At 41.3% G+C, this 106,286-nt stretch overlaps 3 protein-coding genes across 3 annotated transcripts in view; all 3 read right to left on the bottom strand.

Annotated features, from left to right (window-relative positions):
* Window positions 1–9,444, bottom strand: part of Dchs1 (dachsous cadherin-related 1) — a 33,287-nt gene extending 23,843 nt beyond the window's left edge. The window contains exon 1 of the mRNA XM_052155369.1: window positions 9,178–9,444. The gene's annotated coding sequence lies outside the window, so the exon portion shown is untranslated. The remainder of the gene's footprint in view (window positions 1–9,177) is intronic.
* A 24,124-nt stretch (window positions 9,445–33,568) lies between these two features.
* Mrpl17 (mitochondrial ribosomal protein L17) lies at window positions 33,569–34,912 on the bottom strand. The gene is made up of 3 exons (XM_052155355.1): window positions 34,675–34,912; window positions 34,317–34,385; window positions 33,569–34,027 (listed from the first exon to the last, which is right to left on the bottom strand). The coding sequence occupies exons 1-3, from the start codon at window positions 34,846–34,848 to the stop codon at window positions 33,740–33,742; spliced, it is 531 nt and encodes a 176-aa protein (XP_052011315.1). The 5' UTR covers window positions 34,849–34,912; the 3' UTR covers window positions 33,569–33,739.
* Window positions 34,913–55,518: 20,606 nt separating this feature from the next.
* On the bottom strand, window positions 55,519–62,811 carry LOC127663667 (interferon-induced very large GTPase 1-like). The gene has a single exon (XM_052155312.1). It carries the CDS (start codon window positions 62,809–62,811, stop codon window positions 55,519–55,521), a length of 7,293 nt encoding a protein of 2,430 aa, XP_052011272.1.
* Between the last annotated feature and the right edge of the window lie 43,475 nt (window positions 62,812–106,286).

Below are 106,286 nucleotides of genomic sequence, written 5' to 3'. Positions count from 1 at the left end.
CAACATGCATTTTTACACAAAGATTGACTTTAACATAGCACCAGGTTACATACAGATACCCCTCATCACATGCATTCAGAAACCCATTTTCATACGAACTGGTATATTAATTCAGACATGTATAACTCACATGCACAGAGAAAGCCACTTTCCCATGGATCTCGAACACAGAGACACATACACATTCTCAATAAACGCACAAGCACATTCACACACACACACACACACACACACACACACACACACACACACATCCTTCCCTACCCGGGCAAATGCACTGTCTACTTCATGTGGACTGACACAGCAGGCACGCGCACACACACTTGTGGACCCACCCACACACAGGCATGCTCTCACACATGCTGCCGGGGCACTCGTGGTCAGCTCTGCGGCTGCAGCTGTGACCTCCAGGTCCCTAGGGCCTCTGTCTGGACTATGCCTCATCACTTCCTGCTCCACAGCTTCCAGTTCCAAACTCGAACTCCAGACTCTCTCCGGAGGGAGACCGTCTCATCGTCTCTGCAGCCTCTTCTGGAGCGCCATGCCTCCCATCTGTCCAGCGTTTCTCACTGCCTCTTCCCTAACACATGCTCCTCCTCCCCATTCTCCTTTCTTTCCTTTCCAGGTCTGTCCTATCCATTTGCCTCTGTCTCCAGTCTGTCCTGCCTCCTGTCAAGCTCTGTCACATCTCTTCTTCCACCAGGGCTGCCTCACCACATGCCCTCACTTTGTCCTCAGTCCTGTTACTTGGTCCTGACTCCATCCCGCTCTCCCCCTCTATCCCCACATCTGGGCCTCTGGAACCACAGCTGGTTCTCATTAAGAGGGGGAGGGGCAAGACTGTTCATTGGGGCCTGAAACGTGATGTCAATTCCCCCCTCGCTAACAGAGCCCCCCTTTTGTCCCCAGCTTGTGTGTCTGCAGGGCCTGGGAGCAAGCAGAAACATGGGAGAGGAAAGAAAGGTGGGCTGTGGGGAGGACCAGAGGGACCACGAGGGAAGGAAGAATCTGTCCAGGAGGAAGTATAGGAGTGGCCCAGAGGTGCAGAAGGGGAAACTTGCTAGGGGAGCTGGCACCGCCCAGGCCTCCTCCCTCAACTTCCCGTCCCAGGGCCAGCGAGGGGCAGGGCCAGAAAGACAACAGTGGTGAGGAGGGGGGCAAGTGAAGAACAAGAGAGCAGCCTCAGGAAGCAGAGGGAGATGGGGATCCAGGCTAGGCACCAAGAAAGGAGGAGAGGTGAGAATTCTGGTGGGAGGACAGCGGACAGACGGACAGACGCAGGCCTGTCCATCGGAGAGCACGCACTACAGCAGAGGAAGGAATGGAAGCAGGGACAGTCAGACCAGGGGGCTGCTGGGGAGGGAGCAGATCCCAAAACTGGAGAAAGGGGACAGAGAGAAAGGCAATGGGAGAAGATGGCTGCTAGAGAAACTTTCTGGACATCCACATGACAACCCCCACCCCACCCCTACCCCACCCCACCCCCATCCCAGGCAGTGGCCAGGGCACTGCCAAGGCCTGGCTCTGTCCTACCAGGGATGCGTTTCCAAGAGGCACTCCAGGGAAAGACTGAGGAAAGGAGAGAAAAGCAGAAGAGGGTCTGTTTCTGAGCTTTCACTGTGTGCTGGGCCCCATGCCAGGCAGTTCACAGACAGTATCTCATTTAATCATCATAACAACCCAGCGAGGAAGGAATCCCAGCTTCCAGTTTCCAGTGAGGAAATGGAGGCTCAGAGCAAAACAATCTTCCTGACTTAAATTCCCCCTAATCTGAGCTCAGGACTCTGCACACTCCATGCGGCCTGCAACTTAGAGAGAAGAGGGAAAAACGGGGAGAAATGGCAGGGAAGCTGAGTGGGGCACCCGGGCAGGATGGCGAGGGCAGCAAATCTGGAGAAGGAGGGAGAGCAGGTCTGAGGAGTTGGTAATGATACAGGTTAGTGAGGGGACATCTGGAAGGACAGAGATGGAAGATGGGAGGAGATGCCGTGGGCAGGACCCTGCTGAGGACCCTGCAGGACGGTGAAGGAATGGAGGAGCTCACCACTGTCCTGGGGTTCTCACTGGGGTGCTATTGGGGTTCTGAAGAAGAAAAGCCACCTGGGAAGTTGCTGTTGAGATTCCCCCCATGGAGAAGTCCCATGCAAAACTGGACCTGCAGGCTGGGCTTCAGGAGACTGACTGGAAACTGTGGGTGTGGAGATGCCAATCTGATAGGGTGTAGAGAGTGAGAAGAATCAAGGCCCAAGCTCTGCCGGACAATCACAATGAAAGGGAAGCTGAGACCTTTCCTCTTCCTGCAGGCAGCAACGCAGAAGTGAAGGAGGAGCCTTCAAAAGGAGGGAAAGATCAACCGTGCCTACTGCTCTCGGCAGAGGCCAAGATGGGTTGCCAAGTGGCTGTTGGGTGTAGCAGTTAGGGTGTTGGAAAGAGCAGCAGCAGGAGACTGGTAAAGGGGCAAGGCTCCTGCGGTGGGAAACCAGAGAGAATGGTACAACTCACATCAAGGCACAAAACAGACTAGGTTCAGCATAAATATTAATGTGTGTTTACTGCATTCCTACAACAGGGAGACTATGTCCCAAGCAGAAGGGCAGGAGAGTGGCATAGACTCCAGCAACACAACCTTTTTTTTTTCCCCAGACGGTATCTTCTGTGGCCCAGGCTGGCCTTGAACTCACTATGTAGCACAGGATGACCCTGAACTTCTAATCATCCTATCTCAGTCTCCTGAGTGCTGAGATGATAAATTGATTTTTCTTGCCTGAGTAACCTCTAAAGCCTTCATTTCCTCATATGTAAAATGTGAATCAAACTGCCTGCCTGGTTGATGTGAGAGTTAAATGAAACAGCACAGACCCCTTAGCATGAAGGCTTTGCTACTGCTCACGGGTACTGCTATGTGATGCACCTATGGAACTCTGGGATAAGTATTATTCCACAGACAAGGAATCTGAGGCTGGGAGACAGGAACACAAAGATATGTAGAAATCCATTTTGATGGACAGCAAAGATTCTTGCTAACCCAATTGGCTCTCTGGTGGAGGGCTTGGAAAGCCAGGATAAGGGCTTGCATAGCCAGCCGTTCAGGCGCAGAGCAAGGGAGAACAGCCAGAGTTGAGGAGAGTAGATCTGGCACTGTGCTCAGGGAGGGCTAACGAGGAAGAGCTCTCAGGAGTAAGCTAACTGACACTCCGGGTTGGATGCACTTGGGCCCTCAGGGTGTGAGGGTTGAGGGAACCTGGCAGCCTGAAGGCTGGTAGGAATGAAAAAAATGGGGAAGGAAGGAGAGGATACAGGGCATACGTGTGATACAGTTCATGAATAGATGCAGTCAGCAAATATTTAATGCCTACCTTGTGCCAAATGCAGAGATAGAGCAGTGGCTCAGACAGATCAAGTCTCCCTGCCTGTGGAGTTGACCCTCAAACTGACCCCCAAAGTGACTCCAGTGACTGCCCAGGCTGTAGGAGAGACTCATGAAGCTGGAGATGGCTAAAAAGGTGGAGACAGGAACTCAGACGGTAGTGTGAAGGCAGGGAAACTCAGCAAGAGAACTCAGATGTCAGGTAGAAACTTCCAAGACCCAGCACAGAAGAAGTGAAATACAGTTAGCAAAGTTGGTGCTAAAAACTTGTCAATTTTCTTTCCGAATCTTGCAAATGACTTTTTGAAATGGATGCCAGTAGTCTTGTTTTCACCTGAGAAAATGAAGCTCCAAAAAACGTAGCCATTAGAAGGCCTGAGGTACAACTATACTTCCCTTCTCTTTCCCTTGTCCCTTCTCTTCTTCCTTCCTGACCAGTTACATGGAAGCCAGCTTCTAGCTGCTGATAGATAACGAGCTCCTTACACACACACACACACACACACACACACACACACACACACACACACACACAGAGAGAGAGAGAGAGAGAGAGAGAGAGAGAGAGAGAGAGAAGTGTGCTCAGTGTGCTAGGTGAGCAGGAAGGGACATCATCACTCAGGCCTGGGGGCTCCAAAACCTTGAGAAAGGTCTTTCTCCAAGGGACACAGAGAACTGTGAGCCCCTCCCAATGGCAGAGGTTGAAAATGTTCTCATCAGAGGACAAGCTAGCATCTAGAACCTCTGGGCGAGGCTTTTGCTAGCAGGCACCAGAATCAGAGAGAAGAGAATCCAGGCTGCCTTCTGCTGCCAGTGACAGGCAAGAATTGGGCCAGGAGAAGAGCAGAGGATCAGGGAATCTAGGATAGCAAGGAGCAGAGATGGAGATGCCTGCCGGGAGCTGAGCTCAGGGTAGGTGGGCACTGGAGGAGGGGACAGCATCCTAGGGAAGGAGTCAGCAGAGGGGAGGAGAGGATGAAGGTCTGTGGTGCCCTGTGGTCTGAGGATGGCTGTGATGGTTAATCACTTAGACCGCAATCTGCTAGGTCTCTGTTCAGAGGTGTTTTCAAGGAGGTGTAACTGAGGTGGGTGTCATCATTTCATAGGTTTGGGTTCCAGACTGAATGAAAAGAGGAAAATGAGAGAAGCACCAGCATCTCCCTCCCTCCCTCCCTCCCTCCCTCCCTCCCTCCCTCCTGCCCTCCCTCCCTGTGCTCTCCCTCTGTCTCCTTCCCCCCCCCCCCTTCCTGACTGTGGCTGCAATGTGACCAGCCACATCACTTTCTTGCTGTCATGTCTCCTACACCATGATGGCCCATGCCCTCAAACTGTAAGCCAAAATAAACCCCTCCATTCTCACAAGTTGCTTTTTGTCATGTTATTCTGTCACAGTAATGAGAAAATCGAGCAATAGATCATAGCTTACAGACAAGGGTCTCCACGGACACAGGTCTGCTAAATCCCAATGCTTCTTAAATATCTGCTGTGTAAATGAAAGAGATAAAGTAGAGGAAGAGGAGCCAGGAAAAGAGAAATCCAGGGGGCCGGGGTGGGGGAGGCGAGAGCCTGGGATAAGAAAGGATAGCGGTGGGAGGTAGGGGTGTGTCTAGCAAGGTAAGAGGAGAGGCTGGAGGTAAAAGCTGGAGAGGGGCAGAATCAACAGGCTCCTGGTCTCACCTGCATAGAGAAAGGACGGGTTACAATGGGAAATGCCTCCATCCCGGGGCGGGGCAGCTGAGAAGAGATGTCCAGAGAGGGAGGGATGTGCTCATGTTTGCTCATGTTTGCTCACAGTCAGGCCTGTGTAGGGAACCATGGGCCAAGAAGATGTTTGACATACAACCTTGACAACAAGGAGTCCTGGTTTTTTTTTGTTGGAGAAGCAATGAGGACCCCCCCAGTTTGTGAGAGGCAGTCGCACGGGGGCCACATTTGAGAGTTAGAAGGATTAAGCAGGAGGCAGAAATGAAGGGCCATTGGGCTGACAGAGCAGGGGGTGCAAAGGCCCAAGGGCATGGAAAGATGCACTGTCTTTTGGATGATCAGTCGCCGGCGGGGAACTACAAGGAGCTTAGCACTGCTTGAGCTCAAAATGTGAGGACACTAGAGAAATGGGACAGGCGATGAGCTAGGGAGGTTGTGCGAGAGCAGATTATGATTCATAAACCTTATTTAAAAGTTGGGATTTCCTGCAAGGGAAACAGAATCACTAAAACACAGCAAAATGCCTGGATTTGCATTTTTATTCAAGGCTTTCCAGCCGCAATGAGAGGCACAGATTGGAAGAGAAAAGGGAACAAAGGACCCATGAGTAGGTGCCCACAAAAGTCCAGACGAAAGGCTCTGAGGTAAGGGCAAGTGCAGAGGGTGGACGGAATGGCATGAGATGCCAGGCACTGCTGGAGAGAAGGCAGAATCAACCAACAGGTTCCCTGGCTCACCATCAGTAGAGAAAGGCTGCTTACAACTAATGTCTGCAAGTCTAGTCTGAACAAAGGAAAGCGATTTGGGGAAGTTTACCATATCACGTTTAGATATGGTAAGGGTATCTGAACTATACACTAGGAGCAACTATGTCTCAGGTACATAAAGGGCACAGCTCAGGAGAGAAGTATTTGGAACCTCTATAAATAACAGCCAAAAACATGCAAATAAATGAGACAGATCATCAGAGACTCAGAGCTCGGAGATAATCAGATCCACTCCAGGACGGCTGTATTAAGGGTCACATGCCGAGGACCTCAGAGGTGACCCAGGACAGCCGAGAGAGGAGCGCTGTGTGCCAGAGATACACAGAGCCCACCACAGCAGTGCCATCCGCCAATGGCTTTTCATCTGTCTCATTGCTCTGTCACCCCACTGAGAGCAGAGATGGTGAGTTTTATCATGGTCTAACTACCTAGCAGCCTGACTAGCATGTCAGTTCTTGGGTTCAAGTTAAGAGAATAAAGCAGTGACTCACAAGCCAAAATCAAAAACAGCTCAGAGAGGAAAGAAAGCTCAGCTATGTCAGGTCCTGCCAAGAGGTCAAATAGCTGAAGACTTGAGAAAGGCCCCTTGATTTGGCAGATGAGAGGTCACTTTCTCTTAGGGAGAACAGAGACAAGGGAGCAGGAGCAAGTGAGCCCAGCTCAGATGCAGTCTCTCACAGAATGTGAGTCTTGAAGTTAGAGGAGGAAGCCTCTTAGCGACAGGGGCATTACAGGGTTAAAGAAGAAGAAAGACAGAAGAATTCTGTCCCCAGAAGACTTGGGGGCAAGGATGAAATTAGAGACCTGGGAAAGACAAGAAACCATCACTCATGTTAAATCCCTGTGGAGGAGTGAGGGTTGGTATCCTAAGCAGGTGTGGCTGGCCTTGTGGAGAAGACACCTACTTGTTATGGGAGGAGGGATGAAAGGTTCAAGAGATGCACATGAGCTGTGGGGAGGTAGAAAGTTGGGGGTTCAAGATGGCCGCCTTCAGGTTTTTCAGTGAGCGAGCAAACCAGGATCTCTACTCTCCGTCCTCCCTCTCTTCCAACACCCACATCCATTTTGTCAGCTTGCTGACCCCACTGTTTATAGAGCAACTCCTCTCTCCTGCCACTCCTCCGGCCCCTTCCTGGGTTTCTACCCCAGAGCTGCTCTCCGCAGGCTGCCTCCCCCAGCCCACAGACCTGCTGCAGCCTTTTCTAAAACAAAGCTGGCTACATCACTCCACAGCTTCAGATGATTTGATGGCTTTCCATTATTCTGGGGTCAAATGAGCTTCCTGTGGCCATGGAGACCCTGAATGATCTCAGCTTCCTCCTGACCCTCCCATCCCTCCCCATTTCTTGCTCCCTTGTCACATTCAGTGGCTTGCTCTATCCCCGAGACACAAGATACATGAACTTTTAAATGCCGTTTTCTTGGCTTGGAATATTCTCCACCCATGCTGCCTCATTTCCACAGATCCTTTCTTTGGCTGACTCCTGACTAATTCACCAGTTTTACATTTAAATGCCACTTCTTCCAGAAAGTCTCTTCTGTACTTTCTACCCTGGTTTACACATTCTTGATGACACCTGCTATGTTATGATTCTCACACCCACAAGTGTGTCAGCTCTGTGAGGGTAAAGAACACATCCATTTTGTTTACTTTGTTACAAAGCCCACTCTACTATAGTGTCTGGCAGAGTAGGTATATTGTATGTGCTTGCTGAATGAATCAGTGGGCTAATTCACTTATTGAAAACAATGGAGAGTTGGGTGATTTGGGTGTGTGAAAAAATACTTCTTGATAGAGGTTCTATGTGGGGATTTACAGAAGCCAGGATTTCTAAATGTGCCACTTAGTGCAGCTGAGAAGGCGTTCTACACGGTGTTGATAATCTGCACGTGGCAAGCTCAAAGGAAGTGGAGTCAAGGAGTGTGTGAAGGAACAGTTCTCCCCCGCCCCTCAGCTCACCTGTGGAGAACTGTCAAGGGAACAGAAGTTCTGGGGGTCTGGAGAGGAAGAGTAATGGTGTGAGCCTTAGAAGTTGAAGGGCTTCCTCAGCAGTAGCAGTACTATAGCTTCCCTTGGAGTGTGGACATGTGGTCCGTGACTGTCTCCTAGACGTTGTACAAGAGGCTCTGTGGTAAGGCAGTTACCACACAGCCTTCTCTTAGTTCTAGGTCTCTGAGTCACCTGTGACTTGTGAGCAGGCAGAGGGGGACATAAAGATCCTGTGATGTGCTGCCTCATAGTGTTTCCAGAGGACATGTGCTGTTCTGAGAGGTGTTGGCAATACCATGGTCTCCTGTGGAAGGAGCTGGCTGTGGCAATGGCTGTCCCTGTATCACGGCTGTACCAGTTCTGTTGTGTGGACACTGCACTGAGAACTTCTTCCACAGTTACACACTAGCTTGACAGGCATCTATAGCAGGTGTAGGGGGTAAGTTGGTTCTGACAGTGCATCTTAGGGATGTCCAGGCTTTGAGTGTATCTCTTGAGAATGTATGTTGCCTGGGACTCCATCCCTGTGGGTTGAGGAGGGTTATGACTATGTCCCTTATGGGTATTTGAAGAGTTGACATAAGTGACAATATTTTTCTGGCCTATGACCTGTGGCTGTGGGCCCAGCCCATGCACACTGAGTTCATTGTGCCTTTGAGTTCCCTCTCCCCACCCCCTCCACGTGGGACCTAGGCTTGCTGTGACCTCTCTCTGTCCCCTGACCAGGACTCTGATCTAAGCATCCAGGACAGAAACTTGCAGGCTCTGTCACCAGGATGCACTTAGAATACCAGTTTGGGTGACACACTGCCACCTCAGGCTTCCTCCTCCTCTCCCCTCTGCTTCTCTTTACTTCTGCACCCTCCTTTCTTTGTCTGTCTCTCTGTGTCTCAGTCACACACCCATCCCTACGTTCTGACACATGGCTCCAACAGCCAGGTAAAAGGCACCCAGACACACAACCTCTCAAGGACCTGCTAGTCCTGACACATGCTTATTCGGACCCACACCCCCTCCAAGTGACACGCACATGCACACACAACCGTGCTGGGACACTCGCTGACTCACATTCGCTGTACACACACTGTCCTGCCCTCACCCACCAACCCCCGCCCCCCCAACCGCACACTCAAGCACCGCCACACACTCCCACTCGATGACACCCGCACACAAAGACCCCCCGGCCCTGCCCCCATGCTCACGTTCACGCTCGCCCTCTCCCGCAGGCCTCGCCCCCCCTCCCCCATTGTCTCGGCTCAGAACAAAGCCCCCGGCTCCGCCGCCGCCGCCGCCGCAATCGGGGAGGCCGACCGACCCCAGGGGTGCGGCCGGACGGGCCGGTCACTGACCTCGGCGCGGTGCGGGCTCCCTCGCCCGGTCCTGGGGCGCCGTCCGGCCGCGGTCAGCCCCCGGGGCAGCGCCCGCCAGCGCGGGGCCTGGGGCCGCGCATCGTTCGCCTTGGCTGGCTCGGGCTCACAGCACCCTCGGCGCGGGCCGCCGTCTGTCTGCGCTCGCTCGACCGTCGGTCGGTCCGTCGGTCTGTCCGCCACCGCCGCAGGGGCGCCGCCTCCTGCACAGCCACCCCGCGGAGGATGCAAGATGCGCCGCCGCGGCCCGAGCCCCCTCCCCTCCCTCCCTCCGCGCGGTAACCCGAGCCCCCGCCCTCCGCCGAGCCCCCGCCCCCGCCCCCACCCGCGCTGCCGCGGTACCCGCGCCTCCCGCCCGCCCTCCACCCCTCCACTTCCCGGCCCCAGGCCCCGGCGCCGGATCCCGCCCCAGCGCCGCGCAGTCCCTTCTCCATGCTACTACTAACGCGCCAGATCCTTTCGTCCCGTCCGGTCCCCTCCATCCTCTCCGTTTTTCTTTCTACATTCTGTTGTGGTCTTCTCGTCTTCCATCCCTACTCCGCCATGGTCCGCTTCTGCCCCACTGCCCTGTTCTGTCTCGGCCTTCACACCTCTTCTTTGCCCACTTCTCCTGGTCCCTCTTCTCACTGCTCTTTCTCCGTCTCCAGCTTCCCTCCATCAAATCCCCGCTATCTTGTTCTGTCTGTTCGTCAGCCTTCTCTGCACCTCTTCTCCCCACCCCTCTTCCTGGTGCTTTCTTTTGTCCATCGCCGCTCTTACCTCACACCTTTCCCTTCCCTTCATCGCCCCGTCCTTTCCTCTTTCCTTCCGTCCATCTTAACGTTCCCATTCTTTTCTGCTACTCACTTACTACCCTGTGATCTCTTTCCCCTGCCAGCCCTGGCTTCTCATTTCCTCGTCCATCCCAAATTTGAATTTAGAGATTGAGAGGTATTAAACCATAGAGTTTAGGGTCTGGTGGTAGTCTGAGAGTATATTTCCCAGAGTACTTTTCATCTAAAATGAAAAACTGGGTAGAAAGATGACAAAGGTCTTGAGGAAATAATTTGGGAGGAAGGGTGTGAAGTAAGCAACCTGGACGCTTTTATGCCGCATCCTTAGGACTGTGAGCAATGTGAGGGAAGAAAGGCTTTCTGGCAGGTACCAGTGGCACAGAGAGACCGGGAACTTCTAGGAAGAGAGGACAAAGGACCTCTTATGGAAAAGGAGGAAGTATGGTCTTGGAAGAGCAGGAGGGGAGGCTGAGATGCTCCAGGGTTGTCTGTGCTTCAGGCTTGGGCTGCCCGGTGGGTGGGTGGGTGATGAGCAGGGGTGGGGAAGGGATGGGTCTGGAAAGATGATGACATGGGATTTGGGGCTTCTGCCTTTGAAGTGCATGTTGGGTAGGTAGGTCTGCATTTGAAGGAGCGGTCTGGGCTGGGCATAAATATTTGGGAGTCATCTGCAAATACCGTATAAGTTTGAATATAGGGTGAGGTTTTTTTGCTTTTTTGTTTTTCCAAAATCATCTCTCAGGAAAAAGGGAGTAACCTTATATTTGAGTCCTTACAACATCTCTCATATTACAGGGTTTGCTCTCATTTACTTTATTTTGAACAACAAACCGCTGGATAGGGCAGTATGGTATGGTTGACTAAGCCTGTGGACTCTGGAGCCAGACTGCCTGGCTCGGAGTCCAGACTCTGCCGTTTGGAAGCTGTGTGCCTTTGGGAGAGTTGGTTAACTTGCTTTCGCCTCGGTTTTCTCATCTATGAACTGGGTGTAAGGATTAAACTATTTAAGTTAAAGCACTACATACCTGGTACCTAGAAAGTGCCCAGGAAGTGCTAAGTGCTCTTGCTGTCAGGACAAGACCTATTGACCTGAAATGTCCTCAACAATCCTATTTTGGATCCTTGTAGAGGTCATCTGTCACAGAATCCCTAGCTAAAGAAATTTAATACAGTATGATAACTATTCCTGGTGGTATGACCTCACAACTGCATGTGTTGGGTGACTCTAAATATACTTTTTAATGATTGCTTTAAAAAGCCGTAATGTCGTCCTTGGGAGTGGCATCTAGGACGCTCAAAATGTTCTGTTTCTTGGCCCAAGTGATGTTCCATGAACATTCACTTTACAACAATGCATTGAGCTTAACACTTGAATTTTGCCCTTTCTGCATAAATGTTATACTTTAATTAAAAAGTTAACAACTTAAAGCATGATTTTAAAACGTAGTACGTCAAGTGGTTCTATGAATCTACACTTGGAAGATGTGTGCCAAAAACCAACTGCCTAAGTGTGATGCAAATGGGACTTGTGACTTGGATAAAGTTTCTGATGACCACATCATTTGTGGATTCCAACTGTGCTGTGTTCTTCTCTAAACCCTTCACTTAGATAGAAGAGAAGGTCTTCTATTTCAGGGAAATGTGTACGACAACAACAACAACAACAACAGCAACAACAAAGTGACCCTAATGATGAAGAAGTCATTGCTTTTGAGGAATATGTTAAGTGTATTTAAATTAATACCTTAAGAGTGTGGAGAAGGGCTAGAGAGTTGGCTCAGTGGTTAAGAGCCTGGCTGTACTTGCAGAGGTCCTGAGTTCAATTCCCAGCAATCACATGGTGGTTCACTACCATCTATAATGGGATCTGATGTCACACACATATATAAAATAAATAAATACTTTAAAAAAGAGTGTGGAGAAAAGCATCACTTACAAATCAATGTTATCTTATTTGATTATGAGTTTAAATATATATATATATATATATTTAAGTCTGTTAGATAATAGGTATAGAATTTTTCTTCATCTTTACAGGAATTAACTTTGTTCTCTTAATTAAGTTCTCTTTTTTGATTTGTACTTTTATTAGTTTAAATTACATGTAATTGAGTACTTGGGCATAAGTGCAGGCACCTGAGAAATCAGAGGCTTTGCATGTCCCTAGAGCTGGAGTGAAGTGGTCATGAGCCAATTGAATTGGGTGCTGGGAAGCAAACTCTGAAAGCAATATGTGTTCTTAACGTCTGAGCCAGCTCTCCAGTCTCTAGAACTTCGTGTGTGTGTGTGTGTGTGTGTGTGTGTGTGTGTATGGTGGGGGTTGGCTACAGGGAAGGAGAGAGACCTATAGGGCAGGGGAGGTGGGTAACAGGAATTTTAGGGAGCAAGGTTAGTATTTCAAATTGGAAAATTTACATCTATTTACTTTCTTGCTTTTGTTTGTGAAGGCAAACATCAATCCCAGCACTGGTATGGTGGGCAGGAAGATTGCCATTACTTTAAGGCCAGCCTGGGCTACAGAGTGAAACCTTATTACAAAAGAGAAGGGGAGAGAAGTAGGCTGTGGAGGAGGAGGAGGAGGAGGCGGAGGAGGAGGAGGAGGAGGAGGAGGAGGAAGAGAAGAAGAAGAAGAAGAAGAAGAAGAAGAAGAAGAAGAAGAAGAAGAAGAAGAAGAAGAAGAAGAAGAAGAAGAAGAAGAAGAAGAAGTGAACAGAATGAAGTAGGAGAAAGAAGAGGAGGAAGGAGGGGGAGGAAGGAAAGAAGAAAAGGAAGGAGTTTTCATGTTGGCCAAAACTTTTGCCTGAGAAAATGTGGGGTAACCTTTAGTTTGGGTTTCCTAATATGGTGAATGTGTCAGAGGTGAGAGAAGCCAAGGGACACAGTAAAGTTGCTCAAAGGAATATTAGAAATGGGAAAGGGTCCTCTTGTACAGATAGATTCCAAGAATCTGTACCGTCTGAAGACTGAGAAGGGGGACTGGCTCCGTGCTTAAGAGCACTTGCTGATCTTCTAGAGGACCAGCATTCAGTTCCCACCACCCTGACACCCCCTCCTGGCCTCTACAAGCATCTACACATGCTTGGTGGATTATACACACCACACACACATACACACACACACACACACACACACACACAGACACACACACACAGTTGGGGGAAGAAATTGAGGAAAGAAAGAAGCAGGTTTGTAAAAAGAGGTAAGATGATATATTGTGTTTTAGATATGGTGAGTTTAAGATGCGTGTGAATATGTAATGGAAGATGCCTAAAAGATGGTCAGAAGGAGCTGAGCTGAGGACACATAAGGTAAAGCCACCAGGATGTAGGTGGAAAGTGGAGCAATGGAACCTAAACTGCTCACTTAGAGAGAATGAGCAATGGTTAGAGTATACAGCACCTTTAAGGGGTGTGTGAACATAAGAAGAGTTGTGGAGGAGATTGAGAAGAGCTACAGAGTGGACCTCATTAAGAGAGCACTGTTCAGCATAATATCCTAGAAGCAGAGGAAAGAAACATCTACTAGAATGAGCATTGTCAACAGAACAGTAATAAAGACACCACAATAAGATGCATCTGCCAGCTCTCCTGTAGAGGAGTACAGGACAGCCGATGACCTACGTGACTAAAGGAGAGGATGTGAAGGTGACGAGATACTGTAATGTAAGAATGGAGTGGAGATAAAACAGCAGTTAGTGACTGTGCCCTTGAGTGTAGAGTTGTATATGGGATACATATGCTTCTAATCCTAGAACTCAGGAAGGAGACTGAGGCAGAAGGATCATTAGTTTGAGGTTAGCCTGCCTGAGGATCTGTCTGAAATAGCTAAGGGTTTGGGATGCAGCATGGTCCAGTACTTGACTTGCATGTTTAAGACTTTGCGTTTGATCTTCAACGATCTCCTCCCCTTCTCTCTTGCAAATAGCTAATTGCATGTTCAAGAAACCCAATTTGCAAGAGCTTAGGAAATAAGGTAACTAAACCTCATTTCCAGAGCCCAAACATGAAATGTTACTGAGACTCTGTGTCTAGTTCATGCGTTTCACGGCATTGCATTTACTTACTGGCTTCATTTTCCTCTCCTGAGTTTTTAAACAACCTTTTTCTTCTGGAGTAATTTTAGACTTACAGAAAACTTGTAAGCATAGTCCTGGGAGTTTCTGTATACTCTTCGCCCAGCTTCCTCTAATTAACATTGGCTAACTTGGTACATCGTCATTAACTGAACGCCAGACTTTGTTCTGATCTCACCATTTTTTTCCACTAATGACTTTTTTCTATCCCAGGATTCAATTTAGAATACCACATTGCATATAGTCATCATGTTCAGTTTCCTCTGGTCTATGACAGTTTCTCCATCTCTCTGTCTCTCTCTGTCTCTGTCTCTCTGTCTGTCTCTGTCTCTCTCTCTGTCTTTCTCTCTGTCTCCCTGTCTGTCTCTCTGTCTGTCTCTGTCTCTGTCTCTCTGTCTGTCTCTGTCTCTGTCTCTCTCTCTCTCTTTCTCTCTCTGCCCTTGTAGAATTTTCCTCAATTTAAAGGCTTTTCTTAGGATTAGACTATGGGGAGTGAATACCATAGAGAGGAAGGTCCTGCCTTACTACATCTACCAGGTGGTATGTGATACCAACAGTGTCTCTACTGATCACTTGGTCACTGAGATGAAGTAGCAGTTGCCACATCCCAGTAAAGAAGAATGTGTGGAATTATAGTCAAAGAGTCACATGATAAGGAAAGTTTGCATTTTGTTGAAGAGAAATGTTCTTGACTTTAAGGCCAAAGGAGACAATGGGGGAAGTGCAAACTTGAGCACAAATGAAGGTATAAGGTGCGAGGGGGAGGGGGCAGCAGGTGGGACAGGAATTTGAAGGCATTGGATTTAACCTGTCATCCTTACTGGGAGGAGTTTGGATTTTGTGGAAAATGTGGAATGAGGAAGACAATACGTTCTAAATTTTAAAGAAAGTTTTTTTTTTTTTAAGATTTAATTATTATTATATCTAAATACATTGTGGCTGTCTTCAGACACAACAGAAGAGAGTATTGGATCTCATTATGGATGTTTTTGAGCCACCATGTGGATGCTGGGATTTGAACTCAGGACTTTTGGAGGAGCAGTCAGTGCTCTTAACCACGGAGCCATCTTTACAGCCCCGCAAAGAAAGTTTTGAAGGAACAAGACATTTTAATTTTTAAAATGATTTTTAAATTTTTTTTGTATGTACATCAGTGTTTCTCCTGTGCATATGTATGTCTGTGTAAAGGTGTTGGATCCCTTGGAGTTGGAGTTCCAGACAGTGAGTTTCCATGTGGGTGCTGGGAATTGAACCTGGGTCCTTTGGAGGAACAACAGTGCTCTCAACAGTTAAGCCATCTCTCTAGCCCCAAGACCTTATTATTATTATTATTATTTTTTAAAGAAGAATGACTTGTGGCCTCACAGAGCTAAAGGACTAGGGAGTCCATGCCGGCAAGAGAAGAAAGATTACATGTTCATTCACGTGAAGTCTCTGATGAGGAGGATGGAGGGCCATTTCATGACCTCACCAGGAACGGGAGAGGCATGTGTGGTAAGATGGCAGACTCACAAAGCCTGAGGGAGGAGGATGGAGAAATGGTTGCCTTTACTTGGGCTTGGAGAAGGAGAGATCCTTCCTTCTTATCCTAAGAGGTGTGGAGGAGCGTGCAAAAATGATGTAACTTGAGCAAAACTGGTCCCTTTCCCATCAAGTGGAGGCTGGGGGTGACTGAGGTTTTGTGTGTGTGTGTGTGTGTGTGTGTGTGTGTGTGTGTGTGTGTGTGTGTTGGGGGGGGAGTTGATGGTCGGGCTACAAAAATGAACTGCTAAGACTTTGCAGCCATGATATGCAGGTTTCAGGACAGGAAGTGTTGTAGGGTGAGTCCGTGGTGGGAAGGGCCAACTGCAGATGAGGGAAAAGGAGAATTAGTGCGGATGACCAAAGAGGAAAGGAAGGACAGAAGGACGACAGGAAGGCCCGCCATGGGCGCACATATCCAGAGTGACAGTGCTGCAGGCGGGTCCCATGCCTCCTCCACGCAGCCTCCATTTCTTAGGGAGAAGAGGCACTCGGTAGCATCAGCCTTAGAATCTCTCCAGTCTGTGTCTTCAGCCGCGTTCAGAGCACTTCGGAAGGAGTCGGAGTCATTAGAGAGTTTCAGCGCAGCCTGGGCCCTGAGGAAGTGAGCAGTATTGGAAAATGGCCCAAACCCAGGACTGCTTAAGTTGAAGTCTTTCAAGAGCAAGAATGTTTTCCAGGCTTTGAAGGCATTCGGCTCCCTGTTGAGACTCTAGGGACAAAGAAAGGAAGCTCCGGGTTCTCTCCCACAGAACCAAAGCCAGAGAAAGCAGGACATGGAATCTAGAACACAGGTGGAGAGCTTAAATGTGGAGAAGAGAGAGAGAGAGAGCTCCGTCCTCTGGGATGGGAAGGAAGGATAGCCAGTTCTGTGAACTTTAGTTCACGGAGCGGCCAGTTTGTTAGAAATGACCAATTCTGTCAATTTATCAAAATGTTATTTCTCTCAATTATGTGTAAAATTTACAACAATTTGCATGTTGGGGTTCATTTAAGCAAATTTTGAAGACTTCTACTCAGTATCAGTGTCGTTTGAAGTTTAGTTTAATTCAATTTAATTTATTTAGTTTTTGATTTATTTGCAGCTGTTTTACTGAAGTCATTTTGCTACGGCAGGCCAAGTTTCAGTGTATTCTAAGTTTTTCCTTACTTTGAAATTATAACTTTTGGGAATGGGATTTTCTTGTGTGTTTTACTCCACAATTGTGCAATGACTCAAGTGTACAAGATTTTATAAACAGCTGGGGCGAGCGTTCCTCCAAAATAGTTTCAATATAATATTTGTTTTTTCTTTATTACTTTGTGTGTGTGTGTGTGTGTGTGTGTGTGAATTTCTTTTTGAGATAAGGTCTTGCTTCTTATGCAGCATAGGTGGGAATTGAGCCTTGTGATTCTTTATATATAAAATAAAAGGGCTGAAGAGATGGTTCAGCAATTAAGAGAACTTGCTGATCTTCCAGAGGACCAGGGTTCAACTCCTAGCACCTATATGGTTTATAATTCCAGTTTCCTCTTCTGTGGGTACTGCATGCAATGCTGCATAGTCATATATTCAGTCAGTACATCAATACACATAAAAATAAATAAATCTTGAAAACAAAACAAAACAAAAGAAAGTGTGTGGCATCTGAGGAAAAACACCTGAAGTTGTTTGCCGATTTTTACACACACACAGGTTCACACCAAAGCACCTACATACACATGGACATGTGCACACAGACATACACACAAACACTTTAATAGCTGTGTAAACGTGACCTGAAAACTTACCTTATTCTATTTCTGTAGGCTTGTTCATAAGCAGTTACTAGCAAAAAGGATAAAATTAGTGATCTAGATTGTGTTATAGACTCATTAGTTCAAGCGTTCTAAGATATCCTAACGGCTATTGATTCTGCTACATCCATCTTTTGAGTGGGTGTTGGGGTTTGAACTCATGTCTTCATGCTTGTTCCACAAACATTTTACCACCTGAGTTGTCTCCACAGCCCAGAGTTTACTTTTCCTGCTTAGTTATCTACATTGTTATTTGTTCCTTTAGTACACAATCATAGCCACTTAAAATTCCAAGTCTGATAATTAAAAAAAAAAAACCTCTATGTCATATCTATGCTTGGATCTGTGTTGTTTTATAAAACCATTAAAAAAGCAATGCTTATTATGCCTTGTAATATTTTGTTAAAACTGCCATGGTGTGTCGGACGTAAGGAAGCAAGATCACCTTCAATGTGAGGCTTTTAGTGCCTGTTACTGGAGGACTAAGGCCCAGCTTACTGTTTCCTAGGGCTGTTGTGATGACATTACACTTTTTTTCTTGTGTCTTCTCTGTTGTTGGTGATTTTCCCAAAAGACTCCTTCTTAAATAGGGTCCAAGGCTGGCAGTTCTTTTAATCCTAAACTCCTGCTATTAAGCAGGGGCCCTGTTAATGAGAAGCAGGTGTGTAAAGGGCAAAGAAGCACCCTGGAGTCTGACAGCGATGTGTCAGGCTTTTAGTGAGCCTGTGTCCCGGGACTGTGACTGATCCTGTCACGGCTCAGCTCCAACCATACCCCTCACATCTTGGAGAGACAGGAAAGCTAACGAGAAATGAAAGTAGATATTTCTTTTCCTTCATGTTGGGTGGGATTCAGTGGAACCCAAGTGGATCCTCCACAGGGAAAGCCTTCCCCCTGAGGTCAGGGCCTTTGTAAGGAGAGAGGTCTGGGTGGATTTTAGATTCACTGCTTTTCTCATCCCCCTACTGGAAGCAGGAGGGATTGATTTTTTCCTAATTGTGGTGAGAGCCTGTGGGGATGCCAGTTCTTACCCAGTCAGCAATTGGTTTGTTAAGATACATGTCTATTTAAATCCTTTGCCCAGTTTAAAAGTGGGTTGTCTTTTTTATTGTTGAGTTGTAAAGATAATTTATATTTTTTTGTTGTTTAGACAGACACCTTCAACTTAGGATTCTCCATCTCCAAGTGCTAGAATTACAGATGTACATGCCCAATTTTTGCACTGCTAGGGACTAAACCCAGGACTTTCTGTGTGCCAGCATGTTACCAACTGGGCATAAGCCCAAATCCAATTGTTTAATTTCATTTTAGTGTATTACCTCTTCATCTCTTGATGGTGTGCATTTAAGCACAAAAATGTTTATTTGATAAAGTTCAACTTGCCTAATTTTTCCTTTGTTGCTTGTGCTTTTGAGGCCATATCTAAGACACTGTTGTCTAATTCAATATCAAGATTTACATTTGTGATTTAACCCCAAGAACTTCAATAAGTTTAAAAAGGCATTTTGTAGCCATTTGTTTGTGTTTATATTCCTTGACAGCTTCATACCTGTATATAATGATCTTTAAGCATTACCTCTTGTTTTTAATCCCCTTTTTCTCTTCCACAGAATTCTTCTTTTCCAAAGTTCATGTCTTCTTTTTTTAAATATCTTTTTTCTTTTCTTTTTCTTTTCTTTTCTTTTCTTTTTTTTTTTTTTTTTTATTTTTTTTTTTTTATTTTTTTTTTTTTTGGTTTTTTGAGTCAGGGTTTCTCTGTGTAGCTCTGGCTGTCCTGAAACTCACTCTGTAGACCAGGCTGGCCTCAAACTCAGAAATCTGCCTGATTCTGCCTCCCAAGTGCTGGGATTACAGGCGTGCGCCACCACACCTGGTTTTCATGTCTTCTTTTCAGTGTGATTCATTGAGTTGAATTAGAGTTGCTTACATGAGCATGGCTGGGAAGCTATTCAGTGGCGCATAGGGACTTACCAGTGGTTACAATAACACCTTCTCCACTTGCAAGCATTAACTACCATTAGACCCTCATGGTGGGCTGGGACCTCATGGCTTCCTCCCTCATTCACGTGCAATGTTGATGGGCTTAAATCTTGTGCAAATCAGGTACCCATAGCTGCAATATGTTCACCTTATGTCCAAAAGACTATTAATTTGTTTCCCATTCTCTGTCCCTCCCATTGCTTCTGTTCCTTCCTCCTTGATGTTCCCGGAGCCTCAAAAGAAAGTGATATAGATGGCACATTAACAGTAACTTCAACTCCTACATTTAGATCAGCAATCTGCTTGAGCTAATGTTTATATGTGATGCCAGGTAAGGGTCTGCGATGGTTTGAATGAATGTCTTTGAAGGCTTTGTTCCTATGACAGTATATTGAGAGGTGCTAAGGATCATTGAGATGTCAGGGCCTACTGAGAAGTCCTTAATTCATTGGCATTATAATCACAAGGGGAATTGGGGAACCCCATTATGCAAGCTAGGTCTTTCTCAGCTTGACTTATGCCTATGAGAAGAGGGTCCTATGAGAAGAGGGAACCTCAACTGAGAAAATGCCCCTCTCTTCTCTCTCTGTTCTTGTTGGAGAAACATTTTGCTCCAGCCCATGCTCCCTCCTATTGCCTTCCATACCATGAGTTGATACAATTAGGGGTAGGCAGCCTTTACCAAGCCTGCATTATGCAGTTTGAACTTTAAATCTACCAGAGCAGTTAGCTAAAGAAATAATTTCCTTTTACAAAATTGCCCCAGGTATTCAACTGTAGTAATGTGAAATTCACTAAGAGAAAAATCTAGCTTTATTCTTTTGCATGTGGATATCTAGACCTCCATGGGTTGTTTCCTGACAAAGCTACTTTTTAAATTTTTCTTGATATATTTGTCAAAAATTAATTGGTGATCCAGGTGTGATGGTACACTCTCTGTAATCAAAGCAAGTGGATCGGAGTGATTTCAAGGTCCACCTAGTTTACTTACCTAGTGAGCTACAGTCCCTGTCTGCTCCCCTCCCCCAATCGATGGTACCCGTAAGACTGTTTTTCTATTCCATCAGAAGGCATGTTTCTTTTATGCTAGTATTGCATAGTCTTTATTGCTCCTGGGAAGTTTTTAAATTGGGAAGTATGAGTCTTCCAACTTCACTCTTCTTTTTAGGGAGTATTTTGTTTATTTCTAGTCCCTTGACTTTCCATCTGAATTGCATTTTGTGTGCACAAGCATGCGTCTGTGATTTTGATAGGCAGACTCTGGGAGCTGTAAGCCGGTTCGAAGCGTACTGACATCTTAATGACGCTAAGTCTGTTAATCCATGGCATGTGATGGCTTTCCATTTATTTAGTCCTCTTAAAACTTCTCTCAAAAAATGCTTTGTAGTTCTCTGTGTGTATGTTTTGAGCTTTTTTGTTAAATTTCTTTATTAGTTTGTTCATCAATGCTATTGTAAGTAGAATTGTTTCATTTTCTTTTTGGGTTATTTCTGTATAGAAATAAAATATTTTTATGTAGAGGTAAGTTTAAATACCTATACAATATTCTATAATCTTGATTTTCTCTCTATGTGTGTTTGTACTTCTCGGGATTTTTAAAATATACATGATCATGTCACGTGTATCCAGAGGTAATTTGCCTCTTCATTAACATATTTTTATTTTATGTGTATGAGTGTTTTGTCTGTGTGTCTGTCTGTATATGTACCACATGCATGCCTGGTGCCTGCAAAGGTCAGAAGAGAGTGTTGGTTCCTCTGGGACGGGAGTCACTGTGAGCTCTGTATGGGTGCTGGTCTTCTGCAAGTACAGCCAGTGCTCTCAGCCACTGGGCTAAGTCTGCAGTCTTCATCTTTAGTTTAGATGTTTTTCATTTATTTTTCTTGCCTAACTGCCCTAATGGAACCTCTAGTCTAGTGCAATATTAAATAGAAGCACAATGGTGAGCACTCTTGCTTTGTCCTATATTTTAGGGATAGTGTCCTGTCTTAACAATAAGTATGACATTAGGGGTTGTTATTATTTCAAGCATACTTTATTATAAATATTTTCATTAATTATTTGAGAATTATACACAGTGCATCCTCCCTTCTTCCTCTCCTTCCAGAGCGTGTTCTCTCTCTCTCTCTCTCTCTCTCTCTCTCTCTCTCTCTCTCTCTCTCTCTCTCTCTCTCTCTCTCTCCTCTCCCCCAACCAGTTTAGTCCAGTTTTTAGTGTCCGTAGACTCCTGGGTGTGGGGCCATACACTGATTGTGGTTGACCTACCAGGGGCCATACCTTAAGAAGGATGACTTTCCATCCTTCAAGAACCATCAACTGTCCATAGCTCCCCAGAGGTGAACAAGATCCCATGAAACCCCCTCCCCCAATGCTGGACTATCAACTGGTTAGATCTGTGTAGGCAACACAGTTGCTATGAGTTCTTGAGTGCTGGGGTCCTGTCATGTTCAGAAGACAGTGTTTTGCTCTAGTCCCTCCTGAACCCTGGCACCTAACAATCTTTCTACCTCCTCTTTCATGTTGGTCCCTGAGTCTAGGGCAGGCTGTGATATAGACAGACATGATTCTTATTTGTTTTATTTGAGACATGGTTTGTCTGTGTAGTCCTGGATGTCCTGTAACTCAACTATGTAGAGTAGGCTGGCTTCAGATTCACAGAGATCTGCCTGCCTCTGCCTCCCCAGTGCTGGGATAAAATGTATGTGGCACGAACATTAAACATGCCTCTTGATAAATTAGAAAATTTACCTTTTTTTCCAGTTTGAAAAAGTATCAGAGTTTGTAAATTGGTTTTTTTTTTGTCTGTATGGTATGGTCTTGTTCTTTATTCTTTTGATATGGTAAACAATATATTAATTAATTTTAAGATAGCAAATCCACCTTGCATTCCTAGCAAAAGTTCCATCTGATATAGTGTATACTTCTTTCTATAGCTATAGGATTTTCTATAGTATATAATTCTTTCTATAGCTGTAGGATTTGCTAGCATTTTGATGAATAGTTTTGTTCACATTTCTAGGATTTTTCTTCTTGTCTTGAGATGCCTTTGTGAGGTTTTAGTGTCAGCAATATTTGCCTCATACAACAAGTTGGCTCACTTAAGCTATTTTAATTCACAGATATATATTTATAAGCTCAACTAAAGGTATTTCTATTTATTATTTCTATTTATTTTTTATTTATTAAAGGTATTTCTATTTATTTATTTTGGGCATCTGAGTCCCAAGTGTCTGAACTACGTAACACATGCAGAATGACAGAAGAGTTTGACTTAAGACCACATGATGTATCTAATAGACTTTTGAAAATTAAATTAAGGTGAACTGAAACTATTTGAAAGGCTGAAAAAAGACAACCTAAAACCTATTAAACTGCTCTATGCTAGTTTTAGCACATCAGAACTTGGTTTCAAAAGCAAATCTTAAGAAGTTGATAATTTTATCAAATTATCAAATGGGAGTCTCCATTATTTAACAGCGAATGTCCAAAGTTCTAAGTTGAATGGCCAAAGACATTCATTAAACCAGTGCTCTAAATCCTGGCCAATTTTAGTTTTAAGAATGCAAAAGTGAGCTGGTGTCTGCACCCAAATCTCATGTTGGATTGGATGGCACACAGCTTTCATACTCTCTTCCAGATCCCGAGACCCCAACACACAGGCCCTCTTCTGAGCATCTTGACAGGGTTCTTCTTTCCTTCTGTATAGAATTGCTAGTATTTCATCTTTATCCTAGATCGCCTTTTTCCTTTTCTCGATATTTTCAGTCTGCAGAATCTCACTTAGCCAAACCCCATTTATTTCCATTTCATGTGTACAGTCCTTTAAGTTGCTAGTTCATGTATACCCTCTGAGCTCCAGGAAACCAATCAGTGAGTGTGTCCCTCAACAGGAATATGTCTACAACAGAGTTGATCACAATATTCTCAAATAGCTTCTACTCGACTAGTCCTTGTCTTTGAATCTGAAAATTCTAGTTAGCTGCTTAAGCAGGAACCTAACTGGCTGCTCGATGGGCACCTTGGAAAAAGTAGGGGGAGGGGAAATCACAACTAGAATATATTGTGTAGAAAACTATTTTCATTAAAAAGGATAAAACCAATCCATGAGGCAAAAAGCACAGCAACAAAGCATTTCCTCCACTTCATGCAGTCACACACAATGTCTGCCTTCTGGTCCCTCATCTTCATTTCCCTCCTGCCTCTGACCTAGCCTACTTCCAACAACTCCTTTTGGATTCCTCAAATAGTCTATTTGATATTTTTGCTTCTTGTCTTGCACCTTTAACCCATCTTCCAGACTGATGCAAGAATAATCTTTCTGAAATATAAGTCTGATCCTTTTTCTCTCCATTTAAGAACCCTTGTGTGGCTCCGTCTAGTTCTCAGGACAATATCCAAGCACTTTATCATGTCCTGCAGGATCCTTTGTAACCAGAGCTTGCCTGGATTTCCTGCTTCATTTCCTGCACGTTTTCCTGAAGTATGAAATCGCAGCTGTACCAAATTACTTATTTGGAATTTCCAAACCACTCTATGCTCTTTCATAATTCAGTGCCTTTATACCTGCAGATCTTGTTGCCTGGAATTTTGATTTCTCTTCCCCGATTTTGGTTTGTTGTGATTGTTTTGTGGTAAAGTTTCACTGTATATCCTAAGCTGGCCTGGAACTTGCTTGCCCCTGTCTCCCTGAGTGATGGGATTAAAGGTATGTGCCACCATGCCTACATCTCCCTGATTTTTTAAAAAAAAGATTTATTTATTTTATGTGAGTACACTGTGGCTTTCTTCAGACACACCAGAAGGAGGCATTGGATCCCATGTGGTTGCTGGGAATTGAATTCAGGACCTCAGGAAGAGCAGCAGTCAGTGCTCTTAACCACTGAGGTATTGTCTCTCCAGTCTCCTCACCTTCTTAATGAATACCTACCTTATGGAAAGCCAGAACTTGCATTATTTCTTCTTCATTCTACCTTAGCCTCTTTCTTTCTTTCTTTTTTTCATTTTTTTAAATTTGATATATTCTTTATTTACATTTCAAGTGATTTTCCCTTTCCTGGATCCCCCCTCCCTGAAAGTCCCATAAGCCCTCTTCCCTCCCCTGTTCCCCAGCCCCTTTCTTGATCCTTCAGTGTGCCTCATGGGCAGCCACTTTGAAATAACTGTGCAGCTATGTTGTCCTTACTTACGATGCATCTTCTCAGTGAGCCTCTGGACCTCTGCATATTTATCTCTCTATACTCTATCATGGCAGCATTTTGAAGGATTATGTTTGAGAAATGTATTTGATAATTTCTGAGTGTCTCCTATGTAAACAGATGTGTGCTAGGCACTGTGAAGAATCTCTAAGGTTCCTTTTTGTGTCTTAATTTCTCAGTCTCCTCCATAGGTTCTGTATCCTGCCTGTTCTCCCAGTGTCTGACCTCAGCCTCTTTTCCTTCTGCATGTGTACTCTGAGTCACTCCAACCATTTCCTTAGCTTTAATTGCTGACAACTCCCAAATCTGTTCTCCCAGCAAAGACCTCATTCTCAAGCTCCAGATGGTCCCCGGCACCTCATATTCAGCACGTACAAAATTGAACTTTCTTTCCATCCTTTCATTCTTTATGGGCTAGAAGGAGAAGAAAATTGTAGAAAAGTTTTAGAAACCACTGTAAGGGAAAAATCGTTAGAAATTAAGCCAGGGCGATGTCATTAAGCTTTCAGCACCGTCACAGGAAGTGGCTTTGTATTTTCATCTTGAAATGAAATGGGTAAAACTCTTTTAATGCTGGGTTCTCATACTGGGTGAATAGTGGATTACAAAGACATATGTGGAGCTAAAGAATAAGCAAACTTATCTTCTCAAAGCACCAGTCTTGATAGAGGGTTTGTGTGTGTGTATAATATACAACATAAAACTCGTAAGAACTAAAATACTATTTTTATATTAAACAGACACATTGTGGAGAAAAATGCAAAATCTCAGGCATGTTTAAACTCCTTTTCTTAAAATGTAAGCACACAGACCACTTCTAAGATTAAAGCATCTCAGACTTGACTTCTGAGTCTAGGCTGAAGAGTCAAAGAACATCTGCACTATGCCCATGCATTTAAGAGCATACAGAAGAGAGCCTTCAGGGTACAGACATTATCCAGGGTGAACAATGGGGAATCAGCTTTGCAGGAAGTTCTTTTTTTCAGATGAAGTAGGAGGAAACAGGGGAAGGGAGGAGTTCATAAGCAAAAATTGTTACATCCAGGCTAAAGAAGTCTGTAAAACACATTGATTCATTGAATAGACAGTTGATGCCAATTTTGTCTCATGTTCTTTACTGGGTGGTGGGAGAAATGAATTAGATGCGTTTTCTTGAGGAATTCACTATTTAGTGAATTATTCTGTTGTTCTAAACAACAGAATTATTCAGTCACCATAATAAAAGATGTATAGTGTGAAACTAGATCACTGGAATGGAAAGCAAAGGAAATGATTCCATTTGTAGCACTATCAGGGCTGGATATTTAGTTCAGATCTAGAGTATTTGCCTAGTATGTGCTAGAGCCTGGGACCAATCTCTAGCCTAAAAGATATAGGAATAAATATAATTAAGGATATAAAATATTTGTACCCAGCTGGGCAGTGGTGGCACATACTTCTAATTTTAGTACACAGGAACAGAGGCAGGTGGATCTCTGTGAGTTTGAGGCCAGACTGGTTAACAGAGCAAGCTTCAGAACAGGGTATCTAAGGCTACAGAGAACTCAAAAATCCAAAAAGCCCCCAAAAACTGTACTCAAAAGTATTAGCACTGATAAAAGACATTGGCAATAACACAAATAAGTGGAACACAGTGTGTTATGCTCACAATTGGAAGAATGAAAATGATTAAAATGTTCACAGAACTCAAAGTAATCTATAGAGTTCATGCAATCCCTATCAAAATATTAATGACCTTTTAAGATTTTTTTTCTATATTCTTTGTTTATATTCCAAATGATTTCTCCTTTCTGGGTCTCCCCCATAAGTCTTATAAGCCCTCTTCCCTCTGCCCTTTCCCCAATCAACCCCCTCCCACTTCTCTGTCCTGGTACTCCCCTACATTGCTGCATCAAGCCTTTCCCTCTCCCTTCCTTCTTCTTGGGAATGATTTGATGTGTGAATTGTGTCTTGGGTATTCAGAGCTTCTGGGCTAATATCCACTTATTAGTGACTGCATTCCATGTGTATTCTTTTGTGAATGGGTTACCTCACTTAGGTAAGTGCCAGGAACCGAACTATTATATTTTATGGTTGTGAGCCTAGCCTTTAACGGCTGAGCCATCTCTCCAGCTCTTAATGACCTTTTTTAAAAACAGAAATAAAAAACCAAAGACAACCCTTGTAATCACAAAAGATTCCATATAGCCAAAATGTCATAAAGAACAAAGTTAGAGGCGTCATCTTCCCCGACTGCAGGCTGTATTACAAAGCTACAATAACCAAACACGGTTGTGCTGGCGTAACAGACACAGTCCAATGGCACAGGATAGAGCCCAGAAGTAAACACATACATGTATAGTCAACTAATTTTTGTCAAATGAGCCAGGAATGAGTGTACACTGAAGGAAAACACTCCAAAACAGTGTTGTTGAGAAACATATATCCTCAAGCCAAGGTGGGGGGAGGGGAGATCAGAACCCATGCTTTATACCATACTCAAAATTAACTGGTTTGTTGGTTTTGTTGCCCATCCCCCTGCCCCTATCTGTTTCTAGGAATTGAAACTAAGGTCTCATACTTTTTAGACACATGCTCTACTTCTGAGCTAAATTCTGAATCTTACAGTTAGCACAAAATATATTAAAGACAAATAGAAGTCAAGGAAGGACAAGGTCCCTAGTCCTGGAAGATCAGTAAGAAGAGAACACAGGGAGGAGCTTCCCCACAGTGACCTTTGTGACTCACTTCATATAAAACAGTAAAGAATAGGAAAAGTAAGTCAACTGGATGATATTGAACCAAAAGGTTTCTAAACATCAAAAAAGCAATCACAACATGAAAAGGTAACATGCTGGAGGTAGAATAGTTGTCATCCATGTATCTGATAAGAGACTGAAATTTAAAATATGTAAGGACCTCACATAACAAACAAAACAGCTTTGCTAAAACATGGGCAAAAGACATTTCAAGGACAAGCAAATAGCCAAAAAGTGTATAAAGAAGTGTTAAACATCAACAGTCTAGCCAGGTGTGGTGGCACAAACATATCCAACACTCTGAGGGTTAGCCTGGGCTACACAGGGAGAACTTGTCTCAACAACAATGTCATCAGTGATCATCAGTTTGACAACTTGAGTTTGATCCCACAAACCCTCGTAAAGAAGGAAGGAAAGAATCGATCCCACAAAGTTGTCCTCTGACCACCATCCGAATGCCATGACATGTGACTACATGTCTCTCTCTCACACAGAACAATACAATTAAAAGAACAAAAAAAGTGACTGTATGGCAGTCCCCTTACCTCCATAACTCAGTGTCCTACTTTCAGCTAGTGCTTCTAAAACAGGGGGGGGGGGGCAGTGTAAAACAATGTGGAAACTTCTGGAAAGCCTCTACTCTCACTAAAGGGACTGATGCATGCCAGCAAAGTATGTAACGCTCTTGCTGATTTTTTTTTTTTAATGTAGTAAGGATTTTATTCAGTGACAATTATCACAATAGAGAGAAGTCTAGTGTGAATGGAGCTTCAGTCTTCACAGAGTTAACAGTATTTTAAATGAAAAGAACAAATACAGAAGGGTTAGTGGGGCTCAATAGAATCAGGTGAGTGAAATACAGCATATTTTGTTAATGCTTATAAACAGGATTAGGCCAGCAGTGAGTCATCTGGAACTTCCCAAGTTGGAATTTAACCTTCCTATAAAGCACAGGAGACGTAGACCATCCCTTGTATAGTTTTGAGCGCACCTTGCATTATGTCAAGTAGTTATTTTAAGGCAGGGTAGGGTCATAAACCGATTGTGGTCTTGTGCTGTTAGCTACTATTGGAGTGATTATGTCTTATAGGACAAGGTAGGTTGAAGAAGATAGCTCTGAAGGGCTAGAGTTTGCCAGGGAGAGAATTGTCACAAACTAAAGTGAGTTTCTATTTATGAAATGCATCAAGCTCTGTGATAAAAGATGATAGGATGCATTTCAGCCAAAACTTCATCCTCACAGATGGATACAGATGTAAGAATCTAGGTAACGTTCTTATTGTGGGCACAGGGCACAGGTTGCTTTGAGAATGTTCATGTTGGTTAAGATGATAGAGTTAGGGAGAGTCACTAGGACTCCTTACAAACTTCCCTGAGAGAATATCAGAAGTGTTCAACTCCAGAACCCACCCTAGAAAGAGCTGTCTCAGACTAATGCCAATCTTTTATTGAATTCTGATGTAAGTCCTTCCAAAGACTTTTTCAAGAGTTAGTGATCGCAAAGTAGGGATTGCTATTGACGAAGGATTCTTCTCTACCTGCTCCAGGCCAGGTCAGCTTTAGAGCAGCCAAGTGGGCCTCCATTTGGTTTTGCCTCTTGCTCCACACAGTCCACACTAACTCCTGCTGATCTTAAACTGTATTTTAGAGTACTGCCCAGAGATTTTGAAGTGCATTTTTAAATTAAAAATTATCCTAACTAAAACAAAAGTCAAAAACAAAGCAACAAAAACCAAGTCAGACTCATAGAAACAGCGCTGTTGCTGTCAGTGCCTAAGGGCTCGAGGAAATGGGGTGACCTTGCCTTATGGGCTTGAGGAAGTGGCAACTTTCTTTCTTGTTGGTTCCTTTCTCTTTGTTGTGGTGCTGGTGATGGAACTCAGGACTTGGTGAATGCTAAGCACACATTTTACCACCGAGCTCCACCCCAGTCCTGGGTCTGAACTTTTTTGCCTTGTAAGAAAAACAAATCTCAGATCTAATATACAGTAGGGGTGGTAGTCTATGTGGTTACAAGATCAAATGAAGAGTTTGGACCACTATAATACTGTGAGCTTCACTGGAGGAATTCAGCTACTCTCTCATAAAGCAGGCATCATTTCTGGTTTTGCCAGGGTAGAAATATATAGATATTTTCTATCTGTGGCTTGAACAAAAATATTCCAGGATGTTGGAATATGAAACATGTGGGAAATTAATTAGACATATGTTTATATTCTTACAATCACTATCAGCATTTAAGTCCCTGTAAACGATTTTTTTTTTTTTTTTTTGGTCTTGGATACTGAACAGTGTAGTTTAGCATTTCCACACAAAGCACGGTTGTTTTATAAACTTCGGCCAGAGTTGAATATGGCAGGGGCAAGATGTGGCTAGACCAGGCTGTCAATGTAATGTCTGGATCTTATCCAGCAAAGGCAATGCTTAGGCACTGAAAGGCTGACCAAATCCAGTAAAAGCAAGTTGTAATTCATTACTAGGTTGTAAAACCAATTTATTGAATTGGGATCAGCAGTGTGTGTGTGTATGTATATGTATGTTCCTGTGGGTAAGTGCACATGCATGTGGAGGCTAGAGGTCAGCCTCAGGATTTTTTGAGACAGGATTCCTTCCTGAATCTGGAATTGATCAGTTTGGCTAAATTGGCTGGCCAGTGAGCTTCTATGATCTACATGTCTCTGCCCTGAATGTCCAGTACTGGGATAACAGGGTATACCATTACATCTGGCTTTTGTTTAAATTTCTATCACTAGTGTGCACCACAGCATGTGTAGTCAGTTCTTGGGGTTATTTTTCCTACTATGTGGATTCTAGCAATCAAATTGAGGTTATCAGGCTTGGCAGTAAGCATCTTTACCCCACACCTAGCTTTTCGTGTGGCCTGGGATGTGAATTCAGGACCTCATGCTTGAGAGGTGGGCACTTTACTGAGTCATCCCCCCAGTTCTGGAAGCAGCATTGTTAAAGGTAATGTTAAGGAAAATGTCTTGTGAGGACATGCACCTTATAGACATATTGACCATTATGTGTTCTGATATAAAATGATTTTTTATCTGGGTCCTAGTAAAACTTTTTTTTGGGGTGGGGTGGGTGGAGGAACAGTAGTTTTAGTGATACAAAGCTTTGTTTTAGACTGTTTTTGGTAGCAATAAAAAGAAATGGCAGTCTCAAATGGCAATAATCCCTCACACACACCTCATTGTAACTTGGATTGCAGTTTGGAAGCACTTTAACTTGTTAGTTTTTAATCTGCTATTCTCATTATTGTCTTCAGCCTAATGCCCTATACCACAGGGAACTAAAAAGCAATGTTGTATTTCAGTGTACTACAGAAACAGCAGGCGTATCTTGTTTGACAAAGTAATGCATTTAGGAATGGGGATGGCAAGAAGAGCCACCTCAAAGTTTTGAGTACAGATTACATAGGTCAAAGTGGATGACAGGGACTGTGAATAAATCCTAATGGGGGAGACTGTGAACAAATCCTAATGGGAACTACGCCAGAAAACCACCCAAATAAGGTGTGTTCTATGCTTCTACAGCGTGAACTCAAGAGACATCATGTAGGTGGAGCATATAGCAGACGCTTGGTCAGTAGGCACTGTAAGAAATCTGGATTTTGTCCCATAGAAAACTGGAAATCTGTCAGGCAATTAAGATGATCACATTCCTATCACTACAGTGCCTGAAATTGCATATTTGCTAACAGAGGTAAAGCAGGTCATGACTCCACTTAAGATACAGAAAAAGTTACTGGGTCTAAAAATGGTAAGTGGGTTCAGAGTGCTAAAGTTTTAATGTGTTAAGCTTTTTGGGTGGGTGAGGGACATTAGTTTATCAACTTTATTTTAAAGAAACTCTACCCCCTCCCCACAAAAAAAAAAAAAAAAAAAAAAAAGCTGAGTAGTGGTGGTATATATCTTCAATCCCAGCTCAAGGGAGGCAGAGGCAGGTAGATCTCTGAGTTCAAGGCCAGCCCGGTCTACAGAGTGAGTTTAGGACAGCCAAGGCTACAGAGGATCCCTGTCTCAAAAAATCAAAATCTGGAACTCCACATGGAGGACCATTCTTTCAAAGTGATGAGAGTGGGCTCTCTTTGGCTTGGTATTTAGGCAATGTCTACTGAAAGGCAGTTATTTTCAAACACAGGCAGACTCACAAAGTCTTCAGTAGCTGTCCTAAGACTTGTCAACTTTTGGGGGCCAGATTCTCTGTACAATTATGAGCTCTTTGACTACAGATGCTTCACCTTTAGCCAGGGCCATACTTCCTGCAAACATCTCAAAGCACGCTCTCTCTAGAGTGTCAGGTGATGCTGGAGATTAGCAAATGCTTATCAAACACATAGAGAAGGGGCAGAGACACAGCTCAGCAGAATAGGTGCATCCACCAACTCTGAGGACCTGACTTTGATACCGAGGAACCACAGGCTGAAGAGTAACTTGGGAAAGTGTCCTCTGGCCTCCATCTGCACTCTGTGACGCACGCACCACCCCCTCCCCAATAAAGAAACATACAAAATTCAGGGAAACATTAGAACTCCAAATGGTGGGTGTTCAAAAGAAAATCGTTGGAGGCCTTTCACATTTTACCTGTTGCAAAGTCTCCCAAGATTTGGTTTTAATGGGAGGGCTTTTCCTAGAACAAGTCATGACTCAGGCACCTAACTGGTAAATGCTCCTAAGATAGGAAAAGGGATAAAGACTTACAAAGAAACATGTCAGGTTTTAAGCAGAAGGAAGAGGGACAGCTCTGTGGAGACCAGATGACTTAAGAGTAGGCAGCTGTAGGGCAAACAGTCTCAGAACCATTGTGTCACTGAAGCTGTGCCTTTCTGCTTCCACAGTGGCCTTCTATCTTTTCCTCCCCCAGGCCCTGCATCAACTGTTCAGGAGAACTTCTTCCCATGACTCCCTGGTCAAGGCTCTGAACATACAGAACAGTAGCCAGGATGGGTCATATCCATAATGTGTAGTGGATATAAACAAGCTCATTGCTTCTCACATACCCTGGTCATTCTGAAACCGGATTTCCTCTTTCTGGGTTCCCACAGAGGTCCACTTTTGGCAACAAAAGCATCCAGGAAATTCCCAGCAGGCTTAACTTTCTAATGCCTCACTCTCTATCAGCCTCCTCTTCACACCCCCTACTAAGAGGAAGGAACTTATCCGGAAGGCCAACATCCTGGCAGATGCCTACAGCCCTATCTACGATCAGGGTGGTGACACATCTATTTGAGTCCATATTCAAAACCCATTCAGACATTGAGCGAAACACATAAATGTAACCTGTGACCTTGCCCAGAAACAATTTTCAGTTTTAGTGATGCCCCACATTATTTGAAGATTCCAGTACAGAGGTTCACACAGCTAGTTATTAGGAAGCTATCAGTTGGGACTGGATGCTTGCTTTCACAGTAGCCTGTCAAAATCCTGTCAAAAAGGGGAAGAAGCTCAGGTGGCTGCAGCGTCCCTTGTGGATCCATAGGCAGCGAATGGTTGCTAAGGGAGGGGAATTTTCTTCAGTGGCATAGCCATTGTTAAGACACACATGCTCCTGTAAGCAGGACTAATTGCCGGGCAGTGGTGGTGCATGCCTTTAATCCCAGCACTTGGGAGGCAGAGGCAGGCAGATTTCTGAGCTCAAGGCCAGCTTGGTCTACAGAGTGAGTTCCAGGACAGCCAGGGCTACACAGAGAAACCCTGTCTAAAAACAACAATAATAACAACAAAAAGACTAATGAAACTCACTGGGACACAATCACACATGTAAAAAGACATGAAGTGGAAGGGGGCTAGCTGAGATAAGGACAGTGGGGTGCTGAGCATGGTCAAAAGACATTGGTAGACATGTATGGAAATGCCAACATGAAACCTATTCTTATAGGATTTATAAACAGATTCTCATGTATAACTTAAAGCAAACTGAGCCAGCAGGTGGTGTCCCACGCCTTTAATCCTAGCACTCAGGAGGCAGAGGCAGGTGGATCTCTTAGTTCAAGGCTACCCTGGTCTACAAAGAGAGAGTTCCAGGACAGCCAAAGAAACCCTGTCTCAGAAAAGCAAAAAATAAAAGATAAGCAAACTGGCATTGTGTGGTCATGAACACCTTCAAGTCCTACACTTGGGAAACAGGGACAGGAGGACTGGTGCACAGCGGATGCAGCCTGGATGTCCCCCTTCCCAGCTCCTGCTCAAAAAGGCAAAGCAAAACTGGACCGAAGATTCAGAAACATAAGCCGTGAATTTAGTCTTGGGAGGCTGAGCATCTGGATGCTTCTTACTTTCTAGAAATCCTAGGGAAGGAAAAGAAAATCAATTTTATGTTCATATCAAGAATTTTATATGTGGTGCAAAGAGGATCATTTGAGTCAGCAGGGAGGTCTGGGCCCCATTATGACAGGGCTTTACAATGCTACTTCCAGGTCTCATACACAAGAGCTCCAAGATCTCTGAACAGGGGTACCACACGGATACAGTCTCCAGCTCGTTACATCTTAGGTGTTTGAACCGTATGGGAGTTGTGGACGCTTGCTTTCCTGTCACGGTGCAGGTCCTGCTGCAGTCCCAGGAGCAGCTGGTTTAGGAGAGTGAGGTTGCTGTCTCTGTGAGGCAGAGGCAGGGGAGGGAGGCAGTTCCCCTTATATTCTATCACTGCCATCTTGGCCCGATCTTGCTCCTTCCGATTCGGAATCTGTAGCATTCTTGTGTAGTTCCCATTCTGACCTTGGAACCGAGGTGCTAGCACTTTAAACAGCTTTGGGATCAAGTCTTTCTCCTAGATGGGGAGAGTTAATCAGAAAAAATAGTCACAATTATAGAGGCATTTAACTTTTGATTATTCGTAGAGGCAGGGTTTATATCATCTTCACAGAGTTTCCCCACCACTCAATCAAGTACCAAGTTACACAGAACTACTTATGTGGCTGTGCATATTTTTCAGTTCAAATACGAGAAACACACGTCTAAGGTGGTTAGGTACATGAGGGAATGCTCTTAAGGCTTAAATCTGCCTGATACCGGTTCTCTAAGGATTCCTTCCCCACGAGCAGGCAGGGAGCACTCACAGTGAGCCAGAAGTCAGCCATCCGCATGGCTCGTTCGTTGGTGTCTCCCAGCTTTCCATAATCGATGAGCTGTGAGGACAAAACACACGCATGCAACCGAGTAAGAACCGAGGCGCCCACCTTCCTCCTCTAATGTCTTACCTCCGCCCAATCATCCCACCAGCTGAGCTAATTCCGGGCGCAACCTCCTCCGCAGCCCCAACCCGGCCTTCCATTTACAGCGCTGGAGTGACGCGCTCAGATGAGCGTCACGCGGAATTCGCTACCGTGGAAAGGTCTCCATGCGTGGCCCACTCCCCACCCACGGCCAGAGCGGTGGTCTGAGGCTGGACCTGGCAGTGAATGGCTTGGCTCTCACCTTCTCCGCGAAGCCCCTCATCTCGTCCACACGTGCCCATGTCGCCTCGATGCGTTCGTGGCGAACTAGGCCTGTGAGCAAGTTCCGGAGCAGATGGATGCGGGACTCGGGGCCGAGGCCCAGGCGGCGGTAGACGCGGCCGTGGGAGATAGCGGCGGCCAGGGACAGCCTCATGCTCCCACCTTAGCCCCACCTCTCGGGGGTCCGGAAAGGGAAACTCCGCTGCGCGCGTGTGCCGGGCGGGGCGGGGCGGGGCGGGGGCGGAGACACTTCCCAGAGGACGCATGCGCAGTAGGTCGGCGCGTGGCCGGCCCTTTTGCGTGTGCGCATCAGAGCCTGCCTAGCTGGCAGTCTGAGGGAGGGCGGCCCGACGTGGTGACGTTTCTGGAGCGGCGAGCTGGGCGGGCCTCGGAGTCTGTGGGGGTCTCGGCGCCCCCTGCCGGGTTTCTCTTGCACTGCGTCGGCAGGCTGGGGCGTTCTCGGAGGAGGCGCCTTCGGAGAGGAGCATGCTGGGAAAGTGAGTATCTGAGGAGAGCTGCGTCTGACGGGCGGGGCTGGGGAGGAACGTGGTCCTGTAGCCTGAGGAGTTGCTGTCCTGTCTGACTTCCTGACCCTGCGAGTTTAACCCAGTCGTTATTAGTGATAGTGAGATGAATTATGCCCAGGAAAGCTGCAGGTATTACATTCTTTTATTGACATAAATATAAACTAAGTCAGCACTGAAAGCTAAATAATGGACAAATAGTTGAAAAATTTAAAAAAAAAAACTATTCTTTTCTCATCCAATACAATTTACCCTAACTGCAGCTTCCTCTCCCACTCCTCCTCCCAGCCCCCTCACCCTGTCTCTCCCTAGAAAAGAGCGAACCTCCCAGGGACATCAACCAAAGCACAAGAAGATGGAGTAAGAGCAGGCGCAAGCCCTCACTCAGGAGGGACCCAGAGTTCGATGGAATCGACGTAACCCTTCAGACGGGGTTTCACTCTGGAAACAGTGACGAGCTGTTTCCAACTTGGCTAACCTTCTCGTGGGGTTCTGTCCCCTCCCTGTTCGTTTCCTTGTATTCTTAGTGAGGTGAGCTGCTTGCTGCTGAAATTATAAAGTCCTTCAAGGTCAGAGAGGAACTGATTCATGCATTTGGCCGTCTCTCCTCTTTCCTCTTGCTTCCAGCAGCAAGCCAGCTCTCTGCTTTTTTTTTTCCTCTTTTAATCCTTATAGTTTTTTTTTTTAAACACACTATCATTGTTATTTTTAAAAGTTTGGTGTCTCTTGATAATTTCACCTTTACTTGGAAAAATTACCTTTTCATCTTTCGTTTGAAAGAAAATGTCTTATTGTTAGATAGCTTTCACCATGCTTCAGTACCAAGTATTTCATTCATTGTGAGTCTATGCGGTAAATTCCTTTCTCCCATGTTTTTTCACCACTGGGTCTAAATTAGTAACAAGATCTCTTAAGTCTACTGCTATCTTCCTCCTTCCCCCCTCTCCAATCCTGAATTCACTGATTATAAACTGTCTGAATTGCCTTTGCTTTGATTCCTTCTCTCACACTCGTGTATGTATTTCTTTTCCCCTGGAAGTTGGATTTTTCCTTATTTCCCACTGACCTATTTTAGAAATCCTCGAGTCAGATAACCTTTTAAAATGAAGTGCGTGTGTGATGTAATGTCTGAATGCAGGTTCTCATGTGCCATGTGTGCATGCACATGCTGGAGGACAAATTTCCAGAGTGTGTTCTCTTCTTCCACCGGGAGATTTGGGGTTGTCAGGCTTGTATGGCAAGCACCTTTACCTTCTGAGCTACCTCACTGTCTCCAAAACTGGACAATAGACAGATCAGAAAAGACAATACATTTTGTTTTTGTTTGTTTTGAGACAGGGTCTTGCTACTCTGTAGCCTGGGCTGCCCCTAGGGTTCACTGTGGAATGCAGGTTGGTGGAATTCAAACTCAAGCCTTTGAATTGGCAATCTCCTACCTCAGCCTACAGAGTCCTGGGATTGCAGTCAGAACTACTCAGCCTAAGGAGCTATGTCTGATTATCCAGTCCAGGCCTCTTTAAACACATTTTGTGCCTTTTGATGAATATAAATGCTACTCTCTGGAGAATAATATTTTTAGGTATATGAATTAAAGAAAAATATAAGGCATCACAAAGGAAACAAATTGATATTGTTATCAAGCTATTTTCAAAGCTCTCCAAATCGGTAACTGTGATAATATGTGTTGTTTTGTCAATATATGAAATAAAAAGATCTAGTGGTAGGTTTCATAATTACTATTATTTTTAAAGTAGTGATGAATGTAAATGATATTTTGAGGTATTTATAAGAACTGCTAACTGATAGGAAGATTACTAATGTATGCTGGTGAAGTACAATTTTTAGTAATATTATTGCAGTTTGTTACCCACATAAAAATTGCAGAAAAAAGTTACATTTCATTTACAGTTCATTGAAATTACATTTCAATGAAAGCAAAGACATTTCCCTTCTACCCAAGTACATGAACTTACTGAATTTTATTCAGTTGACCCCTTTGGTTATTGTAGCATAGTTTAGCAATACTTGAGTGTGTGTGTCTACCCTACCCACAGTGCCTTTCAGTAAATGTGCACAAGAATTTACAGTGTTCTGTTGGGGACTGGGCAACTGCCTTTTTATCTGTGTATTTAATGGAGAGTCAAACATCTAATAAACAAGTGGAGGCCATTTTACTTGCCCGGAAAGGCACAGTGTGTGAGGGGGAATTTAAACCACTATAGTAGGTCAGGGAAGGCTTCCATGATGGTGACAGGCAACCTGGGTACTGAAGACTATTTAGAGGCAGCTTGGTGAACAGTAAAGAAAAACCATTTTAACTGAAACAAATGCTACTCTGCGTAATGCTTTCATTAAGTCCACTTCTAAACCTGCAGTACTCAGTGGCACACCAACATTATTTTTGCTATTAATCTCTATTGAACCTGGATAAATTTTATTTTTGGATGTTAAATTCTAAGAGTGATTAAAAACACTTTAACAAATAATAACATGAAATATTAACTAAAAATAATGATAAATAATTAAATACTTAAAAATTATCCTGTCCATATATAGCTATATTTTCAGTGACAAATTTACCTTCTATTTTAACAATTATCACAGATTTATAAGCAAATTTCCAGAAAATTGAAAATATTTTATTTTGCTCTGTTTATGCTAACAAAATTGAGATAATCCAATCAAAAAGTTAATTGTCATGTACATTTTGATTTTTATACATATTTCAATGATTGAGAAGCAATGCATATAACTTGGAAATCTGAGAAAGAGATTAAAAAATACATTTAAACAATTGCTAAGGCCAGGTGCTGTGGTGCACACACACCATTGATCCCCACACTCTGGAGTCAGAGACAGGCATAGATTTTTTGGAACCTACTTTTAATAAGGGTTCAACCTCTCCTCTAACCCACCACCCAGCAGAGGCAGTGGAAGGGAAAAGTTATTAGGATGGAGGGAAGTGGGCCTGGTCAGCAGTAGTTCTTTGGGGTGAGCTTGATCTTTGGCAGCAGTTCAGTCCTGTAGCAAACACTAAATATGATTTAGCAGCTGAAGACCATTCCTCTAGGCAGGCAAACCCCAGGCATGAACCAGCAGTTACAGTCCAGTCCTCTCAGCAAGCAGACACCAGGCAGCTGAAGTGCAGTCCTGAAGAAACCAGCAGGCTTGTCAGACCATCCCTAGTCCGCAAGCTGCCACAGGAAACTGGCAAGCAGTTTCTGAGCAAGTTTCTCCCAATGGCAGTGTTATCACAAGTTGAGCTCAGTAATGCTATGTAAGGTGAACCAATACATGTGTGTTGTTAGTGAAGAATAGTGAGGCAGAGCAAACCAAACCACTATTCTGTTCAATATTTAATCCCAGCACTGGGGAGGCACAGGCAATCAGATCTGTGAATTTGAGGTCAGTCTGGTCTATAGAACAAGTTCTAGGACAACGAGGGCTGTTACACAGAGAAACTGTGTCTTGAAATACAACAAAACAAAACAAAAACACCAACCAACCAACCAACCAAACAACAAACCAAACAAAAATCCCACCAAAACCCACCCCCCCACAAAAAAAAACATAAAAAACAAAAGCAAAAGCTGGGCAATGGTGGCACAGGCCACCACTTGGGAGGCAGAGGCAGGTGGATTTCTGAGTTCGAGGCCAGCCTGGTCTACAGAGTGAGTTCCAGGACAGCTGGAGCTACACAGAGAGACCCTTTCTCAAAAAAACCATAAAAAAAAAAAAAAAAAAAAAAACCAAAAAGCAAAAACAAAACAAAACAAATCCCAAAAACAAAAATGAAGAATTATTAAATAAATACAAAATAAAAATGAATGACATGAAGTGCTTTATTAAGAGTAAAATGTCCATATAATTAGTAAATCATGAACACAGTCAACTTTATTATTAATAAGACAAATGTGTGTTGGGGGAAATATTAAAAAAGTGAACTTGCCAACTCCCTGACAGAAGTGGGCCATGCTCCTGCGCTCCTGTGCTCCTGCTGCTGCTGTCTGCCCTGGTATATCTATGCTGTCAGTTCTATCTAGCTACTTCTCCCCCCCCCACCCCCCATCCCACATTCCAGTAACCAAATGGAACCGCCAGCTTTGAGGTTACATATCACAATACCCAGTAAAATCAAGACTCTTTAGGCTTATAATCAGCCAATCAGATTTATGTATCAATAAATTCTCAATTTACAAGGTGCCAATACAATAATTTCAGAGCCAATTGATAATAATACAAGCTGTATCCCAATTATTCTAACCTTATGTTTTCATAACTATGGCTGATTCAAGCCACACTGGTTTACATAGGCTTCGATTCTCCTCCGCCTCTCTTCTCTGAGAGGCCTTCTCTGAGATGCTATCTGTCTCTGCACCGCTTCCCTCTGCCCCCCTTTTCCTTGTCTAATCACAGGCCTCCCACTGCCCTAATGTAATTGGACAAGGAAAATCCTGCGACTAATGTGTATCCAAACTATCCTGAAATAATACTATATTCCCCAGAATGGCTAAAATGAAAAAGAATGATAAAACCAAATGTTGGTGATATAAGAATTTTCATGCAGAGAAAACAGAAAGTACCACAGCCACTTATAATGCCTCTAAAATATTTTACATATATCTTTTTGATAATCACATACACATTTCTATTAGGTTTATGTCAGGAGTAGAATTCATAGGCTAAATATGTACATATGTTTAACTTCAGTGAATGACAATAGTTTTAAAATTTTTGTGTGATACTTTTCTAGGCTGGGAAACAACCCAAATGCTAATTATTGGTAAAATGAACATAAACATCAATATATAATCATATAATGGAAAATTAAATAGCACCTTTATTCCTTCCCTATCTCTTCTGTTGGGGGCCCCTGGGCACAGTCCAATGGTTGTCTGTGAGTGTCTGCATCTGTCTTAGGTACTGGTAGAGCCTCTCAGAGGACAGCCCTACTGGGGTCCTGTCTGCAAGCAGTTCTTGGCATCAGCAATAGTGTTTGCGTTTGGTGTCTGTGGGTGGGATAGATCCCTAGGTGGGGTGGTCTCTAGATGGCCTTCCCTTCAGTATCTGCTCTAGTTTTTGTCCCTGCATTTCCATGTATCCTTTTGGGTCTGAGTTACCTCACTCAGGATGATATTTTCTAGTTTCATCCATTTGGCTGCAAAATTCATGAAGTTGTCATTTTTAATAGCTGAGTGTCTTAGTCAGGGTTTCTATTCCTGCACAAACATCAATGGCCAAGAAGCAAGTTGGGGAGGAAAGGGTTTATTCAGCTTACACTTCCACATTGCATTTCATCACTAAAGGAAGTCAGGACTGGAACTCCAGCAGTCAGGAAGCAGGAGCTGATGCAGAGGCCATTGAGGGATGTTTCTTACTGGCTTGCTTCCCCTGGCTTGCTCAGCTTGCTCTCTTATTGAACCCAGGAGCACCAAAGGTGGAACCACCCACAAGAGGCCCTCCCCACTTGATCACTAATTGAGAAAATGCCCCACAGCTGGATCTCATGGAGGCACTTCCCCAACTAAAGCTCCTTTCTCTGTGATAACTCCAGCCTGTGTCAAGTTGACACATAAAACTAGCCAGTACAATTGACCCCTTGTCAACTTGACACACAAACACATCACTATTACGCCTCAACCCTTACTTTCTTATTCATCCCCAAGATCTAAATTACTTTAAAAGTCCCACAGTCTTTACATATTAAAGTTCAATCACCTTAAAATGTCCAATATCTTTAAAATTCAAAGTCTTTTAAAAATTCAAAGTCTTTTAACTGTGGGCTCCACTAAAATACTTTCTTCCTTCAAGAGGGAAACATAGGGCACAGTCACAACCAAAAGCAAAACTCAAACTCTAATGGTTCAATGTCTGGGATCCAACTCACAATCTTAAGGGCTCCTCCCAGGGCTTGCGTCACTTCTCCAGCTCTGCCCTTTGTAGCACACAGCTTGTCTTCTAGGCTTCAGCTGGCTGTACTCCACTGCTGCTGCTGTTCTTGGTGGTCATCACATGGTACTGGCATCTCCAAAACGCTGCTATTTTCCACTGTAATTAGGCTTCACTAATAGCCTCTCATAGGCTCTCTTCATGGTGACAAGCCTCTGCTCCTATGCATGACCCCTTCAAGTCCTGGGCCATCAATTGCAACTGAGGCTGCACCTTCACCAATGACCTTCCGTGGCTTCTCACTGTGCCAAGAACCTCAGCTGCTCTTTATGACCCCTTCACGCCTTCAAAACCAGTACCATCTGTGTGACTCTTACACAGTACCAAGTCCAGCCACAGCACAAAATGCAAGTGTGGCTATCTCTGGAACATACTCTCTGTGCTCTCAGAAAACACTTCCCAGATTTCATCTCAGTGATGCTGGTCTCTTCTTAATCACCGCTAATTTCTTAGCTCCAGCTAACCAGCATCAAAAGTCCCAGTAACAAAGGTTTGCTTTAGTGGTTCTGGTGTCTTGTTAATCACAACTGATTCTTCAGCCCCAGCTAACCAAAACCACAGAATCTTCACAATCAAAACATAACCACTGTAAGAGTTTTTAATCTTCCCTCTGAAATTTCACAAGCCAGGCCTCCATCTTCTGCATTGTTCTTAACATTGTCATCCAAGCTCCTACAGAACTTTCCACTGAGCTCTCAATATCGAATGGATCATCTAGCCCAAAGTTACAAAGTCCTTCCACAGTCCTCCCCAAAACATGGTCAGGTTGTCACAGGAATACCCCACTACGCTGGTACCAATTTGTCTTAGTCAGGGTTTTTATTCCTGCACAAACATCATGACCAAGAAGCAAGTTGGGGAGGAAAGGGTTTATTGAGCTTACACTTCCACATTGCAGTTCATCACTAAAGGAAGTCAGGACTGGAACTCAAGCAGGTCAGGAAGCAGGAGCTGTTGCAGAGGCCATGGAGGGATGTTTCTTACTGGCTTGCTTCCCCTGGCTTGCTCAGCTTGCTCTCTTATAGAACCCAAGAGCACCAGCTCAAAGGTGGTACCACCCACAAGAGGCCCTCCCTATTTGATCACTAATTGAGAAAATGCCCCACAGCTGGATCTCATGGAGGCACTTCCCCAACTAAAGCTCCTTTCTCTGTGATAACTCCAGCCTGTGTCAAGTTGACACACAAAACTAGCCAGTACACTGAATAATATTCCATTTCATATAAATGTACCACATTTTCTGTATCCATTCTTCTGTTGAGGGACATCTGGATTGTTTCCAGATTCTGGACATTATAAATAAGGCTACTATGAACATAGTGTAGTACATGTCCTTGTTATATGTTGGAGCATCTTTTGGGTATATGCCCAATAGTGGTGTAGCTGGGTCTTCAGATAGAATTATTTCCAATTTTCTGAGGAACCACCAGATTGATTTCCAGAGTGGTTGTACCAGCTTGCAATCCCACCAGTAATGGAAGAGTGTTCCTTTTGGATTGCAACCTAATAGGAAAAACAGCCACATCAACTAACTGGACCTGTCAGAGCTCCCAGGGACTAAACCATCAATCAAAGCATATACATGGGTGGGCTGATGGCTCCCACTACATTTGTAGCATAGGATTGCCTTATTTGGCATCAATGGGAGGGGAGGCTATTGGACCTGTGGAGGCTTGCTGCCCTAGTAAGGGGGATGCTAGAGGGGTGAGGCAGGAGTGGGAGTACCCTCTTAGAGGCAAAGGGGAGGGGGGATGATATGGGGAGTTGGGGAGTGAAGACTAGAAAAGGAGAACCACATTTGAAATGTAAATAAATAAAATAATCAATAAGAATTAAATAGCAATGCAAATGAACTTGTGCAGATCTTATGTAGTAACATGATTAAATATAAACATAATATTCAGTAAAGGCAGTCAGTGCAGAGGACAAACTGTATTATTCTATTGCCTATTTAAAGCCAGATCTTATCTGTGGTGTTAAATTCCCCTTGGTAAGTTAAAAAAAGGACAATAGAAGAGAGCATGGGATAGGAACTCAGGGGTATTGGTAATGTTCTATAACTTAACCTGAATGGTCCTGGAGTATGTTTGCCTTGTCACAAATTCACTGAATGTCACATATATAATTTACATATTACGTTTAGTATAACTGTTGTATTTTAGTTAAAAATGTAAAAGAGAATATTTATACCAGTAGGGTTATATTTTTTAAAACCTACTTTAATAAGGGTTCTTAAATACTTCAACCTTCTTTTTAACCTGCCACCCACCTGTGGAAAGGAAAGGTTAATAGGGCAAAGAGGGATGTGGAGCTGGTTAGAACCAGTTCTTTTTTGGATGATTCCAATCTTCATTGTCAGGATATTAGCAGTTCAGTTCACATGAACCAGCAGCAGTAGCTCAATCCACTTACAAACACCATTCACAAATCAGCAGTGGGAATTCGATGAAGAAGAAGCAGCGAGGCTCTTTCTTTTTTTCTTTTTTTTTTTTTTAGAGATTTTTTTTTATTCGATATAATTTATTTACATTTCAAATGATTTCCCCTTTTCTAGCCCCCCCCACTCCCCGAAAGTCCCGTAAGCCCCCTTCTCTTCCCCTGTCCTCCCTCCCACCTCTTCCCAGTTCCCCGTTCTGGTTTTGCCAAATACTGTTTCACTGAGTCTTTCCAGAACCAGGGACCACTCCTGCTTTCTTCTTGTATCTCATTTGATGTGTGGATTATGTTTTGGGTATTCCAGTTTTCTAGGTTAATAACCACTTATTAGTGAGTGCATACCATGATTCACCTTTTGAGTCTGGGTTACCTCACTTAGTATGATGTTCTCTAGCTCCATCCATTTGCCTAAGAATTTCATGAATTCATTGTTTCTAATGGCTGAATAGTACTCCATTGTGTAGATATACCACATTTTTTGTATCCACTCTTCTGTTGAGGGATACCTGGGTTCTTTCCAGCATCTGGCAATTATAAATAGGGCTGCTATGAACATAGTAGAGCATGTATCCTTATTACATGGTGGGGAATCCTCTGGGTATATGCCCAGGAGTGGTATAGCAGGATCTTCTGGAAGTGAGGTGCCCAGTTTTCGGAGGAACCGCCAGACTGCTTTCCAGAGTGGTTGTACCAATTTGCAACCCCACCAGCAGTGGAGGAGTGTTCCTCTTTCTCCGCACCCTCTCCAACACCTGCTGTCTCCTGAATTTTTAATCTTAGCCATTCTGACTGGTGTAAGATGAAATCTTAGGGTTGTTTTGATTTGCATTTCCCTAATGACTAATGAAGTTGAGCATTTTTTAAGATGCTTCTCCGCCATCCGAAGTTCTTCAGGTGAGAATTCTTTGTTTAACTCTGTACCCCATTTTTTAATAGGGTTGTTCGGTTTTCTGGAGTCTAACTTCTTGAGTTCTTTATATATATTGGATATTAGCCCTCTATCTGATGTAGGATTGGTGAAGATCTTTTCCCAATTTGTTGGTTGCCGATCTGTCCTCTTGATGGTGTCCTTTGCCTTACAGAAACTCTGTAACCTTATGAGGTCCCATTTGTCAATTCTTGCTCTTAGAGCATATGCTATTGGTGTTCTGTTCAAAAACTTTCTCCCTGTACCGATGTCCTCAAGGGTCTTCCCCAGTTTCTTTTCTATTAGCTTCAGAGTGTCTGGCTTTATGTGGAGGTCCTTGATCCATTTGGATTTGAGCTTAGTACAAGGAGACAAGGATGGATCAATTCACATTCTTCTGCATGCTGACCTCCAGTTGAACCAGCACCATTTGTTGAAAAGGCTATCTTTTTTCCATTGGATGTTTTCAGCCTCTTTGTCGAGGATCAAGTGGCCATAGGTGTGTGGGTTCATTTCTGGATCTTCAATCCTGTTCCATTGATCCTCCTGCCTGTCACTGTACCAATACCATGCAGTTTTTAACACTATTGCTCTGTAGTATTGCTTGAGGTCAGGGATACTGATTCCCCCAGATTTTCTTTTGTTGCTGAGAATAGTTTTAGCTATCCTGGGTTTTTTGTTGTTCCAGATGAATTTGATAATTGCTCTTTCTAACTCTGTGAAGAATTGAGTTGGGATTTTGATGGGTATTGCATTGAATCTGTATAGTGCTTTAGGCAAAATGGCCATTTTAACTATATTGATTCTACCGATCCATGAGCATGGGAGGTTTTCCCATTTTTTGAGGTCTTCTTCCATTTCCTTCTTCAGAGTCTTGAAGTTCTTGTCATACAGATCTTTCGCATGTTTGGTAAGAGTCACCCCAAGATACTTTATACTGTTTGTGGCTATTGTGAAGGGGGTCATTTCCCTAATTTCTTTCTCAGCCTGCTTATCCTTTGCGTATAGGAAGGCCACTGATTTGCTTGAGTTGATTTTATAACCTGCCACTTTGCTGAAGTTGTTTATCAGCTGTAGGAGCTCTCTAGTGGAGTTTTTTGGGTCACTTAGGTAGATCATGTCGTCTGCAAATAATGATAGTTTGACTTCCTCCTTTCCAATTTGTATCCCTTTGACCTCCTTATGTTGTCGAATTGCCCGAGCTAGTACCTCAAGTACAATATTGAAAAGATAAGGAGAAAGGGGGCAGCCTTGTCTGGTCCCTGATTTCAGTGGGATTGCTTCAAGTTTCTCTCCATTTAGTTTGATGCTGGCTACCGGTTTGCTGTATATTGCTTTTACTATGTTTAGGTATGGGCCTTGAATTCCTGTCCTCTCCAAGACTTTAAGCATGAAAGGATGCTGAATTTTGTCAAATGCTTTTTCAGCATCCAATGAAATGACCATGTGGTTTTGTTCTTTGAGTTTGTTTATGTAGTGAATTGTATTGATGGATTTCTGTATATTGAACCAACCCTGCATTCCCGGGATAAAGCCTACTTGATCATGGTGGGCGAGGCTCTTTCAATCGGCCTGAGTCTTCAGAAGTGGCAAGAAGCCTCTGGAATACCACCAGAAGTTCTTTGGCGCATTTCTCTCTGCTAAGTCATGACAAATGATGATCAGTGAAGGCCAGGTGAACCAATACCATAGTGTAGTCAGTGAAGATCAACATCAGGAAAGCCCAACAAAGACCAGCAGAGTGGCAAGGTAAACCATTGCCACAGTGTCATCCACTGTCTGTTGGGTTATATTAATACCCTTTCCAAATATCATGTATTTTCTCAAGTGTCTGTTGTAGAAAAACACCATATCCTTTTCCCAGGTAGCTTCTGGGAAAATACCACATGTCTGTTCTCAGCAAAACATCCTCCCATGTGTCTATCTCAGTAAAAATTCCTCTCATAAGACAGTTTCCAGAAAAACATCACATGACACAACTGAGTCTCCAAAGAAACCAAAAATTTCCACTTCATATACCGTTGTTAGCCTCAATCCATGAGGGTCAATCTTTGATATGGTATAAATAAAGATCTCTAAAGATGTCCATATCATAATCTATAGAGCCTGTAAATGTTACATGAAAAAATGACTGCATATGCAATGTACTATCATTAGCCTGTCATAGTAGAGCTGGTTCAACTACATATGGTGGAGTCCTGGTTAGGGTTAGAGAGGAAGGCATTTAGTATAGCCCATTTTTTTAGGTAACAGTCCATCCTTGAGGGTAGTCAAGGCAGGAACTCAAACAGGGCAGGACCCTGGAGGAAGGTGTTGATACATGGAGGGGTGCTACTTACTAGTTTGCTTCTCATGGCTTACTCAGCCTGATTTCTTCTCGAACCCACTGTGGTGGTTTGAATAGGAATGGCTTCCATAGACTTAGTTGTTTGAATGCTTGGTTATAGGGAGTGGTACTATTACGAGCTGTGGCCTTATTGGATGGAGTAGGTATGGCCTTCTTGGAGGAAGTGGGTCATTTGGGAGGGTCTAAGAAACTCAAGTCTGGCTGGTGTTTCTTAGTCTCCTTCTGCTGCCTGTGGGTCAAGATGTAGAACTCTCAGCTTCCTTTTCAGCACTGTGTCTGCCTGCATGCTGCCATGCTTTGGGCCATAATGATAATGGACTACATTTCTGAAACTGTAAGCCAGCCCCGATTAAATATATTTTTCTTTAGAAGAGTTGCCATGGACATGGTGTCTCTTTATAGCAATAAAACGTCAACTAAGACATTCAGTACCACCTGTCGAGGGATGGCACCACTCACAATAGGGGTGGGACCTCCCCAGCCAATCACTAATTGACAAAATGCCTTCCAGCTGCTGGTTCTTATGGAGGCATTTTTTTCAATTGAGTTTCCTTCCTTTCGGATAACTCAGGCTTGTGTCAAGTTGACACAAAAGTAGCTATCACTGGCAGTATGGACAAATGGGCCCATTTGTAGGATGGAGGATGTAGCAGTAAACTTGGGGTTCTGTAGCTGGCATAATCCTTTCTGCATGCCTGCCTGCTTGCCTAACTGCCAATTCAGCAGTGTGTCCTGCAGGATACTTAGATGGCTAAAGAGCTATGCACAAGAGACCACCAGATGGCGCTGTTATAACAGAAAAAGACTGAAGGAGCTTTGTGCTAGGAGATTGCATGCAATTCCACCAAACCCGGGTAGAGTCTGTGTGATCAAGTATTCTTTTACCTGATAGAAATTCGATTCGTCCTTGAATATATACACCAAAACTGTCAGATTGCATTAAGTTTAAGCTAGATGGAACAGTTACTGTTTTTTTCTCCTGCTAATCAGTGCATGGGGACTTGTACAAGACATCAGATTATTGAAAAAGGAGAATAAATTATTCTTGTATGTCATTTCAGATGTACTCCCAGATTTTCTTTCTTCAAGGCTATTGAGATTTCTTCTTTTAAAGGTCTTCAGAAGAGGAGGGAAAGGATCAGAGAGTGCATGTAAATCGACCAGTCCCTCTTCTTCCCTCCTCTCATTTATGTTTGCTAATTTGTCTTTGAATATTTGGAAATTTGGAAGGATTTGCACTTGTATCAATAACTCTTTGACACTTACATGATTATCCCTTCTTTTTTGAAGAGAATGTTTTCTAGGTAGGAAGGTTTCTAATAAAGACCCCAATTAAGTATGAGAAGGCCCATTAAGTACCAGGTTCTGTAATAGATACAGGGTACATGAAGAAGAAAAATCCAGCCATGTGCTGCTCACAGGGAGTACGAGAAATAGGGACAGGCTGTTATGACTATCATTGCAGAAAATATTACTTTTTCCCTAGACTCATATCCATGGCAAACCTGACGTATAAGCTATTATTTCTTTATCTTTTGCCAACATTTTATCTTGCATTTAAATGGCCTAACCATATTTTAATCTGTGTTCTTAATGTCATTTGTATACATCTCTTAGAAATGATTTGTATAGTTCAATTCGCTGAGTCATGGCAAAATTATGCACTTATAGGAAATGTTTAGTGTGAAGCACTGTGAGTATTGAGTTGTGCAAAGTTATATGTTCACACATTTAACTGCAATTCTATTTAAAGCAGGAAAATCTAGGAACTCCAGTTGCTTCTCAGAATGGATCTGGTGATCATATATACTATCATATCTATATGATAGAGGTGTTTAATTTTTAAACTATATCATTATTTGCTGATGTAGAAAGATATTTGTAGTAGTTTTTTTTTTAAATGGGAAAGGAGATTGATATGAGAGTGTGTGTAATTATGCCGAGTGTACAAAATTATGTTTTTAACCTGGAAGGAGAATTAGCATTAAAATATGCACAAGGGAGTGATTTTACATTTTTAATGTTTCCCCACAATTTTGATTTTCAACTGAATGAATTATTCTCTTGGGAAAAAGAAGACACAAACTTTCAAATATTCCTACAACATTTGATTTTTTTCCAACTTAAAATCCTTTCAGCTTTCATTGTATAGTGATTCTTTCCCCCCAACTTTACCTCATTTTTTTGAAATAGGGTTTCATTTTGTAGCCCAGGCTGGCTTCAAACTTTTGGTTATCTCACCTCAGCCTCTTCACTGATGGGACTACAGGCTTCTGCCACCACATCTGGCTACATTGTGATTGCAAATGTTTCAAAGCTATATGGAGGTTTTTTTTTTAAAATCATAGCTGTTGGAAATTGTATCAGTGTACAGTATGTAGAGTTTAGAGATGCTTATCTTCCTGTAATGTATAGGATGGTCCACCACAACAAAGAATTATTTGGCCTTAATTATTTTTAGTGCTGAAGTTGGGATTATCTTGATAAAACTCATTACCACCATCTGGTGGTTACATAAGGACCTGCAACTTTAGTGTTGTTTCAGGTGGAATCAGGTGGTCTCAGAAGTTAGAAGCCTGTGAGAACAATCAATTATAATAGCTAGATTACGAGATACAAAATTGTAGTGAGAATTTTGAAATTTTGTTTGCTTTAAAAATACAGAAATATTATAAGAATGTGTTTTTATTTTAATCCCAGGTGTGGTATATGGGGCTGCTTTGGATTGACTGCTTTGCCTTGTGCTCTTACGGGGTATGATTTTGCCTGCTGCAGATAGTTTCTGTGATTGTGTGACAACTGAAATTCTGGGGACTTTTTAGAGTTTATATGAGTGCTAGGACCCAGGAAACGGGGGGGAGGAATCATAGTTGTGAAGGTGTTTGAAACCCTTACTATTGTAATTTCATTATAAGCAGATATTAGCTCAGAAGCTTGGAATACCTAAGAAACAATTCACATATCAAATGATGCCCAAGAAGAAGGAAGGAAAGGCTCTGGTCCTGGAAAGGCTCAGTGCAGCAGTGTAGGGGAATACCAGGATAGGGAAGTGGAAAGGGTTGGATTGGGGAACAGGGGGAGGGAAGAGGGCTTATGGGACTTTCGGGGAGGGGAGATCCAGGAAAGGGGAAATCATTTGAAATGTAAATAAAGAATATATCAAATAAAAAAAATAAACTCTTACTAAGATGTGTAGTTTCTCATGCAGTTATCTGTGCTTCTAAATCTTGCACCACAGTTTTCATTTTCTCTTCCCATTGGAATTGTAGAGACCCAATAACTAGATGTCAAGTCCAGGGAGCTTTTGAAAAGGAGAGATGAACACATGACCCAGTCCCTAGCCCAGAGGCTATCTCCAGTTGATTACTTGCAAACCAAAATTTAGGTTTCTCCAAGGGAGTTTCACTGGGGAGATAAACAACTCTTAAGGGCAGACCTCATTTCTTGTCATAGTAAGAAAGCCTTTGGATGGATGAAGAGACTCTCTACCTGCACTAATAGGTCTCTTCCATCACATGCCATGATAAAGCTTTAGTATTAACAGGAGTAATTCCAGCAGGAAGCCCAGGGAGAACAAGGCGAGGCTCCTATTTAGTCTCAATTTAACTGTTACCTCCATTTCTCTTCTAAGGAATGACTTTGCAAGGCCTCTGCTTTTTACCTTGATGGCAATTCAAAGGCTCATGAAAAAAGATCTGTCCTTGCTCTATTAGTCAGTTTGACTTTTCTTTTTGTCTACTTTTCTGTTTTCTCACTTGCTGATGAGTTTCCTACCCAACAGCTATGTCTCATGCTCCTCCCTAATACTTTAAAGAGGTCAGAGGGCTTAGTTTGGTTGTCTTGGTCATTATATAGCAGCTCTTTTGAGAGATTGTTAGGTCATGAACATGCCAACCTCATAAATGGGTCGCTTTATTGATAAATTTGTAGCTGAATGATATCTGAAGAGGTAGGGGGCTCTTTGGAGATAATAGCCATTGGGACCAGCCTCTGAGAGACATATTTTGTTCCAGAACCCTTCTATCCCATTCTGCTTCCTGGCCACCATTAAATGAGCAGTCTTTTTTTTTTGGATTTGGTTTTTTCGAGACAGGGTTTCTCTGTATAGTCCTGGCTGTCCTGGAACTCACTCTGTAGACCAGGCTGGCCTCGAACTCAGAAATCCACCTGCCTCTGCGTCCCTGAGTGCTGGGATTACAGGCGTGTGCCACCACCGCCTGGCTAATGAGCAGTCTTATTCTGTCATATCCTCCTTGCCATATTTGTTTGGCCTTACCACATGCCCAAAGCAATGGGGCCAAGTGACCATGGAATAAAACCTCCAAAATTGAGCTCCAAAGACATTTTTCCTCATTTAGATCTGTTTTCTCAGGTGTTTGTCACATCAGTGAAAAGCTAGCATATGCCTAGTACTCAGTTTCCTGCTTGCTGGTGACTTACAGAAGGCTTGGAATACTTAGGATTCTCTTCCCACAGATTTGGGAAGAGAATGTTAGGTTGCCCTTAGTTTTCTTTTGTGTTATATTTTTATGATTCACAACTGTTGTTCATATTTATTTGTATTTAGCAGCCTTTACTAGGGCCTTAAGAATGTTACCAATTAGTTTATGCAGAGGAAGGTGCTGAAATACCTGTAACAGAGGTATTTGTTAGAGATAAACACCTGTGAACAAAGAGAGAAAGAAGGAAATCTTGGTAAAGGAAAAAGTTGAATGGTGATGTAGGCTTCACAAACTTTCTTGAATAGGTAGAAGCTCTAGAGAAGGTGAAGACCGTTAGAGCATCCTGTGTTAGGTTGCACGGTTGGGTCTTTGTGTCGTGCTCAGTGTTTGCAGAGCTCCAGGAAGGGCATGACCTCCAATAAAGAGGCTTTGTGTGTTTGAGGCAGATCTGAACAACTTGACCGCTAAAGAGTGGATGCTTGCTGCATTCTCCTCACTCGGCCAGCAAGTTCTTCCTCGAAGTAGATGTTTGGAGAAGCATTTGTTTTACTCTTGAGGAGTTGATAGGAACTACAGCCTAGTCTGTGGATCAGACATAATTGTTCCAAAAAGAAGAAACTATTAGGGAGACTGTTTATTGGAAGACATGCCCTGGTTCACATCTTTTCCAATTTAGAATAAATGCAAATCTTTATCATTTGGATTATATTAGGATTAATAGTAATATTGGAGGTTATTTGATAGCTGTTGTCCAAGAAATCTAATAATGCATGTAGTCTACCTTTCCTCCATTTTCCATACCTATTTTGAACTTGAAAGTTTTAATTCAGTTTTCTAAAATAAAAAACAATCAAACAAAAAAAAAAACAACAAAAAACCAAAAATAAAACCCCCAAAAACCATGTCTAGAGGGAAAAAAAACAGGGGGAAGAATAATTCCACTAATTGGTTCCAAATGTAAAATTTTGACCTGCTTTTTCATGAATTTATAACTGAGTACTATATAAGCATAAACATATTAAAGCATAATAGCAACAATAATTATAATATTAAAAACCTATATCATTGTGCTAATGCTATTTTTGCTATTTTTGTTGCTGCTACTGGTTACAACTAACATTAAAACACATACCATGTGCCAAACACATATATTTTATTAAGTCATTCGCATACCTGGGTGGTATTATTTTGTTGATGAAGTAAATGAGGCAGCGATGATAAATTTATCCAGAGTTACATGACTGAGATTATATGCATGGCTAAGCCATCTAATTAGGAGTTTAATGCTCTTAATTAGAGCTGGAGGATTGCTTCCCTCGTTCTCAGCACTTACATTATACCTACTACTTTAAAGTTTTATGTACAATCTTTTCCTTCTTCCCCACTCCCTTTTGTAGAGTCTTTCTGTGTAGCTCAGGATGGTGTCAGATACTGGATTCTTTTGTCTCTGCATCCTGAGTGCTAGAATAATAAGATGTGCCATCCTACCTGCTTCCTTTCTCTTCTTGCTTCTCTTTTCTCTAATAATTCACTTGTGTGTAAAACTATGCTTCTGAGGAATCCAAAACAGCATTTTACAACGATAAATATAATTGTTGCAGTTATTTTGTTCAGTATTTGGTTGATTAATATTGGAATCATTTTAACTATTAATAAATTTCCCAAAGACTTCAATAGTCTGAAGTGTATTTGAACTATTAAGCTATAGTCACAGTTATTAAGCATTAACTATAGTATCCAATGTGATTTCCCAAGGAGTCACATTGCATATTACGCCTAGTGAGGAGTGGATGAGGCTGTTTAAGCCTATCAGTGTGTCCTAGTAAAATGTTATTTGAAAGGAAAGGAATAAGAAGAGGCACTATCATGTAATAACTTAAGCTTATGCTCTGTTACACTGTTTTGATATTATTTGTAGATATTTCTATTTTACTTCAGTGATTGATTTATTCTCTCAAAAAGCATGAAAAATCTACTGTTTCACTGTTAAGGTACTTGTGTGGGCATAGTGACTATGTTCCCACAGCCACCATTATTACAGTGATAGCAGTACTAGTGATTATTACAGTATCTGGGATGATATCACACTTCCCCTTCCCTCTCTTGTCAACTCATGTAACACAGTGCTAACATAAAATGTTAAATTGTTTTCCTAATTAATACTGAGGTGTTGGAATGAAGAGAATTGCAACTTTGAGGGGAAGGTGAAATAAAATGTGCTCTGCATATTTTTTCTCCAACGTCCAAATGAAAAACATTAAACTTAAGGAGGTAGTTTTTAGACACATCTCAATTGTTAGACTTTCTCATATTGATGTAATTCCATCCTCAAGAAAAAGAGAATCCTTTCAGATATTCTCCGTATAATTGGCAGAGTGCTTGCCTAATACAATAAGGTTCTGGAGTTAATTTCTAGTACCACATAAAGTGGGCCTGGTGGATCAAGAGTTAAGGGTCATTTTCAGCTACACATTGAATTTGAGGTCAGTTTAGATTACATGAGACCCTGTTTAAAAGCAAGACATAAAAAACCCCCCAAATCCCCCTCAATCCTCCCCAAACAAACAAACAAACAAACAAACAACTGAAAACCTTGGCATAATTGTCAGTCTTCTTTTAAGAAATCTACATGTAACTTGATATGCTGGGGGTGCGGTGGGACTCAGAAGAGGAAGAGAGCATTGAATGGGGGGAAGGATCTATTTGAGGGGCTCCTAGGAGGAGAGGGGGTGCTGATATTGGGATGTGTAAAGTGAATAAATAAATTAATTATAAAAGAAACCTATATGTTTACATTTTTGAAACTTAATGCCTTTATTGCTTATATTTATTAATGGATTCAATGTAGTGCCATTCGTACATTGTGAAATGAGCAAATCAGCATATAAACATACGAGCAAGTAAGCATCCATCAGGTAACATACTAATCACCTTTTGACTCAAGAACATCTACAGAAAATGTGGTATATTTACACAATGGAATACTACTCAGCAATTAAAAACAATGAATTCATGAAATTTTTAGGCAAATGGGTGGCCTGGAAAATATCATCCTAAGTGAGGTAACCCGATCACAAAAGAATACACATGGAATGCAATCACTGATAAGTGGATATTAATTATCCCAGAAGCTCTGAATACCCAAGACACAATTAGCATATCAAATGATTCCCATGAAGAAGTAAGGAGAGGGCCCTGATCCTGGAAAGGCTTGATCCAGCTTTGTAGGGAAGTACCAGGACAGAGAAAAAAGAGGGAGGTGTTTGGAGAATGGGTGGAGAGAAGAGGGCTTATGGGACATATGGGGAGGGGGAAACCGGGAAAGGGGAAAGCATTTGGAATGCAAACAAAGAATATAGAAAATAAAAAGAAAAGAAATAGTTAAAAAAAAAAAGAACATCTAAAATGTGCTCTTTTAGCAGTTTCAGAATGTACATTATTAACCATGGTGAAACAGATCCTATTTCTTGTGTCTGAGATGTTCTCCCTTTTGAATAATGTCTCCTTTCCCTTATGCTATCCTCATCCCATGATAGCTGCTACTATATTCTCTACTTCTATGTATTCTATAGAATTGATTCTATATATTCTTTATTCTAATCTTAGAGTGCATTTATAAGTGAATACCTCATGTATTATGAGATTGGATGCTGTAGAATGCTGCATATGTGCTAGCCTCATATGAACAGACCTTATCGTTCCTTTCCTGGTATCTCCACTGTAACTGACAGGAATGTCCCTAAGTATATATACTGTAAAAATATACATAGCTATGGTTTGAAGTATGACTTAGGTATTTTAAGTGGATTTTATTTTATCATATGTTCACATATATTGGTAACTGATTTTTTTGTATGTTATGACTACATGCTGTGTATGCAGGCTTCACACAGAGGCCAGGAAAGGGTATCAGATTCTCTGGAACTGGAGTTACAAATGGCTGTGGAGCTGCCAAATGGATGCCAGGAACTCTCCCATGTTCTCAACAAGAACAACACCTGCTCATAACTTCTGAGACATCTTCCTAGCCATGATAATTAGATTTTGAACCAGCAGAAATCGAGACAAAGAAAATTAAAGATATTTTATAGTAAAACTTCTAGCTTTTACACATTTTGTTCAAAAAATGGAAATATTGGAGACTCTTGGTAATAGGAGGAGTTTTAGAATTATTTAGGTATGCTGTGACTCTTTCTGATATCAGGTCACTTATTGAGTATTATTGTTCTTTCAAGTCATTGAGCACATCCTCCTTTGTGATTTTGGCCCATGCTGCTGGGATTTCACCTGTATCTGTAAATTTTTTCTGGTATTTTTCCTCTAGTTTTGATCTGAAGTGTGAGACAAACCATTTCCAGTATGACTGGGTGGATGAATCTGGGGTGATGCTCCATGTGGCAAAATCCCCTCCTGCCTGCCGGTAGTTCTTATATGGGATTTCCCGATTACTTCCCAAAAGCATAAAGCGATCACTTGCTACTGAACTGGTACAACAATCAATGACAAAGTGGTCTGTTTTAATCTTATGCCAACCACTGACAGCCTGAGGACGGTGGAATGGCACACTGTGGTCTCCTTCATGTTGGGGAATGGTGTTTGTACAAATTGCATTACACAAGGGACACTGTTTCCAGCAGCCACAGAGATGTTCAGAGAGAATGTTCTCAATGTCAGGGACCATTTCATCCATGGGCTTACTTAAACAGTCCTCTTCTACTTTCCTCATTGCAGGATCCAGAGCTGTGCTCATGGCTTCTTTCAGAAACTCAGTATCTGTTATCTCCTGGTGCTCGATGCTTACCAGTTCTCTTCTTGGGAAGATCAGGTTGCTCCCTAGGTGGTCACAGAATAAATCCAGCCAGCCAGATGCAGTGCTACCTTTATCTTTAGCTATTGCTGTGGACTCATGAATGGCAGACAGGATGGCATTCTTGATGTCACCTAAACTTATTTTTAAAAAAGTCTTTATTTTTTTACTTCCTTCATCTGAACAGTATCGTTTAATATGGTTTTCAATATAGCTGCTAAAAAAAGATTTTGTATAATGTAGGTACCGCCAATAATTATCAAAGTTTTCTTCTTCTGCCAGAGAAATGAGAATATGTTTCTCCAGGTTAGCCCTGTTTCCATTGAATTCAGGGCAGCTAGATCGCATGTCTCCAGCAATTTTAATGACCATTTTCCCCCTTATGGTGGCAGAGATAGCAGGGGTGAGCTTGTGCCAAAGAAAATCAACAAATGTTTTGATGGAGGTGGCACCTTGGCAGGAGATCTTAAAACTCATAAAGAAATCATCTTTCTTTCTCTCCAGATAGTTTACAGGGTCATTTGCTCTCTTGAATGCCTTGTGCATTTCTTTAAAACTCTTAGATGCTCTTTGGAATAGGCATAAAGACAACTCAATGATATATTTGCTTGTAAATGTATATCTTTCCTCAGTATGGGCAGATTTTACTTCCTCTTCTATTATTCTCAGGATTTCATGGAAATAACTTGTATTATAATCACACTGTTGTTTATGAATATTGTTGATAGTTTCATTAAATCTTGTAATAATATTTTCAGTAGTCATATTAATGGATTCCCTGTCACAGACCTTTAATGTCCGAGTCATGATGTTATACTTCTTATTCATTTTTATATGTTCATCATAATTTATTTGAAATTTGTCTTCAGAATATCTCATTAGTATGTCCACCATGTTTATCTCCTTTTGGAAATACTCCCAGAGGATGTTTTCAGAATCTGTGTCAATGTCAGGTTCTATGACTGGAGGAAGATCTAAGGACACATCACAGACCCATTTTTTCCAAAGTTGATTGAATTTTTCATGTAACTCTTCTTCATTTAACTCTTTACCTTTTACAGTTAAAGCCAACTTTCTGCTTCTTTCCAACAATTCATTTTCATAAGTTGACTTTTTCTTATCCAGCCTTTCTTGATTCTTTTTTAAATGAATAAGTTCATTGGCTTTCCTTCTGGTGTCTGAAATAAGTGCTTCTTTAAGGATTGTTAATTTATTTTCAAAATTTGCTTTCCATTGAACCAGTATTTCATTGTCTGGATCTTCACTGAAATATTTTTCAAGTTCTTGCTTAATCGCTATATACTTTTCTGTCATTGGAGCCTCAAATATGCTTGTTTTGAGTGCCTGAACTTTCCCGTTCTGAATCTGATTGATTAGCTGGTTCTGAAAGTCCAGCATGTGACTCCTCAGCTCCCAGGTCCAGCGGTTATACATGGTTTCCAGCTTGCTCATGGCCATGATCTCCCTGGTGTTTCTGAAGCTGAAAATGAAGTTCTCATTGACCAGGGCTTTCCACAAATCTTGGACTCGAAATTTGACATCTGATATCTTCATGATACTACCACTGGGTTCCTGTTTGGCAGTCAAAATAATTCTACTCTTGAGTTCCTGAACATTGTGACTATAACGAGGATTAGGAGGGGCCATTGGGGGATTGCCATCCCAGAGGTGAGCAAAGTAGTAGACATGATTATTGACATCAAACTTAATGACATCATTGAAGTGGGATACATTTGAGCACTCTTCTTGTTCTGCAGCTGTTACTGCCATTTCATCCAGTCTCTGCTCTAAACACCTCCGTCCTTCCATATTTTGGTCTTTAGCTGTAACTTCTCCCACATTTTGATGGACAAAGAGGCAACTGGGGGAGATTTTCACTTGCTTCATCCTTAGAAAGGCTTGGACAGCTATTTGTAGAATGTCTTGCATCTCTGAGGGATTCTCCCCAAAAATATTGATCAGAGTCAAGTTTCCAAGACCGATCACAAAGGTTGCCAACTCATTGTCCCAATTCTGGGATTTGTTATTGAGTTCTGGAGCCCGAAGTCCTTCTGTGTCTACAACAAGCACATAATCAAAGCCAAGTTCTTCTATGAATGTCTCTTCCACCTTGAGGAGTTGCATGTAAGCCCCCTTGGTACACCTGCCTGCACTGACCGTGAACTGCAGCCCAAACAGGGCATTCAGCAGGGTAGACTTCCCTGAGCTCTGCAGGCCAAGGACAGAGAGAACAAACAGCCTTCTGTCTCCAACTTTCTCTGAGATCTTGTCAAAAATAGCTGCTACCCACTTTAGAGGCACATATGAGGCATCCCCATCCATCAGCTCAATGGGAACTCCAGCTATCATCAGGTCTGCAGCAATCTCAGGGAGAGAGAGAAAAAGGCTATCTCTAGAGGAGGAAGTTTCTTCCAGAGCTTCATAGATCTGGCCAATTTCTCGGAGAAGGTGCTCAATTCCTAAAGTACAGTCACAAATCTCTGTGGAGATGGCTTCTATCTGCTTCTGCCAGAGTGTCAGGGAGTTGCTCTTCTCTGCTCTTTGCTTTTCTCTTTGTGCCATTAACCACAAAGATTTTTGCTTTTCATGTAATTTTTCCAGGTGTTCTATAGTCAGGTTGTCAAAAAACAGAGTCAGCCACTGCAAAAAGTAGAGTTTGTTATGGGTTTCTGAATAGTGTTGGAGGAGTTCAAGAACAGAGCGCATTAAATCATTGAGAGGAAAGGCTTTTTCCAATTGCCGACGTCGAATTATTCTTTTATCTGTTTCAATCTCACTCTTGTGTTGTTCAATGCTCCGATTCCCCTTTTCTCTCAGATGATAGAATTCTTTGTCTTTTTTACACCAAAGGTGCCAAAGTTGTCCTTGAAGGGGTAGTAAATTTTCTTTTGTCTGAGATAGCTTGCATTCCTCCAGGAGGGCCATTATAGTCTGTGCCTTTTCTTTGGCTTCCTTGCAGTCTATCTGGTCTTCATCAATAAGGAATCCTTGTTCTCGAGCTTTCTGTGAACAGTCTTCTAAACTGAGAGCAGTGCTAGAGAGTTCTAGAAAATGTTTGATGGCATTGGTGAGCTCCTCTGTTAATTCTGCCTCATTTCTATTCTTTATGCCAATTCTCATTCTTTTACCAGAAATATTTGCTATGGCCTTTTCTTTGTCATCAATCAAGCAGATCAAAGGTGTTGATGACTGACAGAGATGTCTGACAAGCTTTTGGTTTTCTTCATTGTTATCGTCGGCTGACATGAGGACCACAATGAGAGAAGAGACATCTTGCAGGAAGCTGAGTTGTTGGCTATGTTCCTTGGCATCTCCATGAAGATTGGTGAAGGTCAGACACTTGTCAAATATGTCCTCTCCTTGAGCCCCAGGACAGAACCAGCAGATTTCCACTACTCCCTCCATCAGGAGACAGTGTTTGTTGCTTCCTCTGCAGTGTCTGTGAAAAAACACATCATGTTTACGTTTACTGAGGAGAGAGTTCATGATCTGTGATTTGGAAGCAGAGAGGCCATTCCCAACTCTAATGAAAGACACAATGGGGGTGGAGACATGACACATCTGCTGATTCTTGTGGCTGTAGCTCTTGTCCTGTGGAGATTTACTTGACTCTTGCCAACTTTTCCTAATTTGTCTGAGAGCCCAGAGATAAAATTCAATCTGAGAAGTGTTGGGATTTGGCACCACAAGGGGGAGCGCAAATTGACAAATGGTAAGTTTAGACAAGATATATTGCCTGGTAAGATCATCTGTGCAGTGAAAAATGGCCATCTGGATATCCATTGGATGAATGTGGGGCTGGGACTCAGTGGCTGAAGGATAGCTAGGACTGTCATTGTCTTTAATGACATCTTCATATGGATCAAAATCTTCATCCTCATGATTGGAGAAGCCTATGGAGGTTTGGGTTTTTATGTTTTCATCATCTTTGAAGACAAGATGTCTCATTCCATAATCCAACATCAGTAGCTTTTGTAGGAAAAAGAATGGAAGCTCCTTTTCAGATCTAGGCTGTGAATTGTACACAGAGGTCTTATAGATCAGATGGAAGTCAGCTCTGTTCATCCGTTTTGGATAGTAATGGTCTAGGCCTAGACGCTGGAGTAAGTCTAGGAAAGGTCCATTTTCTATAATTTCCTTTGTGTTGTTTTCATTACTTTGTTGTTTAAAAGTCTGTTTCTTTCCATGGCAGAGACTTTGCAATTGTTTTTTTACCTCATCCATTTGTAAAGAAGGGGTGGTGGCTTTATCCTCCCCCTCAGTGAGTAATCTCAAATCATTCTCTAGATTTTCCCAGTCATGATGTGCTCCATGTTTTGTGAGAACATGTGCAACTTCTTCAGACAACAAGTTCCCTATATGTTGTTTTATTAATGTCAAACGTTGTGTTTTTTCTTCTGTAGAAATATCTGTGATTTCAACTGTGGTTCTTAGAGCTGTTAGCACCAAGAATGCCTGGGCTCTGTAATTGCAAATGTTTTTAAGCTCTTGGTATTTGTGTTGGTTACTTTGCATTTGATCCAAGAGGAAGTTTAACTCATCACACCCCAGGAGATGCTGAAAAATACTGTTTACCAACTGATAGCCTGTGCCAGCTGCAATGGAGAGGAGCAGCAGCAGCATGTCTGGCTGCTCTGTTTCTCTGAGGTACTCCAAGAAGGAGCTGAGAGCTGTGGTGACCTCATATGTAGCCGTTCTTTTCGCTTCTTCCACTGTTTCTGGGGACTCACTCTTGAAATTCACTTCCATCAGTTTCTTGTGGGTTTTCTGTAAGGTCTTAATGAATTCAGAAAATGAGGTGATTTTGACTTGCTCTTCCTCTGACTCTGACTGGTTGATCCACTGTATGATAGAGTGTGCCTGAGGAAAGTTTGTTACTTTGTAGACATGAGGTTCTAGAAGGCTGTACAACTGAGATTTAATAAACTGAGTTTTATAAGTGGGTGAATTTTTGTAGAAGTTGACAATGCTTATTAGAAAATTCTGCAGATCCCAATCTGTGAGGCATGTATTAATCCAAATGTCATAACTTTTTATTTTTTGACTCAATGATTGCATAAAATATATTAACTTACTAAGCTGTTCTTCAGGATCAGAAACCTCCCAGCATTTCACATCCTCTAGGAAAAGCTTAGCTTCTTTTCTCACAGTAAGAAATTCTTCTCCTTCTTGAATCTGGGCAGGGAGTCCGGTCAGAGCAGTGTAGTTGTCTTTTAGGCAGTTAGCCACTTGAAGGGCATCCTTAAAATGAGTTCTGTGACTAGACAGGATGATGTCCCAAATAGGTACCAACTCGAGTCCCCTATCAATGACAGACCAGGTTTGATTGCTAGCTACAAGACCAGCTGTCCACTGGGCAATTCCATCTGCTTCTGCTGGTCCACCTATCTGGGCTACAGATAGTTGCATCTTGGTTTGAAAATTTTGGTGAGTTGTATTGTAAGATGCCGTTTTTGAATGTGAGTCTTCCATGTTTACATTTGCACCAACTTTAACTCCAAAGCCACTATAGCTGCCCCTTATGTAAATATGCAAAGACTCTTCTGCTTGCTGCTTTACATCAGCCAATTGCTCACTTTTGAAACCTTCTGAACTGGCCTTCCAGCAGTAGATTCCCCCCAGGTGCAGCGGGCCTTGGTTAGCATGAGAGCCAAACCTGTGGAAAAAGTTTTCAGCCCTGTGCCTCAGTAGGTGGGATCCATCTGGGTGTGTAGACTGCTCCAGGAGTTCTTCAATCCTTTTTAGTTCCTGGAGAGCAGCCTTGGAGAGCTGAAGATGATTGATGTGAAAATGGCAGGTGGCCAATGGGATGTAGCTGAACTTGGCTGAGCAGAAATAAGTTTGCTGTGAATGCGATTGGTGGGTATCCTCAGATTCTTTCTGTTTGTTTTGACCCATACCAGCTTCCAGATTAAGCCCCCAACCTTCACCTTTTACCAAGGAAGTTGGGCTGAAACCCATCATCTCTATAGTCTGTGTAAACATGGCTTGTTCTTGAAAAGATGAAAATTCCTTTGTTTCTATCCATGTGCCCTGTTCTGGGCCAACAAGTGAGAACTGCTTAGGGACATCGAGTAGCTGTTCTCTCTTCTGAATCAGGCTTCTTTGGTGGCTGGTTTTATAAATTCCCTGCAGGGCCAGCCCTCCAGATGCCCATCTTACCAGGTCTCCATCTGAGAGGTTTTGACTGTGAGCCAGGGTCTGTTCCATGTGACTGAGATGTCTCTCCATAGTTTCAGTGATGACTTTTAGGGGCACTTCAGGCACTGGCCAGCACTCCTCAGGGATCTCCATTGCTTGCCTCAACTCTGCTTCTTCTCTCCTCACTGCCTCTTCTTCTCTGTGCTTCCCTTCTGACTGCAAGGCTCTCAGAGCCTGCAGTGCCTGTCCTGCCTGCCTCTGCCTGTTCTTTATCATCTCCCCTGGAGTCTCCTGCTGCTCTGCAACACTGTTTGTCTGTGAGAGCTCAAACAGCTTCTCCAGGGCCTTCTTCTCCCATGTGTGTTGTGTCTGGCACTTCAGCTTCTGGAGGTCTCTGTTGTCTAAATATTGTAAGGCCTCTGCAGAGGCAACACCCAGGTCTTCTTGAAGCTTAGGCAGCCAGTAGTCAACAGACAGTCCCACTTCTGTCAGCATCTCCTGGAGATCATGCCTCCTTCTGCTTCTTAGCTGAGGCTCATCAGGGATGCACTTTGCTGTTTCCATGGTTCTGTGGGGAACAGATAGTAGTTAGTTTTGTCTGTGTATGACCTTAGGAAGTGTCAGCTGTGTGGCCAAAGAAGTGACTTACTAATATTTCAACTCCATTAGTCTTTTTCATCTCCTGTAATTGTTCAAGTGTATTTCAAAACAACTGTGTGTATTTATGTGTGTGTGTATTTATGTGTGTGTGTGTGTGTGTGTGTGTGTGTGTGTGTGAGATACTGTGGTGAGTTACCTCCTTGCCTGATTTCATTTGGTTTCAAGACAGGGTTTCCTTGTGTAGTTGTGGCTTTTCTGGAATTCAATCTGTATAACAGAGTAGTCCTGAACTTGGAGATCTACTTGCTTCTGCTTCCTGAGTTCTGGACCTAAGTTGTGTACCACCACTGCCTAAATGTTATCTTGCACAGAATCAATTGCTTTGAAGGAATTAATGTGAAAGATAGTATTTGATAACATCCATGAGTTTCTTGTTTGATATTTTTAACAACAAGTGATATCATCAATTGATTATGTTTTCCTTATTAATTTTTATGAAACCAGTGTTGACTGGTTCCATTCCTATTTCTCTGTCATTTTTCCCTTTCTCTTCAGACAGGGTTTTACTATGTAGCTCATGATGGCCTGGACTGTGAGCCGGGCAATCTTTAGTCTAGGCTGGACTCTAACTCATGATTTTTTTCTTTTGGCCTCCTGACTTTTGGGATTACCCTTGTGCATCAGCATGCCTGGCCTTGTCATGGCCTTGTAGGTCATTTCATAATATGAAATTCTTTCCTGGTGTTTAGACACACTGCTAGTTCATGGTGTTTCAGTAACTATTATTCATTTTCTCCTTTTGTTAATATCATCTTTGAATCATTGGAACACTATTTACTAATGGCATCCACACCTATGTATATAGGCACAAATACTTCTCTGTGTCGAATATTTTGTCAATTTTATGGAAATCTCACCCTCATTGCCTCTAAAGCATTCAGTGAGATAAGATTTCACATTTCAGTTTCATACTTATTCAAGTTTCCTTTCCTCCTTTCATTTTTGCCCTACTGAATTACACTACCATATGTCTAAGCCAGAAAGTGTCCTACTTATTTCTTTTTCTCTGAATATAAATTTAGTATGCTACTAATGCTTAATCTGTTTTGTTAAACCTGCCTTCGATCTCACTTCATTTTGTACTCCCCTGCTATTTCTCCTTTACATTTTGCCTTCTTTATGTTTTTGTTGGGTTGCAATCATAGTTAACCTGTTTGCGATGGTTTGATTGTCCTTCAAAGTTGTATTTAAATTTATTTGCCATTGTATAATATTAAGATGTGAGATTTATTTATTTATTTATTTATTTAAGCTATGTTCTCACTATGTAGCTCTGGCTGGACTGGAACTGGTTATGTAGACCAACCTGGCTTTGAATTCTGAGATTCTACCTCCTGAGCAGTGGGATTAAAGGTGTATTTTATCAGTCATACTTTTAAAGATGAGATTAATGCTTTTATAAAAGAGCAAGTTTAGCCTCATTTGCATTTTTGTACTCTGATGCTGGCTGCCTCCCTGATCTTGAACTACCTAACCTCCAGACTGAATTAACCTGTTATGGCAACCTTGAAGGGATGAAGACAAAATAGATACCAGAGAAGTGGAGAATGGGTTGTTGTGACAAAAATGTCAAATTTTACAGATAGCCCTGGAGTTGGACACTAGAGGCTGGAAGAAATTTGATGCATAGGCTATTAAAGCTTATATTTACATGAATAAGAGTACAGAGACAATTATGGTGATGGCTCAGAAGAAAAAATTTTCAAGACAAGTCTGAAATTTCTTAGAAATTACCTAATATTAGGATTAGAATGTGGTTAGTTAAAGTAATTCCCAGAAGGCCTTAGACCAAAACAAACAAACAAACAAACAAACAAACAGAAAACAATATTGGAGAGATAGAGACAAGGATCCACTTGTTCTAAGCTGGCAAAGAATTTAATTGAACTGTTCCCATGCTTTGGCTATAGGGTTCTATGAAATTGCAACTTAAGAGTGATGAGTTAGAATATATGGCTGAAGAGATATCTAACAAGCAATGTGCTACATGGATTATTTTTAATTGCATATATTAAAAAGTAAAAAGAGAAGTGATTTAAAGATACAATTGAGGGGAAAGCAGAATTTAGAGATTTAAAAAATTTGTATTTAAGGAAATACATTTAGGAGAGAAAACCAAAAAAAGAAAAAAAAAGAAAAAAAAAAGAGTCCAGCAGCCATTTGATAAAGAAATTAGTATGATAGAAGGAGCTAAATTCTATTTTCAGATGAGATCAAGCATGTTCAAGGTGGTATAACTGTAGACTCAAAATTCTATTTCCCAAATTTATAGAAAAATGAGATTTACTTGCCATTCTAATAGTAATATGAAGTGGGGAGTAAAGAGTGGGAGCTATCCATTATGTATGGGGCTAGTGACTGTAACTGGGCAAGTTCAGCCTCCTTTTACTCTTCTACTCCTCTAACTTCATGGGATGATGTAGCAAGAAGGTATTGACCAGGCACCAGTTCCTTTATCTTAGATTTCCCTATCTCCAGAATTGTAAGCCAGTTTATTTATATTCTCAGTATATTATTTTTCTCTCTTGACTTTTTGATGCATTTTTAACTTTGTTTATGTCAATCCCTTTATTCTCTCTTTAAATTACATGAAAAATTTTACTTCTATTCTCCACACCTACCAAGTTATATATTTAAACCATAAATTATATATATATATATATATATACATATATGTATATATATATATAAAATATCAGGTATTTTGTTAATACAACATAAGTTTTAAGACACATTCTTATTTTTATCTTGTGCCTCCTGAATTCTCTATGTCAGTAAAACTGAATATGAACTTTCATAGTGTACTCAGCCATTGAGACCAACCGTATAATGAAGATACATAAAATAACTTGATAAAATTCTAAGATAAAGAGGTCATGAATTGATAGATGGGACCTCGTGAACCTGGAAAGCCTCTGTAAGACAAAGAACATAGCCACTAGGACAAATAGGCAACCTACAGATTGGGAAAAAGTTTTCACTAATTCTACATCCAATAGAGGGCTAATATCCAAAATATATAAAGAACTCAAGAAGCCAACCACCACAAAGAATTTACAAAGGAGGAATCTCGAAGGGCTGAGAAGCACTTAAAGAAAAGCTCAACATCCTTAGTCATTAGGGAAATGCAAATCAAAACGACCCTGAGATTCCACCTTATACCAATCAGAATGGCTAAGATCAAAAATTCAGGTGATGGCACATGTTGGAGAGGATGTGGAGAAAGTGGATCACTCCTCCATTGCTGGTGCAAACTGGTAAAAATACCCGGAAATCAATCTGGAGGTTCCTTAGAAAATTGGAAATAGATCTACCTGAAGACACAGCTATACCACTCTTAGGCATATACCCAAAAGATTCCGACCATGCCATAGGGGCACATGTTCCACTGTGTTCATAGCAGCCTTATTTTGGATAGCCAGAAGCTGGAAACAATCCAGATGTCCCATAACAGAAGAATGGATACAGAAAATGTAGTTCATTTACACAACGGAATACTACTTAGCTATTAAAAATGAGGACACCATGAATTTTGCAGGCAAATGGAAAAAAAAAACTAGAAAATATTATTCTGAGTGAGGTATCTCAGACCCAAAAGGACATGCATGGTATGTACTCACTAATAAGTGGATATTAGCTAAAAAAGTACAGAATACCCAGGACATAATCCACAGAACTCAAGAAGGTTAATAAGCCAAACAGCCCAAGTGATGAGGCCTCAATCCCACTTGGGAGGGAGAAGAAAACAATCATGGCAGGAGGGACCAGGGTGGGAAAGGGAACAGTGCGGAGGGGGTGGGGGGGAGAGATGGGAACATGATCAGGTATTGGGGGTAGGGCAGGACTGAAGCCCTAAGGTCCAGCAGAAAGAAAAAAACCATACAACCTTGAGAGGTAGAGGTAGGAGGTCTGGTACATTCTACCCCCTTTAGAATGTACCAGAGATCTGGGAGGTGAAAGACTCTCAGGACTCAATGGAAGGGACCTTAGATGAAATGCCCTACAGTGGGGAGAGGGAACTTTTAGAGTCCACCTCCAGTAGAAAGACAGGGCATCAAATGGAGGGATGAGGTTGCCATCCTACAGTAAAAACCTCTGATCCAGAATTGCTCCTGTTTGAAAGAACTGCAGGAACAAACATGGAGAGGAACCCGAGGAAAAGGAGGTCCACTGACAGGCCCAAAGGGAGATCCAGCTTTGGGGGGAGGCCCCAAGACCTGACACTATTACCGATGCTATGGTGTGTTTACAAACGGGCCTATCATGAATATCTGCTGAAAAGCTCAACAAGCAGCTGAAAGAGTCAGATGCAGTTATTTACACCCAACCAATGGACAGAAGCTGCTGACCCCTGTGGTTGAATTAGGGAAAGGCTGAAAGAAGCTGAGGAGAGGACAACCCTGTAGGTAGACCTGCAGTCTAACCTAACCTGGACCCCTGGGATCTCTCAGACACTGAGCCACTAATCAGGAAGCATCCACCAGTCGACATGAGGCCCCCAACACATATACAGTAGAGGACTGCCGACTTAGTCAGAGAAGATGCACCTAATCATCGAGAGACTTGGGGCCCTAGGGAGTGTGGAGATCTGGTGGGGTGGGCAGGGAGATCTGGTGGGTTGGAGGCAAGGGGGCAGGAGGTATAGGATGTGAAACAGTCAGAGGATGGACCAGGTGGGAGATAAAGTCTGGACTGTAAAAATAATTAAAGAATAAAAAATATTTAAAACTAAAAGAAAAAAACTCATGAGATGGATCAGTGGCTAAAGGCACTTGCTAACAAGGTTGACAAACCAGATTCCATTCCTTAATGTACCTTAACCCACCTATACCCACATACATATTAATAAAGAAACAGACATATAAATGAATAAACAGACAGACAAACAAATGTAAAATAACTAAGATGAGGTATTTAAAGCCTCAGTGTGTTTACTAGATATCGAAAAATGCCTGATAGAAAAGGAGTTTAACGTGAATAATGGTTAAAACATTTCTGTGATTGCCCTGGAAGGAGAGGAGCTAATTTAATGAGACACTAGTGCTGTTTTCTTTAGCCATCAGACTACTCAACAAATTCCAAAGAATTAAAAATTTCCTGAGAATCTTATTCTGAGGAAAGGACAAATAAAAGGTACATATATTGCAAAGGAATAACTAAAAGTGTCTTTATTCACAGATGATCTATGTCAGCAACCCGAAAGAACAAATTAACCATCAGAAAGAAAATACTGATCAAAAAATCAAACCAACAACCAAAGAAGCAGAAATAAAGGAAATGATTCAAGGAAAAGGTAGCTTAAAAATGGTTAGGGAGTATTATGGAATTGGATTACCTTCCTTTGCTCAGCAGAGAGGTCTTGAAGATAGCCTTTGTTTCTATTGTGGGTCCTTGATCTCTGATTCTAGAGAAAGAACAACAGATTCTTTTCCCCCTAGTTTAGAGCTATCTCAGAAACAATAAAGAAATGCATAAAATAAAATTTACTATGTGGAGGATAGTTACTAATGTATTTGGATGAGAAAGCACAACCCACTTCTACATAGAAGGGGATTATAAAGAAAACCACAGACATGCTAGAAACCAAAAAAAAAAGACCGGGGAGAGAGATTTTTTTTTTTTTTGTGTAGAAGTAGGATGTAAAAGCTCCTTGTTTATAGGAATTTAGGAAGTCACATGTATTCTGGGAGTAGGATTTATACCCAGAAATTACCTAAGAAGTGAACTGACAATGAACAGGTTAGAAGACTCTGGAAAATGATAATACTTGATAAGATATTAGTATCTAGAGTATATAGAGGACTAAAAATAAATTTCAGTGGTAAAAGCAAAAATTTGATTCAAAAGTAGACAATAGGAGGCCTGTGAGCTGGCTCAGTGGCTAAGGGTCTTTGTCACTATCCCTGAGGATACGAATTTAATCTCTAGAATCTATACTAAGAGAACTATCTCCTTTGAGTTGACTCCCTACCTTTATTTATAATGTGCATGCCTAGATACACCCCCTCCCTTCCTCTCATAAAAAATTGGGCAATAGACGTTTCTTAATACAATTTCTTAATACAATGAATACAAGGGCCAGCAAGATGGCTTGACATGTAAAGGTTATTGTTAAACCTGATGATTTGAGTTCAATCCTAGTAATACCTGCAAACTGCCCTCTGACTTCTACTTCTATGCCATGGCATAAAAGACACATACAGAAAACCAATCAATAAATGAATGTAACTTTTAAAAGAGTATATATAGATGACCTACAGGTATAGAAAAGTCCTGACAAAATATGGTCCTGCCCTTTTATCTATTGTCTTGGTTCCATTTTGTCCTACAAAGTGATCTAATATGTTGTCAGAATAGTGTGAAATCTATTCCTGGGAGGCTAGCTTCTTTTATTGGCACTAGAACTTCTGAGTTTCTTTTCCCTCATCATGAATACCTGAGAAATTTTTAATACTTAGGGAAGGAGGTGTCTATTTTTCAATAGTCTGGTAGCCAAAGACAGAAGCTCAAGTTTCTTTAGAATATCTTATCTCTTGCTAGGGTAGGTGCAAATAAATAATTGGAGAGTTTTATAATTATAAATGGCAATTTCAGTAAAGAATATGATTCTATAGAACTTTAGTAAGAGGACCAGAACACCATAATCCAGTAAAACTGAGTGTATATATAATGCTCTCCCCTAGAAAAAGATACACATTTTTCGATAGGACACATGGAAATTTTCCATATGATAAGCATACGATAATATCAACACATATTAAAAGACTTAAGTAATAAAGTTTTCCTTCTCTGATCATAATTGATTGAAACAAGAAATAACAAAAGGAAAATTAGGATATTCACAAATGTGTAAATTCAAGAACATTTTATGTAAAAGGCGGGATGTCATCATATAACCCATGATGGCTATTCTTGGCTGTCAACTTGTCTACATATGGAATACACTTTCAAGAATTTTTAAAATTAAATCATTTGAAATGGGAAGACCCACTTTTAATCTGATCTTTTGAGATGGGAAGATGCATCTTTAAATATAGCTTTTTGAAGTGGGAAGATCCATCATTAATCTGAGCCATACCTTCTGTTGGGAGCCTATGTAAAGGACATGGCTTAAGGAAGCTTGCTCTTTGCCTGTTTGCTCTCACTCTAGCTGGCAAGTCCATTCCTTCACCATCATTATAGCCTATCTCATTGGGGTTCTGATATATACAAGACCAGCTGAATCATCCAGCAATGTGGAAAGAACAACAGCTGCTGGATTCTTGGACCTTCTGTTGGGTAGACAGACACTGTTGGATGTTGGATTAGCTGGATCATAACCTGTAGGACATTTTAATAAATCTCCCCAACACACACACACACACACACACACACACACACACACACACACACACACTCCTTTAGAGAATTCCACCCTGACTTATATATAACTCAACAATCTTTTAAACCATGAACCTTAAAAGGTCTCAGGTTCAGGGATCAAGAAGGACAATAGACCAGACTGTCCCTTTGATTAAGTGATTTATTGGAAAAGTTATAATAGGGAAATTTTGTGGTATTTTTGAGTTTGACAGAACTAAAGACAGAACTTCTCTGGGATTACCTGGGGAAGGGATGTTAGGGTCCTGGAAAACTTTATAGCCATCAAAGCCACCCTGAAACAATTGCTTTTCAGCTCAAATTCAAATAATGGTATTTGTGGACCACAGATGGTGAGTTTTAGAGAGAAGTTACAGATTCTTAGGTCAGAGCTTGACAGAGCAGGCAAACATGAGCCCTAGAGTTAGCTCATTGCTATGAGTATTAGGACCTGAATTCAAATACCCAATAGCCCTAAATAGCTGGCCATGAGATCCAACATCTCTGTCTGGTCAGATCCACATTCTTCTCCAGGGTTGATTAAGATGAGTTCTTCTGCTCTTCTCCACTATACATCTCACCCCTTGATGTAGTCTGGGTCCCAAATCCTGTGCTTTGGTTTAGTCTGGCCACCCCAGTGTGACAACTGATTTCTAGACTTTCACTAGACCCTGGTCTGCCTGCCCCTTACCTACTGACTCCTCTTACTTCAAATCCAACCTCTGCATTTAGCCAGATCTTGCAATCCTTCTCTAGAGTTTTGTCAGGTGAGTCTGACAATCCACTCCATCACACACCCTCCCCAACCTTCAGTTTCTAAATAGGACTTCATTTGTCCAACAATTATGGCAGCAAATTAATAGGTGGGACTTTATAAAACCAAAATGGTTTTGCCCAGCTAAAGAAACAATCAGGTGAAGAGGAAGCCCACAGAGTGGGAGAAAATGTTTACCAGCTCTATATCTTACTGGCTTACAGACAATTCCACTAGGCTCTTCCCAGGCACCTAGCAAGAGCAACTTAGCAACAGCTTATCATGGGCCTCCAGGTGCAAGCCAACTTGATGTATAAGAGAGACTGCTCAGCTATTCCAACTCTCTCTGTCTCTGTCTCTGTCTCTCTCCTTTTTCCCCTCCCTCATTCTTTACTCTCTTTTTGTCCCCACAAGTTCCCTGTTGGCCTCTGTCTCTCTTCCTCTCTCCCTCTTCTCTCTTTCTGTCCTTCTCTGACATCCCATTTCTTTGTCATTACCACTTTTCAGGTCTCCTCTCCTCCTGTCAATAAATTGTCTTTGTATTAGGTGTGTTGCATGGCTGTATTGTTCAGGGGGACACAATAATCTGCTACAACTAGTTACCATTGTTTTATAAAACACAACACATCTGAGTAAGAAAACAAAGGACTCATTCAAAAAATGGGCTTGGGACACGAAAATAGAGTTCTAAAAAGAAGAAATAAAATGACTAAGAAATATAAAACAAATGTTTGTTATCTCTGACAATTGGGGAAACTCAAAACAGCTTTGATCATTGTATATCTGTGTATGTAACAGCAATGAAAAAGAGGCCATGAATTTGAAAAAGAGCAAAGAGAGATATATGTGAGGGTTTAGAGGAAGGAAAGAGGAGAAAATAAGGTAATTGTATTATAATCTCAAAGATGGAAGAAACAATAAAAAAGAACAACAACAACAATAACAACAACAACAACCACCACCACCTTTGAGATTTCATCTTACCCCTGTCAGCGTGTCAAAGATTAACACAAGTTGTAACAAATGTTGGGTAGAGGGGATATGGTGAGAGGAGAACTCTCATTCACTGTGTGTGGGATTGCAAGCTGGTCTAGCCACCCTGAAAATCAGTGTGGAAAATCTTCAAGAAGCTAAAAATCATGGAGAAAGAAGACTTTCATTTGCTGTTGTTGTGATTGCAAAAATGATCCAGCCATTCTGGAAATCAGTGTGGAGAATTCTCAAGAAGCTAAAAGTGAAGATAGGTCTGCCATCTAACCTAGCTGTGTCTCTCCTCTTGTATGCCTGGAGGACTCACACCTACTCCACAGGTCCTTGCTCTTTCATTGCATATTGCATAGTCATTGCTACTGTGTTCGCAATAGCTAGGAAATGGAAACAACTTAATATCCTTCAACCAACAAATGGAAATGAAAATGTGGTACATACATGCTATGGAATGCTTTTCAGCTATAATGAAAAATGAATAAAACTTTCAGGTAAATGGATGGAACTAGATCATACTAAGACAAGACCCATAAAGCCATGGAGAACTTGTTCTCTCTCATTTGAGGTTCCTAGATCTAACTCTTCAGATTGAGTATCTAATCTGGATTAACTGCTGAAACCAGGAAAATAAAAAGGGATGTGTGTGTGTGTGTGTGTGTGTGTGTGTGTAGCAAAAGAGCAAGAATAACAAATAAGGCACAGCTGATCTGAAAGTGGAAATGGGAAAATGTGAGGGGCTCTAATTAAGGATGGAAAGAAAGATAAATACAGAAGAATCAGGAAGGAAGATAAAATAACTGTGTGGCTATCTGAGAAAGTCAGAAGGAATCATACTATTAACTTTTTACTAAAAACACCTATAATACACATAAGTCAATGTATAAATATACATATATAGTTTAAGTGAAAATTTTCCATCTGGAATGACAGTGTTCCCCCAAGAGCTATAGACTATTTACTAAAAACCCTAACACAGGAGTGGAGTAGCTGGGACGGAAGTCTTCCCACCACCATTTACACCAGGGGGCTGGCTGGCTCCACAGCCTTCTGTGCATGGCCCACCAGGAGACAGTGATCTCCCAGCAGCACTTTTCACTTCTGAGCACAGAGGTGAGATCTCTACCTTCTCTCTGGAGGGGAACAGCTAGGAGCATATGATAACTGGAGCAACTGGACAGCCTTCTGTGTACAGACCCTGCCATAAGAGAGCTGGTCTCCCAGAGGTACAGACACAGGCTTACAGGCCCACAGGAGGGACAAGCTCCAGCCAGAGACAGGAAGACCAACTAACACCAAAGATAACCATATGGCAAAAGGCAAGCACAAGAACCCTACCAACAGAAACCAAGGCTACTGGGCAACATCAGAACCCAGTTCTCCCACCACAGCAAGTCCCGGATACCCCAACACACCAGAAAAGCAAGAGTTGGATTTAAAATTGTATCTCATGATGGTGAAAGAGGGCTTCAAGAAGGAGGACTTAAATAACTCCCTTAAAGAAATACAGGAGAACATAGGTCATCAGGTAAAAGCCCCTAAAGAGGAAAACACAAACAATCAAGTGAAGGAACTGAACAAAACCATCCAGGATCTAAAAGTGGAAGTAGAAACAATGAAGAAGTCACAAAGGGAGACAACTCTGGAGATAGAAAGCATTAGAAAGAAATCAGGAGTCATAGATGCAAGCATCCATAACAGAATACAAGGGCTAGAAGAAAGAATCTCAGGTGCTGAAGATACCATAGAAAACATTGACTCAACAGTCAAAGAAAATGCAAAATGCATAAAGCTGGTAACCCAAAACATTCAGGAATTCCAGGACACAATGAGGAGACCAAACCTAAGGATTGTAGGTATAGAGGAGAGCAAAGATTTGCAACTTAAAGGGTCAGTGAATATATTCAACAAAATTATAGAAGAAAACTTTCTTAACCTAAAGAAAGAGATGCCCATGAACATACAAGAAGCCTATAGACTGGACCAGAACAGAAAGTCCTCCTGAAACATAATAATCAAAACACCAAATGCACTAAGCAAAGAAAGAATATTAAAAGCAGTAAGGGAAAAGGGCATGTAACTTATAAAGGCAGACCTATCAGAATTACACCAGACTTCTCATCAGAGACAATGAAAGCTAGAAGATACTGGGCAGATCTCATACAGACCCTAAGAGAACACAAATACCAGCCCAGGCTACTATACCCAGCAAAATCCTCAATCATCATAGATGGAGAAACCAAGATATTCCATGATAAAAACAAATGTACACAATATCTTCCCACAAATCTAGCCCTACAAAGGATAATAGATGGAAAACGCAACACAAGGAGGGAAACTACACCCTAGAAAAAGCAAGAAAGTATCCTTCTTCCAACAAACCAGGAAGCCAAAAATCACTATTCCTCAATATCTCTTGACATCAATGGACTCATTCCCCAATAAAAAGTCATAGATTAACAGAAATATTTTTCATCTAAATCTTTGATTTTATCAGAAAATATTTGTACTCTTTCAATTAATTTAATATTTTTTATGTCTACCATTTTATCTGCATTATTTTTCATGATAATCTTCAATTATAACATGTTTTTCTATATATTTCTTCTATTTTATCAGAAATATTTTCCATGTAAATCTCTGATTTTATCACAAAATGTTTTTAATTCCACCTTCAATTAATTTAGAAAGCTTTGTCTTCCATTTTATCTGCATTATTTTCCATGAAATAATTTTAACGTGTTTTTCTATATATTTCTTGAATTTTATCAGATACATTTTCCATGTAAATCTTCAATTTTACCTGAAAATGTTTATAATTCCACTTTCAATCAACTTAGGAATACTTTTATTCCTTCCATTATTATATCTATATAAAATTTTCCATGATAATCTTCAATTTTAACATGTTTTCTACATTTTTCTACAACTTTATCAGAAATATTTTCCACGTAAATCTTCAATTCTGTCATAAAATGTTTCTATTTCCCTTTTCAATTAATTTAGCAATGTTTTTTATGTCTACTATTTTATTCTTTAATTTTCCAAGAAAATTGTCAATTTTATGTTTTTCTATATATCTCTTTATTTTATCAGAAATAGTTTCCATGTAATTCTTCAATTTTATCATAAAATGTTTTTACTTCCTTTAAAAAAACAAAATAGGAAAAATAAAAATAAATAAAATAAAATTAAAATAATAGATTTATCTTTCTAGAAAGGTTATAAACATGGAATATAAGACAGAACATTGTTGCAAACCTTACAAATTTTAATAGTGCAATACACTTGCTACCACTAATGAAATGACATTATCAACTTTTTCCATATTTTCTTGGTTCTTGTTCAATGCTCTTTGTCTATTTGGGGGATCTCCCCTGGGCTCCATGCTACATTCAATAGCTAGGTCTTCTTATAGACTTCTCTGGGCTTTGGCTTTTTCTTTCTTTCTTTCTTTCTTTCTTTCTTTCTTTCTTTCTTTCTTTCTTTCTTTCTTTCTTTCTTTCTTTCTTTCTTTCTTTCTTTCTTTCTTTCTTTCTTTCCCTTCCTTCCTTCCTTCCTTCCTTCCTTCCTTCCTTCCTTCCTTCCTTCCTTCCTTCCTTCCTTCCTTCCTTCCTTCCTTTCTTCCTTTCTTTCTTTCTTGTTTGTCGGTTTTATGTATATGAGTAAACTGTTGCCCTCTTCAGATGCACCAGAAGAGGGCATCAGATCCCATTACAGATGGTTGTGAGCCACCATGTAGTTGCTGGAAATTGAACTCAGGACCTCGGGAAGAGCAGTTGGTGCTCTTAACCTCTGAGTCATCTCTTTAGCACCCGGATTTGGCAGTTTCTCAGAATTTTGATAGTTTCCCAGAATATTATGGTGTTTTTTGTTTTTGTTTTCTTGCTTTGTTTTGTTTTTAGTTATATTTGATTTTTAGATAAGGGTCTCATATAGCCCAGGCTGGTTTTGGACTCCTGATCCTCTTGCCTTCACCTTTGGAGTGAATGCTGGGACTGGAGGCGTTCACTACCAGACATTCTGTAGAGCAGTGGTGCTCATCTTTAATACAGTTCTTCATGTTGTGGTAGCCTCCAACCATAAAATCATTTTCATTGCTACTTCATAACTGTAATTTTACTGCTGTCATTAATCATAACGTAAACATCTATGTTTTCTGGTGGTCTTAGGCAACCCCTATGACAGGGTCCTTAGACTCCCAAAGGGGTGGTCCCCACAAGTCAAGAGTCACTGCGACAGAGCGCCTTCTCCTGCCCCCACCTGCCAGCCATCGACTCGGATATGCTAGGTTTTCTCATAGTTAGATGAAAATCATGGGTTTGGGAGAAGAAAACCTCAATTAATAGGCCTTTTCCCACAAGGCGTGGGGTCCATTCTGTCATCCTGACTGGGTGTCTGTGCTGGGCTGGGTCGCCTGGCCAGTAGTCTTCCATATCCTTAGAAGAAGAAGACAAGTGCCTATTGCTGAAGATACCATGCACTTCAGACACAGCTCCCAGAGGACCTGAGCTGGATCTGACCTGAAAGCTTCCTCCTTGAGGAAGGTTAGCAGAAGGAGCTGTGCAAGCTTTCAAAGGACAGAAGCAACCTAGTTATGATGCCTATGGACCACCACAATAACCAGAGTGGCATGAAGGCTGCAGGTGTGTCACAAATACTTTGGCATAACCAATATCTCTCTAATTGAACTTAAGAACTGCTCAACAAGGGAGAAATTATGCCTGGGACTGGAAGCCTAGCCAACTAATCATTGCTAATGAAGTCATGGATCTTGGAGACCCTGTAATCGCCACTTTACTAAAGCAGCATAATGCGAAACTACAGCCTAAGTATTTGTCCTTATATTTAGGATATGCACTATACACACAGTATAAGTATAGTCTTACTCCTCATCAAGAAAACACTGTAACAGTTTGAGACAAATACAGAAAACTGCAACAAATCAAATAACAGAATTGTGGAGTTCAGGCCTAATAGATCCATTTACAGTACGACTCCTATACCAAAGGCTTAGGGATCATTGCAGAAGAGGGGATGGAAAATTATAAAAGTCAGATATACATTATGATAATACACATAGCATATGCTTATATAATATATAATATATAACATATATTATCTATATGATACATAATACATATATAATGTAATATATATAAGCTTATATATGTGTGTGCTTCTACTACATATTACATATGGTAACATATATATGTTATGTTTTAAAAAATGTAATATAATGCAGCAGGAGGGAGTACCTTAGCAGATCCTGCCAAGGTGTTCCCCTGAGGACTAATCACCATGTGACAGGTCTAGTACAAAAGGAAGCTTATTGGGGGAAGGGATCCAGGGAGCAGATTGAGAACCTAGAAATGGGTAGAGGTAGAGAAAAGGAGATGGAGAAAAACAGAAAGAGAAAGAGGAAGAGAAGAGGCTGGCTGGGAACAGGTGGGAAAGAGAGAGAGAAAATAGAGAGAGAGAGGAAGAGGGAGGGGGCATGCAAGCTGAGCAGTCCTTATATGCCTGGCTCCTGGCTCTGCCTGGCAGGCAGAAGAAACAAGCTGTTGGAGGTAGCTGTTTTTTGGGGGGGAGCCTAGAATAATTGCTAATATTATATATATGCATATATTTATTTGTGTGGTACACACATATATAATATAATATATAATATATTATAAGCAAAACCACATGCACACACACACACACACACACACACACACACAAACACATAAACAAAGGGAAAGATGCCATGAATTTGAAAGAGTAAAAGCTGGTTGAATGGGAGGCTTTGGAGGGAGGAAAGAGAAAGGGGGAAATGATGTAATTACATTATAATCTCAAAATACTTTTTCATTTTTTGTTTTTTAATTATAATTAATTAATTTTATACCCAACCACACTTTCCCCTCCCTCCTCTCCTTTTATTTCTTCCCTCCTCCCAATCCACTCTTCCTCTCTTTCTCTTCAGAAAAAGGGAGGCCTCCCATGGATATCAGTCAGCCCTGGTATATCAAGTTGTAGTTAGGTTAGGCATAGCCTCTCCTGTTGAGGCTATACAAGGTAGCCCAGTGGGAGGAAAGGGTCTTAAAGGCAGGCAGCAAAGTCAGAGACAGCCTCTACTACCATTGTTAGGAGTCCTGCATGAAGTTCAAGCTACTTCTCAAAATAATCTAAAAATTGGAAAAACACTTCAAAAAAGAATTGAAAGCAAAAACAAAACCAAAACCAACCAAACAAAAAACCTCCAAAACTCAACATGTTTGCATTTGCCTGTAACCTTTGAATTGAAGAGAAGAGATAAGTAGATCCTAGGATCTCTCTGGCCAGCAGGTCTAGTCAAAACATCAAATTTCAGTTATTTGCATGTACCATGAGTTAGTTTACAGACAATTCAACTAGCTTCCTCCTAACAACCTAGCAACAGCAACCTAGCAACAACTTACATCACCACTAGCGTCCAGGTTGGACTGCTAGATACTCCAGCCTTACATCCTCTCCCCACCCCCTCTCTCCTTCTCCTTCTCCCTCTCCCTCCTCTCCCTCTTCCTTCCCTTCTCCTTCCCCTCTCCCTCTCCCTCTTCCTCTCCCTTCCTTTCCCCTCTCCGTTTCCCTTCCCTTCCCTTCTTCCTCTCCCTCTCCCCTCCCCCTCTTCCTCTCCCTTTCCCCTCTCCCCTTCCCCCTCTCCCCCTCTCCGCTCTCTCTCCCCCTCCCCTCCCCCTCCCCCTCTCCCTCTTCCTTCCTTCCTTCCTTCCTTCCTTCCTTCCTTCCTTCCTTCCTTCCTTTCTTTCTTTCGTTCTTTCTCTGTCCCTCCCACCATCCCTCCCTCCCTCTTTCTTTCCTCTCTCTATTCCCATGTGTTCCCGACCAGACTCTTCTTCTCTTCTTCTCTTTCTGTCCATCTCTGCCCCCACCCCCTTTATCTGTGTCTACTCCTTTTCAGGCCCTCAGTCCCTTCCCTTTCCCAATAAAATTTCTTTTTTTTTTAATTGAATATCGTCTTCATTTACATCACCAATGGTAAAGCCTTTCCCGATTTCCCCCTCCCCAAAGACCCCCAACTCCTCCTCCCACCCCCTGTCTCCATGTATATACCCCTCCACCCAACACACTCCCACCTCCTCTCCTCAGTTTTCCTTTGTTGGGGCCTCTATTGAGCCTTTACCTGACCAAGGACCACTCCTCCCACTGATGCCCAACAAGGCCTTCCTCTGACACATTTTTGGCTGGAACCATGTGTACCCCTTGGTTGATGGTTCAGTCCCTGGGAGTCTTGGGGTGTCTGTGTGGCTGAAGTCATTGTTCTTCCCATGGGGCTGTAAACCCCTTCAGCTCCTCCAGACCACCCTCCAGGTCCTCCATTGGGGACCCCAAGCCCAGTCCAATAGTTGGTTGCTAGCTTCTGCCTCTGTATTTGTAAGGCTCTGACAGGGCCCCTCTGGAGACAACTATGGCATGCCTCTGTCGTAGTGTCAGGGTTTGGTGACAGTTTATAGGATGAATCCCCAGGTAGGGCAGTCTCTGGGTGGCCTTTACTTCAGTCTCTGCTCCACGCTTTGTCTCCCTTATTGCTCCTGTGAGTATTTTGTTCCCTTTCTCAGAGGAACCAAAGCACCCTCACTTAAGTCCTCCTTCTTTTTGAGCTTCCTGTGCTGGGTGAATTGTAACTTGTTTATTTTGAGCTTTTGGGCTAGCATCTGCTTATTAGTGAGTGCATACCATGTGCGTTCTTTTGTGATTGGGTTACCTTGATCAGGATAGCACTTTCTAGTTCCATCCATTTGCCTAAGAATTTCATGAATTCATTGTTTTTAATAGCTGAATAGTACTCCATAAACTTTCTTTATACTAGGCCTATTGTATGGCAGTAGCTGGGCTGCCAACTTGATTCCACTCTAGCTGCATTATGCCACATTATAAAGTATAACACTGATGCTGTGATATAACACCATACACACATATACCGTACATGTAAATACAAAATGAAACAAAACAAAAAGTAAATATGGGAAAATATTGTGAAGACATGTAACCCAATACATTAGAAAACCTTGATTACAGAGAAATAAAGAGTACTGCACAAAAACTGAAGGAGGGAGACAAAACTCTCCATAGATTTATAATAAAAAGATAGCCTAAACAATGGAAAACTTCCTAACAAGCCAAATATCTTCACTGGTAAACTCCACCAGTCACTTATCAAGCTAGTCCCAATCTTTAGCATCTTCTTACAAAAATAGAAGAGGAGTAAACATTTCTTAACTTGTTCTGTGAGGTCAGCATTACCTTAGTATGCAAGTCAGACAAGGATGTCACAAAAAAGAAAACTATAGATAAACATCCTTTATGAATGTTGATGTGTAAACAATACTAGAAGCTATAATTCAGCGATATAAAGATTTTCCACTAACCATCTAGTTTCTCTCAGGCATATAATCATCATTTGACTTATGATGAATGTAATATGGCCATCTAAATAGTATGAAGGGAAAACACTGCACAATTACTTGAATATCAGGAGGAAAATCACTTAACAAATCTCAACCTTGTTTCATGATAAAAATAACAAACTAGGAGTTGAGGATACCTTCGAAGAATGATAAAGGTATGAAACATCTGTTAGTTCTTGAGCAAATTTAGTGTTGTATTTATTATACTCGGCAGGTATTTTACTGCTAGATATATACTGTAAAGAATTGAGAACGGGTGTCCAAATATGTACCTGTACATAAATGTACTAGTCACAATATCCACAAAGATGGTAAAAATCCAAATGCCCATCAACTGATGGTAGATAAATAAATTATGGACTAATAATGATAAAAGTAAAGTCACAAAAATGAATAAAATATTTATGTGTGGTACAATATGAATGGACTTTATCAACATTGTTCTAAGTGAAGAAAGCCAGAATGTCAAACACTTTAAAAATCTACACTAGGTACATCTGATAGATGTACAAAGAACTCAAGAAGTTAGACTCCAGAGAACCAAATAACCCTATTTTAAAATGGAGTACAGATGGGCAGTGGTGGTGCATGCCTTTAATCCCAGCACTTGGGAGGCAGAGACAGGTGGGTCTCTGAATTCGAGGTTACCCTGGTCTACAGAGTGAGTTCCAGGACAGCCAGAACTACACAGAGAAACCCAGTCTCAAAAAGAAAAGAAAAAGAAAAGAAAAGAAAAGAAAAGAAAAGAAAAGAAAAGAAAAAAATGGGGTACAGAGCTAAACAAAGAATTCTAAACTGAGGAATACCAGATGGCTGAGAAACACCTAAAGAAATGTTCAACATCCTTAATCATCAGGGAAATGCAAATCAAAACAACCCTGAGATTCCACCTTATACCAGTCAGAATGGTCAAGATCAAAAACTCAGGTGACAGCGGATGCTGGAGAGGATGTGGAGAAAGAGGAACACTCCTCCATTGCTGGTGGGATTGCAAGCTGGTAAAACCACTCTGCAAATCAGTTTGGTGGTTCCTCAGAAAACTGGACATAGCACTACCCGAGGACCCAGCTATACCACTCCTGGGCATATACCCAGAAGATGCTCCAACATCTTCCACTATGTTCATAGAAGCCTTATTTATAATAGCCAGAAGCTGGACAGGACCCAGATGTCCCTCAGCAGAGGAATGAATATAGAAAATGTCGTACATTTACACAATGGAATACTACTCCGCTATTAAAAACAATGAATTCATTAAATTCTTAGGCAAATGGATGGAACTCGAAAATATTATCCTGAGTGAGGTAACCCAATCACAAAAGAACACACATGGTATGCACTTGCTGATAAGTGGATTTTAGCCCAAAAGTTTGGAATACCCAACATACAACTCATAGACCACATGAACCTCAAGAAGAAGGAAGACCAAAGTGTGGATACTTTGATCCTTATTGGAAGGTGGATCAAAATATTCATGGCTCATAGCCAACCAATAGACTAAGCATAGGGTCCCCAGTTGAGCATCTAGAGAAAGGACCCAAGGAGATGAAGAGGTTTGCAGCCCTGCAGGAGGAACAATGATATGTATCAACCAATACCTCCAGAGGACTAAACGACCAACCAAAGAGTACACATGGAGGGACCCATGGCTCCAGCTACACATGTAGCTGAAGATTACCATTTCAGAAATCAGCGAGAGGAGAGGCCATTGGTTCTGTGAAGGCTTGATGCCCCAGAGTAGGGAAATGCCGGTCAGGAAAATGGGGACGGGGTTTATAAGCAGGGGGATGGCGGATAGGATAGGGGTTTTTAGGAGGGGTAAGGAGGAAGGGGATACCATTTGAAATGCAAATAAAGAAAAAAATCTAATAAAAAAATCTACATTATGTAAATCCTAGGGATTAAAGGCAGATCATTGCCAAGGAATTGGAGAGGTAGGAGTGGGAGCTGATTGTTGATTGTGAGTGTGCAGTTTTCTTTTGGGGTAAGAAAAATATTTTGGGATTTGCTAGAGATTGTTTCACAACTTTATGAATATATTAAATGTCATTGAATTGCACAACTTAAAATGATTAATTTTATGTTGTATAAACTTCACTTCAGTGATATTAAGTTCTATAGATGTGTAAATAAGATATATGTAAAACAAAGACAAGAAAACTCAAAGCCTGTTACTTCCCAAGGACTTATTGTTAGTTATGTTCTGGAGCTCACTTTGGTTTGTCATATATGTATCATAGATAGGAAGTAGAATTAGGTGCTAATGCACATTTCTTCCAAGTTTCCAGTGGAGCTAGGAACTTGAAATTGGCCACAGAAGAAGGATGCCTTTTTGTAATGGAAATAGCTAAATATTACAAGCCTGGAATTTCCTTTTTCTTTTTTTTGAAAGTTGATTGTTAATCATTTTCATCATTGACTTCAATCTTTCAAAGTATTTGTCTGTTTGTTTCTTCTTAATTCTGGTTGTAATCTCCTATTTGGTAGAAAATAGCCAAATCTAGCAGAACAGAGCAAACACTACTGAGAAAGTGAAAATAAATTTGTAAGAAAGGAGCCACATCTTATTAGGGCCTTTCCTGTCAGTTTTTTTTTTTAAACTTTTTTTTTTGTTGTTGTTGTTGTTTTTTTGTTTTTTTTGTTTTTTCAAGACAGGGTTTCTCTGTGTAGCCCTGGCTGTCCTGAAACTCACTCTGTCGACCAGGCTGGCCTCGAACTCAGAAATCCACCTGGCTCTGCCTCCCAAGTGCTGGGATCAAAGGTGTGCACCACCACTGCCCAGCTCCTTGTCAGCTTTTGACATGCAGCGTGACAAAGCTCTGAAACCCTTCCTCTCAGTGGCCTAAGCAACACCAATCAACCTTGCTACATGAGCTCTAGATCTCAGCAGAGACAGTGGTGACATTTGCTTTTTTCCTTTGTGCAAGCTGTGATGTTTTTAACCTGCAAAATTCAGTATTTTAACATGGCCACAGGAGATCAGGCCTAAAGGTGAATTTCAAAGAGAGAATGAAAGTCAGTTTCTGTCCTATATATCCTTCAAAGAATGAATTAGTAGTGAGCTTTTCTAAGCACAAGAATATTTCACCTATCAACCCAACATCTACCCACCCAGTAACACACTTAAAAGAAGTGCATTTCTTTGAGACAAATAGTTTATCTAATTTTTCTAAGCCTAGACTTGCAAAACACCATGTTTTGTCTGTTGGTTGCTTCTTTTTTTCTTTCCTTTTTTTAAAATTCGATATATTTTTTATTTACATTTCAAATGATTTCCCCTTTTCTGGCTCCCTACTCCCGGAAAGTCCCATAAGCCCTCTTCCCTCCCCCTGTTCCCCCATTCACCCCTTCCCACTTCACTTCCCTGTTCTGGTATTGCCCTATACTGCTGCACTGAGCCTTTCCAGAACCAGGGGCCACTCCTCCGTTCTTCTTGGACATCATTTGATATGTGGATTATGTCTTGGGTATTCCAATTTTCTAGGCTAATATCCACTTATCAGTGAGTACATACCACGATTGATCTTTTGAGACTGCGTTACCTCACTTAGTATGATGTTCTCCAGATCCATCCATTTGTCTAAGAATTTCATGAATTCATTGTTTCTAATGGCTGAATAGTACTCCATTGTGTATATATACCACATTTTTTGTATCCATTCCTCCATTGAGGGACACCTGGGTTCTTTCCAGCTTCTGGCTATTATAAATAGGGCTGCTATGAATATAGTGGAGCATGTATCCTTATTACATGCTGGAGAATCCTCTGGGTATGTGCCCAGGAGTGGTATAGCAGGGTCCTCTGGAAGTGACGTTCCCAGTTTTCTGAGGAACCGCCAGACTGATTTCCAGAGTGGTTGTACCAATTTGCAATCCCACCAGCAGTGGAGGAGTGTTCCTCTTTCTCCACTTATAAGTGCTTCAGGTAAGGTAGAGGAAGTGAGTAGTTGAACCTCTAGGGCTACTCTGTGTGTCTGACTGACTCTGCATTTAAATTATGTAACTAGCCCTATCTTGAAAGCTTGACAAGGAGATGCAGTATGGTATGCTGCCTAGATATATCTGTAAAACTCTGTAAGGAGATGACTATAAGGAGATGCAATATTCTCAGAGATCTCCCAGATGCTCATGGAAGAAAATTTGTCACCTGAGCACTGGGGCTACTACATCACACTGGAAAACTAACAGCATAGAACAGGAATGTTCACATTGTCTACTACAGAAAGGGGAATTTGGATAAAGGAGCATCCCAGATTTTTAAGAGTGAGAACTCAGAATAATGTGCACTGCAGACTTTGTCTGAACTCTTATCTTTTAGGTATACAAATGAGTACAAGGACATCTTATTAGGGACCAGCCTTACCACTAAGATGGTAGAGAGAATCAAATATACATGTCTGAGAACTCTCCTTTTGAGTCCTTTTCATCATCTAGAATAGGGACAATTTAAAACAGATGGTATCAAAAATTTAAAAAAAATGTAATTCTGTTTTTGTGAGAACGGGAAAGAAGTGAGTAAGGAAGTTTAGGAGATGAGCAGTTGTGCTTCTTGTTCTTGTTCTGCAATGGTTTTGGTTGCATGGGAGTTCTGTTCTTGCTAGAGGACAGAAATGCTAGAAATGTGTTGGGATACTGCTGGCTCACACTCTCGTTTCTTGTCTGTGAGCCAGATCATGCTGTTTGTAAAACCACTTCCATTTTGGTTGAACTGTGTTAACTCACTTAACTTGTTTTCCAGAACTAAGGTAAACTAAAGTTCCTCTAAATTCTTGCCTCAAAATCATGGTCACCTAGGATAGATGTTTATAGAGCACCTAACATTCTTTAACTAACTGGTGACCCTTAGCAGTGGCCAAATTGTGTGCCAAAAGGGGAAACTTTAACACATCTTTCCTAGAACCCAGGTGTTCCTCAACAGAGGAATGGATACAGAAAATGTACATTTACACAATGGAGTACTATCAACTACTAAAACCAATGAATTCATGAAATTCTTTGGCAAATGGATGGAACTAGAAAATATCATCCTGAGTGAGGTAACACAATCACAAAAGAACACACATGGTATGTGCTCATGGATATTAGCCCCAAAGCTCGGAATACCCAAGATACAATTTACAGACCACATGAAGCTCAAGAAGAAGGAAGACCAAAGTGTGGATACTTTGGTCCTTTTTAGAAGAGGGATCAAAATACCCATTGAGACCAGGAGTGAGACTGTCTCCATGGTAGGCAGCTACACAGGGAGAGGGGATAAAGGTGGTGCATTTCAAGATGGCTGGCTTCTTCTTTATCTTCCTGACTTGAGAGGAAAGCTGGCAGTTTAAAATAGTCCTTGTAGGCTTTTGTCTCCCACCAGTAGGGCCCCTGCTGTGGACTGGCTCAACAAGTTCAGGGCCTACTCAGGACAAGTCACACAAGTTCTTGGCCAGTCAACCTCACCGGCTTCCTTCAAACAGACCTACCCTAAAGTAGGGGAGGAAGACTCTTCAGAGGCTTTAAAGAAACTTTAGTCCTGAAGAAGAGACTGGATTTTTCACTCCTGAGTCTTCTGTTCGGCTTTGTAGAGGGTCTTTTTTTTTTTCCTGTCTGCTGTGTGCGTGCATTTCCCAACAACTTTCTCTAACTGCTGACTGTTGTTGTATGAGGTATTTGGGATTTCTCTTCTGCTACTTGTCGTGCTCAAGAATTTTCCAACCTTTTAATTCTTTAGCTGGCAGAAAATTGAACCTGATCAAGGCCCCTCAGTATTTCTCCCCCATTAATATCAGTGATTATGGCCTGGGAACATAGATACAGGTTACCCAAATTCATGAAGATTTTATAATAACAGAATGAAGAAAGTAATGAATAGAGGTGTTTTTCAAATGCGTTGGTAGAAACATTCAATAGGTAGTTAAAACAGAATGGTGATATCTCAGGTATAGGCCTCAGATGCTACCTGGTAACTAAGTTTGATCTATAGAAGCTAGGTTTATGTTAAGAAATTCCAATAGGCTTTTATCTGTTAGTCACAGGATGCTAGGTCTGATACAGAGGTGGCAAAGATGAATTGGGGATTAAAGATAGCCCAAGGTAAATTGTAATTAGACTGTGAACCTGAAACATCTCAAACTCTTCATAATCACTCAAATACTAATCAGTTAATCAGCCTTCCAGGTTTTATTCTGAGGTTATAGTTTCTTTCTACAAAATTTTGATCACAATTATCAGGGAATCTATTTCTCAGAACTATTACTTATTGAAGTAATCTGTTGTTCTTAAGAAACCTTCAACCACTTTCTCCTGTATCAGTTTGACTGTAGTATTTGGTCAAACATTATAAGTTTTATAATCAGAGTGCCCAGAATGTATGAGATTATTCTAAAGAAATGCTTCCTTGCTCTGGCTGTCTGGACTGTTGAAGGACAGCGCTTCAAGGGATTGGAGTTATCCCCAGACCACTTTGCCAGGGACACTAGTGCCTAAACAACCATGAGTCAATGATGAGCAGGACACACCATGACCGAGATATCCAGAGCTGGAGGATAATGAGTTTGCAATTTGGGTTTCACATTGAGAATTTGTCTCAAAGGTAACAATACAAGTTAAGTAACTTGTGTCAACTCTTTGAAAAGTAACTAAAGCCAAGTGATTATAGAAAATGATTCTGTGACAGGGCAAGAAAATGCAGAGTTTCTTCCATCTTGGATTCTTGATAAGGCTATTTCACATTTAACTAGAATTTGATCTGCTTGATGGAGAATACCATGGAAAATTTCCCAGCTCTATTCTAGGAACTGAGGCAGGGATAGCCCAGCTGATTTTTCTCAACGTCTGTTACACTGTATGCTTGTGTAACACCCACCTCCTAGCTGGCTGGAATACAGATTTTCAGTGGCTATAAATTGTGTCTGAGTGGTCCCTTCTCATAGGCTCCTGTAACAGTTGTTGTGTATGGTTACTTAACAATGAAAAGCTTCTGCTTGTACTGTTTTTGATACTTATTTCAGGCACATAGGAATTGTCACCCCAGCAAGGAAAGTCCCTCAACAAATGGACAGATGTAGTGTTACACATGCACCACTCCAGGGGGCAACAGAGATACTCTTATCCCCAAAGCAAATACAAATTTATCTCACACTCCCAAAAGGAATAGACTGCTCAGTGAGGATACAGACTAAAAATGGCTGTTGAACTCAAGGGAAACATAAGAGTCTTTTGTCCCAAACAGAACAATAAAATAATTATTAAGGGATATCATAACTTAATTAGTTTAAAAAGGAAAAAAAATCCTACTGACATTACTATGCCTTTAGAAAAAAGAACAAAGTTAAAAATGTAGTGTATTCTTTGCTGTCTTGACATCCCAAGTCATTTCTTTCATATTCCTATCAAATGAAGATTTTTCAGTGCAAGCTTTCTCATATCTTCCTTAGATAAGGCATGCAAATTTATTAATCTCTTATAGGCAGGAGCAACATTCAGCCTGAACAAGCTTTAGAAAATGGATCTTTAACTATCACTGATTCCTAAAATTAAAGGATCAAAGTGTCAGAAGGGAAAATCGAGGCTAGATAAAAAAGACAAAGAAAATTAATGGTCTATGAGAAAAAAAAGAAGACTCTTACCTTGATATCTAGGTTGACTTTCCTGATGACTGAGGATCAAGAAACTTCAATACAGCTGAGAGAGCCAAAATCAACTGTACAGATAACCTGTTTTTCTGACGACTTCTCAAACAGGCTAAAAACATAAACAAGTAAAATATGTTTACTTAGGGCAAGAACATTTGTAATTTTGAGTTTTGTTAAATTATCACTTCCCCAAATCTGAATGATGCATCTCAGAACACAACATCATTCAAAAAACTGAAAGAAAATTCAGAAGATAAAATAAGTAAACCAGTTTATATATGTTTAACTTTTTAAAGCTCTTCTTAAAAGGTAACCTTAGCTTAATCTTAAACTTGATATAAATCATACCTTTTGAGGAATGTAACTTAGCCACATAATGGCATATATAGTCATTGTAAAGACACCTAAGAGTGGAATTCTCTTGGGAAATTGGCATCTTTGTCTTTTGATGGGAGTGTACTGTCCTTTTCTTATGTCGCTATTCTAAATGCTTAACCAGTTCATCAATTTGTTTTACTCTGGCTCATACTGAAGTCTTTGGTGGAGTGTAGTTAAGGATCCAGTCTTACCTGAGTGGAAAGTGTGTCAGGAAGAGGCGAACTCGTCAGGATGCTGCTGCCTGTCTTCACATGCTCTCTTGTGCCATTACGCTTAACACCCCCAGTTTTTGCTAACTCTGTAAATTAGTTTTTAACTTCTACACATATTATTTCATTTTCCCTTATTGCAGGTAAATGTTTATATGCAGAGCCAGACTTTAGGTTAGGGTCTACAATAATACACCCTTTTCTTAAATGCCCATCTTCTGCCATCTTCCTTCTTCCTCATGGTTGCTGACCTTGTACATTACTGACCGGTCACTTTCATGCTGTCTCTGCTCAGGGCTTGACAGTGATATCCTATCCTATCTCAGTGATATCTTTGTGGTATCTTTCATTGGACCATAATGGTCAAATGATTGGTTCTCTTCTGTGCTAGCAACAATAGTCTCTGCCATTCACCAGATTTATAATAACAATGTTATAACCCATTTGAAACTTTTGTTCTTGGAAAAAATTTTAACTATAGTTTAAAAATCCTTTCATCCTTTGTTTTGGTAAAGTGCCTTCTTCAGAGTTTCATGAGACTTAGATGTAACTAGCAACAAGCCAATCACAAGATCTTTCAGTCCCCTTTCTTTGCCACATAGATTAGCTGAATTACTTATCCTTCAAGATTATTTAAAACAAACTGTTTCTTACCTTGACCAAACACTGAGTAAACTTCTTCCTCTAGGACCCTGAAGTAAGTGATACTGGTTCTCATTATGTAGACAAGACTGGCTTCATACTAATGGAAAACTTGCCTCTGCTTCTGGAGTGCTGGGATTAAAAGTGTAGGACACCACACCTAGTTTTTGCTTTTGTTTTAAACATTAGTGAATGTCAACTTCATCTTTGTGTTTTTACCATGTCTTAATCTCTGTGTGTCTTTATTTTCTCTGATCATTTTAATGAGTTGCTCTTTCTATTTCAGTCCCTAGGTCTGTTGTATCTCTGTCTACCCCATTTCCCTCATTCTTTTCACCTACTTGTCTTCTCGAGGCCAGATTCCTGTAGCGTGTTGCTCCCAAGAGGCCTGCATGGAGAAGAGGCTCTTTCTCCAAGGCTGACAGTCTGCTTACTCACAGCTTCAGCTCAGGATTTGGCTCTTTGTGTAAGAGGAGACTGAATTTATCCTCAAAGCAGAAAAAAAATGGGTTTAATTTTTATCAAAGATTTTATTGTGATGTGCTTACATTTTATTGTGATTCTTAGGTTTAAAAATTATCAAGAAGCTCAAGTACACTCCTTAACAACTGCTCCATAAACCTAACTGATCCAATTCAAACAGCTCAATGTTTAGGTAATAAAGATATCATAACAGAATTTCAGCCCATCTGGTTCTGGGTTTTCTCTGGGCCATAACACAATTCAGAGCAGCAGCTCCAAATAAAATGACCTGATATAACCACACATTTACAGCTTTTTTTTCCTAGTTAGCTTGGCAATAAAAGTCAGAATAACCCCACCCGGAGATCCACTAAAAACTTGGAACAGTTTGGAATGCTAAATCTACTATCCACTGGCCAGTACTCCTGCAACCAGTCTGTTCTTTGATCCTGTAAAAGCACTGGGTGTGTTCCTTCTCCCATAAGACTTTTCCTTAGTGTGTTTGGTTGCAATGGGTAGAGAAACACCATAATCAGCCACCTTTTAAGTTAATCTTTCTGTTAGCAACAAAAATCAGAAGAGAGACAAGTGCAACCTTAATTTTGCTCAACACCACACACATGCCTACAGAATTAGGAAAAAGGATGTTTCACTGAATGTTTTTGTTGAACAAATGTTTTAATCTTCCTTTCAGAGGTGGCTTCTACCTGTGAAGTCCTAGAAGGTCTGATTGGCTACGTTATTTAAACTTTCCCAGTTTACAGTTTAACTTAAATTTCTACACTATTGCCCTCTACATCTGGCAAAGGTGAACACTCAGCCATTCTTTCTTTCTTTTTTTTTTATTCGATATATTTTTTATTTACATTTCAAATGATTTTCCCTTTTCTAGACCCCCACTCTCCGAAAGTCCCATCAGCCCCCTTCCCTCCCCGTGCTTTCCCAGCCAACCCTTCCCACTTCCCTGTTCTGGTTTTGCCCTATTCTGCTTCACTGAGTCTTTCCAGAACAAGGGGCCACTCCTCCGTTCTTCTTGGTACTCATTTGATGTGTGGATTATGTTTTTGGTATTCCAGTTTTCTAGGTTAATATCCAGTTATTAGTGAGTGCATACCATGATTCATCTTTTGAGTCTGGGTTACCTCACTTAGTATGATGTTCTCCAGCTCCATCCATTTGCCTAAGAATTTCATGAATTCATTGTTTCTAATGGCTGAATAGTACTACATTGTGTATATATACCACATTTTTTGCATCCACTCTTCTGTTGAGGGATACCTGGGTTCTTTCCAGCATCTGGCAATTATAAATAGGGCTGCTATGAACATAGTGGAACATGTATTGGAGACACTCACACTTTCATGCATTTTGAGGTTAGAATTAATTTCAGTTGTTTAATTAATTAATTAATTAATTAATTAATTTCAGTTGTTAAACAAGATTATGGAAGTTCATAACTCCAGGGACTGTTCAGAACTGTCCAAAGGCAGTAGTGAACCTGTCTAAATGACAAGCTTCCAAACAGCAAGGGGGCAAAACACAGCAAACATCCCAGACTCTATGTAGGATCCTAGGGGATGGAAAAGAGGATCATCTAGTGATGTTCAGAGGTCAGTTAAATTCTCCCATGTTTATGTAGCTTCCAAACAAGATCCAGGAAAAAACAGAAAAAAGGAAAAGATTTGTATTTTTATTTCATATGTGTGTGTGTATGTGTGTGTTTATATGTGTGTGTGTGTGTGTGTGTGTCTGTGTATGTGTGTGTGTGTGTGTGTGTGTGTGTGTGTGTGTGTATCATGTGTGTGCCTGGTGCCTCTAGAGTTCTGAGCATTCAACTGCTATGTTTCTGTCAGCAGAATATATAGTTTATTAAAAGTTTGATAACAGCTCTGTTCTGGATATCCCTTTATGCCTGTGTTGTGAGTTCATTTTTCTTAGCATTATCTGGTTTATTCTATTCAATGTGACGATTGTCAGTTTTATACATACTGTCACAAAGAGCAGGAGTTCATCCTCTTTTATGGATGTATGCTTTTCCACTGTACATGAATATACCACATTTTCTTTATCAACTCATTCTTTGATAGACTTCTAGATTAAGTTCACTTGTGGGTACTGTATTCACAAGTATGGAGACACAAATGTGTTCCCAATGTGTGGACGTGATTTCCTTTGAATATATACCCAGTTGTGAGACTTTTAGATCACCTGGCAGTTCTGTTATATTTTGGGGAACATAAGGTACCATTTGTAATAACAGCTATCTGCATCCTTACCTACTTCCCCATCATTCTTTTATCTTGACAAACTTTTCATGGTCTTTTTAGTAGTGGTAATATTTATATATTTTAAATGGCAATAACTTACTGTGATTTTTATTATTATTAATGATGTTGAACATTTTTCATACATCTGTTGGTCATGCTTTAAAAACATATCTATAAAAATTTGTTAAATGCTGTTTACATCTGAGTTAAAGTTTCTTTTCCATGATCTTGAAGCATTATGTTTGTCAGGTTTCAATACATAGTCCTGTAGTACTTGATATGGCTCATAGAGAGTCAGAAGAGGCTGAGCTTCTGTGCTGGCAGTCCTTTGGAAATGTTGCTCTGTTAGTTGCCAGTGCCAAGCAACCAGCATCAAGGGGATAGGTTTTCCAGAGTTATTGTTCTGTTATTCTTCAGTTCTGGGTGCAGCCTTTACTCCTAGCTGGTTAGAGTGTTTGCTGCTTTTCAAATTCTGTTCTTCAGCTTTCCCAAGATTATTCTGGAGATGCTGCCTGGGAGTTATTTGCTATTTTGAAACTTTTGTTGGTTGTTTTCTAGCTTTTTAAGTAGTTGATGTTTTTTTCTTCTTTCTTATAGTCTTCTTTGGTCAAGTGATTTTATATACTAGTATGCTCCAATTCCTTCTTATTTTTGATATCTATTATAGGTTTTACTTTGTGATTACTATGAATTGCATTAAAAACCTTTTGATTATATCATGCTATATAACATTTTGGGGCTGGAGAGATGACTCAGTGCTTAAGAGCACCAGTGCTCTTCCAGTGGTCCTGAGTTCAATTTCCAGTAACCACATGATAGCTCAGTACCATCTGTAATGGAATCTCATTCCCTCTTTTAATAAATGTAAAGACACAATATATATATATAACATGCTAATTTGAAATTATAGTAACTTAACACAACTATAAGGCTAGGAGGAGGTGTTACTTTGTTTGTGTATCTATCTATCTGTGTGTGTGTGTGTGTGTGTGTGTGTGTGTGTATGTGAGAGAGAGAGAGAGAGAGAGAGAGGTGGGAGATACTATACATGCATCCTTTTCCTCCCTGTATTCTAAAAGTTTTTCAGTACAGCAGTGGCTCAAATACAGGACCTTGTGCATGCTAGACAAGTACTTTTTCAGGAAGTCATCTTTTGAATATTTGTTGTCCCAAGTCCTTTTATTTTATACAGCTCTATTAGGAATGTTAGGTTTCTAAAACTTTCTTATACCATCTGAAATAATGACTTGTTTATTCCTATAAAACTAAAAAAAAAAAACAAAAAAAAAAAACCTAAAACTAAAGAAGTTTAAGCATCACTTGTTCTTTTGTGTCATCCATGTAATCCAAATAATTTTGACTAGTTTAATTTCTATAATGTCTTCCTAAATTAAAACAGATATGCCTTTGGGATGCTCAAATTACCTATTTAGAAAAACCCAGTCTTTATTTGGATTCAGGAGAAATAATTCAGAATTTTAAAAATTAATTATTGTTAGGTGGCATACAACATAATTGGCTTTCTTATGGCATCTTCATACCTGTATGTTATTATATTTGCCTGTTTTCATCCTACAGTTTTCTCCTTTTCTCATGTGTCTTCTCTTGTTGGTTTCTGCCTTCCATTTACAAAGCAGCTCCTGTTTTCGTGTATGTACGCCCAGACCTACTTAAGAGAAAACACATTTTTCTTTCTGAATCAGAATTATTTCCATTAATATGCTGCTATACAGTTATACACATTTCCTTAGAAATGATAAAATTTCATTATTTTAAAATGTTTTTTATTATTTATTTCTATTTCTGTTTATAAGAGTGTCTTTGTATGTGTAAACTCTTTGATTGCAGGTGCCCATTGAGGCCTGGAGAGTGCATGGGGTCCTATGCACATGAGAGTGCTTAGGAAAGCATGAGTCATCTAATGTGGGTGTTGAGAACTGAACTCAGGTCCTTGGATGAGCAGCCAGTGCTCTTGACCACTGAGTTCTCTTTAGCCTTTACCCATTACAACTTTAATTCAGACATGAAGAAAAAAAAAATAAAATAAAATAAATTGAGGCTGAAGAGATGTCTCAGTGGTTAAAAGCTCTTGCTGCTCTTCCAGAAGATCTAGGTCAATTCCAAACACCCATTTTGGTGGCATAATTGTCTGTAACTCCAGTTACAGAATATCTAACATTCTCTGTGGGCCTCTGTGACCACCAGACATGCATATGATGCAGTAATTCATGTAAGCCAAACACTCATAAAAGTTCCATTGAGTGTACATGCCACATTTTCTATCTATTTTTTATTTATTTTTTGAAAAGCATGTTCTTTTATTGGAAAAGGAAGTAAAAACATTTTATGATAAAATTGAGGGTTCACATGGAAAATATTTCTGGAATATCATGGAAATAGGAGAGATATATAGAAAAACACGTTAAAATCGACAATTTTCATGGAAAATTAAAGAGTAAAATGGTAGACATAAAAAACATTGCTAAATTAATGGAAAAAGAAAGTAGAAACATTTTATGATAGAATTGAAGATTTACATGAAAAGTATTTCTGATAAAATTGTAAAAAAATAGAAAAACATGTTAAAATTCAAGTTTATCATGGAAAATTTTATACAGATATAATAATAGTAGGCATAAAAGTATTCTTAAGTTGATTGAAAGTGGAATTATAAACATTTTCTGATAAAGTTGAAGATTTACATGGAAATTATTTCTGATAAGATTGAAGAAATATATAGAAAAACATTAAAATTGAAGATTATCATGGAAAATTATACAGATAAAATGGTAGGCATAAAAGTAATTCTAAGTTGGTTAAATGTGGAATTATAAATATTTTCAGGTAAAGTTGAAGATGGAAAATATTACTGATTAAATTCAAGAAATATATAAAAAACACTCTAAAATAGACTAATTCATGGAAAATTATACAGATAAAATGGTAGACATTAAAAAACCTTTCTAAATTAATTGAAGGTGGAATTAAAAACATTTTGTAATAAAATCAGGGATTTACATGGAAAACATTTCTGATAAAATAGAAGAAATATATAGAAAAACATGTTAAAATGGAAGATTATCATGAAAAATAATGCAGATAAAATGGTACACAAAAAATTTACTAAATCAGTCGAAAGAGGAATTACAAACATTTTTGATAAAATAGATGATTTACATGAAAAATATTTGTTAGTCTATGTCTTTTTATTGGAGAATTGAGTCCATTGATGTTAAGAGATATTAAAGAATAGTGATTGTTGCTTCCTGTTACTTTTGATGTTATTTTTTGTTTGTGTGGTTATCTTCTTTTGGGTTTGTTCGAAGATTACTTTCTTGCTTTTTCCAGGGTTTAGGTTTCCTCCTTGTGTTGGTGTTTTCCATCTATTATACTTTGTAGGGCTGGATTTGTGGGAAGAAATTGTGTAAATTTGCTTTTATCATGGAATATCTTGGTTTCTCCATCTATCATGACTGAGAGTTTTGCTGGGAATAGTAGTCTGGACTGGCATTTGTGTTCTCTTAGGGTCTGTATGTGATCTGCCCAGGATCTTCTAGCTTTCATGGTCTCTGACAAGAAGTCTGGTGTAATTCTGATAGGTCTCCCTTTGTAAGTTACTTGCCCTTTGCCCCTTACTGCTTTTAATATTCTTTCTATTCTTTCTTTGTTTAGGGCATTTAGTGTTTTGACTATTATGTGCCAGAGGACTTTCTGTTTCAGTCCAGTTTGTTTGGGTTTCTGTAGGCTTCTTGTATGTTCACGGGCATCTCTTTCTTTAGGTTAGGGAAGTTTTCTTCTATAATTATGTTGAAGATATTTACTGGCCCTTTAAGTTGTAAATCTTTTCTCTCTTCTACACCTATAATCCTTAGGTTTGGTCTTCTCATTGTGTTCTGGAGTTCCTGGATGTTTTGGGCTATAAGCTTTTTGCATTTTGCATTTTCTTTGACTGGTTTTTTGTTTGTTTGTTTGTTTGTTTTTTGTTTTTGTTTTTGTTTTTTTAAATTTTTTTATTCGATATAATTTATTTACATTTCAAATGATTTCCCCTTTTCTAGACCCCGACTCCACGAAAGTCCCGTAAGTCCCTTTCTCTTCCCCTGTCCTCCCACCCACCCCTTCCCACTTCCCCGTTCTGGTTTTGCCGAATACTGCTTCACTGAGTCTTTCCAGAACCAGGGGCCACTCCTCCTGTCTTCTTGTACCTCATTTGATGTGTGGATTATGTTTTGGGTATTCCAGTTTTCTAGGTTAATAACCACTTATTAGTGAGTGCATACCATGATTCACCTTTTGAGTCTGGGTTACCTCACTTAGTATGATGTTCTCTAGCTCCATCCATTTGCCTAAGAATTTCATGAATTCATTGTTTCTAATGGCTGAATAGTACTCCATTGTGTAGATATACCACATTTTTTGCATCCACTCTTCTGTTGAGGGATACCTGGGTTCTTTCCAGCATCTGGCAATTATAAATAGGGCTGCTATGAACATAGTAGAGCATGTATCCTTATTATATGGTGGGGAATCCTCTGGGTATATGCCCAGGAGTGGTATAGCAGGATCTTCTGGAAGTGAGGTGCCCAGTTTTCGGAGGAACTGCCAGACTGATTTCCAGAGTGGTTGTACCAATTTGCAACCCCACCAGCAGTGGAGGAGTGTTCCTCTTTCTCCACACCCTCTCCAACACTTGCTGTCTCCTGAATTTTTAATCTTAGTCATTCTGACTGGTGTAAGATGAAATCTTAGGGTTGTTTTGATTTTCATTTCCCTAATGATTTATGAAGTTGAGCATTTTTTAAGATGCTTCTCTGCCATCCGAATTTCTTCAGGTGAGAATTCCTTGTTTAACTCTGTACCCCATTTTTTAATAGGGTTGTTCGGTTTTCTGGAGTCTAACTTTTTGAGTTCTTTATATATATTGGATATTAGCCCTCTATCTGATGTAGGATTGGTGAAGATCTTTTCCCAATTTGTTGGTTGCCTATTTGTCCTCTTGATGGTGTCCTTTGCCTTTCAGAAACTTTGTAATTTTATGAGGTCCCATTTGTCAATTCTTGCTCTTAGAGCATACGCTATTGGTGTTCTGTTCAGAAACTTTCTCCCTGTACTGATGTCCTCAAGGGTCTTCCCCAGTTTCTTTTCTATTAGCTTCAGAGTGTCTGGCTTTATGTGGAGGTCCTTGATCCATTTGGATTTGAGCTTAGTACAAGGAGACAAGGATGGATCAATTCGCATTCTTCTGCATGCTGACCTCCAGTTGAACCAGCACCATTTGTTGAAAAGGCTATCTTTTTTCCATTGGATGTTTTCAGCCTCTTTGTCGAGGATCAAGTGGCCATAGGTGTGTGGGTTCATTTCTGGATCTTCAATCCTGTTCCATTGATCCTCCTGCCTGTCACTGTACCAATACCATGCAGTTTTTAACACTATTGCTCTGTAGTATTGCTTGAGGTCAGGGATACTGATTCCCCCAGATTTCCTTTTGTTGCTGAGAATAGTTTTAGCTATCCTGGGTTTTTTTTTTTTTTTGTTCCAGATGAATTTGATAATTGCTCTTTCTAACTCTGTGAAGAATTGAGTTGGGATTTTGATGGGTATTGCATTGAATCTGTATATTGCTTTTGGCAAAATGGCCATTTTAACTATATTGATTCTACCGATCCATGAGCATGGGAGGTTTTCCCATTTTTTGAGGTCTTCTTCCATTTCCTTCTTCAGAGTCTTGAAGTTCTTGTCATAAAGATCTTTCACATGTTTGGTAAGAGTCACCCCAAGATACTTTATACTGTTTGTGGCTATTGTGAAGGGGGTCATTTCCATAAATTCTTTCTCAGCCTGCTTATCCTTTGAGTATAGGAAGGCCACTGATTTGCTTGAGTTGATTTTATAACCTGCCACTTTGCTGAAGTTGTTTATCAGCTGTAGGAGCTCTCTAGTGGAGTTTTTTGGATCACTTAGGTAGACTATCATGTCGTCTGCAAATAATGATAGTTTGACTTCTTCCTTTCCAATTTGTATCCCTTTGACCTCCTTATGTTGTCGAATTGCCCGAGCTAGTACCTCAAGTACAATATTGAAAAGATAAGGAGAAAGGGGGCAGCCTTGTCTGGTCCCTGATTTCAGTGGGATTGCTTCAAGTTTCTCTCCATTTAGTTTGATGCTGGCTACTGGTTTGCTGTATATTGCTTTTACTATGTTTAGGTATGGGCATTGAATTCCTGTTCTCTCCAAGACTGTAAGCATGAAAGGATGCTGAATTTTGTCAAATGCTTTTTCAGCATCCAATGAAATGACCATGTGGTTTTGTTCTTTGAGTTTGTTTATGTAGTGGATTGTATTGATGGATTTCCGTATATTGAACCAACCCTGCATTCCCGGGATAAAGCCTACTTGATCATGGTGGATGATCGTTTTGATGTTTTCTTGGATTCGGTTGGCAAGAATTTTATTGAGTATTTTTGCATCGATGTTCATAAGGGAAATTGGTCTGAAGTTCTCTTTCTTTGTTGGATCTTTGTGTGGCTTTGGTATCAGTGTAATTGTGGCTTCGTAGAAGGAATTGGGTAGTGTTCCTTCTCTTTCTATTTTGTGGAATAGTTTGAGGAGTATTGGTGTTAACTCTTCTTTAAAGGTCTGATAGAATTCAGCACTGAAACCATATGGTCCTGTGTTTTTTTTGGTTGGAAGACTTTCTATGACTCCTTCTATTTCTTTAGGCATTATGGGACTGTTTAGATGGTCTAGTTGTTCCTGATTTAATTTTGGTATTTGGTATTTGTCAAGGAAATTGTCCATTTCCTCCAGATTCTCAAGTTGTGTTGAGTACAGTCTCTTGTAGTAGGATCTGATGATTTTTTGGATTTCCTCAGTTTCCGTTGTTATATCTCCCTTTTCATTTCTAAGTTTGTTAATTTGGATACTTTCTCTGTGCCCTTTGGTCAGTCTGGCTAAGGGTTTATCTATCTTGTTGATTTTCTCAAAGAACCAGCTCCTGGTTTTGTTGATTTTTTGTATGGTTCTCTTTGTTTCTCCTTGATTGATTTCGGCCCTGAGTTTGATGATTTCCTGCCTTCTACTCCTCCTGGGTGAAATAGCTTCTTTCTGTTCCAGGGCTTTCAGGTGTGTTATTAAGCTGGTAATGTATGCTCTCTCCATTTTCTTTTTGGAGGCACTCAGGGCTATGAGTTTTCCTCTTATCACTGCTTTCATTGTGTCCCATAGATTTGGGTATGTTGTGTTTTCATTTTCATTGTGTTCTAAAAAGTCTTTAATTTCTTTATTTCTTCCTTGACCAAGGTATCATTGAGTAGAGTATTGTTCAGTTTCCATGTGTATGTGGGTTTTCTGTTGTTTCTGTTGGTATTGAAGACCACTTTTACTCCATAGTGATCAGATAGGAGGCATGGGATTAGTTCTATTTTCTTATATTTGTTGAGGTCTGTCTTGTGACCAATTATATGGTCAATTTTGGAGAAGGTACCATGAGGTGCTGAGAAAAAGGTATATTCTTTTGTTTTAGGATAGAATGTTCTATATATATCTGTTAAATCTAATTGGTCCAAAGCTTCAATTAGTTTCATTGTGTCCCTGTTTAGTTTCTGTTTTCCTGATCGGTCCATTGAGGAAAGTGCAGTGTTGAAGTCACCCACAATTATTGTTTTAGGTGCAATGTGTGCTTTGAGCTTTAATAAAGTTTCTTTTACGAAAGAGGGGGCCCGTGTATTTCGAGCATAGATGTTCAGGATTGAGAGTTCTTCTTGTTGTATTTTCCCTTTGACCAGCAAGAAGTGTCCCTCAGAGTCTCTTTTGATGACTTTGGGTTGAAAGTCAATTTTATCTGATATTAAAATGGCTACTCCAGCTTGTTTCCTGAGACCATTTGCTTGTAAAATTGTCTTCCAGCCTTTTACTTTAAGGTAGTGTTTGTCTTTGACCCTGAGGTGTGTTTCCTGTAAGCAGCAAAATGTAGGGTCCTGTTTACGTATCCAGTCAGTTAGTCTGTGTCTTTTTATTGGGGCATTAAGTCCATTGATGTTAAGAGATATTAAGGAATAGTGATTGTTACTTCCTATCATTTTTGACGTTATTTTTTAAATTTGATTGCTTAACTTCTTTTGGGTTCGATGAAAGGTTACTATCTTGCTTTTTCCAGGGTGATGTTTCCCTCCTTGTATTGGTGTTTTCCTCCTATTATCCTTTGTAGGGCTGGGTTTGTGGATTGATATTGGGTAAACTTGGTTTTGTCATGAAATATCTTAGTTTCTCCATCTGTGGTGATTGAGAGTTTTGCTGGATATAGTAGTTTTGGTTAGCATTTGTGTTCTCTTAGAGTCTGCATGAGATCTGCCCAGGACCTTCTAGCCTTCATAGTCTCAGGTGAAAAGTCTGCTGTGATTCTGATAGGTCTTCCTTTATATGTTACTTGGCCTTTTTCTCTTACTGCCTTTAATATTCTTTCTTTGTTTAGAACATTTGATGTTTTGATTATTATGTGACAGGAGGTATTTCTGTTCTGGTCCAGTCTGTTTGGAGTTCTGTAGGCTTCTTGTATATTCATGGGCATCTCTCTCTTTAGGTTAGGGAAGTTTTCTTCCATAATTTTATTGAAGATATTTGCTGGCCCTTTAATTTGTAAATCTCCACTCTCATCTATGCCTATAATCCTTAGGTTTGGTCTTCTCATTGTGTCCTGGATTTCCTGGATATTTTGGGTTACAAGCTTTTTGCATTTTGCATTTTCTTTAACTGTCGAGTCCATGGTTTCTATGGAATCTTCAGCATCTGAGATTCTTTCTTCTATCTCTTGTATTCTGTTGTTGATATTTGCATCTCTGTCCCCTGATTTCTTCCCAAGGCTTTCTATCTCCAAAGTTGTCTCCCTTTGAGTTTTCTTAGTTGTTTCTACTTCTGATTTTAGATCCTGGATGGTTTTGCTTAGCTCCTTCACTTTCTTGTTTGTGCTTTCCTGTAATTCTTTAAGAGATTTTTGTGTTTCCTCTTTCATGACCTCAGCCTGTTGACCAAAGTTCTCCTGTATTTCTTTAAGTGTTTTTTGCGTTTCCTCATTGTTGGCTTTTGTATTCTCCTGGATTTCTTTCAATGATTTTTGTGTTTCCCTTGCAAGGGCTTCTAACTTTTGATCCATTTTCTCCTGAATTTCTTTAAGTATGTCCTTCATGTGTTCCTGTACCAGCATCATGACCAGTGATTTTAAATCCAAATCTTGTTTTACTGGTGTGTTGGGGTATCCAGGACATGCTGGTAGAGGAGAATTGGGTTCAGATGTTGCCATATTGCCTTGATTTCTGTTAGTGACGTTCCTGCGTTTGCCTTTTGCCATCTCTTTCTCACTGGTGTTACTTGGTCTTGTCAGTGCTGGACTCACCAGTGCAAGCTGCCCCTTCCCACTTGGCCTCTGGTGCACAGCTTACCCCCTGCACTGCCTGTAGACAGGGTGCTGCTGCCCAGGCTGTTCAGATCCCGAAGCAGGCACCTGAAGGCTCCCGCTGGGGCCTGCTGGATTCACTGGAGCACACTGACTTCTCCCAGCTGGCTGCCCGGACCTGGAAATGTGGTGCTGCCACCCAGGCTGATCTGGATCCGGAAGCGGAGAGAGTTGAGCTGATGGCTCCCGCCTGAGGTCTTGCCCCAGATTGTGTCTGTGATGGAGCCCGTGTGCACCCCCAGGGAGCGCCAACGGTGTATGCTGCTGGTACCTCCCCTGTGTTTCGATCACTCCGCTGGGCAGCAGATCCCCCAACCGGGCTGGCGCACACAAGGTTAGCCTGGCTGCCCAGGCCCTAAGTCCAGGCAAAAGCCTGGGAGGCCAAGGTCCGAGCCAAGTTCCCCTAGGGCTATGACTGTTAATTGGGTCCGCCAGGTGACCCAGATGGCAGGTGGGCGTGCGCGCCCGCGCTCCCAGACAGCACCGGGAGAGTCTGCTGTGCTAACAACCGCCTGGCAGGTTGACTCACAGATGGCCCACAATGCCGCCCAGATCTTGGGGTCAGTCCTGTGCCTTTTGGGGCCTAGACCCCCGCTTTGTTAGCCTTAGGCTTTGCCTGTTACGGCTCTGCCCGCCAGAGCTCTCTGTTGTCCTGCAGGCAAAATGGCTGCGTGCGTGCAGGCCTGGGCAAAAAACCTCCTGGCTGGGTTGGTGCCCCGATGGCCCCCCTCCCTCTCCCCCCCCCCCCCCAACAGCCAAGGGCCTGGGTGCAGGCCAACGCCCGTCGGGCTCAGACCCCCGCAGTGTTGGCCTCGGATTATGTTTGTGTACCTCAAACTGTCCGAAGTCACTGGATTTCGAAATCAAGATGGAGAGGCCGAGTTCTGAAGTGGCTTCCGTGCAGTGAAAGGCGCAGCAAAACCGCAGCTGTTTGCAGCCCGGCTGGTCAGTGAAGGTCAGTGGTCGTGGGCGCAGGGCCTAACTGGACCCTGTGTCGCCTTGGTTCCACTGCTGATGGACCTTCAGCTGGACCAGCCACTGCTGTACTGCCGCCGCCGCCGCCGCCGCCGCCGCCACCGCCAATATCCACGTTTTATCTTCTTTGACTGTTGAGTCAATGTTTTCTATGGTATCTTCAGCACCCGAGATTCTTTCTTCTATCTCATGTATTCCATCCATGACTCCTGATTTCTTTCTAACTTTTTTTTTTATCTCCAGAGTTGTCTCCCTTTGTGTCTTCTTCATTGTTTCTACTTCCACTTTTAGATCCTGAATGGATTTGTTCAGTTCCTTCACTTGATTATGTTCCTGTAATTCTTTAAGGGATTTTTGTTTCCTCTTTAAGGGCTTCTGCCTGTTGACCGATGCTCTCCTGTATTTCTTTAAGGAATTTTTGTGTTTCCTCTTTAAGGGCTTTTACCTGTTGACCCATTTTGGTTCTCCTGTATTTCGTTAAAGAAGTTAAGTTTTTCCTGAAGCCCACTATCAGCATCATGAGTTACATTTTTAAACCCAACTCTTACTTTTCTGGTGTGTTGGGGTATCTGGGACTTGCTGTGGTGGGAGAACTGGGTTCTGATGTTACCAAGTAGCCTTGGTTTCTGTCGGTAGGCTTCTTGTGCTTGCCTTTCACCATTTGGTCATCTCTGGTGTTAGATGGTCTTCCTGTCTCTGGCTGGAGCTTGTCCCTCCTGTGGTCCTGTAAGCCTGTGTCTGTACTCCTGGGAAACCAGCTCTCTTCTGTCAGGGTCTGTGCACAGAAGGCTGTGGAGCCACCAGGCTGGTGCAAATAGCAGCCTGAAGACCTCTGTCCTAGCTGCTCCACTGATTGTGTGCCCTGTGAGCTCCTAGCTGTTCCCCTCCAGAGAGAAAGTAGAAATCTCACCTCTGGGCTCAGAAGTGAAAGCAATGCTGGGGGATCACTCTCTCCTGGTGTGTTGTGCACTGAAGGCTGTGGAGCTGCCTGCTTCCTGGAGCAAATGGCTGCGGGCCACATTTTCTCTCTGTTCATCTATTGATGAGGATCTAGTTTGGTTCTATATCTTGGCTACTGTAAATTATCTGCAGCAGGAAATATGGATGTGTATTTGTCTCTGTGGTGTCTTTAGCATCCTTTGGATGTGTACTCAGAACTGGTACAGCTGGATCCTTTGGATGCTTTATTTATTTATTTATTTATTTATTTATTTATTTATTTATTTATTTATCTATTGAGAAGCCTGTATATCAAATTCCATACTTGCCAACTGGTTTACATCCTATCAGCAGTGTAGAAAGGTTATTTCCCCCCACAACTTTGCCAACATATGTTACCCCATTCTTTATTGTTTTATTTTTTTAAATGATCCTCATTTTAATTGAGGTGAGACTGAATCTCCCTTACTTCAATTTTCATTTCCTGAATGGTTAAGAATTTTGAAGTTTTTCATATTTATTAGCCATTTGTATTTCTACTGAAATCTATTTGTTAAATTTATTTACACATTTATTAATTGGATAATTTGTCTTTGTGAATACTTAGTTATTTTGTTTATAGATTGTAAACATTAATCCTCTGCTAGAGGTATAGTTGGCAAAAGTTTTCTCCTATTATGTAGATGATTTCTTAAATATTTTTAATTGACTTTTATGCATGTATGCATATATACATGTTCATTTTTAAATTTTAAAATATTATAATTTTTTTAAAAAAATTATATTTTCTTTATTTACATTTCAAATGTTATCCCCTTTCCCGGTTTCCCCTCTGAGAAGACCCTATTCCATCCTCCCCTCCCCCTTCTCACTAACCCACCCACTCCTGCTTGCTTGTTCTGGCATTCCCCTATACTGGGGCATTGAACCTTTACAGGACCAAGGGCCTCTCCTCCCTTTGATGTCCAACAAGGCCATCCTCTGCTACATATTCAGCTGGAGCCATGGGTTCCTCCATGTGTGCTCTTTGGTTGATAGTTTCGTTCCTGGGAGCTCTGGGGATACTGGTTGGTTCATGTTTTTGTTCCTCTTATGGGACTGTAAGCTCCTCCAGCTCCTTGGTTTCTTTCTCAAGCTGCTCCATTAGGGACTTTGTTCTCAGCCTAGTGGTTGGCTGAGAGCATCTACCTCTGCATTTGTCAGGCTCTGGTAGAGCCTCTTAGGAGACAGCTATATCAGGCTCCTGTTACCAAGCGCATGTTGGCATCCACAGTAGTGTCTGGGTTTGATGACTGTATGTGCGATGGAACCTCAGGTGGGGCAGTCTCTGGATGGCCTTTCCTTCTGTCTCTGCCCCATACTTTGTCTCAGTATCTCCTCACATGATATTTTGTTCCCCCTTCTAAGAAGGACCGAAGTATCCATACTTTGGTCTTCCTTCCTCTTGAGCTTCGGTTGGTCTGTAAATTGTATCTTGGATATTCCAAGCGTCTGGGCTAATATCCACTTATCAGTGAGTGCATACTATATGGCTTCTTTTGTGATTGTGTTACCTCACTCAGGATGATATTTTCTAGTTCAATCCATTTGCCTAAGAATTTCATGAATTCATTGTTTTTAATAGGTGAGTAGTACTCCATTGGGTAAATGTACCACATTTTCTGTATCCATTCCTCTCTTGAGGGACATTTGGGCTCTTTCCAGCTTCTGGCTATTATAAACAAGGCTGCTATGAACACAGTGGAATATGTGTCCTTATTACATGTTGGAACATTTTCTGGGTATATGTTAGGAGTGGTATAGCTGGGTCCTCTGGTAATACTATGTCAAATTTTCTGATGTACTGCCAAACTGATTACCAGAGTGGTTTTACCAGGTTGCAATCCCACCAGCAATGGAGGAGTATTCCTCTTTTTCCACATCCTTGCCAGCATCTGCTGTCACCTGAATTTTTGATGTTAGGCATTCTGACTGGTGTGAGGTGGAATCTCAAGGTTGTTTTGATTTGCATTTCCCTGATGACTAAGGGTGATGAACATTTCTTTAGGTGCTTCTCAGCCATTCGCTATTCCTCAATTGAGTATTGTTTGTTTAGCTCTGTACCCCAATTTTTTTTTTTTTTGGATTTGGTGTTTTCAGAGATAGGGTTTCTCTGTGTAGCCCTGGCTGTCCTGGAACTCACTCTGTAGACCACTCTGTTCGAGGATTTCTGGCCTCGAACTCAGAAATCCACCTGCCTCTGCCTCCCAGAGTGCTGGGATTACAGGCGTGCACCACCATCACCCAGCCTCTGTACCCCATTTTTAATAGAGTTATTTGGTTTTCTGGAGTCTAACTTATTGAGTTCTTTGTATATATTGGATATTAGCCTTCTATTGGATGTAGGGTTGGCAAAGATCTTTGCCCAGTCTGTTGGTTGCCATTTTGTCCTATTGACAGTGTCCTTTGCCTTGCAGAAGTTTTGCAATTTTATGAGGTCCCATTTGTCAATTCTTGATCTTAGAGCATAAGCCATTGGTGTTTTGTTCGTTTCCCCCATGCCCATGCATCTGAGGGTCTTCCCCGTTTTCTTTTCTATTAGTTTCAGTGTATCTGGTTTTATGTGGAGGTCTTTGATCAACTTGGAATTGAGCTTTGTACAAGGGATATGAATGGATCAATTTGTATTCTTCTACATGCTAACCACCAGTTGAACCGGCACCATTTATTGAAAATGCTGTCTTTATTCCACCAGGTGGTTTTAGCTACTTTGTCAAAGATCAAGTGACTATAGGTGTGTGGGTAAATTTCTGAGTCTTCAATTCTATTCCATTGATCTACCTGCCTGTTACTGTACCAATACAATGCAGTTTTTTTTTTTTTTAATCACAACAGCTTGAGATCAGGGATGGTTATTCTG

The sequence above is a fragment of the Apodemus sylvaticus genome, chromosome 1 (genome assembly GCF_947179515.1).
Source record: "Apodemus sylvaticus chromosome 1, mApoSyl1.1, whole genome shotgun sequence".
Classification (NCBI taxonomy): Eukaryota; Metazoa; Chordata; class Mammalia; order Rodentia; family Muridae; genus Apodemus; species Apodemus sylvaticus.
This window is presented reverse-complemented; position numbering and strand designations above follow the sequence as displayed.

Bases quoted from the DNA above. Each gene is read 5' to 3' on its own strand.
- Mrpl17 (XM_052155355.1), bottom strand. From the start codon at position 34,848: ATGAGGCTGTCCCTGGCCGCCGCTATCTCCCACGGCCGCGTCTACCGC. The intron at 34,386-34,674 runs GTGAGAGCCAAG...TTGTCCTCACAG, and splicing joins TGAGGGGCTTCGCGGAGAAG to CTCATCGATTATGGAAAGCT. The intron at 34,028-34,316 runs GTGAGTGCTCCC...CTCCCCATCTAG, and splicing joins TGGCTGACTTCTGGCTCACT to GAGAAAGACTTGATCCCAAA.
- LOC127663667 (XM_052155312.1), bottom strand. From the start codon at position 62,811: ATGGAAACAGCAAAGTGCATCCCTGATGAGCCTCAGCTAAGAAGCAGA.